This window comes from Caloenas nicobarica, chromosome 2, assembly GCF_036013445.1.
Source record: "Caloenas nicobarica isolate bCalNic1 chromosome 2, bCalNic1.hap1, whole genome shotgun sequence".
Lineage (NCBI taxonomy): Eukaryota > Metazoa > Chordata > Aves > Columbiformes > Columbidae > Caloenas > Caloenas nicobarica.
In genome coordinates, this window is record NC_088246.1 from 72,586,471 (window position 1) to 72,730,649 (window position 144,179).

Here is a 144,179-nt window from a genome sequence, read left to right on the forward strand (position 1 = left end):
AAAAGAAATCGCATTTGTCCTAGAGAGACCCTCCACCTTCCTATTTTCTCATCAAATGGTCAGGATCATACCGCTGTTTTAGCATTGGCAGGGAAAAAACACACAACCTTATATAGGCTTTGTTCTGGTTATACATGCATAATAAATTATACTTTGAAGAAGAAGGACGATATGTGATTATGGAACTGGATTTTTTTTTTTACCTGGAAGAAAATTGAGATAAGTGCTCTCTTCTGATCTTGAAATAAGCCTTTTTCTCTCAGAGACTGCAGGAAGATTTTCCTGTATTTTTCCACTAGTGATGCCCCACTCCACTCGATACTTTTCCTCATTCACCCCTGTACCAAAGCCCTGTCTTCCAGTTTCCTCACTAACTTCACAGAACTGCAGGAATTAGATGTCATAACTGAGAAAGGGAGTTTGGTCCTTAGTCCTGTAAAGATTTCTATTAGGCAAGTTTAACATATTTCACACTGGAGAGCTAAGGCGAAGTGGTTCTATTAAGTTCAGATGATGTCTCCTGAAGAACATTGTTCCATCTATGCTCTTTTTTCTCCCCTCATCCTTCTGCCTATCAACTGAGTCCTGCTCCAAGGATAGTAATAACTTCAGTTTATTTTAAGAAATAATTGTTCCTTTTGTTATTTGTGACATTTCCAGACCTTCAGTTGATTTCTAACTTTCACCTAGCCTGGAAGTTCTTAAATTACAGATAATGAGAACATATATGAAAACAGCAGTGCTCTGTTCCAAACAAAGCCCAAACACATATTCCTTATTTCTTTATAGCACTATAGTGATAATATTGAAGCTATTACCAAAGTATAACTTGACACTGAAGAATGGTGATCATTAGCAGTACCCCACTGTGTTTTTTTGGATTGGGAGGTATGAACACCCTTCACAGGAACATAAAGTGTGAATAATGAATATGCTTTCACATAGGCACTCTCAAAAGAAAAGCATGGGTCCAAAAGCACTGCACGTAACTTTTTTCCCTGGAAGTGATTAAATGCAGATGGCTACCAGGAAAGCTGGGTTTCGCAACAGCAGTCATATAGGATCCTTCAGACTATTTGGCTAGTAATTTAAGTTAGGAAAGCTATTCGTAGAATGTGACCTCTGGAACATAGTTATTCCAGGAAGATGTAACATATTATGAGGGAGTGAATTCCAGGACTGAGTTATTTCTGGTAACAATTGAACTATGACAAAAATATTTACAACTAACTTATTAAACAAAAACATTCAAATATTTTTCAAGGAGTGTGTTTACAATGAACAATTTCTGCAGATCTCATTAGTTTCTATTTAGGAGAGAAATAAATGGATATAGACTTTGGAAATGATCCTATATGTTCATTTACAAGATATATACAACTCCCATTAATTTTAAACAAAGGGGTAATAAACAGCAAAGACTAACAAGACATGCAACCCACAGATCTGCCGCAAGTTCCCTGGCGCATATTTCAGCCCTTTGCAGAAGTTCTGTTTCTTCACAGCTGGTCTCCATATGAACCGATAGCTCAGTCTCGATGCAGACTTCTTCCCTTGTCCAGATAAACCCAAAGCAAAGAAAGGTCAGAACAATGTCACCCAGCTCTTTGCATAGGAGCCCAAACGGTGCAAGCACAAGGCACTAGAAATATGCATGCTTCCCATGCTAAACTGCCCACCAACTGAAAAGGTTCTGTTCTCACCACCAGATACCATAAAATCTGCTGCAAACAGGGACAGAAGATTGAAAGGTTTTCCCTGTCCCAAGTCATACAGTCCTTTCCATCTGCATCTTCAAATGAGGTTTGTTTTTCTCACACTAACACTCCCCCTTCTTGCTTCTCCCAAGGGCAGAGGTCTCCTTTCAGGGCTGGCATGAGCTCTTGAGGTTCATTTGTTCTTGTGTCAGAGCTCTTCTTCAGCTTAAACACCTCTCTTCTTTTTCTAATGTGTATTTGATGAAGTATCTATAGAGAGCAATTGTATCTCATGGAAGCTTTTGTTTTGTGAAACTAGACAAACTAGCAGGCTTTTTAATACCTTTCCCTAACAAAAAAAAAAAAAAACAAACACAAAACCCGAACACTTAATCTTTTACTTAATGAACCCAATGACCTGTCTCTGCATCTGTCCCAGTATGAACTGATTTTTCTTGGAAGTAGGTGACTAGATTTCTAGATGACATCTCAGCGCTTTACAAATTTGCACTCATATTTCTCTGCCCCTCCTGGCAATTCACGTTGAGAATACATTTCCCTTTCTTTAAGGGCAAGTCATGCTAGTGACTCAGGGTGATCTTGTGATCCACTAGCACACAACTAGTGTACTCACATCTTTCCCTGTGCACAAAAACCAAGCATGGAGGTTGCACAAGTCATGTTCAGGCTGCCCCACCAATTCCTTCCTCCAAAGCTCCCCTGACCCTCTGCATCAGCCTGGGCCTCGAAATGCAGCTCTGGAGGGATGCAGAATATTCCACACCAAACAAATCTTTGCCTGTGAGCACCTCCCAGTTGTCAACAACCCACAGACCTTAATGTGTGCAACATCTACATTTTTCTCATTTTCTCTTCTGTGCACGCTACCATCTGACGCTTCCCCCATGGAATCAGGTTTGCTACTGCCTCAGGGCCAGTCTTGGCTGCTTTTCGTAGTACCAAGAAAAAGGACAAGTGCTTTACTCCCAAGTATTCCTTACTGCTGTGCCATCTTCCTACTACACTAAAAAATACTGAAACAATGTTATGAACTCTTGCTTGAGCAATGTCAGTTACATACTTCATTATTTTAGGGAAAACATTTTGCAGTAGCTAAACATAGTCCTTGGGTTTTTTACTCAAGCACGTGTTGAGCAATCTAACCCTAGCATAGATAAACAAAGAATCCCAGAGAAATTTTACTGCAATAATCTATGTGACCTGAGAGAAGTTAATGCCTCAGAAGTTTTCAGTTAGAAAGCAGTAAAAAAAGGCATTTAAAGTGCAGCTGACTATAAATTATGAAGCTGATCCCATTCTCCCATTTTACAGTAACTTATTTCTGTTATTTCTTTTGACTGCAAGCATCCCAGAGGTGGGGGGTGAATCCGGACCCTCAGCATGACTGAAATGGATCTATCAAGCTGGATGCAATGGCTTGGCTAGTGCTATACCTTCTCTTCCCACTGCTCCCAGCCCCATCTCATGTGCTAAGCACAGCAGCAGCCCCATTGAGCTGAGACTGTTCTGAGCCGTTTGCGCTGTTTCATGCAAACTGCTCCTGCGTTTAGTACACCCTGGCACTGAGATGCATTCAACACCACTTAGACCATGCCCAGAACCCGCCTCTTGGACACTCTTTTCAATTCTGTAAAAAACACCCAGAAGCCACTGTTGTCTTTTCTCTCAGAGCCACCACTTTACTCAGCATCCAAACCAACAGGAGCCTGGGCTGCTCTGTTTCCACTGGGGGAAAAACATATCAAGTGCTTTGTGCTACAGCCTTCCTGGCAAGACACAAAACTCTTTAAATCACACCCGTTTTCAGACTGCAATGTCAAACCAGATGTGGGACCAGATTTACTGTAAAAGGCTCCTTCTGGGCCATGAATCTTCCAGAAAATCTCTAATGCGCTGAGCACGGTTTTGAACAACTATTATAGTTTCTCTTGGAAGCCCAATGAGACTTCTTATTTCACATAATTTTGACACGAGCCCAGATGAAACTCAGTGGATGGTTTTACTTTTTGGTATCTGCTGGTGCTTCAAGACAGCTTCATTCCCTCAGCAGAGAAGTGAACTCAGTGCATGGAAACAAGAGAGAGACTCAAGACAGGCAGTTTGTATCTGGCTTCAATATCGCTACATTTGGGATTCTTTTAAAGTAGATTTTTGTTCTGATGGAAAACGAAAGGGCTTTTGGAGTGTTTGGGATGGTTAGACCCAAACGCCTGAAACACAGATCTGTCTGGAACAAAAGCTTTTCAGGAAAACCAAAGGAAGCTGTCGTCAAGAGCATTTATCCACATCCCAGCTGAGATATCGTATTTGAAATTACCGCAGAGAGTTTACAAACCTATTATGAGACTCTGAGGACCAGGCAAATGCTTCGCCTTTCTGCTGATAAAGAAAACAGTAATCTTCCCAGTGCAGCAGAAATTAACATGAAAAGACTCATACATGCATACAAAAAGAAGGCTGGTTCCCACCAGTAAGAGGCATCTTTCGTCAATATGTCACAGTTTGCCCTGAGGACTGTGCAGGTTAAGAAAATAATACTCACACCTCATCAGAATAACAATTCCAGCCTGCTTGGATCTGATGTATTATAGAATCATAAAATAGTTTGGGTTGGAAGGGACCTTCAAAGACCATCTAGTCCAACCCCCTGCAACAAGCAGGGACATCTCCAACTAGATCAGGTTGCTCAGAGCCCCGTCCAGCCTGGCCTGGAATGTTCCAAGGGATGGGGCACCTACCACCTCTCTAGGCAACCTGGGCCAGTGTTTTACCACCCTCATTGTAAAACTTTTGTTTTTCTTGTCTAGCCTGAATCTTCCCTCCTTTAGTTTAAAACCATTACCCCTTGCCTCATCGTAACGGGCCCTGCTAAAATGTCTGTCCCCATCTTTCTTATAGGCCCCTTTTTAAGCACTGAAATGCCACAATAAGGCCTCCCCAGAGCCTTCTCTTCTCCAGGCTGAACAACCCCAACTCTCTCAGCCTGTTCTCATAGGAGAGGTGCTCCAGCCCTCTGATCATCTCACTAGTTGGATTTTCTAGGGTTTCCAAATGCCTGAGGACCCTTCCTGCCTCCCACCTGCCCTTTTCTTCTGGAGGCAACTTGCACCCACAGCACTAATACACGGCTGCAACTCCTGTCTGTGAAGAAAGGTTCATTTCTGCGGGAAGGAGGCTTTCCGAACATGGCCCACAGAGGCACTGAGGTGCCTGCAGGCTCTAGTTTGCCGTCTGAGGTGTAAGTCCTGAGGTGTAAGGAGGAGTCCTAGTTGCTAGAGCTTGATGCCTGCTCCTGCTTCAGCCACAGCAGCCCAGTGCAGCAGGGATCGCAATGCAGAAAGCTCAGCTAATATGCTATGAGTCCAGGTTGAAACTGATACAAGTCACTTCGGTACACATGGCCATACCCAGAAACGTAGGAGCAGATGTGTTAACCAGGTTGCTGCATCTGCAGAGTAGACCAGGGCAAGGCAGGCAATCCATTTTTGTGGACCTGAAGGCCTGATCTTGACACCTCAAAATAAATTAGCAGATATCTAGCACCCACGGAACCATGAGCTGCAGCCAACTTTGCTTACAAAGCAGAAGAGAAATGCAGGTTTGGGAAGGAGACCAGCATGACTGCTGGTTTTTGGTGAGCAGAGAGCTTGGTCTGGGTCCTCTGATCTCAGATGTGTAGACCAGTCTTTAGCAAAATGTTCTACAAGCAATTTAACTACTGTGTTTACATAGGTGAGCAGCTGATTAGTCTGGAGAATAAAAATATTTGACAGTGTTAAAAATATGTTACAGGCAGAAAAAGCTAGGACTAACAATCAGGCAGTTTAGATAAAGATAAAAATGTAAACAGCATTTGCTTCATAAGGTGACTGATCAATCAGCTTTGGTTGCTTATCCCTTTCAGAGCAGAATAGACCTGGGGACAGATTGAGAGGCACACAGAAACTAATAGATGTACCTTTTGTACTACCTTCCCCCAGGAAGGACTTCAGCAAATACCCAACTCTGAAGTTGAGTGCATCGAGACTAAGAAGCTGGAGTGCAACAAATGAGCCTTTCTTTCTTTCTTTCTCCCCTCTCTTTCTCTTGCCTGCTCCAGCTTTCTTGCCAGCAGCCCATCAGATCCTGGTGCTTCCCATGTCCTCCCTGCCCACCACTTTTGACCTAGGAGATCTGTCTCAATTTTCCCACTCACTGACAGAGCTCTGTGGATCTTGTCTTGACAAACAAATTTGTACAACTTCTTTTTCACTGTCTCACACCGTCACTTGATCTCTTTCCATACCACCCTCTCTCCCCCTTCAGCCATGCTCCATCACACAATGAGGGGAGTTTAGAGATTCCTCAGTACTAATATTTCAATATGGAGAGATCAGTTACTCAGTATTATTTGCATGATAGACATTAATGCCTTTCTCCTGAGTTAATTAGATTTTTCTCCTGCCTGCCTGTCCAGGCTGGTAGAAGATCAGCATGGATGCACGGCCCCTGCTTGACAGCTTGTTCCCTTCAGGCCCTGCAAACAGCCACTGAAAAGTCTACTATCGGCATCACATTACACCTGTTGCTTCTCCGGACATTACTAGCACCTGCGGCCAGGACAAGCAAAACACCTGCAGCAACGTCTCAGAGGACACACAAGCTTCCCTCATACTACCTGCTCCATTAGGTGTTCTTTGCTTTACAACCAATGCGAATTTTGCCATTGGAGAAAGGAGTAATGTGCCTAATTGCACTTTCCCACTTGGTGGTTTTAGATAAACAGCCAGGCCCTGTCCCAGCTCCATACTGATGAAGGAGTGCTCACCAAACCTCCATCACTCCCAATCCCTACTTGCATGGTAAGGAAACCTCTGTCTGCAGCAGCCCCACTATTCCTTAACTTTTTTTTTTTTTTTAAGGCAACCGAGGCTCTTGGCTTCTCAATCGTTTGTGATAATGACAGCGTGGGCCCTGAAGCACAGAGGCATTTCTTATTGCCTATTAATGCAATCCATGGAGGTGCTGAGCCAGCAGCCATCTCACCATGCACAGCACCATGGGGCTGTGGCATGGAAAGCTTGAAGCCCACTATCTGACTTTCCAGAGCTACAGAGTTCCTTTTTAGCACCAAAGCAAGGTTAGAAATATCCTCAGGAATTGGGACTGCCAACTAAATCATCATAATAAAATGAAATTATTAGTTGGCATAGCTGCACTGAATTTTATGCCACAGATGACCACCGAACTCTCCCCATTGGGTCTCTTATTCAAGGAGCTCTTGGCCTGAATATCTGAGAGATTGTGTCAAAAAACAAGGTTTGCCAAGCAGAGAGGAAATGACTGAAACCGGAAGAATAACATTTGTGGTTTCTCTCTTTTACGAGAAAGAGAGGAGACAGAGTAAATATGTACTCCTACAACCAAGCCTTCCCTAACAAGCCAACGGGCAGACGTGGTTTCCTCAGGCTGCATTAACCTTTCTGAGGACGCGAGGAACCCGATGAGAAGGGTTGGCAGCGGCATGAAGAGCCGTGTCCCTGGTGAGGTAAGTGCTGCCCGGTGAACATCCCATGTTGCGACTGCTGGTGTTTTGGGAAGATGCTGCTGTCTAATAGCTGAGCCTGAACCTAAAAGTCTATAAACAGTCTGGTCCCTCTTCATTTAGATACACGGCAACCTTCTTGAATATTTGGAACAACCTTACCAATTAATTTGAACTCCGAGCTTGTTAAAGACTAAATTAATTGCCATTTCACTCTCATGGGCTTTTTTTTGTTGAAATAATATTTTATTTGTGACAACTGACCATAGCAATTTACCTCCTCTGACTATTTGGATGCTGCTAAGTTCTTTAATGAAGATGTGTTTCATGAGAAATCAGAGAAGTCCTGCCTCGTTTCCGAAGGCAAATCAGGAAGTTGGCTGGCAGCAGTGAGTTTATTTGCAGAGTTGCCACTCCTGTTTGAGAAGGGGCCAAAACCCATCGACCTGCTCTTTGCTGAGATGAAACACTTCATAAACTCTTCTGGAGAAAGCCCATGTTTACTCTAAGCTATGCATTACCAAATGAAATCAGCTTTTAATTATATCATCAATTATATTTATCAGACAGGAAGTTTCTAATTTACTTTTAGTATTAAATATACAGTAAAATCTGCCTCAGTCCTGGATGCATCAGGACATACTGGTAGTTCTCTAAACAGAAGTTTAGGATGTGAGAAAGCTCAAAAATAATTTTGAAACTCAGTTTTAAAGACAAAAGAGATCATTCTTTGCAAGTGCAGATTTCAGGATAGGTCTGCCTCAGTCATTCCTATTCATTCCCAGGCTTTCTAGCCTATAGATTTTGTGTTTGAATTTACATCACAATTTTTTTTCGCTATTTAGGCAATTCATAGTGATGGAGGAACACAATGTGATTGCTATTTTGCTAGTCTGTGGTGGTGGGCAAGCTGTTTTCTAACGCTGGTGGTATTTGATTTCAAAATCAAAAAGTTGCCAAGAAAGCATCTGCGAACATCATTTGAATAACGACTACAAAGCTGTGTCAGCAGTACGTGTCCCTCTCTTTCACTTTCTGCAGCTGTTCACAACTGATCTGTGGCCGTACACAGACCAAACACAAATACTCAGGAAATATTACATGGTGATCTGTACCAGGCAGTCCAGCCTCTTTGAGATATGCCATTCAGAGTGAGATAGGATATGACAAAAGGATATTATATGGGTCACATTGTGTACTGGAAGCAGAAAATGAATGGTTCTGTACTCTTTTGCCCTATTTGAAGGAATCATTTCCTGGGCTAAAAAAATACAGTTGGTTAAAATGCTTGTAAATTCAGCTAAGTAACTCGCAACAGACTGAATTATTAAAGAGGGACTATTGCTTCTGCTGCACTGAACAGTTCCCCTGTACTTTTCTTTTTGAGACCTGTCCATATTCAGCCAGGAGAACAAGGAAAGGCTGGACACCTGCATAGCGGCCAAAGTTCTTTAAAGCAACCCTCAGCAACCTCCCTGTAGGCTGCTGAAGTTCGTGCCTACCAGCTGCAGATGTGACAGCCCTCTCTAAGCCAGGAAATAACAGAGAAAATACAGCTCAGTGCTGAGGCTTCCTCTGAAGCAACATTGCTTCACAGGGTCAGTTAAAAAAAAATATATATATATATCTATGCTGGTAAAAGCATCATAGTAGGCAAAGCTTAACCAAGGATGGGCATGGGAGTGTTGTGTTGAGGCTAAGTGTCTGGAACACGAAATTTTTTGTCTGCTTCTCAGGAAAACAAAACAAGGCTGATAATACCAACTTGTGTTTCATCAGAAAAGCCACACTGTCTCCTGGAAAGAGCTTTGACTCTCCATCAGAACCAGGAGCCCACTGTGGCTTAGAGGACTAGCCTGCACCGGATAGCAGAGAAAAATGGACATGCTGGGACCAAGCTTTGAAGGTTGGTGAGGCACAATGCCTTGCAGCAAAAGCATTTCAAATTCAAGCTTGTGACAGAGTGAGATAAGTGTAAATAGGGAAGGAGGAATCTGGTGTTTCAAGGGGGAAGGGGGATGAGGAAGGGTGAAGTAGTTTGAGGAAGGTACGACATTCTCCATTGCTCTCCTAATAGTCCCCCTGAACTCCTTCTGCCAGTCATCCTGCCTACTCTTTCCACAAAAGTCTCCTTACCGCTGTACCATGCATTTTGATCTGCATGGTTTCCTACAGAGAAGCAAACTGGAAGGGGCTATTACATAAAAATGTAACTGATTGCTGCACTAGCACCCCATGGAGCACTAAACTCTGTATCTGGCCTGTCCTCTTAAGTCCAAACTTATAGACTTTCTGTGCTCCTGGAGAGTTTGCCCCCAGTAATCAAGGTGGGCTAATTGATAGAGATAGTTAAGATGATTCCATAACTACTCAGAACATCTTTGATTGTAGGTTACAGGTTGTTTTTTAAAGACAAAATAGTTTTCATTAGCTTTCTCTCACCTAAATTTGCTCTTGCAGAGGAAAGCATTCTCAGTGCTCTACCATAAAAACTTAGTAGTAGGCATTTTATGAATGAATCAAAGACTAGCCAAAGAGCATATCATGAATACCAACTACGCAAACCACTCCCAACAGTGTCTGGGAACAGCCTGAAAGCAGAGACTGTTCTCTGCCTGTAAGGGGTATAACAAGTGGTATAATATATGCCATTCTTGGTTTGAAGCCTGTAGTCGGCTGTGCTCAGATTCTCTGACATCCCATCTAAGACTAAATAAACAATTCTCCTCTGTTGGCAGTAAAAAAAAAAAAAAAAAAAAAAAATCTAAACAGATTCCCAGAAGATTTTGGCAGACCAGTGTACTACAGGGCAAAAAGTAACGATCTTCAGTTAACCTTTGTGATCTCTCCGATTTAAAACTCGGTGGTTGCATCTCCATGTCAGGCCAGAAAAAAAGCCGTAAGTGCAATATGCCCCATAATTGATCCACCCTATATTCTTGTCGGAGAGACTGCATAGACATCTTCCCTGAGGAGAGGGGCGAGCAGGGGTCACACCTGGATGTATATTCATGTTCTTGCCTCTGCTCAGTTACTGATCAAGACCCTCCTGTCCTATGTCTGAAGTGCACTGGACTCCTCACCCAAAAGAGCATCCAGATACCCATTGCTGCATCTTCTACGTATCTTTCATAGAAAGCCTAATCTTGTTTTCTGGACCTTACTGGTTGTTATAGAAAAGACTGCAACCTCCATGCATTCAGCAGGAGCAGGGGAAGATCTAAAGGATTATGTGGCTCTTAGTGATGCTTAAAGCAGAGCTGGTCTAAGCTCTGCAACATTTTCCCCATCTCTAAGGCAGCTTCTAAACCTGTCAGCTTCTTCTCGCTGGTTGTCTCCTACTAGAGAGAGGGACCAAAGGGCTCTTCTAGAGAGTGACAAGGAGTTCTAGGGACCAAAACATCTGAGTAGAGTATATTTGTTCATGTGGTCATTGAAAAAATTAAAGAAGGGAAAAGGAATCTCATAGAAATCACCTGAACTCCAAGAAATTACCTCCATCACCATGATTCATAAGTTGAGGCATGCTGTCTTGGCTAGCTGTGTACCAGTGTGTCATTTCTTCACAAGTTTCACATGATGTGATGAGACACACTACAGTCTGGTGCAGGAACTTCGCCATACAGGAGTAGGTGGCCATGAAGCACCCACATCCCCATCCTCCCCCCACCACCACTTAGTCCTTGGGCCACAAGGAAACAAATCTGCTTTCACTAACACTTTATCTCTCTCCAAGTAATGGTTTGTTCCACCAGTGCCATTTCTGAGTAGATGAACTCTTGTTTGCCAACAGAGCATCTCTAAATGTCTCATGCAGGACACCTCAGCAGGACTTTATTTTGCTTTATATTACTCTTGCATGGCTTTCGAAAATAAGACACCCTTGTGTAATGATAGCACTGGTTTTTTCTACTCACCTTTCTGATTCAAAACAGTACAAAAGATATTTTCTAAGTTGCAATCAAACAGACCAAAAGTGGTCCTGTGAGCTGCACACTCTCAACACTGTGCTGAACTCTTCTTTTGAGCCTAAGTAATCAGAGCAAGAAGCATCACTGATTATGAACTATCCCACATGTATTTCCCAGAAGAAGCTGTGCTCCAGAAAGCCTCTCTGAAAAAAATCCAACTTTCATCTTCCTCTAGCATTAACAGTTTGATGTTGATAGACATGAGTAGCAAATTATGCTGTTCCCACACCAATTACACAGCAAATTAGAGGTGTCACAGAGCTAGGACTCCTGTCGTTCCCTGGCCAGGCCCTACAAAGTCATCCCTCTTAACCCAGGACACCTTAATCTGAGGTAAGGGAGGAGGAGGAGGAGATTTTATGGTCATTTAAGCCCCTGTGCAGGCACACAGCTCACTTTGCAGCCCAGCTAGGGACATGGCCTACTTCAAGGGAGATGAGAAAAGGACTCCTTTTTTTGCCTTTAGAGACACAGACATTCCTCAATTTATTTTATGGCTACAGATGACATAGCTGTCTAGAGGCACTCTGACGAGGAGAAGCAAGGGGGAGAGGAGCCAGCGTGGGGGTGGAGAGCTGCAGCTCTGCCCCTCCATTTGATGTGGTGTCTCTTAAAGGTCACCCACCGGGACCCAACATCAGTCAACCTATTTTAGTAGAAACAACAGTGATCCCAAGAAGATTTATATAACACATTTGTGCTATAGCTCTTGGTTCCCTTTTCTTAAATTATTTATTTAAAGCAATATAATCACTTTTGCAGGCATATCGTAGGAGACTGCCAACATTTCAAACATTTCCTTGATGTAGGATGATCACAATTGAAAGGAATGTGAATTTTATCCAGCCGTCGGTAAGGTTTTGTTTTCCTTAATCCCTGAGACTAAATCATTGGATAATTTTCAGCCTCCAAAATAAATCTTAATTGAGACTTGCTGTCATTTAGGTTACCGTGCTTCTAACCAAAGCACCACGGGGCCTTTGAGGAAGGACTGGACAGGGACCCTTAGCACTCCTCATTGCTGCAAGCTGGTTGTGCAAGAGAGCTCTTCAATACTTAGGGAAAAGCGATCAAAGGGTTTTTTCAGTATTAAAGTGTCTTTGTTTGAAGTGCTCTGCTAGTCAAACCTGTGAGCAGTGTAACCCAGCCAGGATTACCACAGACTGGAAATAAAACTGATGGTTTGTGTCGCAGGGTGCTGTCATTTTGCTCTGTGCTGCACACATGGGCGATTTTTTCCCCCCCAATGTAAGAAATTAGCTTACCTCAAGAACTGTACATAATAAAACCAAAACCCCTCCACCCCCCAGCAAAACTCACTAGCAGTTGGGTTTCATCTAGGCATCTGCAGAGGTGTTGAAGTAAAGCAGCAGTTCAGCTGTGATGGCTGTGTCACTGAAATTAATAGTAAAGATCCTGACACAGAGAAGAAAATTAGGGATATTTTAGTGCCATTTCTACTGAACTAACTTGGGATACATCCAAGCACCCTGGCAGCTAAACAGCAACATTCTCCCCAGCGAAATAGGGTAGGTCCCTTTTCAACAGGAGCAGAGGGCAGTTTCTGTCCCCGTTGCCAGAATCAGCCACAGATGCAAGGAGACAGGAATGGAAACATCAAGTACAACCCCCTGTTCACCTCCCCAACGGGAACAAACCCACGCCAACACCAATGGAGTGCAAATGTCCTGCCAAAGGTGGGAGTGAGGGAGGAGGGAGAGAACAGCCTGTTTGCCTTCTCTCTCAGCCCGTCCCCCATCTCCATGGCATCCCTCAGGCAACATGAGGGATGATCTGGAGACTTAGTTTAATTTGGAGGAAAAAAAACCTAGAAGCACTCACAGTTCTCTGCAGCTAATCTGGGGGGGAAAGCACTTAAATGGTAATGCCAAGGCTTAGCTTTAAGTAGGATTTTAGCCCTGAGTTGCAGGTAAAAATTATAATTTAGACTGACTGTTCAGGTTCTGACGGCATCAGTGAAGACAGGCCATTTTTCACTCCCAAAAAAGCAGGGAAGAGATGAAATCCAGGAACCTCTGGAGGGACCTCTTTCTCCCTTTCCTTTTCATTGCTTGCCTGGGACTGCACATCTAACTTTCTGACAATTAAAATTGGGTCAGAAGTGTCAGAGTTTCTGCACCGTGGCTTCTTTCTCTTAAACAGCGAGTGTAACTCATTCCCCCTTTGCAAGGGAGTCACAAGGTTGAACGTAACAGTGGGTGCACATCATACACACACTGCACTAAGTGTTGAAAAGAAAATAAAAAGCTTGTTCACAACCAGCCGGAGCATCTCTGCACTTCACGGCTTTCATACCAAACAGCACCAGCATCTCCCAGAAATATAATTAACCGTTCTTTTTATTTGAGCTGTTGGGAGTTCCCACATCAGATTCTTCTGTTTTGTACCAGGATTCAGCTACACAATGAATCCCAGTGAAAATTTTGCTTTAGGGAAGTATTCTCAGTAAATACCAACAGACTTTTGACTTTTTGAAGCTATTCTAAATGCATGGCTCAACAATAATTAATAATAAAAGTGACAGCTACTTCTTAGCACAGCTCTCAAACACTACAAAACTTCTGCCAAAATCCTACTAAACCAATAACGCAGATTGGAGAGCAACCAACCACTGCAAGGGGCATGGGAGACCCTGGCAGAGAGTCGGCTTCACATGCCAGCAGCGGACAACGGCAGCAATGAAAGCTGGTGGCGCACTGGGTTGCACCAGCAGAAGCATGGCCAGCAGAAGTGGAGAAGTGGATATTCCCCTTCACTCTGTGCTCATTAGAGAGTATCTAGACATGGTGTCCAGTTTCATGTGCCCCAGTACAGGAAAGGCACACATAGCCTAGAGTGAGTCTGGTGTAGGGCCACCATAACGGTCACTGCTGGAGCACCTAACCTGTAAAAGAGGCTGATGGACCAGGGCTCATTCAGCCTGGAGTAGCAATGGCTTTGGGTGATTTATCATCAGCCCTACAGTACCTACAAGAAGGTTATCAGGAAGACTGAGCTAGGCTCTTCAGAGGTGCATAGTGCAAGGAGGAAACACAAAGGTTGTACATCAAAATGGATGAGTTTCTGGCTTAGATGTGAGGAAAGTAATTTTCCCCATGAGGACAGCCAAGCAGCAGAGCAGGTTGCCCAACGAGACCATCCTTGGAGGTTTTCAAGACCAAGTGGATAAATCCCTGAGCGACCTGGGTTGATCCCATAGATGGCCTTGCTTTAAGCAGGAGGCTGGGCTAGGTAAGCTCAAGAGGTCCCTTTCCTACCTGAATTATTCCGAGATTCTCATACTGCAAACTGTCACATGTCATTAAAGGTACAGAAATTAGCTCCCGAGAGCACACAGGGCAGTTAAACTTTAATAACCTGTGGGCCTCCTCTCCAACAGCATCACATCCATTTAGTTAAAGATCATCTGAGGTTATCATCATTATAATTACATGAGTGGTCATAACTAAATGCTGAGCTGTCAAGACCTGGTCTGGAGCCAAGTCAAGTAACTGGAAAGTTTGAGGGTACACATCAGCTGACTTGAGAGGCAGATATCCAAACCTGAACTCATTATTGGAAACTTAATTACTATCCATGAAAAGACATAAGTCCATGCCCTTAGGCAGAAAACTCAAATAGGTCAAACTGATTAGTGCCAAAACACATTTACTCTCGCCCAACTACAAAGGGAGACTGACAACATACAGCTGCGCATAGTGCACACCTGTAAAGTTAGATGAGATGGATTCTGCCCCTATTGACTTCAGCAGGGGATGGATTATGCTTGGAGCCTATCAAGGTCAGTACAGTCAGTCTCAGAAGTATCATGCAGAAATACACTTCTGGCGCATTTCACAATTTAGAGTTTTATTCCTACAACTTTGTGACTGTAACATTTATTAGGGAGATAGTTTTCTTCTTGCCTATCATAGGTGGAACAGCTTTGAGGACTATTAGAGGAGACTGGGTGAAATTTCATGGTGAAAACCATGAGAAAAGCAGAGGAAAAAAATACCCAACTCTACTAGCACATCTTACAAGTTATGAATGTACTGTGGGATCCGATAACTTTTCACTGAAGCCTATGTACCTTGTGCTGGGATTCTTCCTGAGTCCAGAACACAGGCAATATGAGCCTGTCTTCATGTGCCTTAGCAGTGGAAAAGGCTGGTGCCATCTTCCACTTTACCAGGGGAGATGTTTCCAACAGATGGAGATGAGCTGCTCAGAGCGAGAACGGCTGCGGGGAACCTGAAGAAGTTGGGGTTAATTCTGTAGTTTCACAGCCTGTTTCTGTTGGCAGAAGCAGGAGGCCACAGGGTGAAGTGAATCGAAATGCCAATATGGGTTAAAAATAACGGCATGAGAGGGGAAGGAGGTTGGGTGGAGAGAAGAGGCTGGCTGTGCTCCCAGACAGGTGAATGCCCAGGAGGTGGAGGCAGCCCTGACAGGAGCAGGATGAAGGGTGGGACCACTGCTCTTGGATGAAGGAAATGCGGGAACACTGCTCTCAGAGACCCGCTGTGGTGGAAACCCAGTGAGCTAAGGAGTTGAGCCTGGTTGAGGGAAGGTGGACAAAGGTCCAACTGCTGCCTGAAAACACTCCCAGCAGAGAAACATAGCAGAAAAAAAGTGAGTGACCCAAGATGAAAGACAGTGTTGTTCCCACACCCCGAAAATGTTTTTTTCCTGGTCAGTAATGTGTTTAGGTTGGAATCATAGAATCATTCCCGTTGGAAAAGACCCTCAAGATCATCAAGTCCAACCATAACCTAAATCTAGCACGAAACCATGTCCACAAGAACCTCATCTACACGTCTTTTAAACACCTCCAGAGATGGTGACTCCACCACTTCCCTGGGCAGCCTGTTCCAATGCCCAACAACCCTTTCCATGAAGAATTTTTTCCTAATTTCCAATCTGAACCTCCCCAGCACAACTTGAGGCCATTTCCTCTCATCCTATCATTTGCTACTTGGGAGAAGAGACCAACACCCTCCATGCTACAACCTCCTTTCAAGTAGTTGTAGACAGCGATAAGGTCTCCCTCATTAGAATGAGGCTTCATTTCACTTATTTTCTTCATTTTTGCCTCCACAAATAAAACAAGTGTCCCTTCAGCATCCACCCACCATTAGTGTCCCCTGCAAAACAACTTCTCTGTCAGCATCCTAGTGTTAGGCAGAGCCATAGTATGAGGATGTAAATGATAAACAGGTCTCAGAGAGAAGCAACAGCTTGTGCTAGGCAAACTGAAATTAAGAAAAAAAAAAAAAACAAAAAACCAGACAAGCTTTCAATACATGGTTCTAAAGAAATGCTGAGTGCCCAAATCCTACTTGTTTTCTCCTAGCAAATATGCCAGCCTACTAGAAATTGTCGACTGCTCCATCAGCCTTCCCTCTCTTCTCAGTGTTGTTTGAAGCTTCCAGCTCCCACTGTCCATGTTTCCATTTTTTTTTTAATCAGTTTTGCAGCAGCTGATCATTCCAGTTCTTTTTGTGTTTACTAAGCCATCTCCGATCACCCACCACCTCTGTCCCTAGACAACAGAGCTCATGAGAGAAAGTGCTAAAATGGAAGAGAGATGATCAGGATGGACGGCGTGAGGCATAAAGGTCCTCCATGCTTTTTGTGTACTTTGGAAATCCTTCAATACAGATCAGTCCCTCAGTATTCAGGTCTCATCTCTAGCTTTCTCCCTGTATGTTTCCCCCCTCTCCTCCTGCTGGTGTGAGAGCAAATTCCCCAACATTCAACGTAGCTGGCAGCAGCCACACAAGAAACTGTGGCCAGTGCTGCAGGCGTAGCCACAGAAAAGCACACTGACAAGCCACGCTTCTAGAAACATCCCCCATCAAAAGAAAAGTATTAAAATTTACCATCATTAGCCACTGCCTAATGTGCCTCTTAACTCCCAAACACCCAGCAAAAAATTCAGATCTGTTTGAGACCCTCTCTTCCCACTTTTGGAAAACAGCTTTGCAATTCTTGTGTAATTACTCGGGAGAAAAAAACCAAACCAAAACAAACAAAAAAACCCAATGACAACAACACCACCACACTCCAAAACAAAAAACCCAACACACACACACAATCCAAACCACAAACAAACAAAAAATCCCCAACCAAACAAAAAAATCCCCAACCAACACAAAAAGAAAAACAACCAAAAAACCCACCAAAAAAACCAACCAAACAAAAAACCAAAACAAAATCACAAACACCTTATCTTCTCCTTGAGTCATGCCACTCGCTGGCTGAGTTCTGCCAAGCAGCCAGCTGAATTCCCCAACCAACCCAAACAAGACAACTCTGTGGAAAGCTGACACAGTGTTTGGGAATGCCAAGCCAAACAAGCAAACAGTTTATCAAAACAAGCTTTTCTAAATCTGTCATATGAAGGAGAAGAAACATGTGGGCAATGCCATTGCTATGAAAGGAAGTTATGCAGGACCCCAGTCCTTAAACTTACTCTGTATTTTGGCACTAGCATGGCTGTGGAAATGAATACATTAAAAAAAAAAAAAAAATCACCTAATCAATGATTTTGATCATAGCAAAGGCTCCAGTGTAGACACAACCATATTAACATCAGAAGCCCTTCTTCTGCTGGTAAAGTTTATTCCATTTGGGAAAATAATCTGAGCTACAAATGGATGTAAAGTCAGGGTTCTTCCAGCCTCCCAAGAAGTCAAAGTACATAAAAAAAACATGAGGTGTGTTACTTACTGCCTTGCAAAAAGCCTTGCTCTGCAGTGATTGTGTTGGGAGTAAGAGGAAGGCATTATAGAAGGAATCAAGGGCCTTTTTGAGTATATTTGTGCTGCTGGAATTTGTTCGTTGCCCATGGCACCTTAAAAGCAGGGTTGTTCAGGTACAAAGCACTCACATACAGGATGGATACTCACGCATGTTTTACTGCACCATCACAGTTCACACATGCCAGACAAGCTCCATAAATTGCCCATGTTGACCTCAGCAGTGGTGGTGGCAGATCGCTTATAAGCAAGCCAGTTATCTCTACATTGAGTAATGACCCTCTATGCCTCTCACATAGAACTCCTGTCCCCTTATCTGAGGGATGAGTGAACTCCTGACCCTCACTCCTACTTTATCCCCACTACACATCACACTCTCCAAAGTGTTTACTTCATATAAACCATATCATGAAGAAAGGTGTGCCTGCTAGCCTACTCCTTTCAGCCCATTAAGTTAGCAAGGAATAGATTTTCAGGCTGCATATGCTACTTAATATAAAATGCCTCCTCTTCCATCCAAGTACAGCCAAATGTCTAACATTTGTGTTCCTGCTGCACCTATGGAGGAAGGTGGGTGACAGTGATTCTTATTTTACATACTTACAAGCCAGTACTTTCAGTCTCTGACAGGTTCCTGCTGTCCCAAAACTAGGATTCAGATCCCACAGCAGACCAAGAAGTTAATCTTGATCTAGACATTTGTATGTATATACATAGAATGGTTACCTCTCAGTCTTTAATGTATTTGTGCACAGAACTTCTCCTCCTCCTCACAGAACAGCAGAAAGGGAACCAGACGTTTCTCTTTCCATCTTTCTTTAATGACTGTAATATGTCAAGCTAACTTACAACCTGTAGAACGTCTACTTAAGTCAATTTTTCACCTCTATGCTTATTCAAATTTTTTCATTATTATTATTATTATGGCTGATATTGTGTTCTACGTGATTTATATTTTGATTATATGCCCAGTCTGAAAACCAGCTGTAAGATGACAAATATTCAGTGTCTCATGGACCCACGAAAGGTACTTGTATTAAAAACTTTGTTCTTGCATTGCCTTCTTGAAAGGTGGTCTTCAGCTCAAAAACCTCAGTGAAAAGGCTTCACCATTACTCAGTATTTGCAGTGTTCAGAAGTACAATAAACCCAATAGTAACACCCTAGCTGTAGAACTATAAAAATCATTGACAGCCATGAAGTGACAGGGACAACTAGATTCTGATTCATGCGTGTTTGTACTTTGAACAGAATTGAGATACTGACCCAAAGTCTGGCTGACCCTCTCTCTAGGAAATTCAATTACTAGAATAGCATAAAGCATCAATAGGGCCAGACTCACCTCACTTAAGGCTTCTGCATTGCTACCGCAGAATTACCACAGTGAACCTTCTAATAGAATCATAGAATAGTTTGAGTTGGAAGGGACCTTCAAAGGTCATCTAGTCCAACCCCCTGCAACGAGCAGGGACATCTTCAATTAGATCAGGTTGCTCAGAGCCCCATCCAGCCTGGCCTGGGATGTCTCCAGGGGTGGGGCATCTACCACCTCTCTGGGCAACCTGTGCCAGTGTTTTACCACCCTTATTCTAAAAAAATTTATTCCTTGTGTCTAGTCTGAATCTCCCCTCTTAGTTTAAAACCATCGCCCCTTGTCTTGTCCTATGATACTATGAAGACGATACGTACTGCCTGCCTTGCCCTTTCCACCTGAGATGCTCATGTCAAACTAAGTTTCCCTACACCACTGCCCATGACCATGGAACATATGATCATTTCCAGGCATTCAGTGTTTTTACTTCAAATTGCTAAGATTATGTGGGAGAAAATCAGTTCTCTACTTCTAGAGCTGCTGAAACAGGTAAATTCACACTTAGCCTGACCTGACTACAATGACCACAGTATTTTTATCACAACACTTGTGCCTCACACAAACTCTTGTTTACCAGTATCCTATCTTTTTCAAAAAGATTCAGTGCTTCCTTAGACTTCATGTAACAGGCAAGCCTCACACCCTGAGTTAGGCGGCTAGTTGCTGACACTGAAAGCAAAAAGCCTGTTTTCTAATCTGAATTTGTCCACCTTCAGCACTGAACCATTGCTCATTAGTTAATAAGACAACACTTGAAAGGTGCTCATATCCAGTGACAGTTTTTAATTAGTATGTCTTTGCTTTCAGGTGTTAGTGAAAGAATATAAAATCTCCTCTTTGACGAAATAAATTGATTTAGCTTCTCTTGCTGCTCTTTAGATGGCACAGTTCAACCTATGCTCATGCTGCTCGGCCATTCTCTGTTCTCTGCCCATCTGTCAACACCCTTCTAAAAGCATAAACACCACAAGCGGACTCAGTATTTGAGTAATGGTCTCATTACTGCTGTACACACGGAAATATCACCTCCTTGACCTTTACTCAGCAATCTGCTCTAATCCAAGGCAGTAGCATTTGTTTTCAGGTATACTGTATCACATACAGAGCATGTGTTTGGCTGATTATCTATTATAACAACAAGCCTGAGTCACTGGTTTCCAAAACACAACCTTCCAGTCGAATGGCATGGCTCTAAAAGTACATCGTCAGTCTGTAAGTACCTTGAATTGGACTGAAGTACTAAATACACACATTTTTGGATGAGATTAGTTTATCAGACAATCCAGAAGACCCTGAACAACAGTTTTGTCCTTGACATTGTTTTTTATTACTTCAGTGGTTGCATCATTATCATTGTCTTTGCCTAATTAAGACATATGGTCTCAAGTCAAAAACCAAGTGACTGAATAGCTCTGAGCCTAACAAGGAACTCTTCGGCTTATCCGTGAGGAACATCCATTCTGAGCGTTTCCTCATTATAATTACTTTAGAAAGTGTGACTATTAGCCAGATTGCATTTCATTTGATGTCTGCTCTTCAACTACTTGAGTCACCCCTCCCATTTTTTCCTTATTTGACTAAGCTGGTTGGTTTTGGCTTCAATGTCTTGACAACTAACTTCATTATTTTCCAGTTCTTGCTGTTTTCTGAAATATGGAGGTACAGATACAATAAATGAGAACACATTTTTCCTCAGACCATGACAGAAAATATTGTGATTTTGTCTTGGCTGTTCTGGCTCCCTCTACACGTTGTATCCTTTGCTGGGTTAGAAATAAAATTCCTACACACAAGCACAAACATTGTTGCCTAAAAAAAAAAAAAAGTAGAAATGCTGATTAAAACTTTCAAAACTTTCACCTTCAGCCTTCTTTTGGTCAGGGGAACTGCTATAAGAGGTGCAGGTGGAATCTATCCCTTCTCACATCAACCTCTTTCTGAATTTACTTGAAGTGATGCAACTCCGTCACCTCAAAGCACATAGTTTGTTCAGCTTTGTGCAACACTTAAGACAAAAAGGCCCAATCTGACAGATCCCTTCACCAGCACTGTGGTGCATGTGGCCAGGAACAAGCGGATAACCCCACTGCCTTCCCTCAGCACCTTCTTGCCCTGAGAGGAGCAACAGGTTTACTCAGGGCAAGGGAAAGTGGCAGAAGCATTATGGAAAGAATGAATCTCCCATCTCTAATCACAGAATGATTTTGGTTGGAAGAGACCTTTAAGATCATCAAGTCCAGCCATAACCTAACTCCGGCACTAAACCATGTCCTTAAGAACCTCACCTAAACACCTCCAGGGATGATGATTCAACCACTTCCCTGGGCAGCCTGTTCCAATGCCCAACAACCCTGTCCGTGAAGAAATGTTTCCTAATGTCCAATCTGAATCTTCCTTGGCACAACTTGAGGCCATTTCCTCTCATCTTATCACTTGCTACTGCGGAGAAGTAGCAATCATCTCAGCTCTTGATACCTCTGGTTCATTCAGGATAATGACTCCATTGTGCACACTAGGCAAAGGCAGCCACTGGAGGCAGAAGGAAGGGACTGCTGACCTTCAGGAAATGTTCATTTGTGCTTGGTTCACCTCTCTGCCCTGCCGTTACACTGGCTTTGCCCAGATTGTGCTATTTAAAGAAGGGATAAAGCTGTGACAATTTGAGATTGGCTGCCTGTGTAGAATAATAATGAGTGACAGGAATGTCCCAGCCTGGGCTCAGTAATATGGATTAGTAAAGACAAGTATCCCGAATTCCAGGCTGGAGTCTGCTGCTGTTTCTAGTTAAATAAATGGTAATGTGATACTGTCTATCAACTCACACACTGGTTAGCACGGCTACCTCACACTAACTCACTGCTAAATGCCTACAACAGCAGCTCAGGTGACCTTCCAAATCCAGGTGGAAGATTTCAAGAACTGAATTATTACTTACATACCACAGTGAAGTAACTGATATTCTGAAGTGTCTTTGACTAATGTATTTTGTCTCGCATTTCATCTGCTCCAAAACTGGGTCCAATTTATCACTTCTGGCAAGAAACAGGATCACTTCTGTGGCAAGATTTACTGATTAGGGTTGAAAACAATTTGTACAATGTTATTGCCACCTGTATTGAAGAAGGAACAGCTGCTCCTCCTCACACCAACTTTAAAGGGTAAAGACGGGTGTCTAGAAAGCTGTGTGCACATTCATGTGGGAAACATGAGGAAGGGAAAATGCTGGCAAAACCTGTGCTATAAGCATATCTGGACTTAGAGAGCAGACATCCACTATTTAAGGAATGGCTCCCTGATGCTCAGCTTGGAGACTGGAACAAGTATTTAGTGCTGGTTCTGAATTTTCCAGCTTTGCAGTTTAAAACAACATGAAATAGCCTTTGCAGCACAGAGCCATTCCACACTGATTTGGTAATTTAGTTTAGCTTATGGAGCTACTCTGGGGATGGCCAGCCTTCAAGAGGTGATCCACTACATCAGGGGTGTCAAACTTATTTTCACTGGGGCCACATCAGCCTCATGATTTCCTTCAAAGGGCCGAATGTAGTTTTAGGACTCTATAAATGTAGGACTAGTGAAAATGAGTTTGACACCCTTACATTCCACCTTGACTGGTTTCAGACTCAAGCCAGCAAAGATCAACTGAAGGTTTCTAGATACCCCAGTAAAACCCGGTTTAAGCATAATTTTCTTACTGATGGCAACACTTAGTAAACTAGGTAAGAGTTAAGGACTTCCTGGAATTAAACAGGAGGCACCAGGGGTGTTATAAATGATTAAGGGGCTTTTGGGAATAGTCCTTGTGCAAAATCTTGGTCTCCACCTTCTTCTTCCTCCTTTTCAGGGATATGTTTCCTCTCCCACAACCTGCCCTGGCATTTTCTCCCCTTGATGAACATGCTCACTCCCAGCAGGAAGGGCAGCAACAGCTATCGCAACAGGAGAGCAGCTCAGGGGCAGGGAAAACTTGCCCTGAGCTAAGTTGTCTGACATAAAGCATGTTTATCAAGAAGCAGCAGGCACACTGACCTGCTGTAAGGGACCTCTTTCGTTAGCCTTTTTAATTCAGGAAAGGGCAAGGACCACTCATCTGAAGTGTCAGGGGAAGCTGGAGAGAGCATTATTACGTAAAGCCTCTTTCAACCCAGCCTGTGCTGTCTTCTCAGGGCAAGTGCTCTGGGACTTCTCCAGCAGCTCTGCTACCATGGTCCCGGTTTTCATTTTGTCCAACCTCTGGGTACATGCTCAGGCATTCAATAGCACTCCACCACACAGCCCTCACTTCTCCATACCCCTCTGTTCAGAGATACTGTGCCTTTTTCTTTGAGTGCTGTCTGGAAAGTGCCAGAGAGAAAGCAGGTGCCTATAATATCATAGAATCATAGAATGTCCTGAGTTGGAAGGGACCCAAAAGGATCATCGAGTCCAACTCCTGTCCCTACATATGACAACCCCACAGTTCACACCATGTGTCTGAGGGTATTGTTCAGTCTGTTCTTGAATATGTAGGAAAGGCCTCTGAGTAATTCTACTAAAAGGCTGACTCAGTCAGATTTCCGTTTCCTCCTAAAACAATGTTCATAAGGTTATCTATTGTGGAAGATGCAGTTTTGCTACTGAATCCATAACAGGCTAGGCTACCAATAGGGGAAATATTTCAGGCTTTGTGAGAATTATTCTAAAGAAAAATCCAAATCTATGAAAACTGAAAATCCAAAAAAAAGGTTATCCCTTCTTTACATCATTGTGGTTTTCTTAAAATCTGAGCACTTCAAAATATATTGATTTTCTTGTTTCAAGGTTCTTGTAATTAGGTCAAGTGTTAAAATGAAAATTTTGAGCTAAAGTTTTTAGTTTTGAGCTAGAGTGGGGGTTTTTTTACCCCCAAAATATAAAAATGTGGCCTTTTAAATTAAAAAAAATCTTAAATTCTTACAGCTAAGTCTCTTAAAATTGTTAATTCACATCAAAAGGGTTCATTTTAGACAAAGTGCGATTATATTTTTGTTACAAAAAATTATCTGCAGAAAAACTTTTCCCAACAATTTCTCACTAACAAGGCTGTCAAATGCCTTGTGTTGGTGTCCCAGGGAAACTGTTTTGTAAACTGAAACTTAAATGCTGTTGCAAAAGCAGGAGGAGACTCCTCTGACCTCCATAACTTCCACGCTTAGAGAAGTATGTTCCAATGCCACCAAAAAAAAAAAAAATTATCTGTCGTCATACTCCTTTGAATGAACAATCTCCTCCACTGTCTGTCCAACAAAAAATGCTTATATGCTACTGTGAATTCGTGACTACTGGCAAACTGAAGCAGCTATGCTAAAACTGCTTTCTGGTTGCCCCTGCATGCATCTTGGTGTGCTACCAGGATCGCCAGAAGGTTACAGCCCCCAGTCTTGGCCAGTGTTAATCACTCATCACATTTGGAAAACGTGCCATGGGATGAATGGCAAATTCGTGTCCTCTCTCCCAAAGTCTGAATCCACCTCCAGATTTGATGGACCTGGCACAACCTAAGGGATTCAGTCTTCTTAAGGCAGATGGTCCTTACAGAGCCACGGGTCTGATCACGGAAAAATTGGGAACTGGTGTTTCAGACCCACTTTGTGTTTGTTGCATGCAAGGGCAATCACACATTTATACAGGTGCAGCCAGGGCAGCTGAGACAAGCAAACGGATTGTAACCTTTTCATTTGCTACTGACTTTCTTCGTTGAAATCAGTCTCAGTTGCAACTGAACACAATGTTTCCTGGGGCAGATCTCTGAACGAGGGAAACCGCAGCCCTCCACAGTGCTCCAATAAGTGACTTTTTTCTCCATGGAGCTATTTGCATGGACAACATGAGACCCTGTTTAAGATCTGCCCAGAGATACCGCACCGAATGATAAATAATCAGATTTCTCTGTAGCCATGAACTACAGTGTATGAAATAATTCTTCCATAAACAAAATACTGTTCTAACTGAGTCTGAATGGCCCAGAGACTAGAGCAACAGGTACAGCACCTCTTATTCCCACTCTTGAAATAAGGTGGCTGAGTGTTGTCCTGAAAACACCAGGTGAAAGGGATGGCCCACAAGAGAAGCAGAGGACAACCAGCTCCTGGTCAGAGCTGTGTGGCATATACCACACTGAGCCCTTAAGGCCACATTCTGCCACACGCCAACATAAACGTGACGTAGGCTCACTGGCCTGGCAAGGGAAATACTGTGGTTTGATGATGGGACTCTGAGTGATCTCGGATTTGCAGCACTGTGGGCAAGAGCAATCCCAGCCCCACGCTGCACTGTGGCCAGGGCTCTCACGAGCTGAATTCCCCTGGAGCGGGCCGAAGTCAAGGTCTGGCATTAGTTGCTCCTGCCATCGCCTACAGGTGGTTCAGTCTGCAGCCGAGCCGCTGGACCATGAAAGTCTTCAGAGTTGCTTTTAAACATAGTGTGGGCAATAGGACCAGAGAAGTGATCATCCCACTGTACTTGGTGCTGGTGAAGCCCCACCTCAAATCCTGTGTTCAGTTTTGGACCAGTCACTACAGGAAACACATTGAGGTGCTGGAGAGAGTTCAGAGAAAGGCAGTGAAGCTGGTGAGGGGCCTGGAGCACAAGTCTGATGAGGAGCAGCTGAGGGAACTGGGGCTGTTTAGCCTGGAGAAAAGGAGGCTGAGGGGAGACCTGATCGCTGTCTGCAACCACCTGAAAGGAGGTTGTAGCATGGAGGGGGTTGGTCTTTACTCCCAAGTAGCAAGCGATAGGACAAGAGGAAATGGCCTCAAGTTGCACCAGGGGAGGTTTAGATTAGATTTTAGGAAACATGTCTTCATAGAAGGGTTGTGAAGCACTGGAACAGGCTGCCCAGGGAAGTGGTTGAGTCACCATCCCTGGAGGTGTTTAAAAGATGCATAGATGAGGCACTTAGGGACATGGTTTAGTGCTAGAGTTCGCTTATGCTTGGACTCGATGATCTTAAGGGTCTTTTCTAACCAAAATGATTCTATGAATATCAGGGTTATTTGCCCAGGTTGCTCAGTGGCCCAGCATGCCACGTTCCATCATCATGTGGGCAGCCCCACTGGGCCTGTGCCCTGTACCCACCTCTTCCCTGAGCTCATTCCTCCTCCCAGCCAGCACATTCCAGGAGTTCCTCCACACAACAGTGCAGACCTTGCTACAATCAAGTGTTCTTCATTACTGTTGGAGTGCAAGGAAAATGGTTTCTAGAACTTCGGAAAAAAACCAAGCAAACAGAAAAAACAAAGAAACAAAAAAAAACCCAAAAACCACCAACAACAAAACCATAATCCCTTATATATATAAAAAATTACATCAGAGGCTTGCTGAACTTTGAGAAGTATTTGCTGCTAAGTGGTATACCTTTCTTTTTGTCAGTAAACCCAACATATACATTTGGGCTTGGATGACCATCTAACTGGTATGCTAGTGAGATGTTTTTCTGGAGATGTAACTCGCTGTGATTGGGGGAAGAAAAAACCCACAAAAAACAAAAACACAAAACAAAAATGAAGTATTTAAAATGTCACAACCCCAATGCTGAAAACAATTACCCTTTGGCAAATTTTCAATTTCTGATTATTTCTTAGTGCTGCAAGTAAGCCAGAGGAAAATAAGCATGAAGGGGAAAGAACTGCTGTTCCTGAAACAAAACTGGATTGGTGCTGAGTGGAAAGCATAACCAGGATAACCTCCAACTGTCATATGCACATCTCACAACACAAAAATGTATAAGGTATTATTTGTAGGCCTTCAAATGAGTAGTCAACAACTTGACCATGCACATTTAAATACGCCTTTCCTAGGTAACTCCTGCCTTTCACGTAAACACATTTGGTTTCAATAAAAAGGTATGCTTGGGATTTTTTTTTTTTTTTTGAACACAGGAGAATCCAAACTAGTTCTTTTGTCTGTAATTACTGCCTGAGAGCTCAAACCATGATTCCTTCATTAGTGGTCAGTCATCTCGTGAGACATGTCACAAAACTACTGCCACCTTGGATACAAGCCTCCTCCACTAACATTACAGTTCTTCAGATAGTCCAGGAAGTCTCTTAACCTCATACAGAAAAATCATTCATAGCAGCTGAGGGAACTAGAATACTTCTGCCAGCCTGTGGGCATAGGAACAATCCGTCAAAGGCAGCTATTCCACTGTAACGCACTGTCTGGAAGATAGACTTTGCTGGTCAAGACCCTTGTCCACCTGTATAGCACTCTCCCTGTCACCATATCAGGCATTTCTGTGCAAAGCAGGGGTGGCAAACATCTTGGCCAACAAAGTTACAGCTGAACAACCTGCTGGCCTGCTCAAGTTCAGATTTAGAGAGAGTCCACAAAATAAGACTTCATTTGCCTACCTTGTCCAAGAGGCCTAGTTTAAAAGAGAGCTAGAGCTATTACTCACAGGTTTGCATAAAACAAAACTGGAAGAGGTTGTGGTTCTACTCACAACCTACAGCTCAGCTGCGATGCAAGGAAAGCAATGTTTTATTCTGTTCCTCTGTTTTACTTGATCCACCCATGCCTCAACTCCTTTTAACCTACTTAAACCAGGTCCTTGTAAACTTTTGTGGAAAAAGGAGAAGACAGGTGAGCCTGTAGATTTGCCCAGGAGCAAGTACATGTGTAGCTGTAATAATCTTCCCTGAGCAGTGCATTCAGCAAGAGTACAGGTCTGAACCCTAATGATGAGGCTTGCCTCCAGCTTTTCCACTGCCAGGCTGTACTTCCCAAAGTGTGATGTGCCTGATGGGAGAAGGTGGCATGGCCCGGTACACAGAGCACTTACTGGTGCAGTATTTGATCCCTATCTCTAACATTGCTCACTAGCTGCAAATACGTTGAGAGAGGCCCGAAGCAACAGCTCATATCTGAAAGTTTAGGAAACAGCAAACTACAGAAGTGTATTTCAGAGCTTGCATCCATCTGTTGTAACTGCCCATGATCAATTTCCCAACATTTCCCTACTGCGCTGAGACAGAAGGGAAACAAGATACCAAACGATCCCAAGACTTTGCCCAGCTTGTTTTTTCTGAACATGGAACTAGCGTTACTTAACAACGGGCCTGACATGGTTTTCTCAGGGAGCTGACAGAGTTCAGCCTGGCAGAACATGCTGTTTACAGAGCATCAACAAGGTTTGCTGTGCCACACGGCACGTGGAGCAAAGCTATAACGTCCACGCTCACCTGACATGGTATCACAAACAAATTTTCTCCTCTTCCAGCAGCAAAAGGCTAGAAAAATTAATCTTTGGTTTCATTTCCTTCCTCCTGCTCACCTCAAGCAAAGCAGTTACCATCCTGGTGCAACCTGTCGCCAGAACCAAGCACTTTGCATCAGCAGCATATGTGATGCATGCTGAGGTTGGTTTTTTTCTTTGTTTGTTTTTTGGTGGTTTTTTGGAATTAATGAGGCTGAATAACACAGGCAGCCACCAAAACTGCTCTTCCTCTCTGTCCAAGTGAAGTTCCCCTGCAAGGGGAGTCCTATTTACCCCTAAATAGCTGATCTACCATCACGTGTGCCACGCACAGCTGGTACCGCAGTGTTCTGCACCATCCTGCTCGCCTGTGCCTCTCAGGAAGGTCCTGGTCCCCTCTCCCTCAATTCTCTCTATGCAGACAGAATACAGGTTGGAAGAACAACTGAGCATAGGTTTTTAGGTCAACGTATATGTTTTAAATATGTATATATATGTGTATATATGTATATATATGTGTGTGTGTGTGTGTGTGTATATATATATATATGAATGACACATGACCCAAACCTCCCTGCCACATCTCAGTCTAGCACTCCTAGCATCAAAAATGATTAGGGATTAAAATAATAATATAGCTACAAAGTCAAGTGCTCCGGAACAAAACTGTGTAAATAGCCTTTATACCTCCATTTCTTAGGCTTCACCCTTATGCATTTTATCATATACTAATTTTTCATAAATCCCCTGCCTTATTCAGTGCCAATATTTCAAGTGTTAGTCAGGGGCTGTGCCGTAATAAGTATTCTGTCTAGAAGGCCCCTGCTTTATTTGTTGTAAAGTCATAACGTGCTGCTAAAATAGCAAATGCTGCTTTTTGAAAGAAAAATCAAGGTCTCTCGTACAAAATTTTTCCATAGGCTCAGATTGCATCTGTAACAGTTGCACAGTTCCTACAAAATGTCTATTACCTTATTTAACCCCAGTCTTTGAAAATAGATACTTCACATTCATGTACTTTCAAGTAATTACACTGAAACATTTTTGGTCTGCTTTGCTGGAATGGTAAGCACGCACAACAGCAACCAAAAGCAGAGCGCTATACTTAAATTAATCAAGTAGTATAAGAAAAATGTTATGTACAAGTAAGAAGGGTTTGGGGTTTTTTCCTCTTAATTTCACAGTTTATTTTTACTTGAAAACAAATCTAGTTTTCAGCTAAGTGAACCTGTGAGCAAAGTTGGGTCTAAGTCAGAAAATAGCTATCGGCAAGTCTTCCACAAATTCAGATGTTTGGCTTTACAATTTTCCAAAACAGAACGGTATCTAAACTTTTTGTATTAAAGTATGTTTTAAATTGAAATTAAAAAGCAGTACTTTGGATTGTTTCTCCCACCTGCCCACCCCCCCATTATGAAGGAATTAGATTTTAGCTGAAAACAGGTTTTAGAAATATCTTTCCCCATCCATTGCGAAGCAGCTCAGAAGAGATACCTGATGGGAGGTGCAGCATTTCCTGCCCTGGATGATGCTGAATTTACTTTCTGTGCTTCTCTGCTCCTTCCAAAATATCACCTTTCATCACTAGGCAGATAAACACCTTATAGACATCTATAACAGCAGCACTACCTGACAGCTGAACATAAAAATAACTATGTAGTCCAGAGCTGAAGAGGACATATACCAGATAATGCATGGGGCCATGCAGCATGAAAAGGAAACATAAAGGGAGTGACTACACTGAGCGATAAAACATTTTATGATTTCATATAATTGTAGAATCGTTTTGGTTGGAAAAGACCTTTAAGATCATCGATTCCAACCATTAACCTAGCACTGTGAAGTCCACCTGTAAACCATGTCCTTAAGAACCTCGTCTATGCGTCTTCTAAACACCTCCAGGGATGGTGACTCCACCACTTCCCTGGGCAGCCTGTTCCAATGCCTAGCAACCCTTTCTGTGAAAAAGTTTTTCCTAACATCCAAACTAAACCTCCCCTGGCACAACTTGAGGCTATTTTCTCTTTTCCTAACACTTACTACTTGGGAGAAGAGAACAACCAACTTAACCTCAAGTAAAGGTGATGCAGGTGACCTTGACTTTGATATTGATTCATTTTTAAAAGTACCACTAGTATAATAAAAAAACAACCCTCAGTCAAACAGCCTTAATTGGATACTTCTAACATCACTTTCTTAATATTCTACAATAACTGTACTGGAACAAGACTTTCACTCGTGAAATGGGCTCTTATGAGCAATGTTTAAGCCTCTCTACTAGAGCTCATGTGATAACCCCTAGCAGCAGCAAGTCATTATTCCCTTTACAGTCCTTCTCCCAGGAAAAGGTGAGACAGCAGCTTCCAGCAGGTTTGCAGGCTCATGCAGAGAAAGGAAAGATTTCTGCTCCAAGGCCTGAAGGAGAATGACCTCTGGGGTAATGCTCTTCAACCATTTACCCTCCAGCTTGCTGACTGGATTAAGAGCTACTTATGGTTTAAGTGCAGTGGCTAAAGCAGTCTTCATGCTTGCAGTTTAGTAGCAGCCATCAGGTGAGGCTCATACCTCACAGCCCCAGCAGCAGTGGATCTCAATTCAGGAACTGGGGCTGATTACAGGATCTGTGCCTGTGCTTCAGCCCCCAAAACATCAACCCACTTGGTCGAAGTCTGGCAGATATGTGAACACCTTCAAGCAGGATCTTCCAGTGAGAAGCATCAAGCAATTCTCACTGCAGGTTACTTGGAAATTTGGGTACATTCCTTGTAGTTGAGTTTAAATTCACCTTTGCAACCTCTCAGCTCTCATGCACTTTCTGAACAGCAACATCAAATGCCTGCTCTTCACCAACTTGTCCCAGCTCTCCACCCCTACCTACTAATGCTTTCCTCTCCTTGTCTGCACCTGGCCAGAAGAACTCCTCCAGCCAGCTCCCCCATGAACAAACCGGGTTAGATGGTTATCCCCAGCTACAGCAGTGACCGTTTTCTGGGGTCATGAAAATTCTGCCAGAGTTGTCAAAGATGAGATCCTCCTGTGATGCAGAAAACAGACTCTGTTCCCAGAGCCACCACTGATCTTCTGCCCGGGTCTTCTACAAGTCGCTTCAGATCCTCATACCAGTGCTTGTTCTCTCAATGTTACCTGCTCAGGTCACAAGGACTGACTATGTAGCTTGTCCCTCAGGCTGTTCTCCTAATGAGAAACTAATACCTTCCTGTAGAACTTCATTCAGCACAGAGAGGCATTTCTGAGTGCTAGAAGAGCAAATGTGTGAAAGAACACCTTTCAAAATGCACCGGTGAATATATAAAAGGGGAATTCAGCATCAAGCAATAAATAATGTTTGTGAAGCAATGGCACAGACCATCTGTTCATTATGGAGCAAGGAGGAGGGAAAATGCCTTACGGAAGATCTGGAAGGCGTGTAGGTTGCACTTTATTTTCTTTCCTCAGCGCTATGAAAGGGTACAATGTAAAATCATGCAGTACATAGAGCAGCAGCTAGCCCTTTCAGTACAATGTTTTCCTTATTTAGAGTAGAAGGGCTTAAGATTTTGTGTTTGCCTTTCTTCCTTAAACACAGCTGACAAGGATTTCTTTAGTGTTTATATTTTTTAAAAATGATTTTAATTGGATCTGTCTTTCTATGATTTTTTAGTACTGTGATTTACCCTGGTAAACCACGTGGATCACAGAAGGGTGATTTTGCTCTTGGTACCATTTGGCAAAACAAATGTTTTCTGTGTGCCTCAGACTGTGCTACAGGAATGAATGTAGTATTAATTGAAATGCAAGGGTAATAATCCCAAAGCACTAATTTGAGAAACTCTGTTTTACTTCTGGAGTGCTATTTGGTTGCCTCAGCTATGAAGTCAAGCACCAGCTGAAACTCAAGTATCTGGCAGCCTTTGGTTCAGGGGATTTAGCACGAGGTTACCGCTGCCTAACATGAAAGCGAGTACTGCAATTCCCTTTGAGATTCTCTTGAGTAAGCAAGAGGGATGAATGCCGTAGGCACTTCATAGGCAGGTTTCATGCCTCACTCTTGGGCAGTGGAAAAAAAACCACCACCACCAAAACCAAAAAACAAACACACACAAAAAACCCAAACAAAACAAAACAAAAAAAAAAAAAAAAATCAAACAAACTACCAACAGATTTCAGACTCGACACCCTTAGCAAAAGGCCATCCTGCTTTACTGTGCTGCACGGATGCCTCAGCTAGCAGCTCCCTCCAGCTCTATGGTCCTTCCTGGATTGAGTACACACCAGCCAGTTGGTAACGCATTCTCGGCAAAGCGGAGGCATTGCTTGGATCAAATCCCTTGCCTGGTGTGCTGTGCTGTACTTTAGAGTTGCTATCGCTTCAGAAATAGCTCAAACAGCCTGAACTACATTCTTGATCTGCAAGCAAAGGAATTGATGCTGGTATTACTGCCCGGGTGTAACTGCGCCCTACAGCTGTGCCTGTAAGACTCCCCACACCCAGACAAAACCCAGCAGTGCCAGCACACCTCCCTGGTCACAGGAGACACGCACGTTCAGCAGGAACAAGAAATCCCGCATAAGTTGTTTGGGCCTGTCACTCCCTTGATGGGAGACAAGACAGGCCCTTACTGTCCCTCCTCAAAGTGTCACCTTGCAGAGGAAAAGTTGGCCTGGTGGGAAGACAGAGAGGGAAATAACATTCCTGCCCTCCACTATGAGATGAAGGACCACAAGTAGCACAGGACTCGTGCCACAGGGGCTGGAGAGAAGGAAGGGGAAAGCCAAAGCAATTGCTAAAGCTTCTACAAAACAGTCCAAAGAGATGAACTAAGTAAGGCCAACACCAGTGGTCCTACAGAGAGGCAGAGCACACTGCTTTCATGAAGAGTTCCACTGAAGTCATCTCCCACCTGGCCAAGCTCTTTGGCCCAATGTCTGATCACAGCTCTGGATGCATATTGAGCTAATACACTGGGCTTGGCACAACAGGTCACCTCTGGCCCCTTCATCCCTCAGGACATTTGCTGTATTTGACATACAGGGAAGTTTTTGGTCCTGTTTTTTAAATCTTCCTCAAGGTGGATGAGAGGTGAGAAATTGGGTTCAACATGTTAAACGAATTTTAGGAGTCTCCAGGGGGGCAGTGGAATGAACAACAAAAACCACAACCAGCAGCTAGCTGCTATTTGGACACAAAAATATAATTTCTTTTTCTTCCCTGGGAAGTGCTGCTTCTGTGCTTAAGACCCAGACAGACAGAAAAATCTTTGCCAGGACACCAATTTTTCTCATTTGCTGGGAGCAGAGAAAGGAGACTGCTATGCAACCTTTACCAGCAGTCTTGCTGTCAGCTGTAGGACACTACAGCTTACTCAGTGCCTTTGTTACAAACCTATTTTGGTTGGGAGCACGGGTAGGTGTTAGTGCCACGATGTGAGCATATTTTAAGGCAGCAGTCATTTCTGCCTCAATTTGCGCAGTTGTGTCCTCTGTAATTTTTGGATAAGGCATTAATGTTGTCTAGAAGAATTTGAGGGCAAGGGGGAACCATGCCTCCCGGGTTCTCTGCATGCTACCCAGAGGACAGTGAAAGCATTTTCACCATCAGGAGCCACTGTCACACCTCAGAGACCCCCCCAACAAGTCAAGAGAAACAGAGTTATTTGTGACAACCACTTTTCTGGATTTGGAAGTACAAACAGTGAAAGTTACTGAGCTCTTCAAAAAAAAGTAAGCATGCTCCATTTCCAAGCTTTCCTTCAGATTGACTTTCCTGGCAAACAGAAAGGATCCCAAAGCCAAGTAACTCTACTCAAGCTCTACCTCATCGTGCGCGTCGCATGCTAGAAGGATTACGTTATGGCTACTGCAGCCATACCCTGAGCCCATCTAAAACTTCACACCCTCCACACGTGGCATCAGGTCTTTGCATATTCCTTTAACTCACTATTTTCTCACAAGCTGGCTCAGCTGTTTCCTGACAACTCCCAGGGGTTGTGGTTTTGGGTTTTGTTTGTTTGTTTTCATGCAGTTCAGGTCTTTGTTTGAAACATGAAGTGTCTTAGAAAACTCACACAGAGGAACTGGTTATCAGCAGTCACCTATATACCCAAATGCTCAGGAGGCAAATTCCATGCACAATAAGAGTTTTTGTGTCCCTTACTAAAATAGGGGCATGATGTTATATTTGGGTTACTCCAGACAACAAGCACTGAAAAAAAAAAATACACACACACAAAAACCCCACAACAACAACAAAAAGGAACAAATAAAACCACCCACCAAAATGACCTCTGAAAGCACGACTGGTCATTTTAAAGCTAGATTAATGATCTCCAGTATAGAGAGATCTACCTTCTGGTTTATGTTTGCATAATCCATATGGTGGTCTGGCTCCAGGCACTGTCCCAATATGAAGAGCAACAAAAATATTTTTTAAAAGGCTAAGCTATTCAAACTCATACAATATTGTATTTTCAATCCATAATTGTGCATTGGTTGTGCTTTGGTTTACCAGCTGTATTTCTCTCTCAATGAAGCCCACAAAGTAGCTGCTTTTACCCTGGATGAGGTCCATTTGACCTTTTACTTCTCCAGCACAAAGCTACAACATTAGGCTGCAGATCTGCAGATGAAGGAATTACTGGAATAAGTATTCCAGAGCTATTGAACAACTCTGGGTATCAGCCTTCCTGATAAATGCATTGGGAGCAGTAAAGTCAGGCCACGCAGCATGCATCAGTTTACAATATATGCCAAAATTCCTTAGCCCTTAACAGGGATACAAAAAAAAAAAAAAAAAAGTCATGCCACTGATTATAAACACATATCGCTGACAGTGACAAAGTTATTTAGTCATATTTTAGAAAGAATCGGTTTTTCCCCAAGGTCACTCTTGTGCATCATCAGGAGATGTGTGCAGGGAAACCCTGTGCAGCACAGTACTGTTTGAATTGGCAGGACAGTGAGTAAATGGAAAGATTTTTCCTGCTTTGTTCATCTCTGTTTCATTGACCTTTTCTTTCAGAGGAGGAGAAAAAAAAGCACTTGGGTCTATGAAGAAATATTTGGAACAAGGAAATCCTGCAGGGGAAAAGTCCTACAATTGGGAAGGGAAAAAAAACCAGCCGGTGTAACCACAATGCTGGATTTCCTATGGAGATAACCATCATCAGCGCACAAAGCTCCTATGTTCCTTCAATTAACATACCGTAGGTGGAAGCCCAAAAACTCTGGATAATGGTAAGTTTCACTTTCTACAAAGTCAAAAGCCATTTTTAATAGAAGCATAGCCGCCTTTCTTTTCATGAAGTTCAGCAAGAAAATACCCTCTTTCTCAAAGGCAGCCCAAACACCCACGTTGTTCAGAGGTCAGGCAGAGCACTCCTTCTTAGGCTTGGTCCCAACTAGTCTTAGCGCCAAAGCCAGCGAGAGCTGGTATCCTGGGTAGGGAGAATGCTGCAAGTCTTAGTGATAGAAGCATCTTTACTGACCATATTGCCAGGAGGATGTTCTCTGGTGAAGAAGGGCAAGCCTTGTCTATAGTAAAGGATATCTCAAAGGATTGGTGCAGCCTGTTTGGGTACAGCGTTTAAGTACAAAGACAATGCCACAGGTAAGACAAGTAAGAGTGGTAAAGTACTGGCCCAGGTTGCCCAGAGAGGTGGTAGATGCCCCACCCCTGGAAATACTCAAGGTCAGGCTGGACGGGGCTCTGAGCAAACCGATCTAGTTGGAGATGTCCCTGCTCATTGCAGGGGGGTTGGACTAGATGACCCTTGAAGGTCCCTTCCAGCCCAAACCATTCTATGATTCTATGAAGTAGGCTCAGGGCTGAGACAGTGAAAGACAAGGGGATAAGAATGCTGCTGACCTATGTATTTGTGAAGTATTTCTTCTCTCTATCAGCCTAATATGCAAATATATAGGCATGTCCCTGCATTACCACACACCTACTTCCCAGTGTTTGAAGTGTAGGTGGCCCTTGAGGCAAGAGTCACGTCACGCAGAACAAAGCATATGTCAACACTAACTCCATGCCACAATAAACGTTTTATCAGTAATGAGACCAAATTGGAGCTGAACAACAAGCTTAATTTTGCTCCTTAGCTTTCACCCCCAAAGAAGAGTCTTAGAAGCTACATACTTACAAAGGTGATCGAAAGATAAGAAACACATTTATGATGTAATTAAGTAAATCATGCCAGCCTCCCTGTAATGAACTCATTTCTAATTATCCTGGAGCCATCTTATCTTGCATATACTGCTTGAACACTTGTTTAAGGTGCTGCCAGAGTGCTGTCATCAGCAATGCAGGGTTGCCAGCAGAAACCTTGAGAAAGAAACCTGAAGACAGGCTCGCATGCCTGTCTCTTAGTCTCTAGCACCATATTCACCCTCAAGAAAAGTATTTTGAAAAAATAAAAAACAGAAAGCAATTTTGAAATGGGGCTGAGTGAAACAAAGCAAACAATAACTCAGAATCAGTGATGTCATAAGCAACATAAGATTTCTTCATTTGTTACTGCTTTGAGAAAAGAAACATTTTCCAACTTCCAGCATCAAACAGCCCTAACATGAGGCTCTATTCTGGCTTGGTTTGATAGGGAACAGGAAGAATCTCAAACTTTTTCTTGGAACCCCTTAAGATCTGAAATCCAGTCTGCATCTCTTCCTATTTTTCAGTGATTCTCTTAACAGAGGTCCTTTTCCAGAAGCCCTTTTCCAGAAGCCACACTAGTTTAAGATTTTTCTCCTTGTCCTTTACCACATTTATTTTCCTCACCCTTCACTGTTCCCCACTGTAAATGAAAGCCATGGGTCTTTATACCCCTTTTAAAGAAGATAAGTACATAAATAACCACCAAAATTGTGCCCCATGTAAGTCACATGTGCTGGTTTTGGCTGGGATAGAGTTAATTTTCTTCATAGTAGCTGGTATGGGGCTACATTTTGGATTTGTGCTGGAAACAATGTTGACAATATAGACATATTCTTGTTATTGCTGAGCAGGGCTTACACAAAGTCAAGGCCTTTTCTGCTCCTCACACCACCCCACCAGCAAGCAGGCTGGGGGTGCACAAGAGGTTGGGAGGGGACACAGCTGGGGCAGCTGACCCCAACTGACCAAAGGGATATTTCATACCATATGACATCATGCTCAGCATATAAAGCTGGAGGAAGAAGGAGGAAAGGGTGGGGGGGACATTTGGAGTTATGGCGTTTGTCTTCCCAAGTCACTGTTATGTATGATGGAGCCCAGCTGTCCTGGAGATGGCTGAACACCTTCCTGCCCATGAGATGTGGTGAATGAAGTCCTTGTTCTGCTTTGCTTGCATGAGTGGCTTTTGCTTTACCTATTAAATTGTCTTTATCTCAACTCCTGAGTTTTCTTACTTTTACCCTCCTAATTCTCTCCCCCATCCCAGTGGGGGTGGAAAGAGCAAGTGGCTGCGTGGGGTTTAATTGCCAGCTGGGGTTAAACCGTGACATCATGTCAGTTATACAATTAAACATTTTCTGCTTTTCATGATGTGTTTTATTGAGGCATAAATCAGGACTAAAAGGCAATTTAGCACAGACAAGAATCTTATAGAAGGAGATGCAGATCCCCTGGGCTCATCTGGAAAGTGAGAAACATATTCATAGATGATGCATCACGCTGGGTGCAAGATTCACAGGAGCTTGAGAGTACCCCGTCTAGACTGAGATTTAACTTTCTCATTTAAATCAAGTGAAATAAGACTGTGCTGGATGCAATTGCATAAAACCTTTCTATGTTGGATTAAGGGAGTTTTTGCAAAGCCCAGTCACACTGAAGAAATTGTGCAGGCAGAATGAAGCATTGCCAAATCACAGGGAGTAAGCAGGAGCTGAAAGGTAGCAAGTGATTCCCTAAATTTAGCCACGTTTCAGCTGCACTCACTCCCTTCCCTTAGGCAGCAGCTTTCCCTTCTCTCCTGTTACTAAGGCAGGTAGATAATTGCTTGTGGCAGATTTTGCTTTCTTCCAGTCATCACTCTCAGTTGCAGACCCTCCTCATTTCTCTCCAGGAAAGTATAAATTGAGGTCAAATAAGAAACCTTAGGAAGGGACAGCAGGATTCAGATACAGCTTTTCTTCTTACTCTCAGGAACTGATCTAAGTCCAAGCACAAAACAAAGTCCTACACTTGGTCCAAACTACCCAACTAGAAAAGAGAACTCTGCCTTGCAGCAGAGGTAAAATACACATCCCATAGCTCAAAAAAGAGAAGAACAGGACCACTTCAGCTCCAGCCAGTCAAAAGAAAGAGGACAACCATGTTTCTCCCGGTGTCTGCCCATGCAGACATCCTCTGGGCCCATATTTGGGATTTACAGAAGGAAGCATTGGTTCTTGGCTATTGTGCTAGCACCGGTGTTTTATTTCTCCAGCCAGCCCTGCACCCAAGAATCCGGGGCATTAGCATCCACTTCACCTAACAAAGACAAACAGCCTAAGTTGTTCTCTCCACAGTCAACAGAAACTGGTATTAGACTGAATAACCCCTGGAGATACCTAGCTCTCAGCACCTCAGCAAGGCAGGATAAATTTGAGCCTTCCTGCCCTGAGAAATCTAATTTTTACCTAACAGTAGCAACTTCCAAACAACAGCCTGACTAAGCTCTGCCCACACATCTTAGTGCTTGCATGGTAATGAGGCAAGAACAAAATTCACCCCTGCACAAACCAATCCACTTGGCAAAGCCATGCCCATACCTGGATTCACAGGAGCTGCACAAATATATGAAATTGTCCTCTTAGCTGCTCATTTGGAAGCAGGCAGCAGCAACGAGGCACAGCAGTTAGTAACAAGCTGAAACAAGTCTGCAGGCTCAGATGGTCCTCAAGTTATATTTGACTTAAGTACCTCCTTCTTGACATGCAGCACCTTAAAGCACACAGCATTAATATTTTATCCTCATGAGCCTTCTGCTACCCAGCACTGCCAGCTCATGATGTGCTTTCTGGAGCACAAGACTGAGAATACATGCTGGTTTCTACAGTGCCATGCCGGCTCACAGATTTTGCAAAAATCCCAGTATTATGATTAGTTTTGTTTATAGCAAAGTTTTTGTGGTTGTCTGGTTGTTTTTTCTAAACTCAATCCTCAGTGTTTTATCTTCTTCTGACCCATGTGGTTTGTTGTGCAGGCAGCTGCGGCGCAACATGCCCTTCCTGAGGATGTCCTCTACCAGTGTGTCATGGGTGATTTTTGATGCACATCCCCTGATGCTTTGCACTGCAGTAAACTGAACTGCTCCATGACACTTGCCCAGCAAATCATCCCCATCCCCTGACCTCCTGCAGAAGATCATTGGCTTCCAGCTGAACAGAGACACCCTGCCTAATTATTAGGGTTTCCAAACAATAGCTAATGACAGGTTTGGCATCACCTGCAGGTTCTAAATCAGGCTTCAGTAGCATTGCCTGACCAAAGACTGGTAAGGAGAAAGGCCCCTTGCCAAGTGGGGAGGAAAACTGGGATTAATAACTGTATTAAAACCCGCAAAGAAAGACTGGGAAGGCTGAAAGAAGTCCACATAAAGAGAGTGAGAGCTGACAAGAGAGCACAGTACCTTTCAACCATCTGTTTTGTTTTGTACTTTAAAGGTGCAATAAAATGTATTTATACCCAATTCCTTAGTTTACAAGGAAAACAAGTTGCCTTAGAGGTTTTTAAAGTGGCCTCAGCTGAGCAGCAGTTCTCTGAGCCTGGATTTTGAGGATTACACATCAGTCCATGAATAGTACTTTCATTCATGGAGCCACAGTTTTCCATCTATAACCTCTACCCCCAGTTGACTTGATTGTTTATTTTCCTCACCACTGAAATACAGGAAGATGAAGGCCTGAAGCAGCAACTACTTGAAATATACCTAATTATATAAATATAATGTACAGAGCTTTAGGTCATTAAAAATTACCATGGAGAAATTTGGGTTTAGTGTCCAGTAAAGCAGAAAGACAAACAGAATACCTCATAATGGATCACGAAGAAAAATACCAAGTGCTTGGATTTTTTTATTTTCTCAAATTAAAAAAAAAATAAAAGCTTCAGACTAGATTAGAAGTGGAGGCAGAAAATATACAAACTTGTCACACGGGCAGAGTGTTTTGTATGCTTTCTATCTGTTTCCCCATGTGCTGTACAAGTAGTTCATCAACATGCATTGGTCAGGGTTTATGCAGCTCCTGCATTTGCTGCTCTTCAATGCAGGAGCAAAGCCTCCAGTACAACTCATAAGTGGGAAGCCCATCCCCTAACAACCCTCCCTGTGATAGAGTAGTCCTCAGGAGATGCTGGCAGACAAAGCAAAGTGTGGAAAAAAGCCTAATCCTGCTCCATTTTACACCTGCATCCAACCCAGTAACTCCTGCTTTGTAGCCAAGTACAAGTTTAAAGCCAGCTTAGTCCTCTCTGTTTTCCAAGTATGACCAAGTGTGAGGCATGACTCAAGCTGTAGCCTGCTGGAGAATAACAAGAATCAGATACAACTGAAGACGACATGTAGCTGAAGTCTGGATTATAGAATAATGCATCCTTGACCAAACAGAGAAGGTATCACTGAGTTACAAGGATGAGTACAGACAGGAAAAGCCAGGGACACAAATGCCAAGTTGATCAGCTGCTGAGTAACCAGGTATTTAAGGGCTGAGCTTCTCCAGTTTTGATGACTCCCCATACAAGTGTTTATTACTACCTTGCCCAGTTAAAGACAGCCACTAGTCATTATGTTTCACTGTTGTGTAGTGTTACCACAGTGTGTATGTGAATCACCAGGATTCACATAAGAATCAGCCAAAGTCAACTCCCTTTGTAGCAATATACAGCATTTTTTGGATGGCTGTTTTACATAAACCCCTATTGCATGATTACCATGTCTATTCTGTTGGAGAAGGGGGGATCCTGAAGAGCAAACTAAATACAGATGCATACAAAAGGGCTGGAATATATCAGTGCTAACATTTAATACTTGGAACAACTTTTTCAGGGCCGGAAGCAGTCAGAAACCGGGGGGAAGTCAGGGAGAAATCCCTTTTGCTTTTCTCGATTTTGATCTGTCTGAAGCCATTAACACCAAATAGCATGAGGGGAAAACCAGAATAAAACAAAAACCCCTTCCTTTCACAGCTTTTCTAACCTAATCCAAGCCAGAAATACTCAGATCTTCACATGAAAAACCGATCTATAACACACCCAGCAAAGAAAGAAGCTAAGTGCGGTGAGGCAGGCCACCCCGAAAGCGGCCTGTGCCTGTGAGCAGGCCCGGGCAGGTTAACGGCACCAGCCACAACACCTGCAGGCTGGGCCCAGACTCAGGGTAAACATTTGCCTTTCAAAACCAAAACAAATGAAAGGCTTTGGGATGCCCCAAATGAACATAAATATTTTCCTCTAGGAATTCTTCTGGTTTGTTGCTGCCTTTTTTTCTTTTTTTAAAACAAAGAGGAGGCTAGAAGTGAAGGGGTTCTCTGAAAATACCTTAAAGCTTTGTGTTAATCCTAAAGCAAGAGGATTGAGCATCTACTTAAGTCCATTAATACATGCATGTCTTAGCAGCAGCATTAGAATGCCATTAAAGAGCATAGATTCACCAGTCTGCCTACAAATGATAATGTCCTTACTTGCTCATAATGTCTGCTCGTTTTCAAGAATATTTCAAAGGAGCCTTATTTCATTTTATTCCTTTTCTCCCATTCATGACATTTCCTTATGCTCACAGTTTGCTACTTGGCGTGGCATTTTGTCATAAAAGAACAGCCAAGGCTCTTTAAGAGAGCTGGGTTTTGTAATTTATAGGTGCCAAAAAAAACCCCCAAACCACACAACAAAAAACAACCGAACAAAAACAACAAAAAACCCCAACGCACACAACCACACATACCAAACAAAGAAACTTAAGGACTGAATAACCTGAGGCCTAGAAAAGTTGAGATGTGTTATCCATGTGTAGCTCTTGGTCGGTCAAATCAAAGTCATATCATCATCTTCAGCTTTTGACAACTTTTGCACCAGACCCCGATTCCAAAATTACATCTTGAACCTCTCTCTGCTATTGAGCCTGAAAAAACAGCTTGGCTATACACAGCTGGCCTGCTCGAGGGGACTACAATACTACCAGCAGTTGCACACTAAGCCTTTTCAAGGGGAGATGGAAACACATAAGATGGCTTATCTCAGGCTCTCTGTTTGAGGGCTTAGAGGCTGCCCCAGCTCCATAATTTCCCCTAGACACTCAGAACTTCTCCCTGCTCCCGGTTGACTTTTTGCATGATTGAGCCCAAAGCCATTTGCAACTAGCAGAAAGACTTACTCTTTTCACCAGGCTGCAGTTCTTGCTTGCTGTTATGAACACACCATACTCATCCAAGTGGTACACGAAATAGAGGCACGCTTTCCTTGTCACACAAGCAAAGGATGATGGCAGTAACATAGGCCAGTCCTGCCCACAAGCCCTTACAGCAGCTACTGACACCTGGAAAAGGACCTTGTTGCTGCTTCCCTCCCTCTCAATAAAACACTTGAGCTACAGCCAGTGTTTATTCCAGGACCTAACAAGAGATGACTGTGGCTATTTTCTACTTAACATCATTAGTTAAACAGAAATTGATTACAGATGGAGAACAGCCACTGTGTTATATTACCAATGATTTGTTTCCTGGCATTTAAGGGCAGATATAGGTTAGCAAATCTGTTCCCTTAGGCTGTAGACACTACAAGGTGTGGCCACACACTCTATGTTTACAAGGTATTATCACAGCTCATCGTTGGCTTTTTCAACTCCAGGCATGTCAGCAAGACTTAAAGGCTCTGTGTGAGGGAACATGAGAGGAGTTTGGTTTGTCTGCTATCAGCCAAAGCTTGCTCACATGCTTTAGCTATCTCTGAATAGAAAAGCTATCCACCACAGGCAATCATTACTTGCTTTCAGCAGCCTTGAACAGATATGAGCAAAAAGTAACCTAAATGGTCTGTAAGTCTTTCAAGTGAAATGCAAAATATAGCCCCAACCTACACAGTTTAATTCAGCTGGGTCACGCCGCTCCCTCTACACTGTGCCAGATCAGACCTGTGGAACTACGCCTTCAATAACTGGGATGCAGGCTTGAACCCTGTTAGACCCATCTTTTTGCATTAATACTGAAACGCATGCAAGATCCCACTCAAAATGTTCAGCTGGTGCCTATTAAAAATGATACCAAGCTAATTAAAACAAGCAGTGGCTGTTCTATCAAGCAGATATCTTCAGAAATCTTTACTGGCTTCCAGAATGTAGTGGGAAACAGTACAAAATACCACAGCTGAAAGCCTTTTGGATTTCTTTGCCATCAGATCTCCTGGTTTTCTGGCTTTCCTCTTTGCTCCTCAAACAACAGGTGCCCCAGGTTCCCATTCTGCAAGGTTCAATGTGCTCTACATTCACAAGGACTTCAGTAAATTACAGGACAGGTAGTGTCTTGCAGGACCCGACTCTCAGCATTTAACTATACTGTACATATACAGCTGCTATAAGAAGTTACTGGCAGATCTCTTCTACAGTGTGCTTTCACCAACTGACAGAGCTTCCCTGCCTAGCCTGACGGCTGGAGTACACAGGAATCACTGTATTTGAGACAACGAAGTGTTCACCTAATCCATGTGCTGGTTTTGATGTAAAACCAGCTGCCTTGCTAAGACACAAAACCTAGCAGTTTCCCCAAAGGGGAGGCTTCTCCCAAACCTCCATCAGTTACAGGTCAGTTCATGCCTCAAGTCTGAAAATTCATAGCCCTTCCAGTGGTTTCCAACCCATGCCTACCATAAAGCCATCAAGTACTTGCAGGTACTCAGATTACCACTGCGACAGATAAACTCAACTGAAGGAGACTGATAGATCCTCCTTCCAGACTCCTCATGGTCCATGTGACCAGTCACCACCCTGAACCTTGCCATCCTCACTCCCCATGACCATCCATGAAGTCATCCCTTCAGAAAGGTTGGAGGTGACAAAAGTGCACTTACCTATTTCTTTGACTTTTTTTTCCTCAAACAGGAAGTTTCAGGGAGAATGTTTTCAGAGAGTTATTGAGTCCAGTTGCAAAATGCTTTCCCTAATGCCATATATAGAAGCTGATGTAGTTAATGTCTGACATAGATTGCAATATTTTAAGTACGAAGATCAATGATCTGCTCAATGACCCTCCCTAATGTTATATTATGTTTCGGTCTAATGTCTGATTGATGACTCACATTCAGATCACATTTGCAGCAGGTCATATGCAGAACATGTTTTCCAGCAAATCTAGCTAGCTCAACTAAATCCCTCATGCTTTTCTTTCACATGGCTATTTTCTATACAGTACAATGGTGAATATCAAGTGCCATAACAGGAATTTTTTCTTATGTGAACCATTTTGTGTTATTTCTCAATAATAAGCAGGATAAATAATTAATTATTCCTCAAGACTAAAAAGTATATCTGATGTCACAATATACTCAGTATACCAGTAATGAATGTGTTACTACTGCCTCTTGTGTGAACTTGTACAATAGTATGGCATTCGTTAGCTTGTTCAATAGCATTACAATCAACTTATATTCAGATTTCATGAGAGACAGTTTTTGTTCTTAAGCAGCAGGACTGCTGGCAGCATTGTGTATGTTGTTGTGTGCAATTGTTTGTGGTGCTTTGTGCAATATCATCTGAAAATTTTATTTTAGATCATCCCCCCAAAATGTGACTAGATTCTCTAAGGGTGAGAATAGATTTTACAGTAGACGATTGTAACCTAAAACTTCATGGGGCCTCAAAATAAAATTTCATCTGTAGAGAAAAAATAAAGAATCAGCTGCATATACAGTAAGATTAATGTATTAATCATCTGCTGGCACGGCACGCTCTAGGAAAGAGGTTAATTAAAAGGGATTTGTGGAAGGTCATCTAGGATTATATTCTACTAAGAGCAGAGGCAAGACATCTAGGTTATCAGTGATTTTTGAAAGTTCTAATTAAGGTTCTAGAAAACAGAAGCTGTATCAAGAAACTGAGCCCTCCAACTTCATCTGCACTAGAAATATGCTTTTCATATTAGTTCTGCAAGCATTTATGGTTTTAGGAAGCCTTGAGGAGCAAAGATTGGGGCTCCATTCTTTATAACCTAAATCCTCTTCCCATAAACTATTGGTGTAATGACTTCCACTTACATCAGTGATGGGTGGAAGATGGCCTGATGAAGGAAGCTAGTAAAACCCTGCTGATTTTATCAGCTGAAGCATGTGATACACGGGACTTGTTTCCCAGCAAATTAAACTATCAATCAAATTAGGGAGCTGAAATCCCAGCTCTGCCCTTCTGATGGCAGCAGGTATGAATTTTGCCCAAAACACATGGTCTCAAGTTTCTAAAAAGAAAACTACAGAATGAGTCTGAGGGTACCTCCTTACAAAACATCTCTATGTGTGATCAAAATTATGTCTAACAACAGAGACAGATGCAGATATCCATCTTCTCAAAAGCAGGTGTCCTTCAGACTACCATTTGTAAGAAAAGATACAGACAGTGTCACTGAGGGGGAGCCTCCTGTGACAAGAGCTCAGGTGCTGCCTTGAGCCAGTGTCCGTCAATCACAAGTGACAGCAGCCATGCAGGAAAGCTGCATTTCCACACCAGACCATCACTGGGCCTCCTGCCTTGGCTTCAGAGCAAAAGAAGCTGCATTGTCAGGGCCACCCAAGCCCACATTCCTGCTGAGGAGCAGCAAGGGGTGGTACAGAAGACTAAATTCACCAGCTAATCCTTACAGAAAACACAAACTGTCATGATGGGGCCTCTTGTTTGGAATGGAAGTGTCTTGCATCCCTGAGCCAGAACAAGTAGAAAGCGTTCCTTACAGAAGAAGCAAGAAAAAAAAAAAGACAAAGAACTCTTTTTCTTTGATCAGTAACAGCCAGGAGGAGAGATACTTCATGGGTTTGTAATGCCCTGAGAGAGCAAAAGTAGCTTCATGCACAGATGTGGTTTGGTGGGATGAATGATGATGTGGATTTAATTTTTATTTTGAATTATTGAAGGATGAAGGGTCATCAGCCGTGAAGTTCCGATCCAGGTCTGAAACAGCTCCAAGTATTTCAGAGCACAAGGTCATGGGGATGGGACTTGGGTTTTGCTTCAGGTCACTGGAGAAAAAATGGTCAGGTACAAAATTTAGCTCTGGAGCCATCCCCAAATTAGTCTAGATTCATGGACTTGGCTTGGACCCCTTAGTGGTAACAACTGTGAGAAAAAGTACAAGGGAGGAAGAAAAGATAAAATAATGGCTTAAATTCCAGTAGCTCCTGGAAAAAATACATTTGACCTTTATTATCTACTGACTTCTAACTCTGATGCTTGGCTCTGGTTTTTGCTTTTAAAATATTGTCCCTGGCAGAATGGAGTCTGAAGAGAAAATAGACTCTGGAAAAAGTGTGAGACTCTGGGGAGACAGTTATTTACTGGCAGTTTCACAAATGCTCCTGCACTTTTAATGAAATTTCATTTGTCAAATTCAGTGCAACCTGGTGACAAGCCAAGCTTATTCTGCCTGCCTTTTAGCTTAGAAACATCCTTTTGGTATCCTGCTCCCAAGCATGCCTTTATTTCACTTGAGAAAAAATAGTTGCAGCTTGCAGTTAAAAAGCCAGTCTCAAGCTCTCATGGACATGATTTCTTATTTTAATATAAAAAAAGGAGTTAAAATTTTGAACTGGTGTTAACACCATGCGTAATAAAACATGCTCCTCACCAACAGCACTTCAAAGGGAAATATGTTCAGCTTTGGCAAAAAAAAACCCCACCACAACTGGTTGTGATTTTATATGGACTCACCACTGTCTGGGATGAGGCCACCTAACAGGAATCTGAACTCAGCATCCTTCCAACATAGGATGAAATCCGTAGCTTGTAAAGGGGAGAATTGATCTTGCTTTTTAGTGATGGTTTTTAATATGTGAGGCCTGGTTTATGTACATAGCTTGCGTTACATTCCATTGCTGGGTAAAACAGCTAAGCCATTTTGACTTCTCCTGATTAAAATAATACTTTAAGCCTGTTGAAAGTTTTTGCATGTTTAGGTCTTATGGTAGAGTTGTAAAGAGAAACAGTCACAGGTTTTGTTTGGGTTTATAGAAAAGGAGAATTGCAAAAAAAAAAAATGTTAGCACAAACAAACCGATCACACTTCCCGCCTTGTTCAGGAAAAAAAAAATAAAGAAAAAAAAAAAAAAAGACAGTGATTTATTTTAGACAGCCTGAATAGCTGGAGACAGAGAGCTGAAATATGGCAAGGAAATTGCCACCCTAAACAAGTTCCTTTGAGCGATTTGATTTTTTTTTCTTTCTGCCTGAATTATGAGTCCTTGGAATGCACATAGCATTGATTTGCCTGGTAATTTGCACAAATAGTTCTTCCTGAGGTATTAAAGCCACTGTATATCCCAGAGTGGAAATACTAACGTGATACAGAGAAATAGAGTCCAACTGTTTGCCAGAGTCAGGCTACCAAACCTTGGAAATGGACACAAGCAGCTCTGGCTTCTCCCATGATCAAAAAGCATATCCATCCTGCGGCTAAAATACATGTGCTGTCACGCACACAGTGGTGAATGTGAGGATATATATGCCCACTCTCCTTTTGCTGAAGCTTGAAACTTCTGTTCTAAACTACCCAAATCCTCATGGAAGCATCATTGCTGTGGTATCAAACACCTCCTGGTTGTACGTCAGATGGTGTGACCATCCTCTGTCACATGGAGCCCCTTCTTCTTCCTTGACAGAAATGTTGTTTATGCAATGAGCTCTTTTCTTTGGGTAAGGAGGTTTGCCTGTATTTCCCTTTAAAATATAAATAAACATTATAAACATAAACAAACATAAATAGTGAAATACCACAGTTTGATGGGACGAGATTTTTGTGGGTGGTTTAGGTGCCTCATTGCCACCTTCTGCACAAAGCCTGTGATTTGCATCCTGAGAGCCCAGACCTGGAGACACTGAACCCCATTTTCTCTTCCTTTCAGCATCAAACTGCTTTGTGCCTAATGCATGTTAAATACTGGTGCTACAGCAGGCTTGTTCATGACAACCACCCTAAACCCATGCCCAAGAGCAGGCTACAAGGACTATGTGTGTCTCCTGTAGAGGTTCACTGGCTACAGCTTATTTCTGAGATACCAAAAGTGAGAGCTCAAATGTTTCTTTGCCTGATGTGAAGCAGGCACTTGATGCTGGTTTCCCAAACTCCTAGAAAGCCACCTTAGCCACTATATGACATGTTGTCCTGGAGTGGTCCTCCCGCTGTCTCACTAGATAGACTAACTTCACACTGCTCCCACACCTAAACTGGGACAAGGATAATGCAACGCAGAAAGTGAGAGGGTAGATCGGTAACCCAGCAAGCTGGGCACTCACCTGGGATGTGGAACCTGGGCATCAAGCTGCCTTCCAGCAAACATTCAATTACACCAGAGATGTCCACCAAGTCTCAGCAGGGAGTCAGAGACCCAACCCTTAGGACCCCCTCCCTCTTTCAGCCAAACTCCCTTCGATCTCTTCCTTGAATAACTTGCCTGTCTCAGAGACCAGGGAAGTGACTCCCTGTGATGGGTGTTGCTCACAGCCTCCATCCTGGGGATGTGCTGCCAGCATCCTCTCATCTCCATGTCTACCTCCTCCTACAGCAGCACAGTTCTCAAACGGTCTGCTCTTACCTTTTGGGGTGCACAGTGAGCACCCTGGTTTCTAGCAGTACTGGATTAAATTCAGTGACTCGCATAGCTCAGCCTCCTATCTGACTTAATTCAATTTTAGAAAACTTGGGCTTAAAGAGACCTCATGAAATCATCTAATACCATGTTTTGCCCAGAGGCAGGGTCTGATATCTCCAGGCTAACTCCAACACACGTTTATCTAACATGCTCTGGAAAGCACATGAGAAAAGAGATCCCACAACCTCATTCAGATACCTCTTACAGTACTTCATACTCTCAGAATTTTACTTTTCTGTCTTAAAGTCAACTAACTAATCTTTGCTTCAAATTTGTTTTCTTCCTTGCCTGCCGTGAATGAAAGAAAATATTAAATCGGTCTAGAAATACTGAAATTGAATTTCCAGGTTAAATCTTCCAATTTAAGTTAGGAGTTAGTAGACAAGGTGGCAAAACAAAATGAAGGGGAATTGCTAAAAAAAAGGCCATCTCTTAATGCAGTGTCACTGTGTATGGGGCCTCATTTTGGAGCTTTGCTGTGGATGTGGCAGCTCTTTGTTTATTTTGAAGGGAAAAGTTAAGCAGTCACTCAAGGGTGGGTAGGAAAAGCCTGAGGCTGGAGATTACCATGTAGTTTTCTAATTAGACTGGAATGAAAATAGGTCTAAATCCACTGAGTATACAAAATACGTTTGCATACTCAGTAATTGATAATAATTATGGTTCCCTAAAACAACGGTAAATGCCTAGTTGTTATTTTGTAACCTAAGGCAAATGAGTAGGGTATTTGTTTTACTTAAGCTAACAAAACTTGTAAAAGAGGCACCACAAGGACATTCCAGAGCACAGAGAGAGCTGTCATTTTATCTGCTGGCTGGTTAAAAAAAAAAAAGGAAAAAAAGTATGATTTCATAATGTTATCCTACTGAATAGTTAATGAATTGCATATCTCATTGGCTGGGAGGATCCAAGGATCTGAACATTAGCTAAACAGTCTAACTTGATTCTACCTCAGTGTAGTATAAATCGTCACTTACACCTGCAGAAACAGAAGGATGAGTTTATTCTTGAGAAACCCATGGAAAAAATCTGACCCTCATTACCTTACACAGAAGAAATCACATAAAAGCAATCAAGCTGAGATTCAAAATTCTTGAACAGAGACACAAACCATACCATGAACATGTGTTAACTGTCAGCCAAAAAGTACCTAAAAATCCATCCTAGTTATCTAGGGAGGGAATAGGAAATAACATGTGGACATTTTTTAATGGATGATTGTTAAATGCTGACCTTTTTTGTTGGGTTCTGATTTTAATGCTTAGAACTTGATTATGCAGGAAGAGGAGAGATTTTCAGCTGCACAAAGTTATGCAAAAGTGCTACCAAACCCACAAGTTCATTTAACATGTAGAGAAGTAGAGATTTGCAATAACACGCATATTGAAAGAATTGCAGCAACCACACATATTCCCCTTTGTTTAGTTCAGGAAGTCAGCTACCAGTGCAGCCTATGTAAATGTGCAACGAGGCAAAATAGCACTTTGGGGACCAGTATAGTTTGGCGAACACATCAAACTGATTTGTAAATCGATCTACAAATTGTCTATATGTGTGTGCACCTGTGGGGGGTGTGTGCGTGCCTGGTTTCCTAAGGAAATGAAAGCTTAAGGGATAGCACTCTGCGTGTGCATGTATATATTTCTTAGAAAATTCATCATGTGTGTGGATGACCACTTATCTGAACTTAATAAACTCACAACTCTAGACTTCCAGGGAGCCAAGGCTGGTAGCTCATGCAGAGTCTAGCCCAGTGTGATGAAACTCTGAATTGCCTGTGAAGTCCTTGGTGTACATAAAGCAATTCCACCAAGAAAACCATCTCTTTGCAATGCAGAAATCCCCTTTGCAGTATATGCAGCTACAAGTTGATTTTGCATATTGAAAATGTTGAGGGTTAGTCAGGGACTTTGCAAGAAGAGATGATCTGTCTGCACAGAGGAGTACCCTGAACACCTCATGAGCCAGTTTCTTTCTGCACTTTAAGTATTTGAGATTAAACTTTGGGAACCGATGTGGTTTGCAGGTCTGGGAGATATTTAATTTATAGCCATTTTCAAAGCAAACTGCTCAGATTTCCAAAGATTTGGAAGATTCATATGTATTTAAAAATATTTTATTGCATTTCTGTGGATGAGTTCCAGATATTATGGTGTCCTGAAAATGCTTCTACCTACCTCCTTCACGGCAGCCTGGATTTTAGATGAGGTCTTATTCAGGACAGGCAAAGGTACTTTATGGCACTATCTAAGAGAGCAAGAACTGTTTAACTAGGTAGTGGGAAACAGCCTAAGTCTTGTTTTGCTAATGTGAATTAATAAACTGCTTCAGCTGTAACCAAAGTTATGATGAGTAACAGACATGAAGTTTTAGTTTCCTAGAGGATGGTGTTTACAGTGATGGACACTCACAAAAAGATTGATCTAGAGGAATGAGTGGTGCCAGCAGTCCAAGCACTCCCTGGGAGAGGGAGAAGTAGATCAAGAGCTTACCTTTCTGAAAGGGTGTAGAATACATATATTAAAAAAAAAAAAAAAAAAAAAAAAAAAAGTACCTCCCCCCCCCCCCCGATTTTATAGAGGTTTTATGGTTTTATTCTCTCTCATTCAAAAATGCAGGAAAATATTTTTAAAAGCTTAGAAGGAAAAGGGAATAAAGCAGACTTTCATGCAACTATACTCTTTTCACAACTGGAAATGGGGTGCTTTCCTTCACTTAGAATCCCCACAGTTTCACTGTCCTTTTATGCATGAGAGAATAAAAGAGAGAAATCAGATAGAAATACCCAAAATACAAGCATGTTGTTTCTCTTCCCAGAAACTAAATAGTTACATTGAAATAAAGGTCATCTGGCTTTGGTTTAAAATCTCTGCCAACCAAACTTAAACAATTTCATATACAGAAGCATGGGGTTTTTTTCAATCTGCTTCAGTATTGTTACCTGCAGTATACAGATCACTGAATACACAGAACTTATTTGCCACTGTGTCACTACTCTCAGGATACTGTGGTCATTTGATTTCATGTACCAAAAATCTGATACACTGCAGTGCTAGCTAGGCTGTTATAAGGAGCTATGTGAATTCTACTTCCCATCCTACCTCTCTGCATTTTCAATATAAGGAGACAGCATTAGTAGGAAATACAACATTCATAGATATAGCATGGAGCAGAAGGAAAAGAAGTAGCATTTTTCCCCATTGTCTTAAAAGCTTTCTGTGATAGTGAAGTAGGAAATAGATAATTTCTGTTAGCTTAATTTAGCTCATAGAAAAATATTTTAAGATATACAAGGTTAAACAGTTCTGTGTCCTAAAGCAGCAGCCATTTACAAATCTGCATATAGAAACAACACAATGTAGATATATTCCCAAAACTATGTACCAGTTGGATATGAGTGGTTTATATTCCAGGAGCAATGAAAGCTTGCTATTCTAAAAACACTTGCAGAGGGAAGGGAAAATTCCCAAGTTCCTTAATACTCATTTTTTGCTAGGTGAATTGCAATTTTAGAACACCTTTTGAATAAGTGTGAGAAGGTAGGGAACAATGATTTTCAGCAAACAAATCCTTAGCTTTAAAGAAAACTTACAGATAGAAGATGATGACCATCTTGACATTTCCAGATCTTCCTTTGTTCTATCACCCAGAAGGGAATCAAGTTAAATTTATCCACATCCATTTACTGCTTTTTAAATGCTGAACTAGAATGATGGAAAGATTCACAGGTGTAACTTGTGGCAAGGGAGACAATTTTTTCTCAGCAGCCACCCAGAAGCCCACCCCATCAAGAACTAGAGACAGCTTCCAACCAGAATAAACTCCATCTGATGTTTGTCCTTTTGCAGAGGACTAGCAAAAACTGCAGAAGCCAATGATCTAAGTGGAAGTAGAAGGGAAAAGAAAGGCAGGTTTTTTTCTTGAATCTCAAAGTAGAGGCAATTGAAAGGTGAGAAGCTGGGTGCACTAGAAGTCTGGTATCTACTGTGATCTAGTAGCAAGATGCTGGACCTTAATCCAGTTCAAATGAACAGAATAGTTAGTCATGGATAGTGTGAAAGTAGAAGCCATTTCACACTCCCATTTGTAAAGGCCAGATCCTTGGTTAGTAAAGATGCTTGTTGATTCATTCCAATCAGTGGAACTAGTATGATTTTCACTAATCCAGAGGACAAGCCTCAAATTCTTACACTCACCCTTCAATCTGGGCTTGATGCCAAGCGGGTCTTTATCTATATTTCAGATAAAACAAGTTTTAGGGGTCATTGTTGAAAAATGCCCAAGAATTTTTAGCCATTTCTTTTCCTTACTCAGGACGATACCTTTGAAGTTGGAATCTCCAACTCAGCCTTTCAATAATAAATGTAATGTGGCATAAAATACGAAATAAATGTGTCAAATTTATTTCACATTCCTTTTTCTTTGAGGTGCTTGCTGCAAAATTACATACCATATTAATCAACACAGGTGCCTGAGTCAGACTTTGTCACTCTTTCTCAACCAGAATATTTACTTCTCAGTTGGGCTTATAAAAGAAGATAGACAATTTAAGATGAATGGTGATTACCCAACATGAGTAAAGAAAGGAAATACCAGTGCTTTGAATGAAGAATGTAGTCAGTACTTACTGACTGTGTTAAGGTACATCTATTGTATTGTAAAAGCAGGGAGATGTTTTACCATATTAGTTGTAAACATGATAAACTGTAAAATTAGTATCTTTACATGGGGATATATTTGCACATATGCAGACATTTCAGTATCCAGTATCAATTAGAAACTAGATTACTGAAAGCAGGAACCCTTTTTAGAAGGTACAGAATCCAATAGTTTGTTATTCTGACTGAAAACACCAGAGTTGATGACTAGCATCATTGAAATCAGTTATCATCCTTCGCAAGCAACGTAGAATCTCCCTCCAGAGAAAGTTTTAATAATCTGGCCTATGGACTTCCGTAAGACTTCTGTAAGAGCTGCTGCACTCATCACCACTTACATATTTACAAGCCAGGCTGGTAGGAACAATTTGAAATGTAACTCTTCAGAAAATATTCAGAGACAAGAATGACCTGGAACTAGATCTTGAGAGTGCTGTTCAAGGGCAGAGCATCCAGTTCCCCTGGCAGCCTTTGTTCCACATGAAATAAAATCCATATGAAATAAATTACACTATTAGTGGGAAAACAAACAAAAAACCACCAAAAAACAAAAAAAACCTCCAAATCACATCAAAACAAACAAAAAACCCACAAAAAACCAAAAAACACAAACAAAAAAAGGAAAAAAACCCAATCAAACAAAAAACAAATAAAAAACCCAACCGCCCCCCAAAAAACCCAACGACAACAAAAAACCAAAACAAAAAACCAAAACGAAACAAACAAAAAGCAAAAAAAAACCAACCAACCAACCAACAACAAAAAAAACCCCAGAGCTAAACATATAGAATCAGGTGAGCTTCAAATGGTTATAACAGCTTACTAGGGTGCAAAAATGGAACAGCACTCCTGGTTTGGTAGAAAGGTCAGAGCCATTTTGATCTGTGTTTGGTATTCTTTGAACTTAGATAATTATATTAGAGTGAAAAGAGACGCTCGTATGCTAGCACATCAAACTGCCTCGCTGTCAAACTGGGGGCCTGGCACATTAACCACAAGCTCCACCCATGAGCAGGAGCCCCCTTGAAGCTCTTTCACTGTTCCAGGAAGAAGCTGCAGAGTTGTAGAGCAGGGCCGTAAATATTAGATTAGATATAAATATTGCATACTGCCATGGGTAGTTTTGGAAGATGCGCTGTGAAAATTCCGCTAATGCAAGCTTTTAGAAATTTGCCATGGTCGAATGTTATGAACAACTCAGCAGACCTGAGGCTATGTTTGAATAACGAAAAAAGCTGGAGAATGCATCTAGCTCTTCTGGGTTGGTGCAAACATGCCCCGAGCTAGCCCATTGCTTTTGCTGTCCCCACCCTACAGTGTTTGTCTTGACTCTATTTTTTTCAGTATGGGCTGAAATTTTGCAGAAATATCTTCTCTATGTAAAATGTTAGCTTCTGTTAGAAGGGTGAGAAAATACCCAAGATCCACCAGCAATTACCATCTCTTAAGTCACCATGTGTGGTCTCCAGCCCTACCACGGAAACGATGAGCTGTTTAGGTCAGAAGCCGTTTTGAAACAGTTGTGCATCCCACTAAAAACCCTGATGAAATCAAGACCAAAAGCAAATCATTGTGAAGCCCACGTTCCACACTCCAACCAGATTTGTGGGGAAAAGAGCCCAACCTATGTATGGTGATTATGCTCTAAACATTTTCTTTTGAGAAAAAGAGAAGCCACTTCAGCATAAGTGTGATGGTCTGGAAGATTATTAAAATGTAATGCATATAACTGCTCTAGTCATTTTAATATCAATTTTTCCTTGAAATGAAACAATGATTTGTAGCCAGGTGGTGGTTTTGGGGAAGGATCACCATTTTTTCATTATGGGGTTGGAGACTGGGAATTATGGAATAATCTCAAGAGTTTGTCCTTAAAGATCAGTTTACTAATTGGTTGGCCAAATATTTCCTTAAAACTTCTTTTTAGTAGCAATTTAAAATTATGATTTTGAGAGATTTTAGTTACAATTTTTTTTCTTCTCTGAAGGAGAACACAGGTAGAGACATGATTTCAGTGCTAGCAGTAAAGAACTCTGTGCTGAATATGTTCAGCAGTTCCAGTTCTGTCAAACATGGTGCAGCTGCAGATTTACCAAGGAGTATTAGGAGGCATTAACCCTCTGGCCAACAGCAGTGAGTATGGCAAATGCTCCCAGGATACGGGTGCATGTTTTCATTGCACAGCTGTGCAATCTCCCAGGCACATCAGGGCTATTCTCGGCACCTAGCACAAGAGGTGTCCACTGCTTGCCAGCGAGCAGAGGAATCACATTAGTATGGTAAGCTCTGTTTCTTCTCAATTTATTAGCAAATCTATCAGGAGGATAGAAAAACTTTGGTCCTGATGCATAAAGATGTATGGGCTGCTGAGCTCCAACCAAAGAAGAATGTATCCCTTCTGGAAGATATAAATGCACTGAGGATGAACCATGACTGCCTACCTGCAAAACCGAAAGATAACCTTCTTTTCTGATTTATGACATTCAGCAGGATTGGGTTCAGTTAATCATAGAGTCATAGAATGGTTTTGGTTGGAAAAGGTCTTCAAGATCATCGAGTCCATCTGTTAACCTAGCACTGACAAGTCTACCTCTAAACCATGTCCCTAAGAACCTCATCTTCATGTCTTTTAAACATTTCCAGGGATGGTGACTCCACTACTTCGCTGGGCAGCCTGTTCCGATGCCTGACAACCCTTTCTGGGAAGCCATTTTTCCTAATATCCAATCTAAACCTCCCCTGGCACAACTTGAGGCCATTTCCTCTTGTCCTATCACCTGCTACTTGGGAGAAGAGACCAACCCCCTCCATGCTACACCCTCCTTTCAGGTAGTTGCAGACAGCGATCAGGTCTCCCCTCAGCCTCCTTTTCTCCAGGCTACACAGCCCAACTTCCTTCAGCTGCTTCTCATCAGACTTGTGCTCCAGACCCCTCACCAGCTTTGTTGCCCTTCTCTGAACTGTCTCCAGCACCTCAGTGTCTTTCGTGTAGTGAGGGGCCCAAAACTGAAAACAGGATTCAAGGTGGGGCCTCACCAGCGCTGAGCACAGAAAGCTTCTTCAGTGACACATCAAGTGCCTGCCCAGCAAGACCCATGTTCCTAGAAATTTGTAGCCCCTTTGGAAGCAGCTTCAGAGGAACCATGACATCTGCTTATCCCCCTCATTTGGTTTAAAGAGCAGGTGTCCCCACCTACATTTCTTCCACGCTCCTGGGAAGACTGCTAAGCCTCTCATAACTGAATGAGAATTGGTTGCAGAAACTAGTTCCCACGAGCACAGTGAGGTCCTTTGCAGACTCCAAAGCCAGAAGGCTCAGACTAGACCTCCGAAACTCTGACAAGGACTTAGCAGATGTTTGGCAAGCAAAAAGGTGGCATATAAGGACTCTTTGTATAGTGCAGCTTTGTGGGTATGGAGTCAAGCCAGGATGCAAAGTCTAGTTAGGTACCTGCCATGGAAGATGAAAGAGTTGAGATTTATTGTGATGGCACCTTCAATATGAGCAGAAGTCAAAGCAAAGAGTAAGTAAGGGCTAGTTTTACTAAGCACTTGGGTGAGAAACATTGTGCTGCATGTCTCCATTTGTTCCCCTGTCCTTCTAGCCATTGTCTTATTGTCTCACTGTGCCCAGTGTGCAAGTTAAACCTGAGACTAGCCTTCCCAGCAGGCTAGCTGCGGTTCAGAAGACTAAAACAATGGGTTTCAACCTTTTGTGAAGAATAATGGTGAAGCTTTGTCACAGCCAGCACTACACAGCAAGTTTTCTCAGCGTCCATTTTGGTGCAGCTCTGTGTTGCAACCTACAGAACAGGAAAACCACATCCTTTCTGAATGTGAGCACATGGCCTAGAAACTCCCAGTGTGAGGTGTGATTTCACCCTAAAACCCCAGAAAGACACATTTCGTTGCTCATCTAGCAAGGTAGTTAGGCTGCTGGTGCAGAGAGCAGGATATTGATGCAGAAGTTACTAAATCAGTAATGGATTTAGTGGTTTTTTAAGTATGGCACAAATCAGTAGAAACAGAAAACAACTGAAAAGAGTAGTTTCCCTCTACTATATCTTTGCCTTCTGTGTGCATCTCATCAAAAGAACAGCTTTTTCAGAAGCCCTGGGAAAAACTTACTGGCTACTTTGAGCACTGACTGCAACGAATCGTTTTCTGTTCCTTTGTGGACCAAGGAAGAGGCCACTTTGTATTTACAGGATAAAAGTGGCAGGGGTCATAGCCGCGTAAGCAAGCAGGCTGTGACAATTTCACAATATATGAATTTTCACTTGGCTGAACCTTAGGGACCGGAAACTGGCCCAATTTTTTCTATTACTGTTACTCTGACTACCAAATCTCTCCTGCTCCCAGAATTCCTGGGCCAAAATTTTACTCGGAAACAGCTCAAACATATTTTGAAGATATGATGATTACTATTTCATGTGTTTCTCTTCTGGATGTCTGATTTCTGTCAGAAGAGATGCATTTGTGGACAGAGGAGATGCAGGTCTCAAACTCCAGCTCAGCTTTCCTGAGCCAGGATGTTCAGATATCTTGGCCACGAACCTAACAAACATTCAGGAACTGGGTTCAAAAGGTTCAGGCACCCAACTCTCAAACATCTGTGCATGGGTGAGTGTAATGCAATAGGACCTATTGGATACCGCTGCCTTCCTGGAGTTGCAGCTATATGTCAGCTGAGATACCCAAAGATAGACCTGTCCATAGACTCCATGCACAGGCAACCCAGTCCCACCCCTGGTGAACCCACATTTACTTTTGACAGGCTAGCCCTCAAACATTCACATGTCTAAGTGAACCAAACCTCCAGACCACTTTGATTTTCGAGGAGAAGGGCAACACAGACCTGAGAGTAAGGGAAATCTGGCTAGGTGCTATTTGTAGGATAACAGAACAGCCAAGGGTATAATGAGGAAGATTCAGTGAAGATACAGCAGCCCCATCAAGCAACATCCATGCTCCCCAATTAAGCAATGTTGTCACAGTCACATAGCCAATGTTCCCTGCCATTCAGTTCACAGCTGCCTGTACCTCAGCTGCTTTGCACTTCTTGTGTGATCATGAGCAAATCACCAAGCGCCTCAGTTTTTCTTCCTGCAAAATACTGATGGCACCACTACTTTAACTCAAAGAACAGCCACCAGTTCAGAGATTGCTGACCTACCACACACACCAAGGAAAAACCTTAGTAGAGGATGCAGTATATTTTCTTAAATGCAAGGGACTACATGACCAAATAGGTGTATTACATCTCTGCTGTACATAGCTCTGGGCCAATATATATTTAAACACTGGAAGATGTTCTTTTAACCAATATTTAACCACAGTGTGGTCAATAAACCATTGACAGACTATAATGTATATAAATCTTCCCTTATTTTCCTCTGCCAAAGAACATAGCTAAATGAACCAACTTATTCTCCAGTACTCCTCACATTAATTGTGGTTGTAGTCTAGAGATAGGTTCATACTAGCATCTCAGCACTTGTTTTCTAACCTCATCTGGTCCAAAAGTGCCACTCTTTGCAATCAATTAATTTTTGAAACTTTGAAGGAGAATGGATTGTAGAGTTCTGACTAGCAGGAAAAAAAAAATCAAGAGATTATTTTTCTAATAAAAAGGAGTTATGATGTGAGAAAAAAACAAAACCAAAAACCAATCAAATTATTTTGAAAATAAATTGGCCAACCTGAGAAATATCACAATTTCTAAATAAGTAATGGAGAGAGAAGGAAAAAAACCCGAATCCAGCTCATATTAGCCATCTGGCTCTGAACTTTGGAACTTAATACTGTTACAAAAAGACAGGTCCTTGATTAGAAAGAAGGTAGTTGCTGCTTTGAAGGCTGGACTCACTCTTAAATTAAATCTTCTCATACCCTGAGAGACTTTTCTGTATCTAACTACACCATTCATAGTGAGCATTTAGAATTCATCTATACAAATTCACTTATACGTAGTAAGTCAGAATTATTACTCTACACATACGAATGCAACTGTACTCGTAAAACCGAGCACCTTCAGTATAGTTTGCAGGTTCTCAATACCGCCAAGATCTTGCATGTATCAGACAGATGCAGTCTCTTGAATGTATGGCTAGTTTAATGAAGTAGTTATATCATATATATCTATAAAAATGGCACACCTGATATATTTTAGATTAGCTGGGGACACCTGCTTACATACAATACATCTGAAGTCTAGAACCATGGCTATATAAACAGATCACATGTGTGTTTCTTTTCCTTTTCTGAAACGCAGAACAAATCCTGCAAGAGAAAACAACATGACAAACATTAAAGCAGAGCTGAAAGCTGTCCAGAGCTACAGGTGGAAAAATTCCTCTCTGCATCATGTGTCTTTCATTCTATCACTGTGCAACTAAAAGGCTGAAAGATATAGGTGCATTTTTTATTTACCCATATATTTGGGTGAAGGAGTGATAAATAGCAAGAAGGGATATAAATTCACATGTATTTAAGGAACTCTTATTTTTCTAAAGAGTGAAATAATGAAATAACCACTGTCAACCTCAAAGAACAGAACTGAGATCAGCAAAGAGAGCAGCCTCAAAGCCTGAGGGAATGGGGCAGGAGGAGCACTTGCTACTCACCGTATGAATGGCAAGCAAAGAGAAAAGCGGACCTGACCTTTCAGGGAGACCTGGAAACGGCCCCAAGAGCACTGGTCATTAAAACAAAACAAAACACACAAAAAGGCATTAAGAAAACCTCACTCCAATGGGAAGAGGAAGTGGTTTAAGGGGATTAGGTCCCGAAAAACAAAGCTCCACTCTTCCTCAGACTGCTGAGTCGTCCCAGAAATATTCTTCTATAGCATTGATGGGGCTGTGAAAACGGGCAAATGTTGGCAACTACTCAACAAACGATAGTAATGGGAGGTGACATCTTTGGACCTCAACCAGCTAGCATACAGTTGTCTCATTTTCATAGTGTGTCAAATGAAATTTAGACTTTAGTGCTTTGCTTGTCTTGCACCATTATATCCTTTCCAGAGCAGAACACAAAAGAACATTTACAACTTTACACTGACTTCGACCTGCAAACACAAATGCCAGCCCGCAAACACTAGTGCTGAATCATTTCTTTTCCCAGCTGCGACCTTTTTATCCTCTTTCCCTTTCATGTTGGTCCATTTCTTCATGAGTGGCTCTCATGGATCTCTATCACGGAAGCATTTGAGAAGATTTGGTGGATTTGATGAGCTGCAGGGAAATTTTCTCAGCCAGGAGCTTTTCATGTTGGGCAACACGCACAGTTCCCCTTTTCTGACAGTCCTTCTCCAACAGCCATAACAACGACAACCACAGCAGCCTAGTAACCTGTTTCACAAAACTGAAATGCCCTAAAGTCTTTGGATGTTACGAGCAGACACAGTGGCACGGCATTCATGGATACGAAACAGACATCATTTTTGCCTTGGCACTCTTAAGACTGGGATGGCTGACTAAGTCTTCTCTATCTTGAAACTAAACAGATGATACTGTGGAGCCACAGCCACCCTTTGCTAGGACCAGGATTACACCCTCTCATTCTTTTACTGAAGCAACAGCCTCTTCAGCTGTGCCAACCCATCCCATCTGGAAACAATGCTATTCAGATCAGACACTTTAAAAGCACTGACGCTTTTTTTTTGAAGCTGGCATGTCTTGCTGCATCAAGGCATAAAATATCAGTCCCTGAAGCTTCAAAATAACTGAGAGATTTGGGCTTTAAAATGGGAGGGAGTTTATGGACTCAAAACAGAGCTGAAGTTGAAGTCCCTGAAGTTGGTTAGTTGTTTGAGTGACAGAAAACAGTTGTAGAGATGGACAAGGAAAGAGAGGTACCAAAATGAAAGCAGGCAATACAAGTTTCAGGTAACTGCATGGCGAATTTTGTAGAAGTGGTACTAGTATGAGTGCTGGGTTAGATCTGAATTAGTCTGAGATTACCACAGAAGAATAGGGGATATCTAGTACCACCTAATTCTGCTCAAGCTGGAAATACCAGAAAAATACCCTCTGCTTGTGGTATTTTGACACTTCTGGGTTCAGAATAGTAGTATATAGAAACAAGTAAAAATTAGCAAAAGGCCTGAACCACAACTCCACCCAATATCCATAAATTTGAGAACTCCCAGCACATGGTGCACACTTTGTAGGTAAGTTCAATGGGAGATTGACACAGGGGGAAAAAAAGCTACAATGACTTCTCAAAAAGTTGAAAAACATAACTCTTCTGGAATACAATTTTATTACACAAGCAGATGAAGACTCATCAAGGACCCAGTTCAGTGAAGCACACACATACAAATGAATATGGAAGGACTTGAGCACGTGCGCAAAGTTAAGCACACATTCAATCACCCTGCTAAACACAGGGCACAGGTTCTACCCCTTAGCAGTCATTTCCCATTCAGAAACCCTTGTCCAGGAGAGAAAGGGGAAGAAGGAGGGTTGTTTAGCACGATATTTTTAGATAGATTTTTAATGGAATATTTGTTAAGCTTTCTTCCACCCCGACTCCCCCCTGCCCGCTGTCTGGGTTTGGTGTGTGTTTTTTAAATGGTTAGCAATGCATCACAGTACGGCTGCTGTTTAAACATTTGCCTGAAAAAAAATGTAGTCTGCGCTTAAGAAAAGTGGTTTGGCACAAATCAGACATTTTCAAACATCCATTTACCAGATGGGTCACTTTGTTCAATTACAGAGGAAAAAAAAGATGGTGAAGGAGTTGAAAATCGAGTGGAATGTTCCCAAACACACAGCATTGTTTACTATCTGCATGTCTCCTGGCATCCTGTGAGGAACTATCAATAAGCTCTTCAAAAATGTTCCTTTCCTTTAAAGAAGTCTGCATTTTTAATGATAATAAAAAGGCAGCAAATATACTCTACAATAGCCTGATGGAAAAATGTGCTAAAGTATTTCTATAAATCAAATGTAGCAGTTTGGCATTAGCTCTGAGGCAGTAAATTTAGTAAATTAGGACCAGATGATTTTAAAATAGAATCTTACATAACTTTCTAGCGTGATATATATTTTTTTTAAATTAACACAAGTTTGTCTTCATGAAGTTATCTTGGCTGCTACCAGAATGTAGCTGGGTCTTTAAGAACCACATTTTTTGTTATTTATCAAGCACGGAATGTTTTAAATATCAAAGTAAAGAGGGGAATAGATTTCTCAAGACAGAAAAGGCTATAATCTGTACTGATCCACATAAGGTGTGGGGTGCTTTGTATCCCTAATGCCCCTGACTATTTCTCTCTCATTATTTTGATTAATAATAGTCTATTTCTCTATGCATCTTCCTTGCCTTCTTTCCCTCTTCCCACAAATTCAAAAGAATGTCTCCTTCCATTCCTCCCCGCAGTGGTTACAGCTGTCACAAATGCAACTTGGTCCAACAGACTTTTCTTTCACCCATGTGCTTAGGTCAGGAGTCAGCATCTGGGACCTTGCATTTCTTATGCTTTTCCACTTTTGATCCCTGTACCAGAAGACCCAACTCTGAGAAATGAGGGAAATGAGGAAAATGAAATTATAAGACCAGTCTAAGGACTCTATTCCACCAGCTTTAGTACAAAACTTTTGACCCATATATACCCAAAACTGCTTTTCCAGCATGTCTTTGACTTTCACGTTTCTGAGCTACTGCATACACCACTAGACAGTCATGTAAGACCATTGCTTATGTTCTGGGAAGAGGGGATTGCATACATCCAGCCTTTGTGGTCTTCTTTTTGGGCAAACACTCACCCCTACCACAATCTTTCGCTGGATAAACAACTTCTGGAATAGCTACTGTGAACCTACCCCACAGCAGCTGGGCTCTCTCTGGCATGCTACCATGCCTTACTTTTGAAAGCATGACTAAGGTTCTTATCCAGTGTTTACTTATTGTCTAGAGAGGCAGAGCCAACACACTCTATCTCAAAACTTTAAAGGAGAACCTCTCCAGTACCCTGACGCTTCCCAGGATTTTTAGCAATGGCTTCCAGATATACATTCTTCAAGACCTTATGGTATGACAAATGAGCTAAGCCCTTCCTCAAAAGCCATGAGCACATGTGGAGCCAGACCTTCACAGCTCCCAGACAGGGCTGAACTCTGAGGAGGTGAGGAGTCAAATCCTCATGTCAACCCTTATGACTCAAGCCCTCCTCAGACTTCAGAAGCAAACATCATGAATCAATTGGGACGTGAGGGAAAGGCCAGACAGAGACTGTAGGTGTTGAAGGAGACACCAGCAAACTGTGGTGTGCAGCTTTCCTTTCATGTGATCCCAAGACTGGTGCTTCTATCAGCTGTGCAAGGGTAAGTACTCAGCATGAAGCAGGCAGAAGAATAACTGTGGCGGGTACTCGTGAGAGCCGAGTTATCTGCAGCACTGCCTCCCTCAACAGAGACAGTCGACTATGAGCAGCCAATTAAGTCAAAGCCAAGGTTCGGGATGCAATGGAGCGTGGGCCAAACCCTGGTCCCAGTGAAGTCGAGGGAAGCTTTGCCAATGGGAATGTGCTCTGTCCTTTTCACCCCATCTTTGGCTACCCCGTTGCTGGAAGCATTCAGAGTTCGCAAATGCTAGCAATGGAAAAGAGAGGGAACAGAGTTCCCACGTCCCTTCTCTTCTGCTATTGTTTCCTGAGAGTCCTGCAACACGCAGAAATGCAATGATCTTTTCTTTAAACGACATTGGACTGAATTGCTTGTTAAAAATATCAGAAGAGTAGGAGGGGTTTGGAAATCAGCCATTTTCCTTTAAAGAATGATTTTAGGAGAGCACACCATAAACAGATTTAGATGGCAGCAAAGATAACCATTTTTGGCAGTTTTGCGGAGACGCAAATTTACACTGAGTATGAGATGAGAGCTTAAATGCCAACACTCAAAGAAGAAAAAAAATAAGCCAGACAGTGTGAGACATTTCACATACTGTTCTTTGTTGTTATGGATATCAACTGACCTCCATAGATCTGGTTGAAGAGAAAGAGAGAAAAGATGCTGGCTTTCCTATTACATATCCTCCCTCCAAACATCTCTAAAAAAAAGCAATTTCCCTGAAATTCTTTAAGCCTCAAATCAAACCAAGGCTGATACTTCATAGGAAATGTAACTGCAAAGGCAAGTCCTGAATTTCCCCTTTGGATTTATCTTTTTAAAAAATATATGTAATTTGCATTTTATTAAATTTTCATTGTTTTTTCTACTCCTCCTACTGGAAAGAACTGGTTGCTGGCTAGTGGACAACAACCAAGCTGCTGGCCCTACCAGGGAGATAAGCTTTTGATGCTATGAAAGAGTCGCTGGTGAAAGATGGGGAGAGGGAAAACATGAGGATATGAAATATAACAACAGCAGACCACCTTTGGTAAAAGAAGTGTAGGAGATATTCAACAAAGGGCTCCTAAAACCAGAGAGAACAAAACTAACAGGTTTTGCAAACAAAATAGGTACAGTTGGCTAGTCCAGCCACAGGACGATTCCTTGGATTATGTGTAAAACCGATGGGCAATTTACAGTCACGAAAAGCTGTATTTTAGGGTCAGTTTTGAGTTTTTGCCAAGTTAAAGTAGTGTGCATTTTGCAAATCAAGGGGAAGGGGGGAGTATTTAGACATGGGTTTCTTTGGTCCTGGCTCCCTGAGATGGGGCTAAGATGTAGAAATGCTTTGCACAGAGGATTCTTGGGATTTCAAGGATTTTGATGCAGTATTTTAAAACTATCTAATAGATGGGTAAAGACTTCAACATACACCCCTTCCTATATTACAACTTTGTAGCTTCATGCTTCTGTACAACCTCCTTCCACGCAAGTTCAGAGGAAAGTTCTGGCGTGTGTGTTTGGAAGTGGGGCTCTCCACCCCAGGACTGGGAAGGCAGGAGGAGGGGAAGGAGAGGCAGGCGGGAAGACCAGGCAGGAGCAAGGCACCGAGGCTGGAAAGAGCAGAGCCATGCACTTCCGCGTTCCAGACAAAGCTTCTGTGGATCGGAATGACTCGGTATGTGCATGCATGGAGGCAAGAGAGATGGTATCTGCAGAGAAAAAACTTACTGATGCTAGTCTACACAACTTTATCTGCCTAGATATCAAACAGGATGCCACAGGAAAGTGAACCTTTTTACTCCAAACCACTGTTTCCTACCTCATTGTCCACACTCCTGCTCTCACGAAGAGTTCCTTTGCAGGTGGGTTGTATGCTGCTTGAGTCAAGGCTTCATTCCCTCAAACCTAGGATGCTGCTTGCATGTATTCAAAAGAGCTTGGGCTGTTTTCAAACTGGGATCATAATGCTGTGGTGGGCTGGTCAGCCTCCACAAAAGACCAAACCAAACACACAAACAAAAACCTTATTCAATTCACCCCTATTTTAACAATCTTAATAGCTGGTGGAATAATGTAACGTGATCCATGTGGATAAAATCTCAGCTCTAGAGTTTTGCCCAAACTGGGGAAAGTTCAAGCAGAAAGTTCAGGTAAAGATCTAGTTTTTGGATGCTAACACTATAACTTCTCATGACTGCATGAAAAGCTTAACATGCTTAAGCTTTGTGCCTAAGTTTCTTGTCTGAGGCAATTCCGGTTCCAATTCTGGCTTCCTTTCATCTTAAACGAGCTGTGATGCCTAAACATACATTTCCTCTTGAGCAACCTCCCTGTATTACGTTTATCATATTTCATCCAGACAATTGTGAACCAGAACAGAAGTCTTTTGCAGTCTCCATAGCTATGCTATTTCTCAGCTTTTCTTAAGAAAAACAAAAAAACACTCTTTTGGCATCAGTAGCTTGAATGGCATGCATGCCACATGTCTGGAAGCAAGCCTGTATTTTTTAACCCATGTATTAAAAATATTCAGTGCCAGAGGGGAAAAAAAGGAGCATGTTCTGTGAGCACAACTGTTAGACTGGTTTGTTTGTTTGGGAAATGAATAAGCCTTTGACAGCATCTCTGGGAGGAATAGGCCAATGTGTGCTCCATCCTGACATTCTTTTCCTTCTCCAGTCTTCTCCACATACCTTACATTCTTCTTGACTTCCCAACACCACCAGTTGGTTGGCAGGCAAGCACTGGGGACCCAGTCTGCCACAGTCCCACACACACCTTAAAGCCACTGGCTTCTGCCATCTTTCCTAATCAACACATTAATGTTATCTGCACCAGCGCAAATAACAAGGTTTGCAGAGCTCTTACTCGCCTCGGCTTTGCAAAGTGCGTGTGGCAGCTCACCCACAGTTGCTGCTGTTTTCTACAAATTCCTGCCAAGGGTGCTGAGAACGTGAAGTCTCCCTCACCCACAGGCTCCACACCAGCTGGATGGCTGGGGCAGCCATGCTGCACGGACCTGGAAAGGCTCTTCTTTTTCATCCTCATCTGCAGCTAGTAGCCAGTACTTTCTCTCCATTCCCCAGGGAGAGATGGGTTGCTCATGCTGTTTTAACAGCGATTCCACTGTTTCCCTTTCCTGTGTTCATTTCCCCGTGAGAAGGTGACTGCCTGCTTCTCCTAACAAGCGAAAATTGTAGTGATATTTATTTTCTTTTTTTTTTTTTTTAACTGAACAGACTTTGCAGTTTTTATTTACTGGGTCAGGCTGGTGGCTTGGTGATAGCCAGAGCCAGGTTACCAAAACTCCAGCTGCCTTCCATGATTTCTCAAGCTAACAAAGACTGGATTCAGTTTCAAAACCTTTTGGGTGGGAGGACATCAGTATGTTTCTTTCTGGCTGGCATTTGAAGCAAAACAGGGAGGACAGAAGGAGCTGCATTTATTCCCTTTATCTGAAGGAGGGTCACTAAACAGGGCCTTGACAGTTGACTTACAAAGCTAAATGAGCGATTCCTGAAGAAACACTGCATAAAATGCCCTTCTTGAGAATGTGAACAGCTTTTGTGCCTGATTGTGAAAGGAGGTGGGATGCAGAATTCTAGAGCAAGGCTAGTGAACCAGCTCTGTGCTTAAAAGGCATCTTAGGCAGAATGGCAAAGGATAGTCAAATTTAAAAAGATACTCCTATTAACAATTTTTATTCTTGCAATTTGACCCTGGAATTTAAATCTGACTGCTATAGCGATCACTACCCACTCATCTGTCTGCCAGGACAGACCTCCATTACTGTTAAATGGAATGGACTGCTTGCTTGAAAAGATTTCCATTGCTAGTCAAAGAAAAACAGAGCAGACTTTGTTTTGGTTTGCTGAAATGCAAAATATTCCCTTCTTTGGGTGAGAATGAAATCTTTTTCTCGTTATCTCCTAGTGAGGTGGGAGACGGGGCCCCTTCTGTGCACACAGACGCAAAAGCCTGCCCACATCAGTGGTGAATTTTTGTTCATGTTCTTTTCAGGAAAGAGCAGCGTTTCATCTTTTTTAACAGACTTGTCCAAGCAAGCAAATTCCACCACTCCGATTGTGTATAAAACCACTCTATTCTGAAAAAATCCCACCTAGTGCATTGCCACTAAACCAGTCTGGGTAGTGTTATAGAGGCAACAGGACTAAGGCTGATTACCAGGACCCTCCTTTGCTCATAAAGTGCAGTGGCAGTATAACCAAGTTAATTTTAATCCCAATCCCCATGCCAATTATCACAGCAAGAAGTGCTGTACATGCCACACAACACTATCCAAAGGACAGTTAGGGCTTTGTGCAGGGGAAAAACTTAAAAAAGGAAAAAAAGGTCAGTGTTTCCCAGACACAGAGCTCAGAGCTTACAGACCCTTCCTGAAAAGGGTTTCCCAGCTGTGAGGGAGACACTCTGCTGTGTCTCTCCTTTCTCAGGTTGTGTCACGGGGAAATAAGAACAAGGGATTTTTGTTTGAGTAACCTTTCAGAGCAGGATATCCATCTCGTGTTGTTCTCCTGTCAATTGTCACAGGGCAATAGCTGGCTGGTTTGCTTCAATGGGTATTCCCTTCCCAGCCCAGTTGACAGCTCCCTTCTACATTGTGCACAAGGGCCGTGGCGGGCGAGCTGCAGAGCTCAGCTGACAAGCATCCCCTTTGGCTGTCCTACCATTTCACCTGCTGCTGTCCCCCAAATACCCCAGAACCCCAACTGGTAAGCAGGAGGGCACCAGGAGGACACAGACCACTGGTGTGGTGAGAAATAAAGCAAGCGATAAGCTCACCAGGATGGTGCATAAGAGTAGGAGACAAGCAGTCAGTTGCCCAAATGAGCAGAGAGTAATATTAATTGCTGTCAGCAAAAGCAAAGAAACAAACAAAAGCCATTGATGCAGGCACAAGACGAAGTCACAGAACTCATTTGCTACTCTGCTGGAATTGCAGCGGCATAAAATATGAGGCGGTGAATCAATCCATCACTGTGCTGTGAAGCAAAAGACACATTACATGAATAACCCTCCTGAGAACTTCAATAGGGCCCTGTAGTTATAAATCCTAGCAATATAGCTCAAGTTGCCTCTGCAACACAGACTTCAGTAACGCCAGGTCTTGGCTCCTTCATCAGCATGTTCCATTGTGTAATTAAGCTGATAATCCAAGGAAACCAACTCAAAACTTTACTAGACTACGTCTGAAATACAATATTACATAGTAAAAGCACAGCAGTTGACAAGGTCATCAAGAAAAGCAAAGTGCTTGGACTAACCACAAATGTGTGCTTGCCACAATCCTGACACAGTAATGTGTCAAGGTTAGGGGATCATATTGACAAATCTCTCTTTCAAGGTATATCTAATTCCTGATATTCGTGATAGATCAGGGAGCTCCGCCACACCGCTAGCTCTGCTAGAAGCGTTGCACTAAGCAGGAGTATTTCACCCTTGTGGAAACTAAAAACCCCCTCAAAGTGCAAAGACAACCTTAGATGGTAAATGCAGTAGGTGAGAGAGGGAAAGGGAGGGTGCGTGAATAAAATGAACAGTGGGACTTCACTGAGGAGGTGGTGTGCAGTGGCAATCTCTTTTTCTCCCTGTAGAACAGCAGTTCTTGGGTCTGCTTCTTCAGAATTGTAGAGTATAGCTATCAACACTGATAGACTCTGTGGGTTTTGTGCCCAAGTGTCATTCCAGTGGCATCTAATTCAAAGCTTTTAATATGAGTTAAGGAGAACAATAAAAGCAAAATAATATATAAAATAGAACAACCCAACTAGAATTTTACATTAACACATCTGTTACCTCATATTAAGATCAGTCAGAGACATTTTACATACACTGAAAGCAATGCCGGCTAAACGAAAAGCAGAAGGCACAGCTTTTCAAATGTGCTGAGGTTTCATAATGTGATTGTAAAGCATTCTGAAAAAGGAAAAACACTAATTATGTTAAAAGTATCACTATCGGTGGGATTACTGGAAACCAGATGCACTCTGGATTTAAATATAGGTGAAGTCAGATATACAGTTCTACTTTTATTTTTGTCTCTGACACATATTCAGTTCTTATTAATGTGGTTTTACAGTCTTTAACATATTTATCTTCATAACAATGCTGCCACATAAAGAGATTATACAGGACTTAATCAGGGAATAAGATTTGGATGCTAGCCCAATACCACACTAACACCTTAGCCATTGCATTCTCTATGCTTAAGACAAATTTTCTCCTCCCAGGAGAAATTTTTATCCTTGGAGTATGACGGGCAAAAATATGCAAAAAGAAAATCAAAGGTCAAACTCTGCAATTAAGAAACACTCCAAAGGGATTTGCACTCTCCTAATAGTAAGCTGGTTATGCATAATCACTGGAAGAATTATTTTCTTAAATAAAATGTCTAAGGACACAACATACAAATGAGCTTTATTCTCTTGAAACTACCCAAATGTATTTTGATGCTACACTTAAAACAATGCCACGCCAAACTCACCGCATATAAAATATTATCTGTTTCAAGTATCTTCTTGGAAAACCAGAAGAATCAACAGCAACAAAAAAACGGAAAGAAAAACCCAGAGAAAAACTCCCACGAGGGGTTATAGCCTGCAAAGCTACAGTACTACTCTGCACTACAGAAAGCAGAAGTTCGCTTTTCTCACTAATAACTGAGACATCTTTTGTACTGACAGGGACTCACACCGATGAATTATTAGGGCATGTGCAGTCAAGACAACCGTACAGAAAAAAAATATTTTTGCATTCATTCAGTAAATTTGTACAGTACAACCCCACATTTTATGCTGGAACTAGAGAATGTAGCAGATTGCAGATAAAAGTACCGCATTCCTTAGAAGCCATGAAGCCATTTTAGCAATAGGATCCCTCTCTAGGGCTTAGTCACATGAGAATTTAAGGATATCACTGTACTATGGAATGAAGTTATGTTTGTAATCTGGTAGTACAAGATTATTTTTTGCTGTTTTTCTTTAGGCCACTAGAAATAGTCTTGAGTCCATCTGTGACCTAGAAATGTTGGGTAAGATCCAACTCGGGCAAAAGGGAGAGAATTTATTTCCTATTCATCTAAACAAGCTGGACCATGTCCCATACACAAAGATTCCTATTATGTGCACCATATTAATCATGCCTGATTAAGAGGTCTAATTTAAAAAGCACAGAAGATCACCACACATTTATTTTCCCTGCTCTTTCCTGCCCCCAAGATACCTGAGTTAATTATTACTCTCTTCCAAATAATCCGTATTTGCCACGGTCACTCTTTATAATGGACATCTCTAGATCATTAAAGCCATCTTGGCCTCTGGTGTCTAATCGGTGTTTAAATTGCTTTCCCAAGGAAAAGCGAACACTTGGCACCTTGATCCAAGAGGAAGAAGTTAAAAGATCATCTTTTGGGGACAAATGAGAATGAAAATCAATTACAAAGACAGCAACTGAGCAGCACAAAGCATTCAATTCCTCCAAAACCTACACAAGGTGATTATAGAAGGGGTGGACAGAAGGGGTTTGGTAGCACAAGGGGCTCCGTGCAGTCTGGCTGGGGGGACAGGCCCTGGCCCTGTGAGCCCCAGGCCAGGCTGTGAGAGCCGTTTCTGCTGCCTCAGCACTCTTGTCACTTGAGAGCCACCCTTCTCAGGGCTGCCTTCGCTGGTAGCCTGAACGCTTTGAACCTTGACAGGCCCAGAAATCCACCCAGCGCAGGAGGCAGCAGCCGAGGCGGGGGCGGCAGACAGAGGGCCTTTTGTCCCCAGCGTCCGTTTCTTGCCCAGACCTCGAGGTGAGCGGCTTTGAAAGAGCACGGGCGGAGCCGCTGGGTGACAGGAAACACGGCCGCCAGCCCTCGCCCTGTGAGGGGCCCTGTGTCCCCCCGGCGCGGAACCGGGGAGCAGCTCACCCGGGCGCGGCCCGGCCCGCTCCGCTCAAGCACCGCCGCGCCAACGGACCCCGCGCGCGGCGCCAACGGCCGCGGGTACCCCGCGCGAGGGGGAAGAGGAGCCAGGCAGTGGGCGGGGCCGGGAAGGGCCCACCCTGTCCCAGAGCGTGGCCAATGGGAGGGGCGCTATGCAAATGAGCGGGGCAGCCTGGCGGCGGGGCGGGCGGCGGGGGCGCGGAGAGGCGGCGGCGATGCGGCGCGGGGCGGTGTAGGTGCTGCGCGGGTCCCCCCCTCAGCGCTCCGCAGCCATGAAGTACAAGGTGAGCGGGCGCCGTTCTGGGGCTCGGGTAGGGGCGGGTGCTCGAAGTTTCTATGTCCCCCTGTCAGCGGCTTCGCTGGCGGCAGCCGAGCGGCTCTCGCTGAAGGGGCCGCAGCGCTGACGGGAGGCGGTCGGCTCGGGGCTCTCCCCGGTACCCCCCAGGACAAGCGGGTACAACCGTTGGGCCGGGGGGTGGCCAGCCCCCTCCCCCGCCTGCTGCTCCGTGCTGTCTCCAGGCACGGAGCCCCAGGAGACGTGCCCTGGGGGGAAACGAGGGGGCGGCGAAGGGTGACAAGGCAGAGGAGACCCCCCCCCGGGTGCCGTGGGGGGATCGCGGTGCGGGGAGAAGGGGCTTTTTTCTCCCCCGCCAAGCGCTGCGGGTGACCGGCCGGTGTCTCGGCTCCTCTCCCGCCGTTGCCGGCGCTGGCTAACGGGTGTGAGCCCGGTGTCTCGGGAAAGGCGGGTCTGTACGCGGTGCCCGGCATCGGTTTGGAACAGGTAGCACTGCTTCTCCCCGCGATGTGATTTCACAGAATCACAGGACGTTAGAGATTGGAAGGGACCTCAAAAGATCGTCTAGTCCAATCCCCCTGCCGGACCAGGAACACCCAGATGAGGTTACACAGGAAGGCATCCAGGCAGGTTTTGAATGTCTCCAGAAGGAGACTCCACAACCTCCCTGGGCAGCCTGATCCAGTGCTCTGGTACCCCCACTGTGAAGAAGTTTCTTCTCATATTTAAGTGGAACCTCCTGTGTTCCAGTTTGTACCCATTGCCCTATCATTGGTTTCACCCATTTTCCTGCCCTTTGTGAATGTCTCGTTATCACAAGGCAAGTTTTTCAGAGCCATCTGTTTGGTGGGTCACAAGCAAGAAAGAAAAATATATAACTGGATATTTGAAAAATGAAAAAAGATACAACCTTAATTTTTAAAAATGCATAGCCTATTCTCCTTTCCTGTGTTAAACAAAGTAAGTGATTTAGCTTAACTTTTTTACCAGAGGTTTTTTTTTCAGAAGACACAAATGTGGAAGCTTTCATCGTAATATTACTCTACTTCAAAAACGTCTGGGCAAGGTACTGAATTGCCCACAAGACATTAGATTATTGTACAGACATACCGTAATCTTGTGTGATTGGAAAAAAAAAAGGGGCGGGGGAGGGAAGGAAAAACTTTCCTTCCTCTGCCAAAAATAACTTCAGCATCAATAAAGGGAAGATTTGGAAACGTTACACTATGTACTTGGGAGACTTACTTGCTTTGAAAGTGAAGTCTGTCTTCTTACTGAATTCAGGCAGTGTAGTATAAAAGAGCCCTGATGCTATAGCAGTGTATAAGGCTTATAAACCTGGGCAGAATGAGATGTGTGAGTGTTACCTAGGTGAACATATATGGAAAAGCACAAAAATCTATATATCTCTGTGCTCGGTCAAAGCTTTCAGGATCTCTCATATCCAAACTTTGGGAAAGGTCAGAGTTAAATTTCCAAAGCTGCTGCCAGTTTCTCCATCTCGTGGTGGTTAAGGATAACCAGGAAAAAGAAATTTTATGAGATACAAGTTAGATAAAGGTACTCCATGATTTGGAAAATTTTTATCTGGATCTGATGGGGGTTTTTTTTGTTTGTTTTTTAAATTCTGTCTCAGAAATTTGACTGATTCGAAGTCTGGAGGTCAGATTCACGTTCTGTCCCTTTCTACTCCCCTTTAAATCAGTTCAGGTAGACTTCATACCTGCTTAGAAAAGCTGTGACTCTTACCACAAAACATCAGGCACTTGGGGGTAGGAGAGCGGTGTCACTGTTAGCCCAGAGCTCAAGAATTGCTGTCCAGTTGCCCATGTCTAAGTGGTGTATCCCAGTAGAAAAATAGCGGTCCTGCATAGTTAAAGAACTTCTTAACTTCTAGTGTCACCACCCATCCGTCATCTGCTGCAAGGAGATCATGCCTCATGTGTAGCTCAGTGGCACTGCAAGAATAGGGACTGATAATGTGATTCAAAAGAGGGAAGTCTTCCCTGCTTTGTAATGTTCCCTTTGCCCTGTCTGGTTGGAATAAACATTTTGGTTTGGATTTGCAATTACGTAATTATAGACAGAGAAAGCTAGACTAAGAAAGAACAAGCCATTTAGAAAAAAAAAAAAACAACCCACACCAAACACAAACCAAGACACACACGAAGACTGAGGGGTTTGGCTTCTAAGACAAACATCCTTAGATCTATTTCTTATCCCTGGAGTAACATATGAAGAAAATACCTCATTCAGTCTCCATTATTTCTTTCATATGCAGAAGATACAGGAACAGAGCATGCTTATGGCCTGCCAGAGGACATACCATTACTTCAAAGGTGGCTTACCTTCCAGGTGTAGAGTTGCATCTCTTTAACTGCTCCTGGTGTTACATTGGGGCCTGTCATTCTTTATTTTCATTGTAATAGTCCATAAGGCTTCATTTAATGAGATGTTTGAGATGCTTGTTATAGTATTAACTGTTGGACAGTACAGGAACTGACTCGTATGTGAGACCCTGAGTACGTGCCTCCATCACCCATGGCTTCACTTTCAGTGTGACTAAACCCACGGTCATTTCTGGTCTAGAAACCCTGTTTGCTACTCAGTCTGCTATTATTTTTTTTTTCTGCCCATGAAGGTTTTGAAAACTGGTTGTCTCTCCTCTTTTACTTAAGTTTCTTTTATTGTCCATCCCACTCTTTGAACACTCTTCCAACATAATACTCAAGTCCAAGTCCTCTGAAAGCCAGTGGGAAAATCCCTGTGGATTTCAGCAAATTCAGAATTTTATCTTATGTATGTCTCTACACTTTTATCTTCTGTGCATTGTGTGCAATTTAGTGAGGATGTGACTGTTTAACACAAAGACAAATTTGACTCCAAGTTAGGTCCTGTTCTGCCATTCATGTACACTGGACAACACAAGTTATTCTGAGCCATAGGAAATGTTAAGCATAACAAATACTTGTATGTTGGTTGTGAGTATTTATTAGTCCTGCTTGTCTCAAAGCTACTTTCAGAAACTAATTCCTGTAGAATGCAGTTGTATTATGGCAATACCCCAGTTCTTCACATGATGATAACAGCATCCTTTTGCACTAAATCTGCATCTACCACAATGCTGCAGCCCATCAAAGTTCTCACAGGATGCCATTCCAGGATTCTGTAATCCAGAAGGTAGGATCAACCCTTTCTGAAACCAAACCCAGGCTGTGATTCCAAAGATGAAGCAGTTACAGCTAAAATGTACTATGTAGGAACAGAAATACCAGTGGGTTACCATGATCAGAGAAGAACATGGATGGGAAAGGATGTATCTGGCCAGCAATTCCAGTGCTCTTATCTCAGGCAATAGAAGTGTGAAAGAAGCAAAAGGGGGAAAACATTATCATAACAAGGCTTCTGTAGCTTGTTGGTTGTTCACAAGCAAAACAAAAAAGAGGGGGAAGGAAAAAGGGGGACTTATATGTCTACTAAGAGATCTAAACAGTTATTGAAAGAGGAGAGGAAAAAAACCCTACATTTCTTACCTCATTTAAGCCAGAGGAATGACGTAAATGTGAAGTATGAGGTCTTAATTATCTATCTTTAGACAATTTGTTGGGCAAGGAAGAAACCTAAGTAAATAGGGTTTGAAATGCCTGCCATTTGTACTAAGGCACAGTCCTGTAATATATAGACTTGATTACAATGCCTGCATGCCAAGACAAACAAAATAGTGTCACTAGGAAGAAATACTATATGCCCAACCAGAAATGCTTGTAAAAAGCTGCTTGTAACCCTGGCAATGAAAGACTTTAAGTGTCAGGCCATGTCAATGGAAAAGAACTGCCTGTACTTTACTAACCAAATCCTCTCTGTTTCTCTTATTCCTCACATTCCTCTTTGTTTTCCTTTTTTTTTTTCCCTCTGCTATCTCAGCAATCACAGGATGATAGTCAAACTTAAAAGTGAATAGGAACTGTAAAACCTTGTAAAAGGTAATACTAGAGGAACAAACCAACAAAGGGAAAAACTGTCCAAGCTTGTCCCGTGTCTGTTACTGTCATGAATTTGCAATGGAAGTTTTGTTATTTTTCTCTCCTCTGCATGCATACAGAGGGAGGTGGCAGAAGTCTAGCAGGATCAGGTCTAAATCAGGAGCAGCACTAGTTAGATATAGTAGTAGGGCTGGCTCCTTCCCGAAGTCTGAAGGGCCACTGTCATTTTCCGATTCCCGCTCTTCTGCATTGTGGCCCCTATGTGATCCTCCTCTCCTCCTCACCCCCCCATAGACTTATGTACTGCTTATGAGCCTCCAATTTTGAATCAAGTATGTATTTATATATTTAATACAGGTAACTGCCTCAATACCTGGGGTATTTGAGAAACTTCCACAACAGAATTTGTTTGCTCCCCCAGCAAGACTTGGTAGGATAGCAAGGTGCTGTAAATTCTGTTTTACAGATGGAGATGCTGAGGCTTAGGGATGTTACAGGACTTGTTTTAGAGGATGAAAAAGAGCCATCGCAACACATTACAGCTAACAGCATGCAGTTTTTTGCATAATTTCTAAAATTCTATGTTTTTATGCTAACAGCTGCTCACAAGTAATATATCTGTAAGTCTATTTCATCAAGAAACTGATGGTCTAATCTGTCTCTGCCCAGTAGTTCCCAGTATATGATGACGAAACAGAACTGCCACATGAACAGTCTTCCTTATATTTTTTGATAGTTCCAATTCAGTTTGATGCTAGATAGTACAAGAGGCATTGGATACCAATCTGGGGGTTTTGCTTGTGCTTTTAAGATCCTGCTGGAGATTGCAGTCACATTGAACTATTAGTTTGCCTTGAGGTACCTTGACTCAATGTCAGTCTTTCCAAACAGTGCTGTATTATCAAAACAACAAATCAGAGGAGGTCCTGCTGGATCAGAGAGCAGGAGGACTGCCTAATAGTAAGACTTTATCGAAATATTTTCTGCAAAGGAAAACTTAAAGTACAATTCAGGAGACTTCTGCAACCCTTCTAAGCTGATAACCATCATTTTGCAGAATGCAGGCTAGCCTTTGAAGAAGTCTCTTGAAGCATTATTGTGAACTTGTTAAGTGTTAGACCACAATTCATAAGACCACGTACAAACTCACCTTTGGAATCTTATGATCTCAAGCACAAGAAGAAGTAGGGTTAGAAAAAGATTACACTTGCACGGATATCTTATCACTGAACATTGAACTCCTACGTGTTGTTGCTCAGGAGAAGTCTATATTTTGAACTGCCTGTGCTCCATTACGAGTACCAGAGTAATTGCAGCAAGGCCAGATGCATCTGGTGACCCAAATAAAAGTTCAAATAAGTCAATTCTCCTGAGTCACACACACCTCTGTGCACCACTACTGGAATGGGTGTACCTACTGGCTACTTTAGTCAACTTTAGTAATGATAGGAGACAAGAAACCTATTTGTCTTTTTGCAGAGAGCTTGCACTCATGGTACTCCTCAGTACCATGATGTCCTGCTTTTGCACAGCGGTTCAGGAAAAGAGGACGTTCCCTCAGCATCTGGAAGTAGCAAACAGCCTTGTGCCTCTCTGCTTACAAAGAGCAGAAAACCATGACTGGAGCATAGGGCTTCTTCCTTGTCATACTGTTGTTATCAAAGATGTCAGGGGCATGGGAATGGCTTGCATACAATAGATGGACTTAGGTCACTTAGGGGCCTAGCTAAAGTCACTTTTGTTCTGGTTATTTTCTTTGGACTAGCTTATCACAGACATTTAAGTACTTAAATCCCATTCATATGAACAGCAGTTAGGAACCCACCTGACTCCACAATCAGGAGTTTAATTTCATTTTTAAAGCAACATAAGTACTTAAGAGGGGAATGCAGAGGTGTCCATCTTAGCTGCAGCAATGGTGGAGAACCCTTATCTTCTACAGTTCCCATTTCTGGCTGCACTTGATGGAAACAAGTAGCTAAACTTCTTGAGATGCTAAAGTCCACGCACCTCTGTAGGAGCCCACATTCAGCGATGTTTATAATCATCAATGTGCAAGTCACTTTTCAAGACACTTCTTTATGCAATATGTGCTCTCTGAGCATCCATGCCAGCAATGGACATTTACCTGCTACAACAGTACTCTGAAAGGTGCTTTATACTAGGTCTTCAGTAGGAGTGATCAGAGAGTCCTCTGGGAATTTACTACCAAAGAATATTTATGGCATGTATTCAGCAATATTTTTAAGTCAGGCTACTGCTAAGTGAAACTGCATTTAGGGGTACTCCTTGCTGCCTGTAAATGGCTGCAACTGTATCAGTGAAGCTGGATCACTTCGTAGCAGCCAAGAGTACAGCCCTTGAATATTGCTGCCTGTCTGTCACAGGCTGCTCTTGGCAAGAGACCTTTTTCTTTTGCCTATTGGTCTAGACATTACAGCAGTGGAAACTGTCTTAATTTTAAGGAGTTCATTTTTCCACAGCAGATTTGGACATAGCTTACATTTGAAAAGAAACAGGACTGCTAAAGCTATAGTTTGCAGTCCTAGAAACATGAGCGCATAGCATGACAAAAATTGTGTATTTTTTTTTCTCTATAGGGATGAGGCCCATTCTCACCTTTCTATTTTTGTGTTTGTTTTAAAAATACTTCATTCACAGTCAGAGTGGATTAGCCTGCGTGGAAAAGGAAGAGTAATAAGAATGGATTTACTCTACAGGAATGCAGTCAGCAGCTCAGAGGCCCTTTCTTTCATAGGCCTCATTCACAGTAAAGTTGAAGATTTTAGCAGGAACAATACTGTGAATCATTTAGCGACAACAAATCCTAGAAAACGCTGAAGGATCCTAGGAGTAAATCTCAATTCCTCCAATGACTATCCTGCTTATTTGAGAGGAGGGAGAGGAAAATACAGACCATAAAAATTCAGTGATTCTCTTTCAAAGGAATTTTTTGATCTAGAGGGTGAAGTACAAAACAACTGGAAGTGTGCACTCTCTGTTTAACATACAGCTTACAGTAGATAGTGTCATGAATGCCCTTGTCCTATGGACTTTACATCCAGTTTAAATGCTTCAGGTAATAAACCAGTTTTTACTGCTATAGAAGTGCCTTAGTTTACAAGTAGATATCTTCTTTTTTTTTCTCTCTCCCTGCTTATACTGCTTTATCTCGTTTGCAGCCCAGAAACTGCATAGACCAATCTCTCATGCAATTAAGAATACAGTTAAAGTTGTATTACAATCTGAGAAGCAGCGTAGTAAGTATAACATTTAAAATGCACCCGCACACTCTCCCTGTCCTTTCTTCAGGGGTATGCTTCCCTAGAAAATGTCAGCTTGCCAAAAATCGAGCTGTTCTGGGAGGCTTGTTGATATTTGGCCGCTGCCCTGTGGGACGGATAAGATCCTGACTGGACCTGGCAAGCCTCACCTGCCAGCCACGCCCTGGTCCCCTGCAAGTATGTCTGGTTCACAGGCAGCTTGCCCCCCACCAGCCTGCTAAGGGCTGGCAGGAGCCTGGAAACACTAGTTCTGAAGCTTATTATTTGTCAGTAAGCTGGACTCCAAGGGCATCCCAAGTTGCAGCTGCTGTGGAGTGTCCCAGGTGGGTGACACTAAAGTGACAGAGAAGGGTGGCTTTCCCTTGGAGAGACTTGGGGGAAAGGAGAGCATGTCTCAGTTCAGCTGAGTTCTAGATTTAAAGTTTTTTTTAAAAATCATACTTTCCAAAGCTGAAAATATCAGACAGAAACAAGTTGGTGACAATACTGAGGTCCTAAGTCTACACAGCTGTGATTTGTGGACAGTCAAGTTAAGATTGTGTACCCAGAGCTGCACAGAGAAGGGTTAAATTTGGGAGGAGAAGGTTTTTTTAAGGAAACTTTGTCTAGGGAAGACTGCTCGCAAAGGCCAGAAAATGGAAAACTGAGAACGCAAAACACACGTTTCAGGATTTTTTTCTTTCCATCTTTTTTTTCTTCTGCTCTGCTCTTTCAATTCTTAAGCATTCAACATCCGATCTTCTTTCATTAAGTTTTTAATTGCTTGCCTGAGGGAAAGAGGTTAGGTTTTCCATCTGCTTTTTGATTTTGATGTACTGCGGTTTAATCACAGTGAGATCATATTTACTCTAAGGCTATTGTTTGCATGCTTTATTTTTTCCTTTTTTTTCCCCCCTCCCTGTTGATGTCACAGAAGGCACACAGCCCTCAGACAGATTTAAAAAGGCCTTTTAAAGTCATGGAACTAGATCACACCCTTCCTTGGGTGGGGGGAGAGGAAACTGGTTACAAGTGTAAAACATTTACAGAAAAAATTGTGAGTTAGGTGTGGTGGAATTTCCCAAAGTATTAATAGGTCTTGAAGGTAAGTCAGGGGATGTGGTTTGCATTCCCAGAAAGAGCAAAGAAAGTGGTATTTCAGCACTCCTGTAAAACCCCAGAAACTTGGAGGGCGGGGGAATAAGATCAGGCTATGTCATCAGTGGATCCCTGCTCTGCTTCACTATAAACATTACTGTCGCTAACTGTATGTGCCTTCTGTGACAGCTCCAACACAGGGTGGGTGGTCTGACAACACAGGAGCAGTGTGCATTAACCTCAGGGGTGTTCCCCAGGGCTGAGTGAAGGAGTATTACCTCAGCTAGCGTAGCTATGACCTGTTGCGTCTCACTGCACAGACTCCAAACAGAAGGTTGCTATGTAGTAAAAGGGAGTTGCCACTTCTGTTAAACTCCCTACGTGCTCACCGAACACCTCAGAGGTTTTGTGTGATTCAAATGGTGTTTGTGATACATCTATCCTTCACTGCATCAGAAACAGAAGGGGTAAATCAACTCCTTATTTAACATCTGACCTAAAATTGTATTTCTATTATTACCTTTGTAATGCCCAGGAAAGCAGAGCAGCACCCCCACACCTCACATCCCTGCTAACTAAAATAAAATAAAACCAGCCAAGCCAAAAACCAAAACTTAAGAGACAAAACAATATCATCCAAACAAATGAAGCCTAGCTTATTGTCTTTCTTGCCAAAGTAGTTATCATTTTGTTGCTTATAGATACAGAGCCAGAAAACTCAGATGAGGGAATTGAGTGTACTATCAGCAAGTTTGCTGATGACACCAAGCTGTGAGGAGTGGCTGACACGCCAGAGGACTGTGCTGCCATCCAGCGAGATCTGGACAGGCTGGAGAGTTGGGTGGGGAAAAATTTAATGAAGTATAACAAGGGAAAGTGCAGAGTCTTCCATCTGGGCAGGAACAACCCCAGGTTCCAGTATAAGTTGGGGAATGACCTGTTGGAGAGCGGTGTAGGGGAAAGGGACCTGGGGGTCCTGGTGGACAGCAGGATGACCATGAGCCAGCACTGTGCCCTTGCGGCCAAGAAGGCCAATGGCATCCTGGGGTGTATTAGAAGGGGGGTGGTTGGTAGGTCAAGAGAGGTTCTCCTCCCTCTCTGCTCTGCCCTGGCGAGACCGTTTCTGGAGTATTGTGTCCAGTTCTGGGCCCCTCAGTTCAGGAAGGACAGGGAACTGCTGGAGAGAGTCCAGCGCAGGGCAACAAAGATGATGAAGGGAGTGGAGCATCTCCCTTATGAGGAAAGGCTGAGGGAGCTGGGTCTCTTTAACTTGGAGGAGACTGAGGGGAGACCTCATTAATGTTTATAAATATATAAAGAGTGAGTGTCACGAGGATGGAGCCAGGCTCTTCTCGGTGACAACCAATGATAGGACAAGGGGTAACGGGTTAAAACTGGAACACAAGAGGTTCCACTTAAATTTGAGAAGAAACTTCTTCTCAGTGAGGGTGCCAGAGCACTGGAACAGGCTGCCCAGGGAGGTTGTGGAGTCTCCTTCTCCGGAGCCATTCAAAACCCACCTGGACACCTTCCTGTGTAGCCTCATCTGGGTGTTCCTGCTCTTGCAGGGGGATTGGACTAGATGATCTTTTGAGGTCCCTTCCAATCCCTGACATTCTGTGAACTCGCTTGTCCAGTTCAAAGTGTCAGGCACAGCAATAAGCTGATGCACTCAGTGCAGAACAATGAAGTATTTTATTCATACAGGCCAAACTTTCAGTGAGGATCTCTTGCTCTAACCCTCATTTTCACATTTTTCCTTTTATTCTTCCTCCTCAACTTTTCTACTCAAAAAAAATTTCTACTCAAATTTCTTCCTTTGGATTCATGTGTTTGGATTCCTTCCCAAGCTGCAGGTTCATCACTGTGCCTCAGTTTTGCAAAGTACTTTGCTGTCTGCCTACAAAAAACTGCTTACACAAATATCTCCTATTTGCTTGAAATGGAACAGTTATATTGAAACAGAAACTGTTCTCAGATGAGAAAGCCTTCAGTCTCTCACATGTTCATGTTACATTTGGATCCCAGTCTTGGGTGACCTGCTGGACCACATCAGCATCTTGAGCAAGAGTGTGAAGTTGCCTGAGCCCTAGTCAGTCTGCTCTCTGCCTGCATGCCACCCCTGCTGCAGGGAGTATTGTGCCTGCAAAAATTGGCAATGAATATTTCCAGAGCATGACAGCCATAATGCCTACTTTACCTTATCCAAGTGTGATCCGGTAATGAGGGGACATTCCCATTTTTCATCTTTAGCTTTCTGCAAAACTGTCCATGCTACCAGAAGGAAAAAAAAACAAACCACCCCACACAAAGCAAACTCTGAAATTCAGGCCTCTCAGGCCAGACAGAGAAGCTGTGACAGTATGTTGGAACACTGAAATAAGACACTTTCCTTCCTCTCCTGCAGACCCAAAGTTTTCCACATTGCAACCTCCAGGCAGCTTGGCAGACTTTAGCATGACTGACAGTCTGTTCCAGAGACACATGGGACTAGACTGCAAGGATACTTAGGGTGGATGAAGACGTGTCCTCCTCAGGGCTCCACTCAGGCTGTTAACCCACAGCTCACTCTCTCATTAGCTGTAAATCAACCTTCCAAATCTGTACACGGAAAACTACCTTAATTTCCATCCAGCAGGACTTGTAGTTATTTGGACTAGCACTGCTTGACCAGAAAAGTATCAGCACTAAAAAAACCCCCTTATTTTTAGGTGGAAGAAAGCAAGAGAGTACCTAAAAAGTAGAATCGTGGACTTTGCTTGTAAGAGTCAACTGAAACATTACTATGGTGAACATATGCAACCAGGCCCCCTCTTTTGTCATTAGCTGTGAGCCAAGGAAGCTCACAGTTCCCAGAGCCAGCAGGCAGACCCACAGTCTGAAATAGACGCTAAGGGCCCTTCAGAGTCCTCTTGCTGAATTTGTGGTGACTGCAAGACCCTGGTAGTGCAGCGAGCTGTCATACCCGCTGTGGCAGCACTTCCTGCCTCCTCCATGTAGCTGTCGACTTCAGATGAGAAGCAAAAACCTGCACGCAGCTTGTTGCTGGCAGTTTGCCATTACAGGTCTGAACGCATGTGTGGGCTGTTACGGACAAGCAGCAAGACACCATTTCACGGTCCATTTTTCATGTCAGTGGCCACAGGGACATGTCTAAGAACCTACCAGTGCAGCTTTGTGCGTGCTAGATACTGCCTGTGCCATTCATGTTGCCTTCTTCCAGGTTTGAAGAGACCAGCAACAGACATTTTCTAAGGCTGAATGTCTTGCTCTGTGACTTCTGTCAGCTTGTATTAAGTAATCTTTATGGAAAGTTGCTTATTATAGATAGACCTGTTACCTACTGTGCCTCAATAGTTTCTTTCTTTGCAAACACAGCATAATAAATTATTTATTTCAGGAGCAGTGACAGGGAGAAATAGAAAAGGAGATGGGAGCTAAAAAGCCCCAATGTTAAACTGTCCAATGACTCTTGCACTGAAGCCCTTCTCTCAGAAAGTACAACAGAGCATGAACTTCTCTCTCCTCTACCAGTACTGCTTGCAGTCAAACTATTTCTGTCAGAATAAAACTCAACTCTGTTCTTGATTTTCAGAATGGTTCTTTGGTCTCACAGGCAAATTGTTACTATTAGGCCTATTAAAACCACAAGGGTATGTAAATGCTTAAGCTTACTTTGGAACAGCAGTGATTCATTTCAAAGAAACCTAATGGGAAAAAATAGTAATGAAAAATCAAAAGGAGACAGGGGAATCCATACATTAAAATGTGATGAATAATTAAAAGTGATCTAACCACAACGAAGCTAGTGGTTTGAGCATAGACAACTCCTTTGGGGTGTCTCCCCCCACCTTTCCTTCCTTTGTTCCTCCCTTCCTTCTCCTAAGCTAGCTAAACATAGAAGAGAAGCCATTTGACCTTTTAAGAAGCAGTTTGTCCAATAATAGAAAAAAAAAAAAAAAGTCCCACCCTTTCTCAGTTAAGAGCAGAGGTGATTTCCCTGGTTCTATTTTCACATAAACTCTACATATAGGAAGCAATATTTAAAAACGACAAAGCAAAACAAAACAACACACCCCACCAGCCAAGCACAGAGCGAGGATCAGTATTCACAATCCTGCATGCTCCGCAACATCCTCGTATTGCACCTCTGAGGGAAGCAACTAAAATTCTTCGAGCTTACGGTTGGTTGAACCTTTTCCTCCAGCATTCATTCATTACAGAGCTGGCTGAGGAGTCAACTCGGCAGCTCTGCACTAGGAGCTTGGCACTGTGACACTCAGCCCTTAAAGAGTCCATTGTATTTAATCTCATAGCGTGTCATTTGTTATTCCTGTGTTTGCCTCCATGGCTGTGGGCACCTCACACACTCGTTACCCACATCACTGGATGCGTTTACTCTAACAGAAAGAGTGGATGTTTCCACCACCTGATTTAACTCTTGCATCTTCTGCCACTCAGCCTCATCAACAAACAACCTTTTCATCCTCCAAGCCACAAATTACAGAATTCTATCCGTTCCCTTCACTGTAGGGAAGGCCAACCAAAACAGATCATCTTTTTCAAAGTACTTTCATGCATCTTTATGCAGCTGCAGGCCCGTTAACCATCAATTACACTTGGTTAAAGAAAGAGGAAACACCTTTGACTGTTCTATAGTAGGCCTCATTTGTGGATCTGAATCTGGCCTGTAAGCCCTTTAGCGTCCAAGAAGAAAAATAGTTGGAGTATTTTTTTTTTCTTCAGGTTCTCCAAGTAGAACAGTTAACAACTTTCAGGACAGCATCTTTTGCTCTCAGTCAGGTTTTAATAGAACATGCATCCTGGATGCAAAAGAGATCAAAATCTGAAGCATGCAGAGAATACGAATTACGCCATTCCAGGGTTTATCTAACGGATTTGCAGCTGGCATTAAAGGCAAATTCAGATAAAAGTTTCAAATCCCAGGTTCACTTTACCTAGAGAGAGCTTGAAAATTTTACTCGTCTCAACCAGTGTAGACAGTTGGGACCACGGGCACTGTAATTCGCATGTAATCTAGAGTATCTATTTCAGTTTTCATTATTTTAGACAGTTTCTGACACAAGGCATCAAAGTGCTGAGCCTTATCCTGCAGCCGGTTCAAGCTGAAATCCCCAGGCAGCACTCATTAGGGTGAGGCTCCCTTTTGCTTTCACCTGCTGATGACTGGCCTACCACTTTATTTAACACAAGACTGGAATTTTTTTTTTTTCAGTGATTTTACAGAAGATGCTTTCTACTGCACTCAAGAGTCCAATGTTAAGAGAAATTTAAGCTTCTTGAGAACAAATGGATTTTTTGTTGTTTTGCCTGTACGGAGTATTAACACAGTGGGGGCCTGACCCTGGCTTCAACTTCCAAACATCCCAGTATTACTAGCAAGGCTTGAGAATACGAAAGCTGAACTGAATCTTTCCAGTCAATGACTAGTTGTAGAGAAGCACTCATTAATTGAAGTATGGCTGCTGGAACACAGCAGGCTCAGGAGAATGGAGCTGTATGTAAACCACAGGTACTTTCAAATGTTGAGGGAGAGCACCACTGCACCCATCATGCAGCTAATTTAATTCAGCCAAAGGAAAACAAGAGAGATATCCATCCTTGAGCTTATTAAAAGATGGTGGTAGCTGCCAGTACGTTCATTTTATGAAGCACAGCTGATTTTTATGGCAAACCAAATTTTTTCCCTGTGATCAGATCATTTCTCCCCTGCCATTACAGAACTTAAGTTTGTAGTTCTGGATCTGCTGCCCTCCTTTTTTTCCCCCTCTTTGTATTAGAAATACAAAGCAATTTCTGTGTAACTTGCCAGTTGCCAAAACAAGCTCCAAGACAAGTTTCTCATTAGCCCTTTTGCTATTGCCAATTTGTTTGGGAAGTGAACAAGGGTTTTTTAGCAGTTAGTCATATGAAAAGGTCACCATTGCACTTTTGCCTTCTCATAGGCTTCTTTGGTGCCTGTTTCACAGACAGATGAGTGACAGATCCATGACTCTAAAAGCAAGTCGAACTAATTCCAGATAACCCTCCCCAGCTGATGAGACCAATGACAGGGAGCATTGCAAGATGTGAGCTACGATGCCTGCAGTATCCAAAAGTTATTAGAATTTGCCAAATGAATCCAGATAAAGCCCACAAGTGTTGAGAGATGTCTTCCATCAGGACTTATTTGTGTGTGGAAAAGCAGACTGCCATTTTGATCGCCACAGCAGGTTAAAGGTACCTCTGTGGTTTTCAAGAAACTTTCCTGGTGACCTTCTACGGCGACAAATTTTCTCAGGACTGACTCAGCTAAGTAATGAAAGCAACAGTAACACTGTTCCTGAAGCTCATATTAAGAAATCTTGTGAAAGAAGAACGAAGTCAGGGAGATACTCAAGGCACAGAAGGTTTGCTTAGCAGGAACAGTGCCTATGTTGCTGGCAACAAGCAACAGGTTTCAGTGTTTCTGGTCCCACTGCTGATTTGCTTATTTAGAGAAATATTTTGCCTGCTTCACTGCTCCATCAGTGACTGATGTTGATGGCATGGTCTGGGCTATTTAAAGTGCCTTGGGGAAATTGCTGTGAAACAAGTGGCAATCAATTAGTGTAATTCACATGCTGGTGCCTGAGTTAACACTGACAACGAGAATCTGAAGCCGTTTGCAGCAAAGTAGTTCTTGAAGCACATCCAGAAAGTATTAACATGCTGCACGCCAGGTGGTGAGAAGGTCACTGGGACAGAGATAATGAGCAACTGGGAAAAAAATTCACATGGGAACTTTTATCTGCTCAAATTCTAGCACCATTCCAGCTTTGTTCTGAGAATTGCTTTGCTGTAGACACTAATCAGGCTTTTCAAATACCTTTAATCACTGAAGTATAGAAGAACAAGCACTTATTAATTTAGTCTGCTTGTTTTGTGTCCTCCCTGTAATCTTCCTCCTTCTTCAAACAACATCCTGTGCAAAAGTCTTTTGAATAGTCAGTTGCGAAGGCTGAGCTGGTCGTGTTAGCAGATTTCGCCTGTCAAAGAGGCATTAGAAAGAAACCTAGAAAGATAAGAGATCAACTTGAACATGCAGACTAGACAGGACCTTTTCTTTTCCAAGCTCCTTGGCCTCAGCTGAGCAGCTAGGTCAACATGACAAGAGCAGAAATGTAGTGTTCAAGAAGAGACCATTGGTTTTGACCACGCTAAAGAACAGTTTTACAGTTCTGCCAAGGCATGGACAAAATTGCTCCCCGCTTTATCTCTATTCCCATTTCTTAGTGTTCTTGACAGATGAGCTGAATAGACATACATCAGAGAGAGTGGAGGACCTGGTGCTACTGTTTTCATGGGAGTTCAAAATCAAAGTCCTGCTTTTCCAAGCCAAAGCTTAATTTATACTGCCCTCGCTAATGATGCTGATGAAAGGCAAAGCCAGTGAGGCAGTGTTTCTCATGCGTTTGAAAGCTGATCCCCCATTCAGAGAAGAGAAAACTGGTCTCATCCACCCTGTTTCAAGACCACGTCTTGGGAAAAGCATATTCATCTACCTTTTATATGACATCCGAGCTTCCCCTTTCTCCATCCACAAGTCAGCCCTTCCTACAACCTCCTGGCTGTATGCTACACTTCAGAAAAGTTGAACTGAGCAAGGTCAGATGGAAGCCTGCTGTCTTGATGAAGCACAGAGATGATGTGAAAACATCAGTACGTGTTAATGGATAAAGATATAAGCAGAAGGGGATAAAAAAGTTTTCATATATCCAAGAATGAGGATAAATACGATAGATAAAACCCACTAAACTGTACTTGACACTATATCTTTAACAGAGGGAAGATAAATCTTCAAGGCAGCTGCACATCCTATTTTACAGTGGATTAGCACCATTTCAGTTTGTGTACTGCATCCAAAGTTAGAACACTCCAAATGCAGGGCCCCTTATATATTTTCAAGTGCTTACAATTACTTTATAACCATCTCTGCTGACTGCCTGCACCGAAAAGCAGGCAGGCACAGAGCAGTTGTTGCCAACACATTTGGAAACATCACCGGAGCCAAGAAATTAAATGTTCACAGCCTTTGTGAGGGGTCCAAGAATGTCAGTACAGTCAGGCTGCCTATTTTCTGTTGAATACCTAAGCTTGGGTGATTATGCAGAACTGGATGTGCCATACAGGCCTGCAAAGAAAGAGAGAAGGAGCTGGTTCGATCTGTGAGAGGAGATGGCACTGTTAGTAACACATCTCTGCCTCACAGACCAGAATCTTACGTCAACTCCGAGCAGACCAGTGTGAAGTTCCCTATATTCAAGTTACTGCTCCACTTGACGTAATCAACCAAAACGCATGTAAGAATGCTTAAACTATGTTGACACAGCTCAAAGACACTCCTTAGCTGCCCTTAGACTCCTCCCAAGTTACATACAGACACACTCTATGGTAATGTTTGGTACCTAAATTCTTAGGCTCTTAACATAAGGACAGGGCCACATAGATTGGTACAGCTTTTCCCACAGCAAAGGCTGACTCCAGCTGGGGTCACTGGGCACATTATTTTTTTTAATAATGTTCTCTTCAAGGTATTTCTACAGAAAGTGTGACTGAGGAACCTTGTCCTTTGAGGTTAGGTTTGTTTGTTTGTTTTGGTGGTAGTGGTTTTGAGGCAGCAGGAGGAAGAAGCTTTTTACATGTTACACTAGTGCTGTGCTGCACTGTGCCACCAAGGAAGTTTACAGAAAGGATGAGAAGGCACAGAGCTACATACCAAAGTGAGCATCGTAGTTCAAAAACTGTGACATTTTGTCGATTTGTATTTTAGGCCTGTTTTTCTCACCAGGTGGTCTACAGATCCCTGATTTTAAGGAGCCTGCAGGTGGCAGCTAAGAAAAGCCAGCCCATTGTTTTTACACTAATGGAAGCTGCAACTCTACTTGCAAGTCTTTTGGGACCCTGCAAATGTAAAAATGTTTGGAAACAAGTGCTCTCGATTACATACCCAAGGGTCTTGGTCAAGTTTGATTTTAAATATCAGCTAGTTAGCTGCAGCAGTACACAAAGCCATTAATAGGGCATTTGACGTCAAGAGATGAAAGTACAAGCCCCAATCAGAGGAAGAGCATCTCAATGCCAAGAGCAGAACTCACAGCTACCTGTCTGTTCAGGTGAACAGACCACATAAAGATCTTCTATCGAACCTGGTATTACTGGAAAAGTTCTGACTAGCAGTGTTGCTAATGCATAAGCCTCTCATTTCTCCCACTTGGGACAGAAGAATCCAGTGCTGTGTTATATTCCATGTCATTTAGATTTCCTGCACACTTGTTTTTTGAATTCGGCTTATTTCTTTCCACTTCGAATGTGCTTAAAGTTTTAGAAAAATTCTAGCTTGTTTGTTCATTTGTTTATCTTGCCCTTCTTTCTCTACAGAATCTTATGGCAAGAGCCCTGTACGATAACATCCCCGAATGCGCAGAAGAGTTGGCTTTCCGCAAAGGAGACATTTTGACGGTGATAGAACAGAACACCGAAGGTCTTGAAGGATGGTGGCTCTGCTCCTTACATGGCCGGCAAGGCATTGTTCCAGGCAACCGTGTGAAACTCCTGATAGGTCCAGTGGCACAGGACAGTCCTTCTGGCCAGGATATGTCCAATTCAGGATTGGTGCATCAATCCTTCAACCAGCAAAAGATCTACCAAGTGCCAAGCTCACATGCCTCAGCACAGGACCCTGTCTACCAAGTGCCACCTTCCCACCTGAATCAGGGAATTTACCAAATACCCACTGGTCACGGTCTAGTGGGACAAGATGTTTACCAGGTGCCACCTTCCATGCAAAGATGTTTTGACGGTCCAGCTCTGACTAACAAGGTGCGTGCATTTGCTTTCATGTCATAGCTGCCATGCAGGTCACTTCCGCTGACCACCAGTGAAATCGTTAATGTCTAATGATAGCCTGTCAACTTAAGATATAGGAACGATAAATAAGTACATAAAATATATAAAGTTGCAGCAGTAACTTTTCTACTATAGGAGGAAAAGAAAGGCCCAGTTCTTAACAGCTTGCTTAATTCAAAACTGAGATACACAACAGAGCATTTTGGAGCTGTGCTACCACAGCTGCTGAAGGTGAGGGGAAATACGCGATTTTATGTCCTCACAGGCTCCTCATGGAGGCTGAAGTAGACCTGGCCTATGGCACTCTTGCATTATATGCTCAAAAGAGAGCTGCTGCAGTAAGATTAATTCTCCTACAAATTAATGAACAGTTACATAATCTACCCAAGCAATTTTTGTTTAATTAAAAATGATGTACTGCCTTGCTGGAGAAGTTCCAGTGTGTCTAAACTACAAAGAGAAAGCGATGATTGATGAGACAAGGGCCGTACTTGGAAAAGTGAGGGAGCGAGAAGATTATGATAATGAGGAATGTTTTAATACTGAACCTAAAGTTTATAAAGGTGCACCTGATGTTTATCTACACCTAAATTTCTTGACTGAAAGTGGAAGCTGCAGCAGCTCCATGATGCAGCCATTACTGGAGCAGCCGAGAGCTCCCAAGGCTCCCGTGAGGGGTGTTGTGTTTGTGGGTCCTCCCCTCTTATTCCTCTTTTTCTGCTCAGGCTCTCCCCATCTCCTGTCACTCTGTCATTTTACCTTCACAGAGTACCTGCCGAGGTACCCTGGTGGCACATAGTGCCTTGGTGGCTGAAGAGGGTTGGGGAAGGTCCTCGAGGGAGGAAGGAGATTCTCTTGGCCTTCCAGACCCCTTATTGCCAAGCCAAAAAGTTCCTACAGTCTTTCCATTCTGAGCTCAACAGCTCCAGCTGTTAGCATCCTCCTTACCTTTAGAGCTTAAAGGCTAGCATACTTATCCAAGTTACATGAGCAGATAAGGTTAGGAAGTTCTGACTGGTTTAAACTTTCATCTCCTAATTTAGATTGGCAAGACAGCCTGTTTCAGGTTTTTCTACCGCCTCACCCTCAACTCAGCCTTTTTCATATCAGGTCTTTGGAAGACATCCTCTAATGCTTTTTTTTTTGGTATGATTTCATTTTTGTTGATGAGAATAAATGGATTTTTTTTCCTTCCAAGCAAGAGAAAAAGATCTGTGAAATCATTCCAAGTCAGGTTATAAAGACTAGATACACTGAAATCTTTTTCAGGAGCAGTATAGTTTACCTATCCACAGTAGCATTTAGATACCCTCCAAGGCAGTTAGTGAATGCCTAGTAAATAGCCTACTGATGGGACAGCACAGAAGGGATCACATTTTAGTGTGTGTCTGCATGAAACATTACAGCACCCTGCAGAGATGCCTGAGCTAGCCGGCTGGGGCCGTGGGAGATGCACCGTACTGCGGAGATGCACCAGACTCTGTTGTGAAGCCTGTACTCTGCACGCTGTAAGCCTGAAAAGAAAGAAAATTTCCAACTATATGCAAAGTCTCTTCTCCCTCCCACCCTCTCCAGCTCCACTGAAACTAATAGGACATTCTGCATAAACCTGATTGCTACAGGGTCTGTGTTAAAACTCTTAGATACACTGAGAAAATTAAAACAAATATTTCAGTTAAGTACAAACGTCTTGCTGAGACACAAAACTCTGAGGCACTAAAGCACCTGTTTTCTGTAAGTTTCTGCCTAGAAATTTTGCAGCAGGTTTGAACATGCATTTTTCTGAATTCAAGTCACCTTCTTTAGAAAATTAAGACCATTTATTTGGCTGACTTATAACTTGTTTCATTTAATTCCTTGCAACTTATGAAAGGTCAGCTGCGCTGCATAAAAACAAATGGCTACACTGCCAACTGTACAATGAACTGAACACACACAATTATAAAGCATTTTACTGTCAGCAAAGTAGCTACCAACCTGATTAGCACTAACCAATTCTCATTACCTACAATAAGATTGCTTTAGTCCTGACTTTAAATTTATTTAGCTTAAGAACGCTGAGACTCAGCATTCACTGTGTATTAGTGGCAGGCTTGCTGGATGGCACACCTCAAGACAGTGTCCTTCTTCAGAGACAAAGATGTCTCTAGTCCCTTGGAACTGCTCGATTCTACACTAAAAACAACGCCTTTTGGGATAGAAACTATGACAGACGAGGGAACTGTAGGGTTATTTAGTAACAGAAGAGTCTGAGGCAAAAACATACTCCATTCTTTGTCATCCTAACCTTGCAAAACTGCTTTTTACTGCTACAGCTGCAACTATCTGCTAATGCCTTTGTGAAAGAAAAGCCTAATTAAGGGGAAGCACTTTAGCCCTCATCTCCTTTGTCTGAGGAAACAATCTGTCCTCCAAATCCTCCTCCTCTAGGGATCAGTAAAAACAATCCCTCGTATTAAGGAAAGCTGGAAACCTTGAACATCTTTGCTTTGACTTCCAAAATGATGCATCTCTTTTCTCAGACTTGTGACACCTGCCCCAATGGCTTCAGTGAGCCACTCCGCTTTCTTCTGTCAGCAGAAAGAGCTGGTTAGCAAGCTGTGCATTTTGGTAGTCTTAAGGACGTTGAAGTGTTTTGCCATGCAGTTGTCCTGTACGTAAGCCTTCTCCCTTCCAAAAGCAGTAGCTAGAGAGGACCGTGTGCTCTAGACAGCATTCTAAGCAAAACCAGCAGCAGTTTCTATCCAATCCATTTCTGTGCACGTTTGCCTGTTTTCTTTGTGTAAATGTGTGGTTTGGCTGCCATACAAGTTTTACAGGCAAAGCTCAGGAACTGCTGTCAGGCAGGAATTGTCTAGCCTGAAGCAACAGTAAATCAACAGCAGGCATGTTATAAAGCTGCGCTGAGGTAAGGCATCTCCTTGGCCAGAACCGCAAAGCAAAGAGTCAAAAAGGAGTCCTGAGGCAGGTAATTACAATGATGAATTTATTCTGGCCAAGCTAGTTGTTGACAACAGAGCCCTATCGTCTCCTTCTATCAAATAAAAATACCACCTTCTAAAACTCACCCTACAAATGACTGAGATAATGAGGGATGGTTTAAAATTAGCTTTGGTTAGCCCCAAGCTTCTATAGCTGTACTGCAAGTTTAGTCACAAAATGGTTACACCCCTATGTATGAAGAGTGTGTGAGGAACATAAAGATATGAAAGCTGTATTTGAGAATTCATTCCTTCTTTCTGTGCTCTGCCTTCAAACTTACTCTCTTTTGTTGCAACCAGCAAAGAGAAGGAACCTTTAGAAACATCTGACATTGAGGAAACCTGGGGTTTATTCTTGCCACAGACTTTACATAGTTTCTAGAGGTGTTTTTGCACCTCAGCAATCTCATCTGCAAAAAATGTGGGGTAATTATGAGAGAACTCATTCTTTGTGGACTGCTTTGAGAACATCCTTTGGGAAAGGTGCCGTCAAGGCATAAAGTCTCTTTAGCATCTGTGATTAATCATTGGTTCACACATGAGCTTTAAACTAAGGAAAGCTACATGTAAAAAAAAAGTCTCCACTGTAATTTAAACATTCTTTTTGTGGTTCGGTGTCACCCCTGACTGATCCATTGTGCTGTCCCTAGCATCCTGAAAACAGCATTGGCCAAAAAAAAATTGAAGGGAAACATTGCTTTGTTGGAAGACCGTTTTGACAAATTCTGAAAGCTTTCTATAGGAACCAGAAGCTTTCAGGAGAACTTTTGATCAAGGGAAACCAGCACAAAACAGCATATGAGGCTGATGCACCACAGCTGTTCAACCAGGGAAGAGACTGCACTGCGGGGATTACCAGCTCTGAACTATAGCTCCCACAAGGCATGGACAAACTCAGGCAAATAGTGATTAAAGCAAGTTTGGAACACATCAGCTTTTTTGTTTGTTGGTCTATTTGAACTAGACCTTTGCAGTTCAGGAAACACTCAGATTTATCCACCTTTTATAAGTGGATAAAGCAGAATAGGGAAGGAACTCTTACTCACACACAAACATCCTTGGTTTATTTCTGAGTATAAACATGCCCTTGACAGATGGAGGGTTTTACACCCCACCATCCTACCATCTCCACTTCTTTCAGGAGTTCACTGCCTTCAGCAGGAGGTTTGGATAAACCACAGCTAAGGCAGCAGACCTTGTTCCCTGGTCTTTCTTGATGTTAGAGTCATGTTGGTTGAATCCATGAGAAAGTGGAAACACCACCCCACAAGCAGCACCACCCTGACAGTTCTGGCACAAACTTCATTAACAGAAGCCATTTAACCACGTTATGACATTTTTTCCTTCCAATTAAACAAGTACTGTCTTAGCACTAACGGCTGCATAATACTTGTGCCAGAAATAAGGCTGCCTTTATGTTATCTTTTTTCTTGCCTATTTTCACAGTTAAGAAGAAACATACATTAAGAGTTGTAAAGAGTTGTGTAGCAAATATATTTCATCATCAAAAAGAACAGAAGCATATCTAGTATTTTGTAGTTTGTTGGCAAAATGTATTGACATGCCAAGATAGAATAAAGTACCCATTTACCCTGAAGTCTGAAATACCACAGCTTCCTGTGTTATGGTTTGCTTAAGTAGCCCAAACAATCATCTTATAGTCCCTCTTTTCTTCTACTTTCACATTACAAATTCTACTTTAGGGACTTGTATCCCTTATAACAAAATATTGCTTCAGCGTTAGAAGTGCTGAACACACAGCAAATTCGCTGAGTGCAGTAGGAATGGTACCACATATCTCAACACTCAGTGCTCTGTTTCACGAAATACACTCGATGAAATTCTCTCAAATTAAATGCAAACTCAATGGTAAAAACAGCACACAGCCTTTTCCTTAGACTCAGGACTTTCACTTGTAACTTTTCATGTGACATTATTAGGAGAAAAGCCATTTTACTGATAAAAAGCCTGTGCAGTTAATCCATCTTCAGTAGTCTCCATGAAAACCACTGAGTGAAGAAACCCTCATCCACAAGTCAGAGTAAGCAGTAGTTAGTCACTGATGTGATTTGTAGAGAAGTATTTTAAGAGAAAGACTGCATTTTATTAGGCTGAGCAAACACATGAGCTCAACATTACTCCTTGTTTCTCCCTGAGCATAGGGCTCTTTTTAATCAGTTCTATTTGTAGACCAGACGCATGCATTTTTTCCCTGTAGTATCAGAGAAAAGGCCAATCCTGCAATCTCATCCAACAACTGAGGTCCTCAGGGACACAAATCTGCCTGCACAGGCAGAACTGCAGGATCAAACCTTAGCTAAAAAAAAGAATAATAATAAAAAGAAAAATGTGAGCATATGGTCTCTTTCTTGGTGGTTAGAAACCTAACTGGACTTTTGGTTACATCTGAAAACACACTAACCAAACACTAAGTTTGGGTAGTCTAAATTTCCCTGTAAGTACTAAAACCCAAGCACAACAGCAGAACATTTTACAAAAACATGAGTAGAAAACTGATTGTCCAAAAAGTGAATGTCATCATAAGGAGGAAGTGTGGCTTCTGGAGATAGGAATGGATAGATGGAGGTGGGTTGCTGATGGTCAGAAAACAGAGTTCTATTGAAATCTAGAGGCTTTGCAAGCATTCAGTGCTGTTTGTAGATGTTTTGATTTAGAGGAAGACTAATTAGCATCAGAATGTCATTCCATTTCTGACATGAAACGTTTGCATTTTTCTTTCTTAAATACAGTGGTAATATTGCATCAGTTTAAAAAAAAATTACAGCTTTCTCCCAAAACAGATCATTAGAATGGAATCAAAGTGAAATTAATGTAGTTAAGTTCTTAGGAGACAGAAACTTTCCATAAGACAGTCCATCCCTAATCCTTAGAAGGCAATTACATATTCCCATCGTGTCTTATCATCACTACTTTTTTATGTGCACAAGCAGTCCTGACTTGAGGTCTGGTATAGTTATATAGACACAACAGACAATTAAGGATAGAGTTTATATCTGTTTAAAAGGTGTCTATACCATCCATAAACTTGCCAAAGCAAGCTATGCTTATCTAAATACCAGTTAATAGGAGCACTTGTCTGTACAGCTGCCTTGAGAAACTCATATATAAATGGAGCCTGAATATAGATTGTGAGCCAAAGAACCTCTACAAATCAAATTAAATTGAGCTTCTTCCTGATAGAAGGCTTTCTTTGCCTACTTCTCTCAGGGCAACATAGTTCCCAACCTAAATGATTTAGGGATACTTCCATTGTTTCTGCCTAAGTGTACCTCTAAGAGCACTCTTGTGGAATTGAAACTCTTTGGCAATGCTTCCTCTCAACCATTTTTTTTCCCCACCCACTGGGAAATGCCAATTCACCAAAACTGAAACTGGTGACAAGGAAGGGTCTGTTCTGAGAAGTGTCTTAATGGAAGAAAGAAGGGAAACAAGAAGTCATGGAAATACCCTACTTCATCAATTGCCAGATGAAGCTCCCTCCAACTTTCCATCTAGAAACTCAATATAGGAGAGAAGAAATAGCAGAAATCAGATGTAGCATTTCAAAAGAATTAAAACAGCTCTTTTGGACTGAAACAAACTGATTTATTGTTTGAGAGTCTTTAGGATTTCATGTCATTCACAACAGTAAGACTGCTCTCAGCCCTGTCTCAACACCTCATCTTCTCATCTTCTTTCTTTATTTCCTCTCCTTCTCCAAACCTGCCCTAAATTTAGGCTTCTGTCTTTGACACGAGGCACTCATAGAGTTACCAGCATAGAAAACAAGTGCATGTTTGCCAAATGGTTGTGTGACAACCTTTTTTAAATGGTAAGACTACACAGACTGGGATGGCCAAAGCAATACACTGCTTTAAGTATTTATCCTGGGTAAGATACCAAAGTGCCGAGGTGCTGAATTTCACCACACACTTCTCATTAATCAGAACTCCAGCTCAGATTTACTCACAAGTTTTCAGAGAGTGTTTTATCAGATAAACATACTTCCCCAATAGAAGACCTTATCATACAATAATTTGGGGATTTTGTTTCTCCATAAGATCCATCTACAGACATTTATTTCAGAGCGCATGCCTGTTATATCATCAGTTTTGTAACATTTCAGCTCAATAGCCCTGGTGGCCAACACATGCAGAAATAGTGATGTCACTGTCCATCTAAAAATGAGTAATTATCATGGGGATGGCACTGGTAAAACTCGCAGAGTATTAGACAAGTATCCTCTTTCATACTTCTCTTAAAAATGCTGTAATTTAATACTAATGGGGATGTTTTTTCATCTTTCATTTTCTTCTCAAAAAATGGGGCATCCTCAGAAGTGTTGCTTTGGCTCTTTTTAATCACATTTAGTAAGCAAGAATGACTCTGCCAGGAGCTGGGAAATACCCCTTCCCAGTCCGCCTTGCAAGTCAAGGCCAGCCAGCACCAAGACTGTTCCACTGAAGCAAACAGAAGTGTTGCTCATAACACAACTGGCAGAAAGCCCTACAGTTGATGTAAGAGCAGGATCAGGTCACAAAAGCATATTTAAAAGAAAGAAAGAAAAAAAAAGAGCAGTAAAATCACGTCAGTGACATATTTGTTGAGCTTTTTTGTGCTTTGTACTGCTCGTTCAGTATGGTCTGTAGAAAGATGGACCTTTGTATCTGCATTTAGTTTGTCAACATGAACACCAGCAGCCAGCATAAATTCAACACCGTATTCCAAAACTACAGCTAATCAAGTCAGCACCATTCCCCTAAACTCAATATAGCCCTGTCATTTTATGCTAATTGGAGTTTATGTTGATTATATAACTCCATAGATAAAAAAAGGAAAAGAAAAGAAAGTTGTGTGGAAAGATAATAACCTGCATATTAGATTTAGGAAAAATACAAAACTGAAAAATAGTGTAATGAACCTGCTTTTGTGTGCTGGTTGATGAAAAGGGTCATACCAGAGGTTGAAAAGTAGGGATTAAGCAAGTTGCAAAGAAGTTGGCTGTTCACACATCAGCGGTTAAATGTTTGAATCAGGTCCAGCTCATTATTTCACATTTTTTTATTTTAAATCAGTTTCACAACTGCTGCTCTACATCTTCAAGACTCGCAACCCAAAGCTTGCATAAATCTGTTTGAAATAATGCCATCTCAAAAAGAGAAAAATTTTCATTTTTTCTTGTTATTTACATTACAATACCATGGAGGCATTTTTTTAATTCTGGACATCTACTGGTGAGGCACTTCATAGCCACGTTTAAACGTTTCTGTTTAAATCCCTGAGCCTGCAAAGTTAAGCATTTTTAATTTAACAGACCATGAATCAGGGATATCTGGACAGGCTTTAGCCCAGAGAGCACATACAGTTACAGCAGAAAACCAGATCTTCATAGGTATAGATCTTGGAGAACAAAGGGCCATAAAGTGTAGGAGAAAATAAGCAGGTACATCAAAGATGGAAACAACATCAAAAACTATAAATCAGCTCTGTATCAGAGTAGTATTTGTCACATACCCTTATCTTCACACCTGTCAATCTTACTTCTCAGAAAATTCACTTGGGAACACCCAATCAAAGACAAGCAGCAGTGTCACTGTGTGTTGATAACCGCACTTCTTTCCGCCACACAGTAGACCTGATAACTCAGCTCAGGAAAGAAAGTACAGTCATTTCTGTCCATTTGCTCTTGCCTTGCAAACACTAGAACCAACTCATAGTTACAGCTGCAAGCCTGGTGCATTACAAGAAGTGACTCTATAGGTTTCCTCCCCTCTTTCAGTTTGTGAGCCTTGATCAAAAGTTCTTCAACAGTTTGGTCTCGGCAGAAAATACTCGATTAGAACCTGATGCTCATACGTTATTTAGATTAAAAAGATTATTCGATAATCCCAAGACCTATAGCAACTTACAAAAGCAAACATTTATGAGAGCGAGTATTCTTAGCACATGTGAAAATGAAACCCCAACCTTTACTCCCTGACCACTGGGAAACATGTCTTATCATATATAGCAAATATGTAAGTCAAGGCTTCTGCTTCATGAAAACCTTTTTTCTCTTCTCTTACAACAGACAATACTGAGTGATACAATAGGTATTACTGTCAGGAAATTCATTATCAGTCACTGAAAATCTTGATGCAAAAGACAGGAGAGGAAACACTATGTGCTTTCTGTAAAAATGAGAGTTTTAGCCAGGTTCTTTCAAATACCCAGATTACCTGAGGGACTCTTTTCTTTAAGTTAACTTCTTGCAGTTCAGCATAGCCACAGAACCTTTCCCAAGAAAAAAAAACATTTGAGACATACCTATCTTCCTAAATACATGCAACAAAAAAAAAAAGGAGGGCTGAGAGGTGGCTTACTGCCTGATCCAGCATCTTTGAGTGGCTCCTGCCACTGACTTCTAGAGGACAAGAAGTTCAAGAGAACACTAATACTTTCTTATAATTTCCCCATATTCTCTTTGGCTATTTCATTCTCCTTACAAGCCTAAGAGAGCCCAGGTAACTTATATATCCACCCAAAAGGCTTAGGAACAGAATTTCAACAACTGGAGTTTTGTATTTAATTTACAGAAATACTTTACCACAGAAAACCAACATACTATTTTTCTTTCACCTACATTTTGATTCATTTTCCCCCCACATCCAAGCTTTGTAACAGCCCCATTTTGTGCAGCACCACTTGGTCTCCTCCAGGGCAGGACTCTTCCCAGGGTAAGGTACAGCTGATTTTAATAGATACAGGAGTGACAGATGACATTAGCAGTAGCTGATGGCAGTAGCAGCTCATCAACTGCTGACAGTTACCCATGGGGTGAAGAGGAGAGCATCGTGGGAGGAAACATTTTACTATAAATCTTCATCCAGATTTAAAATAAATCCATAAAATTTACCTCACGTGCTTCTTCTTTTCCACCTCCAAAAGGCACTGATCTATTTTAGAAGCAGTCAGCAGCCATCAGTAGATGCTTGGGGTTAAGAGGCCACACTGGGAAATACCAGGCTGCCCTTTTCAGCCCCCTTGTCTGCCTGTGGTTTGTGGCAGGGTGTCGCAGAGGTCCAACAGTCCCCTGCTTCAGTTCTCTCGCCTGTAAAACTCTGCAAAACTTGTTTCCCATCATTCTGCTGATTGGGCATTGCTGTTCATGGGAACAGGCTGAATTGTGCCTTCCAAGGTGCTGCTGTAAATTCAGAGTAATTCTGTTGGCTTTGGTAGGTTTATTTGCTCTTTGTCCTTTTTAAACAACGCAAACCACAGTGTTGTGTGTCCACTGTAAGCCCGAGAACTGTCTTATTGCTGCTTTAGTTAAGAATGTTCTCTGTTGCAGCCTAACATCCATTTTAATCCTAGAAGAAATAGAATGGGCTTTTTATTCCTCTTATATTTAAGAAAGGGGGATTTAATGAACCACAGGTCTGGATATTTTGCAAAGTACATGTACATTCAGCTGTTTTTCTTGGTTAGGAACATGTCATTGGCATGGAAAAGACCCAAGTAATGGCTTTTGGAAGAACATGGTCTTCAGCAAGAACAGAACAAACTTTCTGTTCAGTTGTCTTTGTTTTGCTGTACTAAAAGTTGGAAGCAGGCTGATTTCATGTTTCACCAGAGCCAAACCTGATCCCTGTTAGTTGCTCTGCATGGATTAAGTGGTTAACGATGTTTTGAGAATGTTGGGCTAGAGAGTTTGTGGGAAGACCATCTGTTTCCTTTAGCTCATAAACAAAGAAAATTGCTGGTTTGCAATGGAGGATTATTTAAACTCAGATGACCACAGGCATTCTTAAAAGAGAAGAGGTGAAAAGAAAAAGAATCCTCATGTGGTCTGAAGTTCAGTGACATTTTTTAGGATATAAATTCCTGAGTACCAGATGGGGCAGCTATCCCTGTTCCGGAAGTGGGAGAAGGGGAACTTTTCTTCTGCAGTCACCTCCTTCCTTCTGAAGTCCATCTTCAGAACTAAACTGCCATCAGACATTCAAAACCATAAAAAATGGTTCAACAATGTGTTGAAAGGGCTGAGCATTCCATTCAGAAGCAGCAAGTTCAAGTATTTATGGCTGAATATCTGAAATCAAAAGTTACTGCTAAAAATATTTGGTTTGGTAGGTTTCTTATTTCACCTACCCAGCTACCTCCATCCCTCTTCCTCATCCAGCAGAAGCAGTACAGCCACATGTTCTGGCTTCTCATGCAAGTCATGTTTTGGCGATATGAGAGTCAGAACAATGCTCCACATTTTCACTTTGGCAAATAGCGTGGCTATTCTTTTAATTACTGTTGCAAAATGTTCACTCCAGATATGTTTTGGTGATGAGCTGCTTCTGTTCAGAATTGACTAGGAACATGCAGTCCAGAGGTGTGTGTAACCTGATGCAAAGTGTTGGAAGGGAAGAGGAGTGGAGGTACAACAGGAAATGTTCTTATACTCAGTGCAGACCAGATCGGAATTTGTGGAGGATTTTATGATGAAATCACTCAGAACATGTTGTTACTGGATAACAGTCCTCCACACAGGAAAATCTACCTGAGTCACTGGGAGAAAAAAGTTGTCTTTCATGTTATCAACAAACCTTGGTGTTGGTGGGTGTCCATTTCTTAAAGTTGTATTTTCTGTCTTTCATATAGCTGTTTCATAAGCCTAAAAAGGACCAGGCATAAAAGCCTCTGGTGCATTTTTATTTGGAAGTAAATGCCACCTTAATTAGAGTGCACTGCTAAACATGGGCCTGCAGATAGCTCAGGTCTTCTGTCCACAGTCATGTATGTAAGCAGGCTGTGTGGATGAATACCCAGAATCTGGCACTTGGTGTTTTAACCTCTCACTCCCTTTGATAACAGCCAGAAGCACCTAGAGGAGGGGTTTGTTTCACACAAACAAAGTGACCTTGCTTGACCACTAGGTCAGGTTAGTCAAGTCTGGGAAAGAGTGAAAGTGTCAAAATACATGATAAAAAAAGTCCTGCAGCGCTGAGTGAAACTGGCTTCCTTCATCTGGCCAGTCTAGCTTTAGTGTAGTTATCTGAGATTGTATCACAGCACAGTAAAGAAAAACATCAGCCTTGTAGTAGTGTAAGCCTTTCATACAGCATCTGTTAAATCAGCCTTTTCTGAAAAATGGGAAAGGTCTCTGAGGATGAGCTACAAGAACAACCGCAGTTGCACGATGCTCCTGTATGCAGAGTGAGGGAGGATCTCTCTGTATGTACTAGGCATGAGTGCAGCTTCTCTTCCACTTGTGTTCCAGACTCCATGGTGTAAGGATATCATCTGCTTTGCCACCGGGCTTTCTATTTTTCAAAAGCAAAGTATCATATTTATCTATACAACAAGAGCAAGTGGTTTTACTTGTGCATACCTCATTACTTGTGCATACCTTATTACCTGTACTGCTCCAATCAGCTGCATTTTTTATATTAGAGGCCTGTGACTTTTCTTGGAGTTTGCTCATAGAAATTCATTCTCTGAGCAAGGAGAGAGTAGTGGTGTCTGTATCCCGCGGGACTTTACACATGAGATGGGTAGGACAGTCATGCGAGCCTGTGTAAAGGCACTTCTCTGAAGTGCTGTGCAAACCTTGGAGAACTGAGCTGCCATAAAGCATCTACAGAGATGCTGTTCATCTCCTATATGGGCAGGGCTGTAAGGAGCATCACACATCTAAGATCTGGAGGAGATCTGGTCAAATTTGACTCCTGACCTGGATTTAGGAGAGAGTTCATCTTCTGGAGTAGACCACAACTGAGCAAGGGTTTATAAAAATTTCAGACTGAGGGACCAATACCTGTATTTTTGGAGCCCGACACAGCCTGACTCCCAGCTTTGTCCTGCTAGGTAACAATCAGCAGGTAAAGCAGAGATGAACCTCAGTGGTGCACCGACCACCGCTCCCTGCTTCCAGGGCTGGCCTGGGGCCTCCAGCTGCCCACTGTGAACAGTCTGTTTTGTTGTTTTTTCTCTAGGATGGTCAAGCAGCTTTCCAGTGTATTAGCCAGCAACCTAGGATGCCACGGTGTTCAGAGTAGTAAAAGGTTTTGTGGAGATAGGCTACACAGGAAACAGCCCTTTTTTTTTTTTTGCTGTCCATTGTCTGTTCTCCCAGGGGATCATTTTTAAACACTCAGTGACTCATTATTGAAGCAACGCCATGGTTGTAATTTTGGAGCCCCTGGAAAGAACCCCTGACTAAACATTGCTTAAAACGAAATCCTTCTGTTCTTAACTTGGTTGGAAAGTATTTGACTGGCAGCACCCAAACGAAATTAAAAAAGGATGCAAAAAATATACAACAAACTGTGCTAGTCTGATCACTAGCCCTCACTGGCAAAAAAAGCATGAGGAAGCGATGTTGGTACAAGTTAGAAGTTTCTCAGGCAAACAAAATAATCCCAGTATTACATGAGAGTGGCCTGGGAGGGATAACGTCTGGAGTCAACCATTATGGGAAGCTTCCAGTAACTTAAGGGAGAACTTTCTTAAAAGTTGTGTCTGTAGATACCTTTTACAACACAGTAGGTGACTGTAGGAGAGGAATGGTCTGTCATAAATTCAATACATTATTAGATTATTTTAAAAAAAACTCTCTGTGTGTAAGCCCTATTAAGCCCACACTCAATTCAGCAGGAGTTCTCTCATGGGCAGAGATCTGACCCAGCACTCTGGAGACCATATCGCTTCCAGCTCCTGTTGTCTGATGCTAATTCAAGGAAAAGCAGCTGCAAAACCCGCTGTTTTACCCTGCCTGCTGGGCATGGATGTTCCTCCCTCAGCTAAGGCACACACAGCTGGGGCAGTGGCTGGCACTACCAGGGCACCGCCTTGGGCTGCTCACATTGAATCAGACCTCTACGGTGAGCTGGCGTGGCAGCCACCTCGAGGGGAAAATCCAGTGGTTATTTCGTGGTGCAGGGCCAGAGATTACACCGCAATATTTGGGCAGCAAGTAAAACAAAGAAGAGCCTGTATTGTTAACATAGCAGGTTAATATCAGGGACTTCCCTTGCAGGCCTTGGTCAAGCAAAACTCACTGTGAAATCTGGCCGGGATGCTAGGATTCCTTACAGCAAAAACTGTTACAGGATCTTTACTGAGCCCTTGGACAGAAACTCTGTTGTTTCTTGCCTACACTTCTGAAGACGGTGAGGTAGCTCTGGTGCAGAACTCTCCTCAGCTGAGCACAAAGCCACATCTTGTATGGGCCTATGTAATTTGACATTTTATGCCTTTGGGTTACAGTATTTGTATTTTTTGTGTTAGAGCTAAATTGCACCAGCAGAGATTAAGATGTCAGCATTTCCACTATAAATCCAGCTCTTTCTGAGGAAAATTGTCCAAGACCAATTTTTATTTGAAGCCATTATGGTAGTTAATGGTTTAGAAAATGTCAAAGAATGTAAATCCTAAGCTTTTTTTTTTTCAGAGGCTGTTCTTGCATTATATACTTCAAGAATGGTGTAACATTTCCTATCTCTAAGCCACTAATACAGGCAAACCAAACTGAGACAGCATAATTGAACACCTCACTTTGAAAGGTTTAAGCACAGCCTTTCTATGTAAAGAATTTCCAAAGCCACAGCTCACACTCAGTCATGCAGGATATTCTGCTGTGGAACACAGCAACACAAGACGTCCTGCCAGAGCAGGTGGGAAATACCTCCACGACCAAAGGGGGAAAACTCTAGAGCCTGAACGTAGTATTTTAAGCCTCTGTCAGTAAGTGGGGACACTCAGCACGACAGTGGGAAGAGCTGAGCGAACATAGCCCTTTTTTCAGTGAGTGGGTGGTATAACCATCACATCGTGTGGTCTGCTTTGGTGGACAATCAATGGAAAGAAAGTACCAGGCTCTCTTAGAACTGCTGGAGAATCTGTGCTTGACAAAGAGAAGACAGTGTAGCACTAGCAAGCAGCTGTGTCAGAACTGGTCTGGAAGGGAAGGATGGTGCACTGTAGCTATTAATAGTAATTTTGCAATGTTCAACTGTCAGAAGTATATGTAGACTTGTGTTACAAGTATTGCCACATAAAGCGTGAACGTTAATCATACTGGATTGTTTATCCCCTGTGCAGTTACAGAAAGAACATGCCAAGATCATCAGAGACTTATGTTTCCTCTTTTTCTTTTATCACACAGGTAATAACTCCAGTCAGGTCAGGACAAGGTTATGTTTATGAATTCCCATCCAAATACCAGAAGGATACCTACGATATCCCCCCCGTTCGCCCTCTCCAAGGGGTAAGTACCAATAAAACTGCCAACAGCGCTGACAGGGCACAAAAGGTGATGGATTTCTACCAGAAGTTTATGAGCAAAGCAAGTTCTCTCATTTCAGAGAGAAAATATGTTTTAATTAGATGCAGTGGCTTATTCACAGAGCACAGAAGTATTTCAAAGTTGTATTTGATGTTGACTAAGATTTGGCACCACACCAAACACAGAAGTCCCATTTGTTTTCTGTGTTTTGATCAAAGAGTATATCTAAACAGAATAAATTTGCTGCCTGGGAACATTTTTTTTCCCGTTACTTTGTTGTGTAGTTGACAGTAATTCACTCGGTAAGGGTAAAATTATTGCCTGGATGAACAGCTACCATGCAGGGAATTGTTTTCACCACTTATCTACTGCACCATGTCACTGACCTTCAAATATGTCTTTGTTCTGGGGAACACCCCAAGGCCACAGATATCTAGCTAGAGTGGGTGCTTGCAGGACCTGTAACTCAAGAACCCTGCATCTCTCCATGGCTCTTTGACAGAGCAGCTCCTCTAGGGAGCCCAGTAGTACATAACACAGGCTGACACCAAATGCCTGGAACTGTTGGGAAGTCTGGGTTAAGAGATATTCAGACCTTAGACCACACGTGGAACCCACTGTAATATAGGACATACCACCAAGAGGTACACTGGAAACATCCGACAGCTGTACTCTCTGCTAGTAAGAACGCTCACACTACACCCAATAAAGCAGATGAGCGATGCTGACGCGGCAGCCTTAGTTTTAGAGAGTTTAGTGTGTACTAGTGCAAGCTTATTCCTCAGTCCCTCTATCTCCGTCAGTAAAGGTGAGATCAGTTCTGGTCACATGAACATACTGCTCCCTTGTTCAGCCCAGCAGGTGGACTGGCTTTGATTTAACTCTCAGCATGGAAGTCAGCTGTGACTTCATCTCTCCAGCCCGCTGTCCACACAGTTGTCTAGAGGGGACGTAGCAAAGTGCATTTCTTCCTAAATGTCCAAAATACCGTGCAAACCCAAGCAGCTCTCTCATATGAAACAAAGTTGAAGAGTTCTGATCATCTTCAGACTTTTTGAGGGGAAACATGGAAACAAAAAAAACTTCATCTGAGATCAGAGCTTTCCTGAGGTGACTCGTTTCTGTAACCAACTTATTCTTTCTTTAGATATATGACATCCCCCCCCCATCAGTTAAGGGACCTGCACTTCCAGTTCCCATGGGAGAAGCAAAAGCTTTAGGAGTCTATGACATACCACCTGCCAAAGGGGTAAGTATTACACTGTTTCCACAAGATCCTGTATTTTCATGTCTGACCAAAGTCATGTTTAAACAAGAGTTCCTGTATGATCCTGAAGGAAAAGAAGATTGAGTACTTTAAAGATTTCCTTACATTTTTACACTGTGAAAATGGGTAAAGTGAAGCACTGCATCAAAATTATTAACATAATGGAGTGTGAATTGATAATTAGACCTACATTATCTTTGTGGCAGCATGCTGCCTTTTTAGATTTTGCTGCTTATACAAAATGGTATCAAGATGAATGTTAAAAAGTGAGATATTAAAACTGATGCTCAGTCAAACTCAGGATAAGTAGCTGACTCCATGAAGGTCAATGGCAGATCTTCCGTCTCAGCATTTTATAGACCATATGGAAGATGTAAAATATTTTGCTATTCTAGCCAAAGGTTTCATGGTTTGCTTTCCGTGATTCAGGTCTATGCTACACCTCCATCTGCATGCCGAGATAATACAGTCCTGAGGGAAAACTTGCAAGATTTTTCATCTCCAGTGGGCCACAGTGTAAGACCAGAAGGAGTATACGATATTCCTCCTCCCATCACCAAAGCAACTGGGAAAGAACTTAATAAATTTTCTCCTGAGAGCCTTTTATTGCCAGATGGAGTGACGCCGAAACGGAATGTTTATGACATCCCTGTGAACCATCAAAACCATTTTCTTGGGCAGCAAATTGCACCTCAAAAAGATGTTTATGATACCCCCAGAGGAATTGCATTCCCAGGACAACAGACAGGACTCAGTGAAAGCCTCATCCCAGAAGGAAAGGAAGGTGTATATGATGTGCCACCAGCATTCCTCCAAGACACTAAAGGCTTACAGGATGTGACTGATGGGATTAATAGGTTGTCTTTCTCCAGCACAGGAAGCACAAGGAGTAACATGTCCACATCTTCAACAACATCAAAAGACTCTTCTTTCTCAGCATCAACTGCACAGAACAAAAGACTAATCCTTGATCCAGACACTGCTATAGAGAGGCTTTATCGCCTCCAGCAGATGGTGGAGACCGCTGTCAATAACCTCATGGCCTTCGTTACAGCAGACTGGCGATCGTACGGATATATGGAGAAACACATCAATGAAATTCACACTGCTGTGGATAAGGTGGAGCAGTCGCTGTTGGAGTACCTCCAGTTTGCAAAAGGGTCAGCAGCCAATGCTTCCTGCCTGTCCGAGTTCAGCCTTTTTAACAAAATGAGGAGGGAGGTGCAAAGGCTGGAGGACTCTCACCAGATCCTTACTCAAACCAGCCATGACTTGAACAGCTACAACTGGTCTTTGAATGTTCTAGCTGTCAACAGACTGCAGAGCAAGTGTGATGACCTGGATCGGTTTGTTATGGTGGCAAGGACAGTTCCGGACGATGCCAAGCAACTGACCACTACCATCAGCGTCAACGCAGAGGTGCTCTTCAAGCAGGCATTGAGCAGCTCGTGTTTCAAAAACATACCAGAGAATATCATGAACGCTGCTGACTATGTATATGACAATCCTCATATGCAGCATCATGGAGAAAAAGCACAGAACCACTGCAGTTCCCTTCCTCCGCTCCTGAGTAAAGGTCAGCACCCTCACAGTACCACCTGTGACAGCTCGGAAAAGAGCTGGATGGATGACTACGATTATGTTCACCTGCAGGTAAGTAAACCCAACAGCTTGTTCAGCACAAGGCCAAGATCTGTCTGTGGTTTTGGTAGAAGCTGTTTGCAGGAAAGCCACAATCAAATTGTCACACTAATACTATTCAAGAGTAACTTCACTAGGGTGATTATGTCCTCTCAAATAGAACTGTTGCATACATAATAGCAGTAGCCTTTTGCTCTGCCATACTATGCTTTTCTTCTCGGTGCTCTAAGTGGTGCACTGCCCATGAAAAAGCCAATGTAAAGCAGACTGTTATTTAACTTATGAGCTGTCATATAGCTCAGGAGCAGTTTTGATTTAACACAGTGTCCTACATTATGCAAAACAGGGGAAAGAAGAGTTCGAAAGGCAACAGCGGGAGCTGCTGGAAAAAGAAAATATCATCAAGCAGAGCAAAATGGAGCTAGAGCACCATCAGGTATGTTCACTCAGATGCAACAATTACATTGGAATGCAATGTTTCTTACACGTAAGGTGTACGAGTCAAGTAAAGCAGGAGAGGCCCTTCCCTTAGCAGTGTGTGACTGCTCACATCACGGCTGCCCAGCACACACAGTTGGAGTGTCCCAGGTGCTAGATGGGGAAGGCAGCAGGTGTCAGGTCTTGGCTAAACAGTGGCTCCAGGTTAGTTTCTTTCCAAGTGGGATTTGTGCCAGTCAGGCTCCAGCATTAATGGATTTATCAGCACTAAGGGCAAGGACAGGCACTGTCGTGCTCCACAATGGCAAGCATCAAGATTTTAGCACCTTCCTGACCCTGTGCATCTGTGTCAGCGATGGCATACGTCGAAGTCAACATAAGTATTTACTGTAGAGTAGCTATTCTGAAGATCAGCATCTCTGCCCTGTTTGTTTCCTTGTTGCTGCTTAGTAACTGAGCGGAAGCACAGCCACAGCTCTCAGTGTCGGGAATGACACTCTCTTGTGCAGGAACGAGCCCTTCCCTTGAAAACAATTTCTAACGATCTCAATCTAGGAGACTAATTATTTTTTTTATGCAGTGCGCCATTGTGGTGGGCCCAGTTCATACGTATAATAAAAAACAATCTCCATTTCCGAAAGCTTACTGCGGTGGAGAAACAGACTTCCGCAGTGTCTCACAGCGAGTCAGTCACAAAGCCAGCTTGAGAAATTGGCTTTCCTGACCTGCAATCCGCTGCCTTAATCACAGGCCCACACTGAATACATGTGCCGCCTGCACATCTGTTCAGTGAGCATCAATACCATTAAATTAAATACTGTGCTTAACATCACTTTAAATGCTAAAAAAGCAGATCATGTAAGATTGAGGGCTGTCACTTTGCCCTCATATTAGTTCTTCAATATGCTGTTGCCATATCGTATGGCAGAAAATTGTACAAGCACTGTGGAGGCAAGAGTTGAAGGTTTGTCCTCTCAAAATCCCACAGAGATGGCAGCTTTTTAAAGATTGTGTAGGAGTCATTGCCACTTGGAACTATCTCTCTCGCTTGTGATTTCAGAATATTCCAAATGAGCAACAGCCTGTAAATTCAGGAGGGTTGCTGGGGTTTTTTTTAAATGCAAATGAAGTATTTCAGATGTTTTTCTGTTCTGAACTCTTGTATTTGGATTGATGGTAACCACAGCACTTGATTACCCCTCACTCTCCATAATAAAAGATCTTAGAAAATGTTTTATTAAGCATAAAGCCAATCTAGGACACTCAGGGGTGTCCTGAGGCATAAGGTGAAACTGTAATCCACAACAACATCCTACAAGAATATTCTTTCAAGAGAGGCTTTTTATTTGCCTTTCAGATTAATCAGTTTCAACGTCTGGAGCAAGAGATCACAAAGCCAGTAGAGAACGACATCTCAAAGTGGAAGCCACCTCAAGCTCTCCAGACTGCAAACAGCACCACCACCTCCCGTGACAGCCACCTGCTTTTATTCTACGCTGACCAATGCGAGACTCATTTCAACTCCCTCCTAAATGCCATCGACGCCTTTTTCAGTTGTGTCAATGCTTCTCAGCCCCCCCGGATCTTTGTGGCTCACAGCAAATTTGTCATTTTGAGTGCTCACAAACTTGTGTTCATTGGGGACACACTCACGAGGCAAGTGACAACTCAGGACATACGCAACAAAGTGATGAACTCCAGCAACCAGTTGTGTGAACTGCTGAAGAGCGTTGTTCTGGCCACCAAGACGGCTGCCTTGCATTACCCCAACACCGCAGCCCTGCAGAAGATGGTGGACCAAGTGACAGAGCTGTCTCGTCATGCACAGTTGTTCAAACTCTCACTAGTCCAAATGGCGTCCTTATGAAACACAGGGGAATCCAATCCATGAGCAGCAAAGCAGAAGAGCAAACAAACTGGAGCTATTTTTGTGTAAATTTTTTTTTTTAAATGAGATATTTTAAATACCTTCTTATGCATTAGAGAATCTAATGAAATCAGGGATCTGGGAATATATCTGGTTCTGTATTATGTTTCTAATACACATTTAGATATGTATACACTGCATATATGTATATGTTGCTACATTCCCTAAAACATCAATTAAGCACCTTAAAAATGACACGTCGGGTAAGCAGTACGTATCTTTTGTATATACTGCCTGTTTCCTCAGTATATTTGTTAACTGGATGCTGCACTCTTCTTGTTTCATTCCAGCTTGATTTTGGCATATGGACTTGGTTGTGAAACCTGTTTGTAGCAATCCATGAAGCAAGTGTAATGGTTCTCATAGAACTCCATTTCCTTCTTAGAAATTACTTTCTATTGGTTAATTCCATGAAATTTAACTCTTTTCTTGATGTTACTTTGTTATGTACAGCATTTGATCATTCTGAGTAGAATATATGCACAACTGCAAAACGTCAAGCAAGTCGTACAGCATTTGGGAGAAAAGCATTTTTAGGCTGTATAAGAATCAGAACTTTCTAAAGAGGAAGGCAGAATCATGTATGATTAATATCTTGTGGTATTCAAATTTTGCTATTTCTAATAGCTGTGCAACATGGGATTTCAAAACGTGGATGAATTCCGAGCAATGTAAATTCGTATGTGTTTAGCTTGTATGTCCTTACTTTGACAGTTCAATTTAAGAGTGAGACTCAAAAGCCTTATTGTTCACCAACTCTGAGTTATCCTGAGAGCATCCCAGCATCCATTGGGACCATCTTTGAGGTTGCAGATGAGCCTTGTCTCTAAATACCAGTTCCTTCCAGAGGGATTCACACACAAATTGTAATTCATATGGAAAGAAAACAGCTTAGTTTGAAATCACAGATATTTAAAAATCTGTAGAGCATACACACAAGTCAGTGAAGAAGTAGTACTTATTTTTCTGGAACATATTCTTGGGAATCGCATCTGCTGCAGTTCTGACTTCCATTCAACTATTAGGCTTTTTTTTCCAAATTCGGTTGCATAGGTGCTGGTCCTTCTGCACTACGCTGTTGCCAGAAATGACCTCCTGTTTTAAAGGGGCCATTCCATCCATAAGTACACACAATCCCACCCAGTAATTTTCAGTTTAGGCCCTTAAAAATTGTTAGCAGAGTGGTAGACTCGTTTAGAAATTTCATGTATGCTGGCTGCTCCAAAACATGTATAAGCTTACTTGTCTTCATTGCCTTTTGTGAATCCCCTAAAAATGAGTCTCAGAATTCCATTTACATGTGGCCCTCAGACTAAAAGCCATGCTTCGAAGTGGGCAATAGCTCAGGTTAATTCCAGGCGATTCTGGCATTTCTAAAGCAGAAACACTACTGTCCTTGCTTACTTCGGGGTGCTCCTACATGGATGCGTTCTGAGCGTTTGCATCAGTGATCAGATTACTGGTAATTACACAGTTTTGAAATCAGGAGCACCTCAAAATCGGGCACTTCTGCCCAACTTCTTGCTTTCCCAGTTCGTATCCGAACACATGCCTTATTGAAATGGGATTTCTTGTCTCAGATGCCAAAACCATTTCAGCAGTGTGTGAAATCTTGCAGCTTTAACATACTGTCTCAGAGTGAAGCTACCGTGATGTTGCTTCCAGAGTCTGCAGAACATTCCTGGAAGGGTGGCGGGAACCAGCATGACCTCAGCTGGCCCAGAGTCGGCTCCAGGCCTTGGTTCTGGCATAACATCCAGAACGGGTGGTTATCCTCTTGTAACCGATAGCCAAAAAGCAATCCACCTGAACTTGGTTTGTACTAGTGTTGTTTGGGATTCTTTTGGATTTCCTTGTCCATTTTTTCACCGTATATTCTTAGAAAGTTAAAAAGTGTTTCAAACCTTAGTGGTTATGTTGATAGTTTGTGCTTTCAAAAGGAGAACCTTTTTTGCAAGCCTGTATTACAGTTTGTTATCTTGTAGAGAGTCATTTTAAAATTATTAAATGACTAGGTTTTTTTATATTAAAAAAGGCAACACTTGGTCTTATTTTTTCTTGTTTTCAGACTCCTCTAAGCATCTTAAAAGGAAATAGTGCTGGTGCCAATACCGTCAAAGCCATTCTAAAATGAGGAGTTTGCTTTCCATCTTTTCACTGATCAGTGCCTATAGTGTGAAGTGGGAACCTGAGGGTGTAAGAGGAAGGGACAGAGTGTTTCTCTGCCTGTCCAGAAGCAGCAGGTGAAGCAGCATCTATCCAACTCAGCTACATGAGACATCGAGTCCAAAATAACAACAGTCAGGGTCTTCAGTGCGCCAGGCTACTGTCCTGCCCCCATTCCTGGTGTCTGTCCCTGTGGCTTGAGCTGCATCTTGAGCCACCTCATCCGAGCATAAGCACTGGTCCTTGGGGTGGATGGGGCAGTTCCTCTCAACACTATCTCAGGATAATACCACCAGGAGGTGGTGAATGCCCCATCTCTGGACACATTAAGGCCAGTCTGGACGGGGCTCTGAGCAACCTGATCTGGTTGAAAATGTCCCTGCTCGTTGCAGAGGCTTGGACTAGATGGCCTTTGAAGGTCCCTTCCAACCCAAACTATTCTGTGATTCTATAAGGTGGGGTGGTAGGACACAGATGTGACTGCCCACCCATTCCAGCCTGCCCCCTCTCTCCAGCATTTACTGGTGAAGCCACGATCCACAGAGGAGCTGGAAGAGCAAATTCTCTCAACGTAGCCATCCTTCCCCTCTAACTCAATGGTAAGAGCACCCCTCCTGTGCTGCATGCCACATCGAGCATCACCTGGGTGTGGGTTCCATCTGAAACAACCACATGGCTTTAAGAATCACAGAGTCTTTCCCCAAAGTTATTTTCCCATTTCATGGTTGCTATGGCACCTCCCTCCCTCTTGTCAAACACCCTGGGCGTGCAAGGACAAGAGAACAAGCCTGGGACTGGCTCTGTGCTTAATGCCAGTCCTCGGCTGCCAACAAAAGACTTCCCTGACAGAGAGTGTAAGTGCAAGGAAAGTGCCTGGTCTGGCTGCTTGTGTCCTTATAAGGGGACAGCCAGTGATGTAGGGCTGCTTCCTGAGAGTGCCCCATTTCATTCCTCTGGTAAATTTTAGAAGGCCAACTAACAACAACGGAGGGACTGGATAACCAAAATGGTTCAGAACAGAAGCCAGAGCCTCTTTGCTCTCCTCCCTGAGCCACAGTGTCCCCACCCAGTTGCCAAGAAACTTCTGCTGTTTGGCAACCAAGTCAATGGCCGGTGTGAAATGACTGCCTTGGCATCCAGTGGGGAAAAGAAAGTCTGCCTCACACTAGTGGCAGATGCAGAACACACTTGGCTCCTTATTCCAGACAGTAAATTTTCATATTAATTAGAAAAATGCTTCTTTTATCTTCCAGGATGACAAGAAAGGGAAAAAGAGGAAAGACAAAACCCACACTTGAAATGAGCAGGTTTTGGAGAAATGATCAGTTCTGTCAGAGCACTATAATGCACATTTCAGTAGAGCCTACAGGACACATTTCAGTGCACTCCCTGCTGCTGCCTCCACCCTCTCCTGCAAGCCAGGGTCACGCAGCTTCTGTGTTTCCATTAGCTGTGGGTTGCTGCAGCCTCCACAAACCTACTGTCTGCTGTCCCCACAAAGGCAACCCAGGTGGAGGAAACCAAATTCCCACACCATCACCTGATGCTGGATTACACTCCAGCATCTTCACATCCCCCGTAACTTCTAGTCCTTAGAGCTTCTGGCACTCTCCGACATGTACATCTGGGCTACATTTCAGTCATGTCTCTCCCACACCTGCTGCCAGCACTCTTCAGAGCATTGCCACACCAGTGACACCTTCCCTCTGCCCACAAGCCAAGCATCCATAGCTGTCCTGCTCCAAATCCAGCTTTTCCCTGCTGAACTCCAGTTCCAGGCTGCCTACTGCATCTTAACATGGCTCAGTCTCAATCAAAAGGCTTTAGAAAGTTGTAGGATTTACTCCAAAGCTAATTCTTAGCCCTTCTTTGCCCCTTTCTCCTCTGTTTTCACAGCATTAGTCCACATTAAGAGAGGAATGTTGCCAGCGCAAATATGGGGTCTTGCCAGTCTTGGAGGACAACAGAACATTCCTCCCAACTCTGAAACATGTTGCAAAAGCAATGCATACACACCGTGCTTAAAATAACTCAGCTCTTTTTCTGACAGATTTTCCATCTCAGAGATGGACTGTCCAGATACTGCAGATTATTTTTTTTTAAAGCATTTCTTTTTGCTATGTGCACTCAAATTCCACCTAAGACAGCAGCTTTCTCTGTCTGAGGAGCCCTGGATATACCTGTGTGGCTTTTCAGCATCACAGCTAGTCTGTAGTATATATCTAGTGCTACAAAGTCCTCCCAGAAGTTCTTCTGACTCAAAGAGGACATTGAATCCAGGCTTGAGAGTACCTGGATAAAGTGAATGGCAGCAGGAGGACCACCTAATCCAGACTTAACCATAGATCTGCTGACTTCGGAAGGAGCAGGAGTGACAGGAACCTTCACCTCCTGGGAGTTAGCACAGACCCTCTTACTTAGCAGCTGGTACCACCCCAATTTCCCTCCAATGACCTGCTCAGAGGCAGTTTACTTAAATTAGAGTTTAAGGTTTGAGTGCAGCTAGCATCATTAGCAAGGCCTGATCATGCTGCACGTGCTGTTGGAATCACTAAGGAAACACAAATACATCATTCTCTATTCTCAAACCAAATATTTAAACTTCAGTGCTTGCGAGTTATGGAGGGCATGAAATAGTCAGCAGCCTGACCTGAGAAGAGACACCTTCCCAGGGCATTGCTTTGTGCCTCCGGGGAGCTGCTGGGTTCAGAGCAGAGTGCTCCTCATCTCACCACCTTCCAGGCCAGGACCACTGAGGGTTGGCGTCCCAGAACAAAGGACCAACAAGGACAGTTTCAGGTTCAAAACATCAGGGCATGGCTGGGCATGCACGTTGCCAGCTATTGCAGAGCCCTCCTTTCTCTTCAGCCTCACAGGGCAGCAGAAAACCAGGAGCTGGCAGTTCCATGGCCAAAAGCAAGGAGACAAAAGCTCCTTATGTCTCCTGATAAACCCGCATCTTTACAGCAACATGGTCTTGGCTTGCAGCTGCTGTGTATTTGTGAGCAGCAGAAGCTGAAATGCTCCGAGGGTGAAGCAATGCTGAGCAGAACACGACTTTCCCACGTCTCCTGGGATTTAATTTGCAATAGTAACCTCCTCACAGGAGCCTGGGCTCTTCTTCTTCTTCTGTCTTTTCAGCAGACACAATCAGGCTAAGCTCAACCCAGAGTGGATCTGGGGTTTGCTTTCTTCTCTCTGCATCCTTCTGGGTTTAATTTCTGCCCTACATCCCCACAAACAAAGTCCGTCAAGTCAGTGTTCCTCACAGGAATCCACTTTGTTGCTGTTGACCTCTCCATCTCCATGAGTCCTTTGAGTCCCTGCTGAGGGCAAAACCCAGAGCCTGGGAAACCTGCATCCACGGAACACTGCTGCAGCTGCAATGGACTCAGAATAACACACCACCTCTCTGATGGGGATTTCTCTTTCTCTGCTGAACACCAAGACACACGATATCTTTTTCTGTATAAGCAGCAACTCAATACATCAGAATGACTACAGCAAAAAATGGAATGGGGGAACACAAAGTATCTGTTCTACATGAGATGTACAAAGCTCATCTCATCTGCAAAGCGCTGCCTCAGTTTCCTGGCACAAGCAGCAGCTGCCACCTCTGCACACAGTGGGCTCCCAGAAGGCTACAGATACCATAAGCCAAAACAAACAAATAAATCACGATTCCCTGGTTCTATGCACACTGACAGGGTATCAGCATCCATCAGCCATGGGACGGATATAAAAATCTTGTTGCTGGGTGGGGGGGTTGTGCTCTGAGATTTGGGGGTGGGGGAGTGGGGTTCCCCTTACCTGTAATTTCCCTTAATTACAGGAAAAATTATCAGAGCTCTTTCCTTGATACAAAGCTGCAGGAAAACAAATCCAAGAGGCCATTCATTGCTTCCTACTTCACTAGCTTTATCTTGCTCAACACTGCAGCCAGGGCTACCCAAACCATTGCCAACCAGGAAGGTGCAATAATAATATCCCAGAAGCATCTATTTATATGAGGCAGACTTAAGCTTGGCTAAATTAAATGAGCAGGGGGGAGAAAAAAAAAAAAAAGGAAAAAAAAAAGCCTGTTCTGACTTTAGATTGTCTTGCAGAAAAGAATCAAAGTATAACTTAGAGCTTTTGGGGCAGGCAGAAGGCTCCTGGGTATTTCCCTATGCAGTGATTCAAGTCTGCCTTTATTTCCAGTTGAGCTCAAAGAGAAAAAGCCAGAAGGGTGACTGGCCATGAACATGTCAAAGAAAAAAAAAAATGGACTTTTGGTGTTCTTTCACCCTGTGCTTTGACTTTATGAAGGACTGTAGGAACAACCCCCCCAAAAGCCTTTTATCTCAGGAGGTGATTTGAGCTGCAAACAGGTACCTGTAATTAACTTGCCTTCCAAAAGGGGAAAAGTTCACTTATTTGGCTTTTCTTCATGCCACAATTCAAAGAGAAATTAATTTTTGATAAATGAGAAAGAGCATGTGCATTCTACAATGCTTGACTTGCATTTATTTTCAGGCCTCACTGCTCAAGACACGGCTTTCAGTTGTCCACTCAGATTTACTGAAGGAATGAGCAGCGCCATGCTGGCAGTACATATCATTTTCATAGTAATTGCTACGATGACCAAAAGGACATCCCTAGAGCAGGGCTGTGCTGCACAGGACACCTTGTCCCCCTGCACACACACAGGAGGTGGATGCACAATCCACCATTTCCATCCTGCAGCAGCAGCAAATGCAGCTGCCTCAGAATCACAGAATGTCAGGGATTGGAAGGGACCTCAAAAGATCATCTAGTCCAATCCCCCTGCCAGAGCAGGAACACCCAGATGAGGTTACACAGGAAGGCGTCCAGGTGGGTTTTGAATGTCTCCAGAGAAGGAGACTCCACAACCTCCCTGGGCAGCCTGTGCCAGTGCTCTGTCACCCTCACTGTGAAGAAGTTTCTTCTCATATTTAAGGGGAACCTCCTGTGTTCCAGTTTGCACCCATTGCCCCTTGTCCTATCATTGGTTGTCACTGAGAAAAGCCTGGTTCCATCCTCGTGACACTCACCTTTTATGTATTTATAAGCATTAATGAGGTCACCCCTCAGTCTCCTCTTCTCCAAGCTAAAGAGACCCAGCTCCCTCAGCCTTTCCTCATAAGGGAGATGCTCCACTCCCTTCATCATCTTTGTTGCCTTGCGCTGGACTCTCTCCAGCAGTTCCCTGTCCTTCCTGAACTGAGGGGCCCAGAACTGGACACAATATTCCAGATGAGGTCTCACCAGGGCAGAGCAGAGGGGGAGGAGAACCTCTCTCGACCTACTAACCACCCCCCTTCTAATACACCCCAGGATGCCATTGGCCTTCTTGGCCACAAGGGCACAGTGCTGGCTCATGGTCATCCTGCTGTCCACCAGGACCCCCAGGTCCCTTTCCCCTACACCGCTCTCCAACAGGTCATTCCCCAACTTATACTGGAACCTGGGGTTGTTCCTACCCAGATGCAAGACTCTGCACTTTCCCTTGTTATATTTCATAAAATTTTTCCCTGCCCAACTCTCCAGCCTGTCCAGGTCTCACTGGATGGCAGCACAGCCTTCTGGTGTGTCAGCCACTCCTCCCAGCTTGGAGCTGCACACTGAGAAGGTGGAAATACATGTTCCACAGACACCAGCAGGACACAGAACCACCTGCTTCATCTGAGGTGTAAAGCTGCTGAAGGCACTGAGATACGCAAACATGAAAGCCTCTTTCTTGCCCCTCCTTCTCCATGGGGATGGTGATGCTCAGAAGTGCCCCAATTTGGATTAGCCCATCTCTCCTCCCAGTGTGAGACACCACAGGTGCAATTCATCTCGCCTACCTGAATACATTTTCATGTGAGATACCATCAGGGTCCCCTTTAAACTGAACAGAGAAAAATAGGCTCAGTAAAGACCAAGCTATATGATTCAGTCTACTTTAGGTTGAGATAAACCCTCTCCAGGCTCCAATGTTTAGGTGTCCTTAGGTCTTCAAAAGCAACTGAGACAAGGAGATGCAAACGACCATATCATGGGCTCCTAAAATTTGAGCATGATAACTCCTACCCACAAACCCTACATCTGCCTCCTGAAACTGAGTGTGGCCACATACACAGGTCAAGTCACAAGCTGAACACTAACACACCATAGAAACTCCTGAACTCCCCTTGGCCCATCAAGCCTGAAGCTGGTATTGGTACCACCAAAGTGTTGGTCCTGAGGGTTCAGCAAGTCTGAGCAGTCCTGGAGCCTAAGCCTGCAAATGCCACAACCCACATCTGAGCTGTATCCCTCCAGTCCTGCCACCTCCCCTTGTGCTCAGGCAGCCTCCAGGCTTTGGGATCAGACCTGACCCATTGGTCCCATCAACCTAAATGAACTCTGTGCTCGATAGGGGACGAGCTGGACGCGCAGGTAGCTCACACGTCTAGACAGGAAAATCAGGCAGGTGTTCTTGAGGTTCACAGAGAGCTTGTTTAGATGATGCTTAGCTCCCCTTCAATAAGCAATCCTGCACATATCCCTGCCTTGCTGGAAAAGCGTAACACAGTTTTAGACACTCATTTCCAGGGAGAGCCTGTGCCATCTGTGGAGCTAAGTAGCCATACACCTGGCATGGGTGTCCTCCAACACAGGAAGGGCTGGATCACCAAGGAAGACTAAAGGAGCTTCATGTGATTGAATAGCATTTAACTTTGAAGTGAGGGTTTCAAAATTATTTTCTGAAGAAGCGAGTTTGCTTTCTTTCACTAGTTAGAAACATTTGGTGAAAGACCTTTTTTATTTACTTTTACTTACAGATGCCTCACTCCATTTTTGTCAGGGTTTCCCCCCTTGCCCCCAGTACGAGGATGACGCAATTGCAAACAATATGGCAAGTACATACATCCAACTGAATAAATTTTAATCTCTAGAGTGTTTATACATCTTTGGTTTTCTTTACACAATATTTAGGAACAAACTCTCAGAGAGCTTAGTCTCAATGCTTTATCTAATGACACAAGCAAAGCCTTCTATCAGCAAGAAAATACCTGTGCATGAACTGCCGGGGCAGCTGGCAGCACAGGAATAAGCAGACAGGTATTATATTTGGGCACAGTGCCCATTAGCAGTTAACCAGACCTGGAAGCACCAAGATACAAGCTGCTCCTGTATCACAAATCAACAATACTTCTATTGGAAGGAAGAAAAGCACCTGCTGGGAGGCCAGCACAAGATACAGAGCACCACCATGCAATCCAGACCCTTGCAGTTGACTAGTCTGCCAGCAGATGAATCTGCCTCAGGCTGCACTAGCACAGAGGGTAGTCCCACAATTCACATATTTCATATGGAGCCATTACATCTCAGAGACTCAGAGGGGCTCTGCTACAGATAACATCTTCTGCTCAGAGTCCCATAACAGGAGCCTGTGGCATTTCCTTCATAGCAAACCAAAAATCTTTGGAGCAACCCACCCAAACCACTTTACAAGGAATAACTGCAGCAGAGAATACCAACTTCTGCTTCCAGGCAAGGCAGATAATAAAATCTCCATGTTCTGTGAACATTAGTCAGTTTTCCATCCTTTAAAAAAAAAAAGAACCAAACAAACCAAGTAGAAAAGTGAAATACAGTGTTTTCTACCTGAATGCATCTGTGGCTTCCCAGGAGGAAAATATAGGACAAACAGCCAGGATAGCATTTCAACAAGCTCTGCTTTCTGTTCCTCAGCGATGCTTCTTTTCCACATACACAAAGATGAAGGCACAGGCCTTACACATAGAAAAGCCACAGCTGTGGCCCCATCACCAGCTGAGATGCATCTGTTTTTAAAGCTCATTCCACACACACAGCAGCAAGTCCTCCAGGCCCGATTTGTCTCTAGCCCTTGCGCTTTAGGTAAAGAACACAAATAAAAAGAAGTTAATACTAATTTTTAAAAGGCTTTCTAAACCCTACCTTTTGCACAAGTAGGAGCTAATGAGCTTTTCACAGCTTCCTTACACAGGTGAAACCAACTACAGAGAGGGTAGGACAGTCTCACACATGCTAACTACAGCACAATGCCCAAAGGCAGAGCCCCACACTGAGCTCTGCCAGCTCTGCTCAGCATGCAGAGCATCTCCAGCCACGGGGACAGGCAGGCAGGCAGGCAAGGCTGTGATCTCACCCCATATGCTGCATCAAATGCTGGTCATTTGTAGCAGTAAACACGACAGCTATTAGTAAAACAAAGGCTTATTTTTTTCATTCTGGACTTCAGAGAACTTTTTTTAGTTTTGGGGGTGTGTGCATGTGCAATACTCAATTGGTTTTTTTTCTCTGAGCATCTCTAGCTATCAGCCTGCTGACAGTTAAGAGGGTAAGAAGTATCCTGTGCACATAGCCCCATGTTTTGTTTTTAACAAGGGCAGATGGGCAGGTCCGGGCTAAACTCACAAACCTGACTCCCCCTGGTGCTCACAATCACTGGACTGGAGATAGGAGTAAATACAGCCCTGCGTATACTTTCCATTAACCTATGAACTTGGGGTTTGTCCATGGAAATCTCCATTAGCCTGTATCTGGCAGTTCACAGCCATATCTTCATGGCACCCCATGGCAGCAGGTTGCAGGCTTTCATTACCTACTGTATGAAATGCTTTTTTTTAATCTACATGCAGGACATCCCAAGAAACCTCTTGCTGCAGCCACCACTGAAGTTCTCCACTTTCCTAGAAAAACCACTGCTCTTGTCACATACCTGTGACATACCTGTACCTTGAAACTGTGTCCTCAGTCTGTTGTGTCCCCTTCCCAGACCAGGAAGGGGACACTGAACCCCACCAGCCCTACACTCTCCTCCTCTCAGCGCTTTCTTCCTTTCCCTAGGACAGGCTCATCCCACTGTCCCTCACAATTACTTCTGAAGCATCATGCAGTCCTGGTTAGCATGGGGCTGATGAGCACATCTCGCCTAACATGAACAGAGAGTAAGGGTATTGGAGAGGGGAGAAACACTGTTGAGATTGTTGTATTCCCTGATGTGATGGATGGATCCAGGATAGTCAGCCTTGGGGTGGATTCCAGACAACAACAACAAAACCCAGAATCCCTGTCTGGTTTAGGACCTGAAAAACACACAGAGGAGGCCGGCTTCGGTCATTCCTCCTGCTGGCCATAAGGCCAAGGCTTCCTCCTTCTGCCCAAGCCCCACAAGGTGGGCAGGTGGCCACAGCTGCAGTGGTCCAGCACACAGGCAAGTCCTTCGCAGAGGTGGTCCCCATGTCCCATGCTCCCCATGGAGCTGCTTGCACCAGGCAGAGCTGCAGTATGAGAGCCAGTGTCACCCCCAGCCCTGCCAGGTGATTACAGACAGCCCAGGTTTTAATCCCAACGTGTCTATTCTCACTCATGGGTCAGACAGTCTCGCCAAACACTAAGGGTCATTAACACAAAAGCAGCAGCGCTCCGACCCAAGCAGCAGATAGACTCTTCAGGCACACACCTGCATGGCTGGGATAAGCCTTGTTTTCCTAGGAAGCTGTACGGACTGGGGAAAAAAGAAAAAAAAAAGCGCCAGCAGCTCTCTAAATGTAAATGTTAGATCTCCTAATGAGGGCTCACTGTTACTCCTAGGTAATAAATGAGGGGCTCAATAAAGGGGAAACGGGTTTCTCCAAAGCCTTGTGCAATGAAGGGCTCCCTCTATCTCCCTTAGCCTGAATACAGAGATTCAGCAGCAGGATAACTCAACAAGGCTCCCACTGTTATCTTTATCTTATTGCTCTTCTCAAAAGTTTCAAATTTTATTTCAATTTCAAATTGCTAATTTAACGCAAAAAAAATTTTAAAGTTGCATAGGATTTCTGTCCCTGATTCTAATATTAATAGCAGGGCGAACATTTTAAAGTAAGCTGATCATGAGCCTTTATTTTACCTGTTCAGTAACCAGCAGGATTTAGACCACCTCTGGTATGGTGACATTTACCTCACGTCTCTGCAGAGAAACCATGAGAAGCACGAGGACATGCAGTTGTGAGCTGGTTTTGAAAAGATCTGGACAGCAGACAGCTTGCCCTTGTGAGTAGACTGGGAAAAAAAAAAAAAAACAACAAACAAAAACCACCACACCACAAAAAACACCAAAACCCACACACAACACCACAACCACACAAACCCAAACCTTTTCGTTAAACTCTTTGCAACATTACGATACATTTGTAACCCTGAGACATGAATAAATGCTGCTCTGAGGTTGTTTTTTGTCAATCTTCCTTTGGTTTTGTGGTATTTTGTTGTTGCTTGTTGGTTTCTGTTGGTTTGTTTAAAAAAGGTGAGAGGCGGGAAAAAGCAGATCTGTCTTGGCACTTTTGAGACATCCCTTCTTGGGGCAAATAACTGTTGAGGTCACTTTCCTTTACAAAGCAAAATCCAGTGATGCTCCTGTGCCGCAGAGCAATGCGCAGGCCCCCCTAGACGCAGTACTCCACGTGTCCCACAGCTTTTTTGGAGTGAAGCACCCAGCCAAACAAGAACTGGGCTCAGCCTCTGCAAGGAACTGCCTTTGTACTTCCCAACCCTGCTAAACATCAGCAGAATTACTACAAACAGCGACAGCAAATGCAAAATACCTCAAGGGCTTTGGTACTGGCGGACACTGAACGTCTCTCCTGCGAGATGGACCTCTCGCAGCAAACCTTGAAGGCCCGTGCCATCTAGTGGTGAAAAGCCAGGCCCAAAGCTCCCTTTTTACCCATCTTGGATACTAAAATCTTCCAGGATTTCAGACCAGACCTACACTGCGAGCAATTCACCTGTTTAAGCAGCCAGTCCACGGACAAGCACTTTGCCCTATCCATGCTGTCACTTCCAGGATTCAGGAGAAACAGAAGGGCATCCTGGAAGTCAGGACAAGGAAATGTAAAATCGAGTCTGCCCTCAGTAGCCCAGTCCTTTGGAAAATGCAAAAACTAAGGCTGCAATAAGGGTCACTGCTAGTGAAAAGGCTAATAGCAGATCGGCTGGCATTGAAGGGATGATCTGAGGCACAGGAACTGTAGTAACTCGAAATGAGCAAGATGTTCTCAGAAAGACAGAAAGCTCCCGATTAGGTCCCTTAAATAGGGAGCAGGGCACTGTGCTAGGAAGTTCCAGACTGACTGTAATAAAAATTCAGAGTTAATGTAGCTCCAGCGGTTCAATCTAGTACACAGTAGCAGCAAAACTTGCTTCAAGCCAGAGCAAGTGTTTATTTGTGAACAAACGCATTTCCTGAAATGAGGCTGCTCATTCCCCACACGAGATGTTCAAATACTCCAGCAGAGTACAGGAAATTGATAGGACATACACCAGGCGATCCCCCGCTGCAGCGGTTCTGAGGAGGACACAGCACCCACATACCTCCTTGTTTCGAATCTCTGCATATACCTGTATAGAAGGCTGGAAGTTTTAATTATACATGGCAGATAAAACTAACACCAGAGGCAATGTAGGCCCACTAATGAATGGCATGGGTGCCTTGGTGACAGAAGATACAGACAAGGCAGAATTACTGAATGCGTTCTTTGCCTCTGTCTACTCTGCCGGAGGCTGTCCTGAGGAGCCCCGTACTCCTGAGGCCCCAGGGGAAGACAGGGCAATGGAGGAGTCTGCCTCAGTTGATGAGGATTGGGTTAGGGACCAGTTAAGCAATCTGGACATCCATAAATCCATGGGTCCAGATGGGATGCACCCGCGGGTGCTGAGGGAGCTGGCTGAAGTCATTGCTGGACCGCTCTCCATCATCTTTGCCAAGTCTTGGGAAACGGGAGAGGTGCCTGAGGACTGGAGGAAAGCAAATGTCACTCTGGTCTTCAAAAAGGGCAAGAAGGAGGACCCGGGCAACTATAGGCCGGTCAGCCTCACCTCCATCCCTGGGAAAGTGATGGAACACCTTACCCTTGGTGCCATTTTAAGACATATCAAGGATAAGAGGGTCATCAGGGGCAGTCAGCATGGCTTCACCAAGGGGAAGTTGTGCTTGACCAACCTCATAGCCTTTTATGAAGACATAACAAGGTGGATTGATGATGGCAGAGCGGTGGATGTGGTCTACCTTGACTTCAGCAAAGCATTTGACAGTCTTCCACAGCATCCTCATGGCTAAACTGAAGAAGTGTGGACTGGACGATCTGGTAGTGAGGTGGACTGCAAACTGGCTGAAGGAAAGAAGCCAGAGAGTCGTGGTCAATGGGGCAGAGTCTGGTTGGAGGCCTGTATCTAGTGGAGTGCCTCAAGGGTCAGTTCTGGGACCAGTATTATTCAATATATTCATCGACGACTTGGATGAGGGAATTGAGTGTACTATCAGCAAGTTTGCTGATGACACCAAGCTGGGAGGAGTGGCTGACACACCAGAGGGCTGTGCTGCCGTCCAGCGAGATCTGGACAGGCTGGAGAGTTGGGCGGGGAAAAATTTAATGAAATATAACAAGGGAAAATGTAGAGTCTTGCATCTGGGCAGGAACAACCCCAGGTTCCAGTATAGGTTGGGGAATGACCTATTACAGAGCAGTGTAGGGGAAAGGGACCTGGGGATCCTGGTGGACAGCAGGATGACCATGAGCCAGCACTGTGCCCTTGTGGCCAAGAAGGCCAATGGCACCCTGGGGTGTATTAGAAGGGGGGTGGTTAGTAGGTCAAGAGAGGTTCTCCTCCCCCTCTGCTCTGCCCTGGTGAGACCTCATCTGGAATATTGTGTCCAGTTCTGGGCCCCTCAGTTCAAGAAGGACAGGGAACTGCTGGAAAGAGTCCAGCGCAGGGCCACAAAGATGATTAAGGGAGTGGAGCATCTCTCTTATGAGGAAAGGCTGAGGGAGCTGGGTCTCTTTAGCTTGGAGAAGAGGAGACTGAGGGGTGACCTCATTCATGTTTATAAATATATAAAGGGTGGGTGTCACGAGGATGGAGCCAGGTTCTTCTCAGTGACAACCAACAGTAAGACAAGGGGTAATGGGTTCAAGCTGGAACACAAGAGGTTCCACTTAAATGTGAGAAGAAACTTCTTCACAGTGAGGGTGACGGAACACTGGAACAGGCTGCCCAGGGGGGTTGTGGAGTCTCCTTCTTTGGAGACATTCAAAACCCACCTGGACGCCTTCCTGTGTAACCTCACCTAGGTGTTTCTGCTCTGGCAGGGGGATTGGACTAGATGATCTTTTGAGGTCCCTTCCAATCCCTAACATTCTATGATTCTGTAATGGGGTGGGAGTCAGCTGCGTAAATTGCACAGCACACACAGGCCCAGGTGCAAGGGATTCACAGGCTGGCATAAAGTTGTGCCAGGGGAAGTTTAGGCTGGACATGAGGAAAAGGTTCTTCCCCCAGAGGGTGGTGGAGCACTGGAACAGGCTCCCCAGGGAGGTGTCACGGCCCCAAGCCTGACAGTGTTCAAGAAGAGACTGGACAAGGCCCTCAGACACACGGTGTGAACTGTGGGGTTGTCCTGTGCAGGGACAGGAATTGGACTTGATGGTCCTCGTGGGTCCCTTCCAACTCAGGACATTGTATGATTCTTTGAAGACCCAAGGAACATCTAACAGGCACAAGGCAGACTTCTCAAACTACACAACAACACAGACACAGGCTGGAGCCTGGCACAAGCTAGCACCACGCTGAAAAGCTACCTGCACCCTTTACCTGCCCAAAGGGGACTGCTCCTGGACGGCCCTCTCCTACACCAGCTTTAAAACCCCTCCCTGCAGTTCCCAGAGCCTCCTCAGCCCCGGTCCCTCCACTTAGCTTTCAGCGCACCAGGAGTCTGAAACCATCCTCAGCAGAAGAAAACACTGTATCAGCTAACACAGATCTTCTTGTAGTCAACCAGGTTCATGTTGAACATCTGCAATAAGAAAAAACAAACAAAAACAAACAAAACAAACAAAAAACCCTGGTCCTGAACACCTTTCCTCAAATATATGCCTCCGCTTCTCTAGGTCAGACAACTCAAAATCTGCACACTACTGCAGGAACAAAGGAGCAGCAGAACACCAACACCAAAGCAGCCCAGTAGCAGAATAAACTCTCTGATGAGAGGCTGTGGCTCACATACCCCGGGCCCTGCCCACCACCCTTACCACAATCACCTGGACCCTTACTGGAAATGACAATACCTGCTCTTTTACTACATCTATTGCATCTGCAATGTGACTGAGTAGGGAGTTAAACTTAATTTTTCTAGGGCTTAGAAAGAAAAATATAGATGTCATACTAAGCTGTGTAAAAATGTAGCTCATTAAATGCAGTAAATATATTATTATTAAAATTCTGTGCTGAAATTTTCTGTACAAAATTAAAATGCTATTGTGTTACGCTGAAGTTCTAGCAAGACCACACATCCTACCTAATTTCCACCACAACTACATTCTGGGTAGGACTAAATGACAAAGCAGAATTAGATTTCATAAGAACCTCTTCTAAAAAATAAACCAGGGTTTGCTTAGCCTCCCCAGGACTCCTCAGATTGTCCCCAGGCTTCGCCTCATCTCCCTAGGGCTCCCCAGAGATCCACAGTCCTCTGCAGGGCTCCCTTGATTCCCCAAGGTTCCCAAGCTGTCCCCAGGGCTCATCTCAGTTCCCCAGGGCTCCCAAGGCCTCTCTTCATCTCCCTTGGGCTCCCCAGGCCTCCACAAGGCTCTCCGTGGCTCCCCAAAGCGCATCTCATCTTCCCAGGGCTTGCGTCAACTCCCCAGGAATCCCAGTTCTCCCCAGGATTTGCCTCATTTCCCCAAGACTCCCCAGTCTTCCCCAGGACTCACCTCAGCTCTCCCAGGCTCCCCAGCCTTCCCCAGGGCTCACCACAGTTCTCCAGAACTTGTCTCAGCTCCCAAGGGATCCCCATTCCTCCCCAGGGACCCCCATTCCTCCCCAGGGTGCACCTCCTCTCCTCAGGGCTCCCCAGTCCTGCCCAGGGATCGCCCCGCTGCCATCAACGGGTACCACAAATCCGCTAAGAGATGCCAAAACAGGAGCACGCCCTGAACTAGATTCTAGGACCTCCCCCAAACTCAGAACCCAACCCTGCTCTAGAACCATGTGCTGACCTGGAAACCAATCTAGAACCTCCCTCCTAAATAATATTCCTTTTATTTATTTGTACTCTGACATTTTAATCATCACTTTACCACTAAGTGAATTAACCATCACACATGATTTTTTTTTTCATAAAAACTAGGGGGTTTTTCTCTACAGGTATTACGTCTAATTACTGCTCCAGTATTTATATTCTGCTATTTTTAATTTTATTATGTAAATTGGGGGTAATTACTGTCCGCAGAGTTTTAAGTAATAGCTAGAGTAGATTGTAGGCATTATTTACTCCCAAAGACTCTTCTAGTTATGATTAAGTTTTTATTCTAAATGTTTTACAGTAAATAAGTAGTTAAAACAATAGAAACCAAGGACCTTGGAATTTCCAGGAAAAAACACCGGAGCGCCTCGACATGACTGGAAACTGTCGACTGCCGTCCCCGCCAACAACGTGTCCAACGAAACCCGCGATGCTGCCGAGGCTGTGGCGACACGATGGAAATGACGGTGACTGTGGGGAGGACAGACCCATCCCAGCAGGTACGATGCGTAATGCTGGAACATTGGGCAGCGCGGCTCTACTTCAAAGGCAGAACACACATACACATACGCGGCACAAAGAATTTAATTCTACATGGGACACCTGGCTGTCCTTAGCAGCCGCACAGCAACATCGCCTCTGTGATTTGGAGTTCTGGTGGAATCTGAGGGAGCTCTGTATATTGCAGGGGACCCTTAGCTTCCAAACCTGCACACAAAAATAACACCTCACCCATCAGATGATGCCAGAAACTAGGAAGGGTCTGAAAAACTAGGGGCGGGGTGGGGGGAGAAAAAAAAAAAAAAAAAGGAAGAAGAAAAAAACTAGGTAAACAAGGAAAAACTAGGAAAAAATGAAAAAGAGAAAAAGAAAAAGAAAAAGAAAGAAGGAAAAAAGGGGGGGGGAAGGGGGAAAAGGGGGAAAAGGGGGAAAAGGGGGAAAAGGGGGAAAAGGGGGAGGGAAGGGGGGAAAGGGGAATAAAAAGAAAAAAAGGAAAAGTCAAAAAAAAAGAAAAAAGAGAAAATAGGAAAAGAAAAAAGAAAGAAAAAAGCAAATAAGAAAAAAAAAAAAAGGAAAAAGAAGCGGGGGGAAGGAATAACAAAAAGGAAAAAAGGAAGAAAAAAAACCTGGCCTCTGAAAAACTAGGAAACTCCTCACAGGAATTTGCAGTCCCACACTCACACAAACCAATCACACTCACCTGCTTCACGTTACCCCGCTGCCCACTCCTCCACCTTCCCCTGGGACACCTGGTCTACCCAAATCCCGCTCACCCCCCCATCCCCTGGGGGCCTCGGTGTCCCCTCAATCCCGTCCCCCACTTGCCTCGGTGCTCCTTCCCCTCCCTTCCCGCCATGCCCCAGTGACTCTGAACTTTGGTTCCGGCCAACATTGGTTCTACACGGTGTCACAGCGAAAGCCTTCCCTGCGTGCCTCATTTTTTTTCTCCTCCCTCTCCCCCCGTGACCCTGACCTTTGGTTCCTCCCAACTTTGGTTCCGGCAAGTGTCGCATCAAAACCTTCCCCCCCGCCGTGTCCCATCTACTATCTTCCCTTACTCCCATAACCCTGAAATTTGGTTTCGCCCAGCTTTGGTGATGCTCTATGTCACTTTGAATCCCATCCCCTCCACTCCTTTTTCCCCACCACCCCCGTGACCCTGAACTTCGGTTCCAACACATTGGTTCCCCCCTCCCTCTCCCTGATGTCTGGGTCCCTCCTGGACACCTGGGTTCCCCCCCGCAACGTGTTACCTGTAAGTCGCAGTCGATCGGCGCATTGGTCTTGAAGTCGTCCCTGTCCTCCCACCACATGGTGATGAACAAATTAGCCATTCCACCTAGAAATGCCACCTAGAGTCCAGCTACAGTCTGCCACTCAAAAAAAATAGACCAGACATTAAGCCCCACACATACAAGCCTGAACTCCTTTGACACTAAACCTGCCATACTCCTGCTGAACACCTCCTCCCTAGGACTTCGTCCTGGTTGCGCACGAGCTGGCGCCCGGTAGCACGAGCTGCAATTGTACGCGAAACGCTGCTGCTTGCCACAGATTTTGAAAGCCAGCTACTCTGCTTCGTGGGAAATATGACCCACCCAGCTCGGCCTTGGCCACTGGGTGCCGGCTCGTGTGCAGCCAGGATGGAGTCTGGCGGACTCACAGTCTGCCATCCCTGAGGGAGGAACAGAAGCCAGTCACGGCACCGAATACAAAGGACCCTCTATCCTCTCGCCACCAGGCTGAAAGGGGCAACCCAGCAGACGGCGAAGAATGGAAATGGGTTACTGCTGGGGGTGGCAGGCAAACACACCCTCACCCTGCCCCACCTTCCCAGGTGCCTGTATGCGACAGGCATGAGGCCCTGGAACTGGATGGGCAAGCAGATGATGAGGACCCTTCCAGGGTCCTTACTAAGAGTCTTACACTAAGTTCACCAGTGACACTAAACTGGGAGGAGCTGTTGACACTCTCGAGGGCAGAGAGGCCCTGCAGAGGGATCTGGACAAATTGGAGAACTGGGCAATCACCAACCACATGAAATTCAACAAGGACAAGTCCTGGATTTTGCACCTGGAACGCAGCAGCCCTGGCTGTACATACAGACTGGGGGACGAGATGCTGGAAAACAGATCCGTAGGGAGGAATCCAGGGGTTCTGGTCGATGGCAAGTTGAACATGAGCCAACAGTGTCCCTGGCAGCCAAGAGGGCCAACCATGTCCTGGGGTGCATCAAGAACAGCATTGCCAGCCGGGCAAGGAAGGTGATTGTCCCGCTCTGCTCTGCACTGGTGTGGCCTCACCTGCAGCACTGTGTGCAGCTCTGGGAGACACAGGATAAAAAGGACATAAAGCTACTGGAGAGTGTCCAGAAGAAGGCTACAAAGTTGGTGAAGGGTTTGGAGGGGAAGGCTTATGAAGAGTGGCTAAAGTCACTCAGTTCATTCAGCCTGGAGGAAGCTGAGGAGAGATCTCATCATGGTCTACAGCTTCCTCACAAGGGGAAGAGGAGGGGCAGGTGCAGATTTCTTCTCTCTGGCAACCAATGACAGAACCTGAGGGAATGGCAGGAAAATGTGCCAGAGGAGGTTTAGGTTGGACATAGGAAAAGGTTCTTCCCCCAGAGGGTGGTGGAGGCTCCCCAGGGAGGTGTCACAGCCCCAAGCCTGACAGTGTTCAAGAAGAGACTGGACAACACCCTCAGACACACGGTGTGAACTGTGGGGTTGTCCTGTGCAGGGACAGGAGTTGGACTTGATGATCCCTGTGGATCCCTTCCAACTCCAGTCATTCTATGATTCTATGAGGACCTTTCGGGCCACAGCTCCCTGATACATAATACACATTCCCTTAACCCTTCTGAGTTCCAGCACACTGCCAGACAAAGAACATGCCAACAGAGGGAGGTACACCACAAAGAGTATGTGCACAATACTTTGACAATGACCCCAAAGTGACCACATTATGGCCCCAGCCCATCCTCTCCCAGCTGTTAGGGTGTCTTTGCTACCCACGTTAAAGGAACATTTGTATTATCCATTTCCCACTGTGGAATCTGAAAAGCCCTGTGAATAGAAATGCAGGAAAATAAAGCCCACATCTCCATTTGTAAAAACCAGGATGCTAATCTTGGTTTGAGTTCTACTGATGAGAGGTCTTCTGCCTTTTAGGTGACTTCTCCCCCAAATTTCCATAGCTGTACATCCCAAGAGGTCTCGGACATTAGCACCAGTTAGTTCTGCTGTTCACTCCTGGATGCTGCTCTGTCCACCCCGAGGTCCATGCCATCATTCCTTTAGCCCTAGTCCAACATTGCTGCATGTCACCAGAAGCCCTAGACCAGATACTCACCCATCTCTTCCCTGCTACACAGGCAGTCTGTGAAGCAGGGTGACAAAGTCTCCATCCTGTCCAGCTTTCAGAGGTAACACTTTATGGATTAAGAACACTGACAGGGATAAAGGAGATGCTCAAAATGTAAGAGCTTCTGATCTACATGAAGACTACAGCTAGTATGTATGTCTTTAAGGTTAAGTATAAAACCCAGCATATTTACACTGCCAGCTTCTACTCTAATCCCATGTAAAAAAATCTTCATGTATAACCCAAGCAAGGTAAAACACCACTTGTGTTTTACAAAGATGGTGTGTTTACATTGCCTAAATGACACAGAACTCCAAGGAGAGCACACAATTCCCTGTGGGGAAGCAGCAGTATTGGCTAAACCCACCTTTGGTGGAACTTCAAGCAGAGCAAGGTTGTGCAATGGCACCTTCATTCATTCCACTGGAACAGACCACACAGCATTTCCTTGGGATCGGCACCAAAGTAGAAAAGCAAGCATGTCTGACAAGCATCTGCCGCCAGTAGCCTGTCACCAATGGTTCCCATTTATATTAAACCCCCAAACACAACTCAAACTGTTTGAAGTCAAAAGACTCAATTGCTCAGGTTCCATAATGCCATGGCATTTGACTGTACTCAGTCAATAGCACATTTTTAAAAGTGAGAAGAGTAGGGCAATAGCAAAACAGCCAATTCACTCAAGATTAAAGAGAGTGGTTTTTTTTCAAAATCTTCTTTTAATCTCCTATTGTTCAATTAAAAAAAAAAAAAAACACCACCACAAACCAACCAGGATTCAACTTATGCCTTTTACTTAACAGAAGCAATCAGGGAACAAGCACATTCTCTTTTCCTTCTGTACATCTTCATTTCCAGACTAAAAGAACTTCCTACTTTACCAACATAACTTACTTTTAGACAAACTAAAGAGTCTAGTCAATCTTAAAAGTATCAAGAACAAAGGAGGGAGGATGTGGTCAGATTTTTGCTGGGTTTTTTTAAAGTTTTAAAATGAAATTACAACTTTCAAGGATAAGGCAGAAAAACCGCCTTTAATAACTACTGCTCTGAGATACACACTAACCTGTTCTTTAAGATAAAGTCATCTGTAGGTATTATGCCAGCTAGAATGTGACTTCAGACAAGTCTTCTTTTGTAATGTTTCACACGCAAACATGTATTATTCTACATGCAAAATCCCATTTAAAAAAGTCAGAAAATATTCATATCAAGTCTGGTTACTTTATTTTTCATCTGTGCAGTCACTTAAAAGAACAGTTAATGATGCAAACAGACAACCACAGAAGCTTTAGGTACAGTATCATCACACTGACAAAGCAAATGACCACACTGAACACATTCTTTATGTTGGTCATTTACAAAACAAAACAGAAGTGCATACACAGGTCTAGTTCAGTGTAAAACCTGATATTAAGCAGCAAGTTGCTCACAAATTGCAGCGCAGTATATGGCATTTACTGCAAATAGCTACAGCAGCAGTGCTTAGTGGATGAACTGCATAGAATTAGCCTCATGGGCAAACGTTAAAACACCACAACAACCACCTTAGTGGCTCCCTAATCGGTCTGAATGATGCAATTCAGCATGAACAAAATTGTTTACACTCCTAAAATTTTAGCAATAGCATTTTTTTCCCCCACCAGTCTACACTGTGTTTGTCCCAGCCTTCATTGCAGTAACTGTTTTCAATTAACTGTCACATACAATATCGGAATTGCTGCTTATTCAAAGTTACACAGCCCCTGCAACAAAGGTGATATGACTATATTCAAAATAAGAACCCAAAATACATTCAAGAAAACGGCTGCAACAATAAGGCAATAAACAGTTTTAAAAATAGATCCTACTAAACAAAACAAGACCATGTAACCTGTTGGCTCCGTAAGGTTTCAGACTTGAATGGATCAATTCAAAGTTAAGTGCCTACCCACCGGTAACATTTCAGGAGTACATCAGTAAAAAAATATTCAAAGACATGAGTATATTGGACTGCCAGCAATCACAACTCAGGTCTTATCACAAATACACTTTCATACATACAGCTTCGATTTGACAGGTTTGCATGAAGTGCCCCATACAAAGATTTTACTACAGACTCCTTCAGGAAAAATTATGCATTGACAGAAGACATCAGCATTACAAAATTCTTCCAAACCGCATAATATAAACCTTTGGCCTGCTACTATGAAGATCATTGAAGTTATGCACTAGGCAGACAGCATTATTGGCAGCTATGTCACAGCAACATTAAAAAAATAGCATCAGCTGTTTAAAAAAAAAAAAAGAGACTGAAAATAACTTTGGGGAGTGAAATGTACATGTACATACAGCAAGGAAGGAAGAAGGAGGTTGTTTGGCTAGAGCAGATGAGCTACCCAGAGGTTCCACATACATCTTTTTGCATATTTGATCCGTGTCAGCATTCAAACATTTCCTTCATTGACTTGCTCCAGAGTCTTGATTCTTGTACCTTTAGAGCTAGTCCAATTAGCCATTTATATTGCTGGAGCTTCACATTTCTTCACAGCTATTAGAAGCAGAGACCAAGTTAACTGTCACTTATCTCAGCCAGGGATACTACAAGCATCAGCCTTTTGCCATCTTCTGTGCACTAAAGTCTATGTAAAAGTGAAGTGCAGTGGAGTGTCAATATCCTACATCAGTGTATATATATACAAAAAAATCTTTATTCATAAGCCTGTATTAGCAAAGCTCAAGACAAAGATGCTAAAGATATTTCTTAAGAAAAGTGTACCAGCACTTGGTTAGCACTGCTAAACTGAACATCTCATCATGTGAAAAGACATACAGACACAAGAATATTGTGACATTAAGTTGTGCAAGGCAAACAACTGAAAGCAGCAGGGAGCAGAATCTGATTGCTTTTGCTGAGTTTGAAAAAAAATGCAAATTTTACCAATTAAAAAAAACACATTCCCTTGCCAGCAGACAGGAGGGAGGGGAGGAAGGAGACTATCAGTATTTCTACATGTGTTTAAAGGCTTTGTGCCTAATCATGCTTGTAAAATGTAACCCTGTAGTACAAAGCATGCTTATGCATACATGCTAGTGACCAAAACAAAGACTTTTAGACTCCAAAGGAAAGTCAGGGCTGATCGTGTATAGTTTAATACGGAGTCGTCCAAATCATCTTAGGAAGTGAATGCTCGCATTAGCTTTTCAACAGTATTCACAGGTGAAAAATTAAAACATAAAGGCACTAAAAGAGTGCTCTTTTCCCAGATGTAGGCCTAGTTGACAAAAAACTCCATGTTGCTGTTATTTTAGCCATATAGGTGAACCAAACCACAAATCTGGAAGTCATAGGTTTAAGCTTCATAACAGCTGAAAGTACAAGACCAATTTCATAGTCCTGTTTAACAGTTTTTATACAGGGAACAATGATCCAACCACCACCACACATCCAAGCTCTGGGAGAAAACTGAAGTTGTTCATTACAAGACATCATGGTAGTTCTCTCTCATACACATGAGAGGTGGCACATCCATGCTCCTCCTCTTTTCAAAGATCTCATGCATCAATCTTCAGAGCTATTAGATAAACAGAACTGGAGCTCTTCATCCTGAAGTGCCATGTCAAAGTAGCTGTATAACTCATTCTCAAAGAAAACAGGACCAACTGCTTATTACAGTAAAAATCAGTAAGTCCTCCAGCAAACATGAGGTACCAAATTCATTGCTGTAACACTATCAAAGTGTTACAGTGACGTCTACCAAATTGGTCAGAATGCCTCACCTGGTTCCAGGAAAAGAAGTTATGTCAGGTATGATCTGCCTGATGTAAAGGTGTACAAAGTGAATTAGAGACGTGCTTAGTATCCAAAACCCAAAGATGACGCTTCAGAATACTAAACAGCAAGTACACCTCTTTACCATGAGAGTGGTGAGACACTGGAACAGGCTGCCCAGAGAAGCTGTGGATGCCCCATCCCTGGAAGTGTTTAAGGCCAGGTCAGATGGGGCTTTGAGCAACCTGGTCTAGTGGGAGGTGTTCCTGACCACGTCAGGGGGTTGGAACTAGATGATCTCTAAGGTCCCTTCCAACCCAAACCATTCTATGATTCCGTATAACCCAGGCACCTTCCCAGCTCCAACACAAGTTGGACTTAGAGTAAAAGGTTCAGGAAAAACATAGAGAAACCTAGCAGGACTGTTTAACCTGTAACCCTTCTTATGCCAAAACCCAAGAAAACAGGTCTTACCACCTGATTCCTTTTTTTACCTTTTTTTTTTAAAGGAGATAAAACTCTAATATTGATTTTTCATATTTCATTTATACTTTATACATATATAAGAATGTAAATAAAAATCTCACTTTAGAATACTTTCTAAAGCAGGATATTTTTTCAACCGTTTTTCAAGTTCACATGCATTCTCAAGGTTGAGAAAAAAATATATATATTCATGTATAGCTAAGGAAATAAAACTCAGTTTTACTATATGTAGTTACAGTGCTGTAAAGAAAAAATAATTTAGAAACCATTTCAAGTCTGAAATGTTTACTATGTTCAGACTAATGCAAAGGCTAAGCCTGTGGTCCAGGACCTGTTTTTAATCTGTGTGCAGAGATAGGAGCTACAGCAGCTCGGCATTTTTCTGATGGAGATTTCTCTCCACCACTCCTTTCTTCCAGTATTCTATGACTTGCTGCTGAAGCCCTCCCTGAACCTCTACCAAAGTAGCGTATATTGGTAGCTCAGAAGTAAAGGTCCATGGGTATGAATATCACCTCTTAAGTCAGTTTTTCAGTAAGATCAAATAACTGAATGACACAGTGCAGAGGTGCTTAACCACTCATAGTTAGTCAGAAGTTCAATGGAGTACTTTAAGTTGTGTCTTCTGTAGGTGCCCTTCGCTGTCGAGCAGATTTCTGTCTGCCTCTCTGAGGTGAAGGTGGAGTCTCTTCAGCTTCAGTCTCTGAAGGCTCGTTGTCTCCCTGTTGGGATCCTGTATCACCTATCAGTTCTCTCAGGAACTTGAATTTAGACAAAAACAATTGCCAGACCACGTACCAGCCTGCAGGAGGAAAAAAAAAAAAGGCACTGCTCAGTTACTTCATAGAAATTGACAGTCAGCTCTCAGGCAAAGTATACCAGAAAAGGAAAAAATTCAATCACCTCCCATCTTCTAATTGCCAACTCTCAACCATGACAGCCCTCCACAACACACCAACTCCTTTCTGCAGCCCTATAAATACCGATTCAACTTGAAAAGTTTGTCCTCATCCAGAAGCAAACATTTAAGCTCCAGTCAAGGACCTACAGGTTCAGAATTGTACTGCCACAGCAAGCAGTAGGTACATGATCACCACTGCACACCCGACAGTCTTAACTCAGGAGAAAAGGAATTGCTGTGGTTATACATATAGTCAGAATTCATTACACCAGTACTGTAAAAAGGTAGCACTAGGGTTTCTACCCTCACTCAGCAAAGACATTGTTAAAAAAAATTAACAGCTGCATTACATAATTATTATTATGCACACTTCTGGAGATTTTGAAATTAATACTGTGTTTTACAATAAATCCCATTCTGAAATGCACAAGGTCTTCCTTATGTTCACTAAGAGATCACATCCCCCAAGTTCAAGCTGTTCCCTTACCATGCCCAAATCCCATTAAAGTAAAATTAATGTTCTTTAGTAAATTAATGTTCTTCTCCACTGCTAAAATGCTCAAAGTCCTAAAACTATGCAAGTAAAGAGTTGAGATGCTCACATCTCTAGAATATCTCTTAAAAAATTTAAGATCCAGGTGCTCAAGTGTTTCAATAACAGGCCACCAAGGAACTTAAAAGAGCAGATATAACTCTATCCAAACCTAAAACAGAATCTTCTTTTTAAAAGGTCTCCCTTATCTAAGCACTTAGGGTCAAGAAAGACTGGAGTTTTACCCGGCTGAGAACTAGTGATATCCCTTTCCCTCTAGCTAACCAGTCAAGTGTCATCATCCATTAAATAGGAATGTAACTTGTCTGTGAAGCACACAGTTAAACAGCATAAAATTTAAACAGGAATTTGAAAACATATGCTATATAAGCATCACTTGCAACACCAGAAACTGTCTAGTGTAGAGCTATAAATTAATACTCCCATTCTGTGTTCAGAAGATCTTGCCAGCTATTTAAGCCTATACCGCTGACCTATGCAAACATCAAGAGCCCTATTTTACAGAGCCAGGGAAATCCATCCTCCCAGTTACACCACTGTCAGCAGAAACAGACTTCTGAGTGTGGACAACACCAGCACATTGCGGAAGGGGAATAAAGACTAATAAGTGGCACTTGTGTAACCACAGCACCACTATTGTTCTTCCCCTTCTGTAATCAGAGCCATGCCGATATGAGCAGCCATTGCTCAGGACAAAACAGGATCCCACCCTCTCCCTCTTCCCTCCTGACACTTTTCACACCCTGCAGACTTGTAATTTCCGTAAATTCTCTGCTGCTGAGGAGAGTTGGAGGAAAACTTATGACAACGTTTTTATGACCTAAATTACTTCCCAAAGCCTATACCAAATAATTCCTTTTCCATTAAAGCCTCAACCTTTAAATGACTTGTGATCAAATTGAAACTGATGTCACACATGTGCATTAAATCCCTCTGCACCTAGAAAAATCCTCAATGACTGATGTCCACAGAATATCACAAGCCACTTAAAAATGTCTTCAATTCCCCAGTTTGTTGTCAGAGACAAAATTCAAGACACTAGACTTAGAAGTGCATGAAAAGCATGCAGTACATTCTACTAAATCCACTTAAGCATATGGGGGGGGGGAGGGGCGGAACTCTCAGCCACAAATTGGTTGGGGTTTTGTTTGGCTTTTCCTTTTTTTTTTTTTTTTAAAGTTGGTTGTTGAAAATCCTACCTAAAACACAGTTACTGTGCAACAGACAGAGTACTTCCAGAGAACACCACGGAGGGGGAGGAAGAGACAAATATTCAGGGCCTTCCCAAAAGAGTTATAGGGCACTTCGGAGAAGCTTGATTTGAATATATTTGGTATAAATAAATACTTCATTAAGGGAGGAATTTTAACTTAAGGCAGATAAAATGGACCACATGCTTCCTCTATCACTACAAACAGGCCACTTAACACACAGAATTACTATTGGGAGGGGTGGGTAAGAAATACTAAAGAATATTCACAATTTATTCTCACTCTCAAGAAAAGCAGCATTATTTTTTTCCATGTTTTGTCTGAGTTAGAGCACAACGATCTGAGTATCCAAAATACCGAGTACCATAAACAGATTTAAGAGCTCTCTAGCTCAAGACTACAAACAAGACAGTGTAAATTATCCACCAACAACAGCAGTTATAGTCCACAACCAACCAGACCAGCAATAATAGCCAGGTGAAACAAGCCACAATGCAGTACATTGTGATTTTCTTTTCAATCGGCTTAGCTGATGATATGATAATAATGGGAGCATAACCAGGCTGGAAAACTAGAATTTCAAAGCCTCACGAGATCTCCCAGCCTGTACCAGGGGCATTTAGGTATACGGTAATCAAAGTAGAAAGATTTACTTCTTTCTGTTGTTCTAGTTACAGTGCCATCTGGGATGGAAAGTTAAATAAAATAAAATCTCCCAAACAAATACACTTGTCTGAATCAAGTTAAGACTGCCTCTTCAGATGAGACTCGCTGTCGCCTCACTGTTGCTAAACACTTAAATAAGAATTTCCCGAGAAATAACCAGGCTACTAAAGAACAAGTTATTCTGGGTAAGAGAAACTCTCTCCAGCAACAATATCAACCGCACGCACCACTGAACAAAGCCACACACACAGATAAAGCCTGGAGGCAGATTCACAGGACTGAGTTACTTCTGAATCAGAAGACGATGCATCTTCTATTAATTTCACAGCCTCTTAAGAACATTGCAAAATGGTAACACTTGACATCATGACATACTAAAGAACTATAAGTTGTGTAATAGTGTATTTTTTTTTAGGAAAAAAAGTAATTGTAAAGTAATTTAAAATACACAAAAAAGTGGGCATTTCTGTGCATTCATGTCTTTATACAGCTCATTTCAGCTTTGCAACTATTTTCTGCAGAGCTCTTCCTGGACAGGAAACTGACACCACCTGTTCATATCTCAAATGCTTCCAGTTTGTTCAGACAAGCCATTCTCAAAGAAGTCCTACTGGTTTAACTTCACCACACACAAAATGTTTGATTTGAATCAGTCTTCCAGTGCTTAGTTTGTTTAGCCATCCAATTCACTTTTTCTAATCATTCATAGCTCAACTGAACCTTTGGAAGTCAAATAGTGCACCCACAATACATCTTCAGCAAACAAGCAGAGGTGACACGCAGACTAAAATATATATACAATATTTCTGCATTAATTGGTGAAAGAAGTTGCCTCTCGAAAAAGTAAACCAAGTCCTACAGTACATCACTGCAATGCAACGTGGGGGCTGCAGCAGATACCTGAATCCAGAGAGTCAGGAAATCCTCTCCACCACACACACAGTATTTTGCATTTAGGCAGAAAAGCAGCTCCAGCTCCCAGCCTCTGCAGAGTTTAGTACTCACTAAAAGCTGGGAACTTTCTCACCTAAAATGCCACAGTCAGGTGCCATCCAAAGACATTTAAGCTACGTTTGGCACTGTGCCATCAGTATGTCAACCCCTTATAAATCATCGTGCAACATGTTTGTGAAGATGGGACCATGACTCAAAGCCTCTTCTACTGACTCAGAGAGAGACGTATATAAAAATCTGTGTAATATCAGGATGTTATACCATTTTTATGATTTGACTATGTTTCATTAAAGCTACCTCTTATTTCCCACATCAACTCTTTGTTTCTTTCCCCTTTACAAAGAACTAAGTTATCTGGCTACAACATTACCCCTCCCTCAGAAGGTGAGGGGTGTGAGTGTCAGGTCTGTGCGTTTCATTCACCTTATACTGGCTTGTATGCAAAAGCTAACAGAGGGTTTTCTGTATTGGAGCGCATTTTCCTCTTCCATTTGAATCAGAAAAAGCAAACAAAACAAAAAACCCAGGGTTAATATAGAGTGTCAGGGTAAAGCAACCTGATTTTTCTTATGTGAAATACAAGTGGAACCAAGAAAGGATGGAAGGTGGCATGGCAACGGCACAAGACAAAGTCTGAAGATGTGGCTTCTATTTCTGACCCTACTATAGACTTCTACACAGTCTTGCAAGATTGCTTTACCTCTGTGTCCCTACTGATTTGAAAATAGGATGCTACTACTCCAGCACACGAAGACTAATTTAGAACTGGGTTATGACCAAGGTGAATCTTGTCTGTATTCAAATGCTGAAGCATCCATCACAGAAAATCTTAAGCAGGTATAGCTGGAGAGAGAGAAAAAAAAAAAAAAAGAAAAAAGGAGCGTGGAGCTCTAGATGCTAACTTGAGATTTTGGAGAACAAGGTTCTACTCTGACCTTTATGCCAGATTTCTTCTGTTACCAGTGACAAGTCACTTTAATGCTGCACCATTTTTAAGATGCAGATCATGTACTGCCCTAGTGGACAGCTTTGCTATGGAGATCAGTCAGAAGAAGGCACACACAAATCTCATACTGGAATAACAGCAGACATCAGGTGACACGGTGCTTGGGTCTGCACAGCTCCTTAAACCTGGTCCTATTTAATGCAACACTCTACCACATGCTGCTTGCTGACTGATAGCAAGGAAACCTGCTCTCTTCCAGTCTTCCATTTATAACAGTTTCAAAACTCAACTTCAGATTAAACGGTATTTTCTCTTTATTGCTGGTCTAACCATGCATGACTTTCCTTATTTTTTGAACTATGAGATTCACTCATTTAAGGTAATTACAAAACTGTTTAAACAAAGCATTAAAGAAAACTCATTCAGGCAGGATTTAGGGCTCAAATGTTTTCCCATCTGCAACTGAATTCAGACTTGGGAAGGAAATCACACACTTGTTTCAGCACTTTGAGTTACATGATTTTTGTTTTAAGGTCATGTCTCTCAAACCACATCTCACTAGCCTCTCTTGCCAAATGAGATAAATGCTTCCATCTGTTCCCTTGAAGGCACTTCTGCAATTTCACATGGCTCCATGCATTACTACCTGGGAAAAATAAAACAAATACACAGAATAATAATAACAAATACACTATTAGAGTTCACCTTGGCTAGTATTTTATCCTATATCCTTGACTAAGCATGAGTTCCTCCCATCTGCAGAGGAACATGGAAAACACAAAAGCAGCAATAAGACCACCAGAGAGAAATCACAGGAATGAAATCAGAAAAGGTGGGAATAATAATAAAAAAAAAGGTTAGAAGCAAGTTATCTCCGTCCCACTTTTAAAGTGCAACTGAAAAATTGCTGTTTACAGCCCCTCAATGGTTTCTATGTCAGATGTGATCAGTTTACTAATAGAGATGTTGCTAGCTGCAAGCCTTCTGTGCTTCCTAACAAATTCAGATTAAAACTGAAAGTAGCCATCACAAGCATACAGAAGCGTTTAAAAGAAAAAGAAATCAGGTCATTTATTTGAAGTACTTTTATAAACACCTAATTTATGCATAAACAGTTGCTTTTCATATGGCTAAAGAAATGGTCCAAATAACTTCCAATAGTTTATGCTTTGAGTTTTTTCTCTTCACTTTAGAAAAGTGATAAAATGTATTTTTTTCCCAATATTTAAGCTCTGATAGCACATGTCACATCAAATTTGTTATAAGCAGCAGAAATCCACATGATCCTAGGATGTCTCCTGGATGTTTAAGTCTATTGTTCTCTGCAAGCATTCACACCATGAATCCTTTGTAAGCCACTCCAAATCCAAGTTACAGCTCTTTAGGTTCTTGACCCTGTAATTACTTTCCATAAGGCTGTGTCAGTACCTCTCATCGATGGCTGTAAAATATTCTTATCATCAGATCAAGCTTAGTCAAGATTATATCCACTCATTCTTGTGTCAGGTTTGTCCATTAATTCATGTGTCTCACCAGCTGGCATTTATTCCTATCCTGTCATACACAGCCCTCAGTCTCCCTGGGAGTCTAACAGGCTGTGAAGAAGAGAGATCTGTAGGTAAGAAGGTGGATAAGAAACTGCCTATCACTGGCACAGATAAACAATTAAATTTGAAGGAGCATGTACTCAATTTTCTCTAGCTGTGTTCTTGACACTGTTTTCCTTGAATGTTTTCCATTAATAATCATGGCACGAGAACCAAGAAGTGTAGCAATATTAATTAGTAAATGCTGTACAACAGAAAAAAATCATTATCAATACTGGAAATCATTATCAAATTCTATTGAGTCACTTCTAACAGGGTAACTATTCAAATCCTCCCCAAAAAACAATGAACATGTCAGCTTCCTGTGTTCAGTACTTTTGGAATCTAGTGACTTTTAGCACTCACTTTATAAGCTCTGATACTGTTGAAAGTGAAAAAAAATAAATAAGGATTCAAAGCAAAGTATTAATTGAATCCAAGTTGAATGTACAATACAGAACTCCAAGCAGCTAAGTATTTATAAGTCACTTAAAAACAAAGTCATTTATTAATTCCTTTTGCTCTCTTGAAGCAAGAAAGCACTAGAGAGATGTTTAAGTTAGCAAGCAAAGTTAGAGATCCTAAGCATTTCAATTCCACTTGTGACATACAGATAAAAGCAGGAAGGTCTGGAGAAAGTGTTTCTGATTTTGAACAGCATGTCACAAAA

General features: G+C 43.0%; 2 protein-coding genes across 3 annotated transcripts in view; one reads left to right on the top strand and one right to left on the bottom strand.

Annotated features, from left to right (window-relative positions):
* Nucleotides 1-35,723: 35,723 nt before the first annotated feature.
* On the top strand, nucleotides 35,724-113,327 carry NEDD9 (neural precursor cell expressed, developmentally down-regulated 9). 2 transcript variants are annotated; one of them, XM_065629977.1, is made up of 7 exons: nucleotides 35,724-35,799; nucleotides 90,369-90,809; nucleotides 105,954-106,055; nucleotides 107,221-107,322; nucleotides 107,770-108,993; nucleotides 109,328-109,417; nucleotides 110,777-113,327. In XM_065629977.1, exons 1-7 carry the CDS (start codon nucleotides 35,797-35,799, stop codon nucleotides 111,284-111,286), a joined length of 2,472 nt encoding a protein of 823 aa, XP_065486049.1. In that variant the 5' UTR covers nucleotides 35,724-35,796; the 3' UTR covers nucleotides 111,287-113,327. The 2 variants fall into 2 exon arrangements, with proteins under 2 accessions (XP_065486049.1, XP_065486048.1); XM_065629976.1 differs by lacking the exon at nucleotides 35,724-35,799 and adding an exon at nucleotides 72,517-72,593.
* A 19,953-nt stretch (nucleotides 113,328-133,280) lies between these two features.
* Nucleotides 133,281-144,179, bottom strand: part of SMIM13 (small integral membrane protein 13) — a 13,127-nt gene continuing 2,228 nt past the window's right edge. Inside the window, exon 2 of the mRNA XM_065628616.1 lies at nucleotides 133,281-137,494. Within this exon, the coding sequence (XP_065484688.1) occupies nucleotides 137,304-137,494 (191 nt within the window). The 3' untranslated portion in view covers nucleotides 133,281-137,303. The remainder of the gene's footprint in view (nucleotides 137,495-144,179) is intronic.

What these genes read in the sequence shown, in the direction of transcription:
- NEDD9 (XM_065629976.1), top strand. An exon ending in GTCCAGCTCTGACTAACAAG is followed by an intron (nt 90,810 to 105,953) that starts GTGCGTGCATTT and finishes TTTATCACACAG; the next exon opens with GTAATAACTCCAGTCAGGTC. An exon ending in TGGAGCTAGAGCACCATCAG is followed by an intron (nt 109,418 to 110,776) that starts GTATGTTCACTC and finishes TTTGCCTTTCAG; the next exon opens with ATTAATCAGTTTCAACGTCT.